We start from the raw sequence: 144179 nt of genomic DNA on the forward strand, positions 1-144179 counted from the left end.
TATATTCTTGTACATAGGAGCAGTATTATAGTAGTTATATTCTTGTACATAGGGGCAGTATTATAGTAATTATATTATTGTACATAGGAGCAGTATTATAGTAGTTATATTCTTGTACATAAGAGCTGTATTATAGTAGTTATATTCTTGTACATAGGAGCAGTATTATAGTAGTTATAATCTTGTACTTAGGAGCAGTATTATAGTAGTTATATTCTTGTACATAGGGGCAGTATTATATTAGTTATATTGTTGTACATAGGGGCAGTATTATAGTAGTTATATTCTTATATATAGGGACAGTATTATAGTAGTTATATTCTTGTACATAGGGGGCAGTATTATAGTAGTTATATTCTTGTATATAGGAGCAGTATTATAGTTGTTACATTCTTGTTCATAGTTCTCATGTACAGCACCATGGAATTAATGGTGCTATATAAATAAATAATAATAATAATAATAATAGGGGGCAGTATTATAGTAGTTATATTCTTGTACATAGGGGCAGTATTATAGTAGTTATATTCTTGTACATGGGGGCAGTATTATAGTAATTATATTCTTGTACATAGGAGTAGTATTATAGTAGTTATATTCTTGTACATAGGGGCAGTATTATAGTAGTTATATTCTTGTACATAGGGGCAGTATTATAGTAGTTATATTCTTGTACATAGGAGCAGTATTATAGTAGTTATATTCTTGTACATAGGAGCAGTATTATAGTAGTTATATTCTTGTACATAGGAGCAGTATTATAGTAGTTATATTCTTGTACATAGGAGCAGTATTATAGTAGTTATATTTTTGTACATAGGAGCAGTATTATATAAGTTATATTCTTGTACATAGGAGCAGTATTATAGTAGTTATATTCTTGTACATAGGGGCAGTATTATAGTAGGTATATTATTGTACATAGGAGCGGTATTATAGTAGTTATATTCTAGTACATAGGGGCAGTATTATAGTAGTAATATTCTTGTACATGAGGGCAGTATTATAGTAATTATATTCTTGTACATAGGAGCTGTATTATAGTAGTTATATTCTTGTACATAGGGGCAGTATTATAGTAGTTATATTCTTGTACATAGGGGCAGTATTATAGTAGTTATATTCCTGTACATAAGAGCAGTATTATAGTAGTTATATTATTGTACATAGGAGCAGTATTATAGTAGTTATATTCTTGTACATAAGAGCAGTATTATAGTAGTAATATTCTTGTACATGAGGGCAGTATTATAGTAGTTATATTCTTGTACATAGGGGCAGTATTATAGTAGTTATATTCTTGTACATAGAAGCAGTATTATAGTAGTTATATTCTTGTACATAGGGGCAGTATTATAGTAGTTATATTCTTGTACATAGGGGCAGTATTATAGTAGTTATATTATTGTACATAGGAGCAGTATTATAGTAGTTATATTCTTGTACATAGCGGCAGTATTATAGTAGTTATATTCTTGTACATAGGAGCAGTATTATAGTAGTTATATTCTTGTACATAAGAGCAGTATTATAGTAGTTATATTCTTGTACATAGGAGCAGTATTATAGTAGTTATATTCTTGTACATAGGAGCAGCATTATAGTAGTTATATTATTGTACATAGGAGCGGTATTATAGTAGTTATATTCTAGTACATAGGGGCAGTATTATAGTAGTAATATTCTTGTACATGAGGGCAGTATTATAGTAGTTATATTCTTGTACATAGGGGCAGTATTATAGTAGTTATATTCTTGTACATAGAAGCAGTATTATAGTAGTTATATTCTTGTACATAGGGGCAGTATTATAGTAGTTATATTCTTGTACATAGGGGCAGTATTATAGTAGTTATATTATTGTACATAGGAGCAGTATTATAGTAGTTATATTCTTGTACATAGCGGCAGTATTATAGTAGTTATATTCTTGTACATAGGAGCAGTATTATAGTAGTTATATTCCTGTACATAGGGGCAGTATTATAGTTCTTATATTCTTGTACATAGGGAGCAGTATTATAGTAGTTATATTCTTGCACATAGGGGCAGTATTATAGTAGTTATATTCTTGTACATAGGGGGCAGTATTATAGTAGTTATATTCTTGTACATAGGGGGCAGTAGTATAGTAGTCCTATTCCTGTACATAGGAGCAGTAATATAGTAGTTATATTCTTGCACATAGGAGCAGTATTATAGTAGTTATATTCTTGCACATAGTGGCAGTATTATAGTAGTTATATTCTTGTACATAGGGGGCAGTAGTATAGTAGTCCTATTCCTGTACATAGGAGCAGTAATATAGTAGTTATATTCTTGCACATAGGAGCAGTATTATAGTAGTTATATTCTTGCACATAGTGGCAGTATTATAGTAGTTATATTCTTGTACATAGGGACAGTATTAAAGTAGTTATTGTACTTTATACTTTAGAACTTAATGAGATTGTCAAAAAAAGGAAGAAAGGAATCCTCATGGCCTTATGGATAAAAAATATGTACCTTTATTTCACATGATTAATAAAAGTTGTCCAGACAATTAAAAAGTACTGCCAATTTCTGGCCGAAACCCTTAGTCATACATTACTTTTATTGTGAACAGTTAAGCAAGTTGAGGGTGAAATGATCTCTAAAAGGCCTAAAGTTACACATGACACATTTACTTTGTGTTTTAGGCAAATATGTATATATATTTTCATCTTTTAAGACAAAATTATATAAAAATAAATGACCACTACAATAGTTTTGCACCCTGCATGGTTAGTACCTAGTAGCACCCCTTTTTGTTGGTATCACAGCTTGTAAACACTTTTTGTACCCAGACAAGAATCTTCCAATTCTTGTTTGAGGGATTTTCATCCATTCTTCCATGGAAAATTTCTCCAGTTCTGTGAGATTCCTGGGCTATGTTGCCTCCTCTGCTATTTTGAGGTCTAGCCACAGATTAACAATGATGTTCAGATCAGGGGACTGTGAGGGCCATTGTAAAACCTTCAGCTTGCGCTTGAGGTCGTCGATTTGTGGATTGTGATGTGTGTTTAGGATCATTATCCATTTGTAGCAGCCATCCTCTTTTCATCTTCAGTTTTTTACAGACGGTGTTATGTTTGCATCAATAATTTTTTGAAATTTCATTGAATCCATTCTTCCCTCTACCCGTGAAATGTTCCCCGTGCCATTGGCTGCAACACAACCACGAAGGATGATTAATCCACCTCCATGCTTAATGGTTGGTGAGATGTTCTTTTCCTGAAATTCTGTGTCCTTTTTACTCCATGCATACCTTTGATCATTGTGGCCACAGAGTTCTATTTTGACATCATTGGTCCACAGGACTTATTTCCAAAATACATCAGGCTTGTTTAGATGTTCTTTTGCATACTTCTGATACTGAATTTTATGATGAGGATACAGGAGAGGTTTTCTTCGGATGACTCTTCATATTTGTGCAGGTGTCTCTGAACAATAGATAGATGTAGCACAACTCCAGAGTCTACTAAATCTTCCTGAAGGTCTTTTATAGTGAAGCGTCAGTTCTCATTTGCCTCTCTAGCAATCCTATGAGCAGCTCTCACTGAAATTTTGCTTGGTCTTCCAGACCTTATCTTGACCTTATCTTGACCTCCACTGTTTCTGGTAACTGTCATTTCTTAATTACATTTTGAACTGAGGAAAGGCCAACTTGAAGACATCTTACTTTCTTCTTATAGCCTTCTGCTTTGTGGGCCTCCACCATTTTCATTTTCAGAGTGCAGCAGGCAGCTGCTTAGAAGATCCCATGGCTGCTGTTTTTGGCACAAATTTAGATGTGGCTTTGTTTTTATAAAGCTGGGAAATGCATCACCTGGGCTTTCCTAACGATGATAGTGAACGAGATATAACCCTAATAGGCTAAGTAAGGTCTGAAACCTTGGTCAACGTTATCTGAGCGCACAATCTACCAAAACTTTTGCATCCGCCCATTTACCTTTTTGTAATTTTTAAAATGTAAAAGATGACATTTTTAGCCTAAAATACAAAGGAAATGAATCGTCTGTAACTTTAGGCCGTGCTTAACTGTTCACAATAACAGTGATTATGACCAGGGGTGCCACAGTATACATGTGATAGTGTGCCGCATTGCTATCATTAGTAGCTGGCACTGCTCTGTATGTGCCCCCGCCAGATGGTGACCTTGTACTTCTGACGTCCCCTCCATGGACATGCAGAATCCCCTCTTCTCCGGCAGTGTAATGTGTTCTCAGCGTCTCCTTCTGTCTCTGTTTTATTTTTTCCTTCCTCGGTCCTCTTGTCACATTCCTCTTGCAGATTTCACGCCCTCGTATATTCCCTGCGCAGTTTTCCGTGAGTCACTCGCGCGCTGCTCCTGCCCTGCCCTCCCCTGTCCTGTCTCCCTTTCTCTACATACTTGTCCATATATCTGATGTCTTCCATCTATTCTTCCTTCCGCCTCCTCTGACTCCCAGAACCGTTCCAAACTCCTTCCCCCCCTCCAATCTATACATTTGGGACCAATGCCCTGCACCTCGCTGCATACCCCCCCGACATATCCTGTGTGAGTGCGGCAGTGGAGGGTGGGGGTGACGATCCGCGACGCTGCGGACCACCTGCTACCTGGAGAGCGTCACATCTGCTGACACTATGCAAATTCTTTATTTGCATCGTTAACATCTGCTTCCCAAACCGCGAGGACGGCTCACGTCACCGCCACGTCTTGGAAAAGTACTGTGGCCATAGGGCTCGCAAATATAGGTAACCGGGCGAGCGCTGCAGTGTTAACCCCAAATGTGCTGCCTGCACAACCGAAAAATAATCACAGTATTTATCAAATGGATATTCTAGATCGTTCTGGAGCTACAGTCATTATTTTCTGGGCACTGAGTGCACAGCACCCCCTTCTTGTTCACCATCTTGGCTCTGTTCTCTTGGCACCGGCTAGTGCTGCTGAATGCAGGACCTATTATTGTATCCTGCCGGTTCACTGCGAGCAGACTGGGGATTCATGCACCATTTTATCATGTACTGAGTGCACAGCTCCCCCTACTTGTTCACCATCTTGGCTCTGTTCTCTTGGCACCGGCTAGTGCTGCTGAATGCAGGACCTATCATTGTATCCTGCCGGTTCACTGCGAGCAGACTGGGGATGCATGCACCATTTTATAGTGTACTGAGTGCACAGCTCCCCCTTCTTGTTCACCATCTTGGCTCTGTTCTCCTGGCACCGGCTAGTGCTGCTGAATGCAGGACCTATCATTGTATCCTGCTGGTTCACTGCGAGCAGACTGGAGATGCATGCACCATTTTATCATGTACTGAGTGCACAGCTCCCCCTTCGTGTTCACCATCTTGGCTCTGTTCTCCTGGCACCGGCTAGTGCTGCTGAATGCAGGACCTATCATTGTATCCTGCTGGTTCACTGCGAGCAGACTGCAGATTCATGCACCATTTTATCATGTACTGAGTGCACAGCTCCCCCTTCGTGTTCACCATCTTGGCTCTGTTCTCCTGGCACCGGCTAGTGCTGCTGAATGCAGGACCTATCATTGTATCCTGCTGGTTCACTGCGAGCACACTGGGGATGCATGCACCATTTTATAGTGTACTGAGTGCACAGCACCCCCTTCTTGTTCACCATCTTGGCTCTGTTCTCCTGGCACCGGCTAGTGCTGCTGAATGCAGGACCTATCATTGTATCCTGCTGGTTCACTGCGAGCAGACTGCAGATTCATGCACCATTTTATAGTGTACTGAGTGCACAGCTCCCCCTTCTTGTTCACCATCTTGGCTCTGTTCTCTTGGCACCGGCTAGTGCTGCTGAATGCAGGACCTATCATTGTATCCTGCTGGTTCACTGCGAGCACACTGGGGATGCATGCACCATTTTATAGTGTACTGAGTGCACAGCTCCCCCTTCTTGTTCACCATCTTGGCTCTGTTCTCCTGGCACCGGCTAGTGCTGCTGAATGCAGGACCTATCATTGTATCCTGCCGGTTCACTGCGAGCAGACTGGAGATGCATGCACCATTTTATAGTGTACTGAGTGCACAGCTCCCCCTTCTTGTTCACCATCTTGGCTCTGTTCTCCTGGCACCGGCTAGTGCTGCTGAATGCAGGACCTATCATTGTATCCTGCTGGTTCACTGCGAGCAGACTGGAGATGCATGCACCATTTTATCATGTACTGAGTGCACAGCACCCCCTTCTTGTTCACCATCTTGGCTCTGTTCTCCTGGCACCGGCTAGTGCTGCTGAATGCAGGACCTATCATTGTATCCTGCCGGTTCACTGCAAGCAGACTGCAGATGCATGCACCATTTTATAGTGTACTGAGTGCACAGCTCCCCCTACTTGTTCACCATCTTGGCTCTGTTCTCCTGGCACCGGCTAGTGCTGCTGAATGCAGGACCTATCATTGTATCCTGCCGGTTCACTGCGAGCAGACTGGGGATTCATGCACCATTTTATAGTGTACTGAGTGCACAGCACCCCCTTCTTGTTCACCATCTTGGCTCTGTTCTCCTGACACCGGCTAGTGCTGCTGAATGCAGGACCTATCATTGTATCCTGCCGGTTCACTGCGAGCAGACTGCAGATTCATGCACCATTTTATCGTGTACTGAGTGCACAGCACCCCCTTCTTGTTCACCATCTTGGCTCTGTTCTCCTGACACCGGCTAGTGCTGCTGAATGCAGGACCTATTATTGTATCCTGCTGGTTCACTGCGAGCAGACTGCAGATTCATGCACCATTTTATAGTGTACTGAGTGCACAGCACCCCCTTCTTGTTCACCATCTTGGCTCTGCTCTCTTGGCACCGGCTAGTGCTGCTGAATGCAGGACCTATCATTGTATCCTGCTGGATCACTGCGAGCAGACTGCAGATTCATGCACCATTTTATAGTGCACTGAGTGCACAGCTCCCCCTACTTGTTCACCATCTTGGCTCTGTTCTCCTGGCACTGGCTAGTGCTGCTGAATGCAGGACCTATCATTGTATCCTGCCGGTTCACTGCGAGCAGACTGCAGATGCATGCACCATTTTATCGTGTACTGAGTGCACAGCACCCCCTTCTTGTTCACCATCTTGGCTCTGTTCTCCTGGCACCCGCTAGTGCTGCTGAATGCGGGACCTATCATTGTATCCTGCTGGTTCACTGCGAGCAGACTGGGGATGCATGCACCATTTTATAGTGTACTGAGTGCACAGCACCCCCTTCTTGTTCACCATCTTGGCTCTGTTCTCTGGGCACCGGCTAGTGCTGCTGAATGCAGGACCTATCATTGTATCCTGCCGGTTCACTGCGAGCAGACTGCAGATTCATGCACCATTTTATCGTGTACTGAGTGCACAGCACCCCCTTCTTGTTCACCATCTTGGCTCTGTTCTCCTGGCACCGGCTAGTGCTGCTGAATGCAGGACCTATCATTGTATCCTGCCGATTCACTGCGAGCAGACTGCAGATGCATGCACCATTTTATCGTGTACTGAGTGCACAGCACCCCCTTCTTGTTCACCATCTTGGCTCTGTTCTCCTGGCACCCGCTAGTGCTGCTGAATGCAGGACCTATCATTGTATCCTGCTGGTTCACTGCGAGCAGACTGGGGATGCATGCACCATTTTATAGTGTACTGAGTGCACAGCTCCCCCTTCTTGTTCACCATCTTGGCTCTGTTCTCCTGGCACCGGCTAGTGCTGCTGAATGCAGGACCTATCATTGTATCCTGCCGGTTCACTGCGAGCAGACTGCAGATTCATGCACCATTTTATCGTGTACTGAGTGCACAGCACCCCCTTCTTGTTCACCATCTTGGCTCTGTTCTCTGGGCACCGGCTAGTGCTGCTGAATGCAGGACCTATCATTGTATCCTGCCGGTTCACTGCGAGCACACTGGGGATTCATGCATCATTTTATCGTGTACTGAGTGCACAGCACCCCCTTCTTGTTCACCATCTTGGCTCTGTTCTCTGGGCACCGGCTAGTGCTGCTGAATGCAGGACCTATCATTGTATCCTGCCGGTTCACTGCGAGCAGACTGCAGATGCATGCACCATTTTATAGTGTACTGAGTGCACAGCTCCCCCTTCTTGTTCACCATCTTGGCTCTGTTCTCTTGGCACCGGCTAGTGCTGCTGAATGCAGGACCTATCATTGTATCCTGCTGGTTCACTGTGAGCAGACTGCAGATGCATGCACCATTTTATAGTGTACTGAGTGCACAGCTCCCCCTTCTTGTTCACCATCTTGGCTCTGTTCTCTTGGCACCGGCTAGTGCTGCTGAATGCAGGACCTATCATTGTATCCTGCTGGTTCACTGCGAGCACACTGGGGATGCATGCACCATTTTATAGTGTACTGAGTGCACAGCACCCCCTTCTTGTTCACCATCTTGGCTCTGTTCTCTTGGCACCGGCTAGTGCTGCTGAATGCAGGACCTATCATTGTATCCTGCCGGTTCACTGCGAGCAGACTGCAGATTCATGCACCATTTTATAGTGTACTGAGTGCACAGCTCCCCCTTCTTGTTCACCATCTTGGCTCTGTTCTCTTGGCACCGGCTAGTGCTGCTGAATGCAGGACCTATCATTGTATCCTGCCGGTTCACTGCGAGCAGACTGCAGATTCATGCACCATTTTATCATGTACTGAGTGCACAGCTCCCCCTTCTTGTTCACCATCTTGGCTCTGTTCTCTTGGCACCGGCTAGTGCTGCTGAATGCAGGACCTATCATTGTATCCTGCCGGTTCACTGCAAGCAGACTGGGGATTCATGCACCATTTTATCATGTACTGAGTGCACAGCTCCCCCTTCTTGTTCACCATCTTGGCTCTGTTCTCTTGGCACCGGCTAGTGCTGCTGAATGCAGGACCTATCATTGTATCCTGCCGGTTCACTGCGAGCACACTGGGGATGCATGCACCATTTTATAGTGTACTGAGTGCACAGCACCCCCTTCTTGTTCACCATCTTGGCTCTGTTCTCTTGGCACCGGCTAGTGCTGCTGAATGCAGGACCTATCATTGTATCCTGCTGGTTCACTGCGAGCAGACTGGGGATGCATGCACCATTTTATAGTGTACTGAGTGCACAGCACCCCCTTCTTGTTCACCATCTTGGCTCTGTTCTCCTGACACCGGCTAGTGCTGCTGAATGCAGGACCTATTATTGTATCCTGCCGGTTCACTGCGAGCAGACTGGGGATGCATGCACCATTTTATAGTGTACTGAGTGCACAGCTCTCCCTTCTTGTTCACCATCTTGGCTCTGTTCTCCTGACACCGGCTAGTGCTGCTGAATGCAGGACCTATCATTGTATCCTGCCGGTTCACTGCGAGCAGACTGCAGATGCATGCACCATTTTATAGTGTACTGAGTGCACAGCTCCCCCTACTTGTTCACCATCTTGGCTCTGTTCTCCTGGCACCGGCTAGTGCTGCTGAATGCAGGACCTATCATTGTATCCTGCTGGTTCACTGCGAGCAGACTGCAGATGCATGCACCATTTTATAGTGTACTGAGTGCACAGCACCCCCTTCTTGTTCACCATCTTGGCTCTGTTCTCCTGACACCGGCTAGTGCTGCTGAATGCAGGACCTATTATTGTATCCTGCTGGTTCACTGCGAGCAGACTGGGGATTCATGCACCATTTTATAGTGTACTGAGTGCACAGCTCCCCCTACTTGTTCACCATCTTGGCTCTGTTCTCTTGGCACCGGCTAGTGCTGCTGAATGCAGGACCTATCATTGTATCCTGCCGGTTCACTGCGAGCAGACTGCAGATTCATGCACCATTTTATCATGTACTGAGTGCACAGCTCCCCCTTCTTGTTCACCATCTTGGCTCTGTTCTCTTGGCACGGGCTAGTGCTGCTGAATGCAGGACCTATCATTGTATCCTGCTGGTTCACTGCGAGCAGACTGCAGATGCATGCACCATTTTATCATGTACTGAGTGCACAGCACCCCCTTCTTGTTCACCATCTTGGCTCTGTCCTCCTTGCACCGGCTAGTGCTGCTGAATGCAGGACCTATCATTGTATCCTGCTGGTTCACTGCGAGCACACTGGGGATGCATGCACCATTTTATAGTGTACTGAGTGCACAGCACCCCCTTCTTGTTCACCATCTTGGCTCTGCTCTCTTGGCACGGGCTAGTGCTGCTGAATGCAGGACCTATCATTGTATCCTGCTGGTTCACTGCGAGCAGACTGGGGATTCATGCACCATTTTATCCTTTACTGAGTGCACAGCACCCCCTTCTTGTTCACCATCTCGACTGTTTGCTTTCTGAAATGTTTTCTTATGACAGCAGCTGTTAATATTATAGTATATCAATTGCTTCAAGACCTAATCTCTTAGGCTACGTTCACATTAGCGTTAAGCTAATGTGCGTCGGGTTTGCGTGAGCGACACAGCGGCGACGCATGCGTCATGCGCCCCTATACTTAACATGAGGGACGCATGCGTTTTTTTGTTGCGTTGTGCGACACATGCATCTTTTTTGCCGCAAGCGTCGGACCAAGAAAACGCAACAAGTTGCATTTTTTTTGCGTCCGATTTTCGGCAAAAACCGACGCATGCGTCGCAAAACGCAGCGTTTTTGCGTGCGTTTTGACGCGTTTTTGCGTGCGTTGTGCGCCGACGCAACAGCGCACAACGCTAGTGTGAACGTAGCCTTACTACATCCTCCATAGCTCCCAACCGTCCCGGATTCAGCGGGATTGTCCGGTTTTGGGGGAGCTGTCCGGGGAGATCAGGCAATGTCCCATCTTTCACTCACGCTGTCTGCATTGTATCCTCACTCACATCTTCTCTGTATATGTCCTTTGCTCCTCTATTGGAGGGCTGGACCGTCTGCTTTCTTGAAGTCCGTTCTCCCCGGGAGCTGAACTCTCGACCTGCAACATTGCAGGCAGCAGCAAACCCACTGGATGCATTGTAACGTATAGGATGGTTTATAGCTGAATGTGCAATGTACGCTCCATCAATACAGTCTATTGGGGCACATAGAGACACATGTCTACGTACCAGTGCATTTCTATGTGATATGGAGCCTAAATGCTGTGTATTTCTGCATGTTTTCAGCAGGAGTCTGCACAACACAATACCAATCTGTGTGCACTATTGCATGGTGTTTTATGCGCTTTCCCCCTTATTTGATGCATTTTTGTTGTAGATGTGAAACAGCGGTTTTAATGCTTTGATTCTGCACTTAATAACACAACTGCATTTTTTTACATGCATTTTTAGGCTCCACATAGAAGACTATAGTGAAGGTAAAAAAGCCCAAAAACCGCTCAGTCCATCAGCACCGTTAGACGTAATGAGGGCGCAGTTTTTCACTTAGCTTAAATAGACCATGATCACACATGGCATTTGTCAGGAAATTATTTTGGGTAGTTCTGGATTTTTTCCCGTGGTCTCCAGCGAGATTCTAAATGCAGCTCTGAGTCTTACTGGAGACAAATGACCGTACAGTACGCACAATATCTGCAATATCTTCCACCTCACAGTGTCTTTCTGCTGAATCAATAGCTGCGTACAGATACCATCTCTCATAGGATACATATTATATGAAAATCTACAGTCCAAAAACCTACTTACAAAGCAATTTGTGCTTCCTGAAACCACCACTAGAGGGAGATAAGTAGCTCACTGCATACTAAGTGCATTGTGTAAGTTGTGTGCATGGAGCTCCCCCTGGTGGTGGCTGCAGGAGGTTACAATTTTATCTCTTCGCAGAGGATTTAGCGCTTTGCATCTGTACAATATCTTCACAACCTACATATGTGGGGAGTGACCTAATAAATAGGGTCAGGAGCTCCCCCTGGTGGTCTGGAGTGTGAAATGTGTTGCATGTTTGTGATACCTGGATGCAGTTATCTTTCTTTGCCTCCAAACGTAATATCACTCTCCCCGAGAGGAAAGCAATACCACTGTGACGGCCAGGACCCTGGGGTGCCGCACAACATTGCAATAAAATGCAATAACAGATTATATAGGTCACCAGTATATATACACAATCAAAAAATACAGACTCAAAAAGATCAATTTAAGTATGAGGAGATCTGTATCTCAAAATATAAACATTTTATTAACCCCTTTACCCCCAAGGGTGGTTTGCACGTTAATGACCGGGCCAATTTTTACAATTCTGACCACTGTCCCTTTATGAGGTTATAACTCTGGAATGCTTCAACGGATCCTGATGATTCTGACACTGTTTACTCGTGACATATTGTACTTCATGATAGTGGTAAAATTTCTTTGATATTACCTGTGTTTATTTGTGAAAAAAACAGAAGTTTGGTTAAAATTGTGAAAATTTCGCAATTTTCCATCTTTTAATTTTTATGCCCTTAAATAAGAGAAATATGTCACACAAAATACTTAATAAGTAACATTTCCCACATGTCTACTTTACATCAGCACAATTTTGGAACCAACTATTTTTTTTGTTCGGGAGTTATAAGGGTTTAAAGTTGACCAGCAATTTCTCATTTTTGCAACACCATTTTTTTTAGGGACCACATCACATTTGAAGTCACTTTGAGGGGTCTATATGATAGAAAATAACCAAGTGTGACACCATTCTAAAAACTGCACCCCTCAAGGTGCTCAAAACCACATTCAAGAAGTTTATTAACCCTTCAGGTGTTTCACAGGAATTTTTGGAATGTTTAAAAAAAAAAAAAAAATGAACATTCAACTTTTTTTCACAAAAAATTTACTTTAACTCCAATTTGTTTTATTTTACCAAGAGTAACAGGAGAAATTTGACCCCTATAAGTTGTTGAACAATTTGTTGTGAGTATGCTGATACCCCATATGTGGGGGTAAACTACTGTTTGGGCGCATGGCAGAGCTCAGAAGGGAAGGAGCGCCATTTGACTTTTCAATGCAAAATTGACTGGAATTGAGATAGGACGCCATGGAGAGCCCCTAATGTGCCTAAACATTGAAACCATTTTGGAAAGTAGACCCCCTAAGGAACTTGTCTAGATGTGTGGGGAGCACTTTGACAAACCAAGTGCTTCACAGAAGTTGATAATGTAGAGCTGTAAAAATAAAAAATCATATTTTTTCGCAAAAATGATCTTTTCGCCCCCAATTTTTTATTTTCCCAAGGGTAACAGAAAAAATTGGACCTCAAAAGTTGTTGTCCAATTTGTCCTGAGTATGCTGATGCCCCATATGTGGGAGAAAACTACTGTTTGGGCGCATGGCAGAGCTCGGAAGGGAAGGAGCGCCGTTTGGAATGCAGACTTAGATGGATTGGTCTGAAGGCGTCACATTGCGTTTGCAGAGCCCCTGATGTACCTAAACAGTAGAAACCCCCCACAAATGACCCCATATTAGAAACTAGACCCCCAAGGAACTTATCTAGATGTGTTGTGAGAACTTTGAATACCCAAATGTTTCACTACAGTTTATAAAGCAGAGCCGTGAAAATAAAAAAATCATTTTTTCCCACAAAAATTATTTTTTAGCCCCCCAAATTTTTTTTTTACAAAGGTTACCAGAGAAATTGGACCCCAAAAGCTGTTGCCCAATTTGTCCTGTGTACACTGATACCCCATATGTTGGGGTAAACCCCTGTTTGGGCGCACGGCAGAGCTCGGAGGAGAAGGAGCACTGTTTTACTGTTTCAACGCAGAATTGGCTGGAATTGAGATCGGACGCCATGTTGCGTTTGGAGATCCCCTGATGTGCCTAAACAGTGGAAACCCCCCAATTCTAACTGAAACCCTAACCTAAACACACCCCTAACCCTAATCCCAACCCTAACCATAACCCTAACCACACCCCTAACCCAAACATGCCACTAACCCTAATCCCAACCACATCCCTAACCCCAACACACCCCTAACCCTAATCCCATCCCTAACCACACCCCTAACTCCAACACACCCCTAACTCTAATCTCAACCCTAATCCCAACCGTAAATGTAATCCAAACCCTAACCCTAACTTTAGCCCCAACCCTAACGTTAGCTCCAACCCTAACCCTAACTGTTGTCCCAACCCTAACCCTAACTGTTGCCCCAACCCTAACCCTAACTGTAGCCCCAACCCCAACTGTCATGATCTCCATGGCCAGAGAACTAGCATAAGCCTCTATAGGAACAAGCTCTTGGAAGATGTAACTGTACTGACCATGAACTAAACCTACCGCATCATCTAGAAGTAGCCAGGTAGCATGTCCTACTTTTTATCCCTATATGCCCAGCGCCGGCCGGAGAACTAAATAATGCTAGCAGAGGGAAATATAAGACCTGACTCACCTCTAGAGAAATGCCCAAAAAGGAGACAGAAGCCCCCCACATATATTGGCGGTGATATGAGATGAAACAACAAACGCAGCAGGAAAATAGTTTTAGCAAATTTGAGGTCCGCTTTCTAGATAGCAGAAGACAGAAAGCATACTTTCATGGTCAGTAGAAAACCCTAACAAAACACATCCAGAAATTACTTTAGGACTCTGGCATTAACTCATAATACCAGAGTGGCAATTCCTGATCAACAAGAGCTTTCCAGACACAGTAACGAAACTGCAGCTGTGAACTGGAACCAAAATACAAAAACAAAACATGGACGAATGTCCAACTTATCTAGTAGATGTCTGGGAGCAGGAACAAGCACAGAGAGGCTTCTGATAACATTGTTGACCGGCAAGCATCTAACAGAGAAGCCAGGTTATATAGCGACACCCAGATCTAATCAGAACAGGTGAACAGGGAAGATGATGTCACAAGTTCAATTCCACCAGTAGCCACCGGGGGAGCCCAGAATCCAAATTCACAACAGTACCCCCCCCTCAAGGAGGGGGCACCGAACCCTCACCAGAACCACCAGGGCGATCAGGATGGGCCCTATGAAAGGCACGAACCAGATCAGAGGCATGAACATCAGATGCAGTGACCCAAGAATTATCCTCCTGGCCGTATCCCTTCCACTTGACCAGATACTGGAGTCTCCGTCTGGAAACACGGGAGTCTAGGATTTTTTCCACAACGTACTCCAACTCACCCTCAACCAACACCGGAGCAGGAGGCTCAACGGAAGGCACAACCGGTGCCTCATACCTGCGCAATAACGACCGATGAAAAACGTTATGAATAGAAAAGGATGCCGGGAGGTCCAAACGGAAGGAAACAGGGTTAAGAATCTCCAATATTTTATACGGACCGATGAACCGAGGCTTAAACTTAGGAGATGAGACCTTCATAGGGACAAAACGAGAGGACAACCACACCAAATCTCCAACACAAAGCCGAGGACCAACACGACGGTGACGGTTGGCAAAAAGCTGAGTCTTCTCCTGGGACAACCTCAAATTGTCCATCACCTGCCCCCAGATATGATGCAATCTCTCCACCACCGCATCCACTCCAGGACAATCCGAGGATTCCATCTGACCGGAGGAAAATCGAGGGTGGAACCCCGAATTACAGAAAAACGGGGACACCAAAGTGGCAGAGCTGGCCCGATTATTGAGGGCGAACTCCGCCAATGGCAAAAAAGCAACCCAATCATCCTGGTCAGCAGACACAAAACACCTCAGATATATCTCCAGGGTCTGATTAGTCCGCTCGGTCTGGCCATTAGTCTGAGGGTGAAAAGCAGACGAAAAAGACAAATCTATGCCCATCCTAGCACAGAATGCCCGCCAAAATCTAGACACGATGGGTTCCTCTGTCAGAAACGATATTCTCAGGAATACCATGCAAACGAACAACATTTTGAAAAAACAGGGGAACCAACTCGGAAGAAGAAGGCAATTTGGGCAGGGGAACCAAATGGACCATCTTAGAAAAACGGTCACACACCACCCAGATGACAGACATCTTCTGAGAAACAGGCAGATCTGAAATAAAATCCATCGAGATGTGTGTCCAAGGCCTCTTAGGAATAGGCAAGGGCAACAATAATCCACTAGCCCGAGAACAACAAGGCTTGGCCCGAGCACAAACGTCACAAGACTGCACAAAGCCTCGCACATCTCGTGACAGGGAAGGCCACCAGAAGAATCTTGCCACCAAATCCCTGGTACCAAAAATTCCAGGATGACCTGCCAATGCAGAAGAATGTACCTCAGAGATGACTCTACTGGTCCAATCATCAGGAACAAACAACCTATCAGGCGGACAACGATCCGGTCTATCCGCCTGAAACTCCTGCAAGGCCCGCCGCAGGTCTGGAGAAACGGCTGACAAGATAACTCCCTCCTTAAGAATACCTGTGGGGTCAGAGTTGCCGGGTGAATCAGGCTCAAAACTCCTAGAAAGGGCATCCGCCTTAACATTCTTAGAACCCGGTAGGTACGATACCACAAAATTAAACCGAGAGAAAAATAATGACCAGCGCGCCTGTCTAGGATTCAGGCGCCTGGCGGTCTCAAGATAGATCAAATTTTTGTGGTCAGTCAATACCACCACCTGATGTCTGGCCCCCTCGAGCCAATGGCGCCACTCCTCAAACGCCCACTTCATGGCCAAAAGCTCCCGATTCCCAACATCATAATTCCGCTCAGCGGGCGAAAATTTACGGGAAAAGAAGGCACAAGGCCTCATCACGGCGCAGTCAGAACTTTTCTGCGACAACACTGCCCCAGCCCCGATCTCAGAAGCGTCGACCTCAACCTGAAAAGGAAGAGTCACATCAGGCTGACGCAACACAGGGGCAGAAGAAAAACGGCGCTTAAGCTCCTGAAAGGCCTCCACAGCATCAGGGGACCAATTAGCAACATCAGCACCCTGTCTAGTCAAATCGGTCAATGGCTTAACGACATCCGAAAAACCAGAAATAAATCGACGATAAAAGTTGGCAAAGCCCAAAAATTTCTGAAGACTTTTAAGAGAAGAGGGCTGCGTCCAATCACAAATAGCTTGAACCTTGACAGGATCCATCTCAATGGAAGAGGGAGAAAAAATATATCCCAAAAAGGAAATTCTCTGAACCCCAAAAACGCACTTAGAACCCTTGACACACAGAGAATTAGACCGCAAAACCTGAAAGACCCTCTTAACTTGCCGGACATGAGAGTCCCAATCATCCGAAAAAATCAGAATATCATCCAGATACACTATCATAAATTTATCCAAAAAATCGCGGAAAATATCATGCATAAAGGACTGGAAGACTGAAGGGGCATTAGAAAGACCAAAAGGCATCACCAAATACTCAAAGTGGCCCTCGGGCGTATTAAATGCGGTTTTCCACTCATCCCCCTGCCTGATCCGCACCAAATTATACGCCCCACGGAGATCAATCTTAGAGAACCACTTGGCCCCCTTTATGCGAGCAAACAAATCAGTCAGCAACGGCAATGGGTATTGATATTTAACCGTGATTTTATTCAAAAGCCGATAATCAATACATGGTCTCAAAGAGCCGTCTTTTTTTGACACAAAGAAAAAACCGGCTCCTAAGGGAGATGACGATGGACGAATATGTCCCTTTTCCAAGGACTCCTTTATATATTCTCGCATAGCAGTATGTTCAGGCACAGACAGATTAAATAAACGACCCTTTGGGTATTTACTACCCGGAATTAAATCTATAGCACAATCGCACTCACGGTGCGGAGGTAGTGAACCCAGCTTGGGTTCTTCAAAGACGTCACGATAATCAGACAGGAACTCAGGGATTTCAGAGGGGATAGATGATGAAATGGACACCAAAGGTACGTCCCCATGAGTCCCCTTACATCCCCAGCTCAACACAGACATAGCTCTCCAGTCAAGGACTGGGTTGTGAGACTGCAGCCATGGCAATCCCAGCACCAAATCATCATGTAGATTATACAGCACCAGAAAACGAATAGTCTCCTGGTGATCCGGATTAATACACATAGTCACTTGTGTCCAGTATTGTGGTTTATTATTAGCCAATGGGGTGGAGTCAATCCCCTTCAGAGGAATAAGAGTCTCCAAAGGCTCTAAATCATACCCACAACGATTGGCAAAGGACCAATCCATAAGACTCAAAGCGGCGCCAGAGTCGATATAGGCGTCCGTAGTAATAGATGACAAAGAGCAAATCAGGGTCACAGACAAAATAAATTTAGACTGTAAAGTGCCAATGGAAACGGATTTATCAAGCTTTTTAGTACGCTTAGAGCATGCTGATATAACATGAGTAGAATCCCCACAATAGAAACACAACCCATTTTTCCGTCTAAAATTCTGCCGCTCGCTTCTGGACAGAATTCTATCACACTGCATGTTTTCTGGCGTCTTCTCAGTGGACACCGCCAGATGGTGCACTGGTTTGCGCTCCCGCAGACGCCTATCGATCTGAATGGCCATTGTCATGGACTCATTCAGACCTGCAGGCACAGGGAACCCCACCATAACATCCTTAATGGCATCAGAAAGACCCTCTCTGAAAGTAGCCGCCAAGGCGCACTCATTCCACTGAGTAAGCACAGACCATTTACGGAATTTTTGGCAGTAAATTTCAGCTTCATCTTGCCCCTGCGATAGGGACATCAAAGTTTTTTCTGCCTGAAGTTCCAAATGAGGTTCCTCATAAAGCAAGCCCAAGGCCAGAAAAAACGCATCCACATTGCGCAACGCAGGATCCCCTGGTGCCAATGCAAAAGCCCAATCTTGAGGGTCGCCGCGGAGCAAGGAAATCACAATCCCAACCTGCTGTGCAGGGTCTCCAGCAGAACGAGATTTCAGGGACAAAAATAACTTACAATTATTTCTAAAATTCTGAAAGCTAGATCTATTCCCTGAGAAGAATTCCGGCAAAGGAATTCTCGGCTCTGATACCGGAGCATGAACAACAAAATCTTGCAAACTTTGTACTTTCGTGGCGAGATTATTCAAACCTGCAGTTACACTCTGTAGATCCATTATAGACAGGTGAACATAGAGCCATTCAAAGATTAGAAGGAGAGAGAAAAAAAAGAAAGACTGCAGCATAGACAGACTGGCAAGTGATCCAATTAAGAGCACACTAACTACTAGAGAAAAAAAAAAAAAAAAAAATTTTCAGCAGACTTCTTATTTCTCTCCTTTCTCAGCCAAGGATTTTAACCCTTTATGGGCCGGTCAAACTGTCATGATCTCCATGGCCAGAGAACTAGCATAAGCCTCTATAGGAACAAGCTCTTGGAAGATGTAACTGTACTGACCATGAACTAAACCTACCGCATCATCTAGAAGTAGCCAGGTAGCATGTCCTACTTTTTATCCCTATATGCCCAGCGCCGGCCGGAGAACTAAATAATGCTAGCAGAGGGAAATATAAGACCTGACTCACCTCTAGAGAAATGCCCAAAAAGGAGACAGAAGCCCCCCACATATATTGGCGGTGATATGAGATGAAACAACAAACGCAGCAGGAAAATAGTTTTAGCAAATTTGAGGTCCGCTTTCTAGATAGCAGAAGACAGAAAGCATACTTTCATGGTCAGTAGAAAACCCTAACAAAACACATCCAGAAATTACTTTAGGACTCTGGCATTAACTCATAATACCAGAGTGGCAATTCCTGATCAACAAGAGCTTTCCAGACACAGTAACGAAACTGCAGCTGTGAACTGGAACCAAAATACAAAAACAAAACATGGACGAATGTCCAACTTATCTAGTAGATGTCTGGGAGCAGGAACAAGCACAGAGAGGCTTCTGATAACATTGTTGACCGGCAAGCATCTAACAGAGAAGCCAGGTTATATAGCGACACCCAGATCTAATCAGAACAGGTGAACAGGGAAGATGATGTCACAAGTTCAATTCCACCAGTAGCCACCGGGGGAGCCCAGAATCCAAATTCACAACACCCAACCCTAACTGTAGCCCAACCCTAACTGTAGCCCTAACCCTAACTGTGGCCCCAACCCCAACCCTAACTGTAGCCCAACCCTAACTGTAGCCCAACCCTATCTGTAGCCCTAACCCAAACTGTAGCCCCAACCGTAACCCTAACTTTAGCCGTAACACTAACTTTAGCACAAACCCTAACCCTAACCCTAGCCCTATCCCTAACCCTAATGAGAAAATGAAAATAAATACATTTTTTAAATGTTATTATTTTTCCCTAACTAAGAGGGTGATGAAGGGGGATTTGATTTACTTTAATAGTGGGTTTTTTAGTGGATTTTTATGATTGGCAGCCGTCACACACTAAAAGACGCTTTTTATTGCAAAAAATAGTTTTTGCGTTACCACATTTTGAGAGCTATAATTTTTCCATATTTTAGTCCACAGAGTCATGTGAGGTCTTGTTTTTTGCAGGACGAGTTGATGTTTTTATTGGTAACATTTTCGGGAACGTGACATTTTTTGATCGCTTTTTATTCCGATTTTTGAGATAGGCAGAATAAACAAAAACCAGCAATTCGTGAATTTCTTTTGGGGGAGGCGTTTATACCATTCCATGTTTGATAAAATTGATAAAGCAGTTTTATTATTTGGGTCAGTACGATTACAGCGATACCTCATTTATATATTTTTTAATGCTTTGGCGCTTTTATATGATAAAATCTATTTTATATAAAAAATAATTATTTTTGCATCGCTTTATTCTGAGGACTATAACTTTTTTAATTTTTCGCTGATGACACTGTATGGCGGCTCGTTTTTTGCGGGACAAGATTTCGTTTTCAGCGGTACCATGGTTATTTATATCCGTCATTCTGATCGCGTGTTATTCCACTTTTTGTTTGGCGGAATGATAATAAAGCGTTGTTTTTTGCCTTTTTTTTACGGTGATCACTGAAGGGGTTAACCAGTGGGACAGTTTCATAGGTCGAGTCATTACGGACGCGGCGATACTAAATATGTGTACTTTTATTTTTTTTTATTTATACAAAGAAATGTATTTATTAGAACTATATATATATTTTTCTTTATTAAGGATTTTTTTTTTACACGTGTAAATATTTTTTTTTTTACTTTGTAACATTGCCCCGGGAAGGGGGGGGGGGGGGCATCATGTTATAGGGTCTGCAGGGAGGAGGAGGTAGGAGACGCTCGGTACAACACGATCACATCACGTTGCTCCAAGGTTCTCAGGGAAGCCCGCAGGGAGCCCCCTCCCTGCGCGATGCTTCCCTATGCCACCAGAACGCTGCAATCATCTTTGATCGCAGTGTGGCGGGGGTTAAATGTGCCAGGAGCGGTCCGTGACCGCTACTGGCACATAGTGCCGGATGACAGCTGTAGAAGGTAGATATTTGCCACATAGACTAAATACAAATACATATATTTGGATATGATAAAATAGTGTGATCCCCCCCAAAAAAAGGAGTAACAGTCACAGGGTGGATCAGGACAACATATTATGCTAAAAAATTACATATACATGTACAATAGAAAGCAATGCATATGTAATGTAACTTAAACAGGTAGGACAATCAGTTAGTCATCCCCGCTGGTCACAAGACAGCGCGAGCGCTCAGCTGTGATCGGAGGTATAAAGTTTACCTCTGGTCACTTGTGTCCGTGGATGGGACTACTGCTCCCATCATCTGACACCTACTGCCCCTAATAACAGTGAGAGCAGGAGTGGCTGATGGGTGTACTCATCAGCCGCTCCTGCGCTGTAAATAAATAATTAAAAAAAACCCTGCGTGGGTTTCCCTGGATTTTTGATAACCAGCCAGGCAAAACTGACAGCTGTGGGCTGCAACCCTCAGCTGTCAGCGTTAGCATGGTTGGTTATCAAGAATAGAGGGGTCCCCCCCATTTTTCAAACTTTGAATTTTTATGCCCTTAAATCAGAGAGATATGTCACACAAAATCCTTAATAAATAACATTTCCCACATGTCTACTTTACATCAGCACAATTTTGGAAACAAGTTTTTTTCTGTTAGGAAGTTATAAGGGTTAAAAGTTGACCAGCAATTTCTCATTTTTACAACAAAATTTGCAACATCATTTTTTTTAGGCCCCACATCACATTTGAAGTGACTTTGAGGGGTCTGTGTGATGGAAAATACCCAAAAGTGACACCATTCTAAAAACTGCACCCCTCAAGGTGCTCAAAACCACATTCAGAAAGATTATTAACCCTTCAGGTGCTTCACAGGAATTTTTGGAACGTGGAAGAAAAAAATAAACATTTAGCTTTTCTTTCACAAAAATTTTCATTTAGGCCTATTTTGTTCTACTTTTTCAAGGGTAGCAGGAGAAAATGGACCACAAAAGTCCAAAAAAAGTTGTTGTGCAAGTTCTCCTGAGCATGGTGATACCCCATATGTGGGGGAAATCTACTGTTTGGGCGCACGGCAGGGCTCAGAAGAGAAGGAGGACCATTTCACTTTTTGAATGTAAAATTTGTTGGAATAATTAGCGAAAGCCATGTCGTGTTTGTAGAATCCCTGATGTGCCTAAACAGTGGAAACCCCCCACAAGTGACACCATTTAGGAAACTACATTTATCTAGATATGTGTTGAGCACCTTGAACCCACAGGTGCTTCACGGAAATTTATAACGTTAAGCTGTGAAAATAAAAAAAAAATAACATTTTTCCCATATGTATCTTTTTTAGCTCCAAATTTTGCATTTTCATAAGGGTAACGGGAGAAATTTCTCCATACAATTTGTTGTGCAATTTCTCCTGAGCCGATACCCCATACGTGGAGGAATACTACTGTATGAGCGCACGGCAGGGCTCGGAAGGAGGACCATTTGACTTTTTGAATGCAAAATTTGCTGGAATAATTAGCGGACGCCATGTCACGTTTGGAGAGCCCCTGATGTTCCTAAACAGTTGTAAACCCCCAACAAGTGACACCATTTTGGAAACTAGACCCATTAGAGAACTGATCTGGATGTGTATTGAGCGCCTTCAACCGCAAGGTGCTTCACAGAAGTTTCTAACGTTAAGCCGTGAAAATAAAAAAAAATCTAATTTTTCCCACAAAAATCGTTTTGGAGCTGCAAATTTTGTATTTTCACAAGAGCAAAAGGAGAAAATGGACCCCAAAGTTTGTTGTGTAATTTCTCCTGAGTTCTCCGATACCCCATATGTGATCAAAACTACTTTTGAGGCCGAGTGCAAAGCTCAGAAGGGAAGTAGCTCCATATTACCGTGCAGATTATGTTACATTGGTGGAGCCCCTGAGGTGCCAGAACAGTAGAATCCTCCCATAAATGACCTCATTTTACCTAATAAACCTCTCAATAAATTCATCTAGGAGTGCAGTGATTATATTGACACCATGGGGATGTCACAGCGTTTTATACCATTGGGCAGTGAAGAAAAAAATCATTTACATTTTTACCACCAAGATTTTGTGTTAGCCCCAAGTTTTACATTTTCACACTAGGAAATGGGTAATAATGGCACCAGAATTTGTCCCACAATTTCTGCTGAATGTAGAAATACCCCATATGTGGCTGTACAGTACTGCTTAGCTATACGGAGAGACTCGGGAGAGATGGAGCGCTATTTGCTTCCTGGAACACAGATTTTCCTAGACTAGTTTGCGGATTCCATATAAAGAGCCCCTAAGTGCTAGAAAAGCAGAACACCCCATCAAGTGACCCCATTTTGGAAATTATACCCCTTTGCAAATTTATCTACAGATGTAGTGATGATTTTGACTCTACGGGTGTTTTCCAGAAACAGGCAGCAGTGGATGCTGTTGAGTGAAAATTGCAAACCGCCGTTGTAGTGACCAGTACGTTGTAGTGACCAGTTCATTATGCCCAGCTCATGCTTCTGGAGACACCTGTAAATTAGGCGGGCTCTCATCGCAACACAAATATCAAACATGTGGGCGCTAAATGTGGGTAGGCACACTGGGGCTCAGAAGGGAGGGTGGCATTTGGATTTGGGAGCGGAACATTTTCTGAATTTATTTTAAGGAGCGAGGAGCCATCTTGCTTTTCCAGAGCCTTTGTGCTACAAGTAACGTGGAAGCCCCCTATATTTCCGTTAACAGATGACAGACCTGAGTAGGGACTTGCTTTTTTTGTGCATTGATTTGAAGTTTTATTGGGAACATTTTACTTAACGTTTGTGATCACATATATCCGGCGCTCTACGCTGAGCACTTACTTCGGGGTTTCCATATAAATCTTTGAGTGGTGTGACAGATTATTATTATTTTTTTACATTTTTACATTGTCCCAGCGATCTGACAGGCAGGGAAGGAGTCATGCCAGCGCCTACTCTCATCAGGCAATCACAAGCCACCTTCCCTGCAGGACCCCGTGGCCATCTTGGGGCCAGGGGTCTCCATGGAGACCATAAGGACAACCCGATCGCATCACGTTGTCCTGATAGAAGAGCGCAGGGAGCCCCCTCCCTGCGCGATAATCCTCTATGCTGCTGCCACTACTGACAGCGGCATCAGAGGGGTTAAATGCTCGCGATCGATGCTAGCACCAATCGTGGGCGTTGCTGCGGGTTGTCAGCTGTCACATACAGCTGACACCCGCACCCGATTGCCACGGTGCTCAGCATGAGGCCACACGATCATGCCGCCGTACTAGTACTGCTCTTTGTGGGGAAGGGGTTAATATCTTGGGAAGCTTCATGGGTATTACCCCCTTACCAGGCTATAAACATCTGCCCTTAGCTGTCAGCTTTCCCTTTGCTGGTTAAGAAAATTACTTGGGAGCCCACGCCATTTTTATTCAGAAAAATAATCTTTTATTAACCCCTTTCTGACATCTGACGTACTATCCCGTCGAGGTGGGGTGGGCCCGTATGACCACCGACGGGATAGTACATCATACGCGATCGGCCGCGCTCACGGGGGGAGCGCGGCCGATCGCGGCCGGGTGTCAGCTGCATATCACAGCTGACATCCGGCACTATGTGCCAGGAGCGGTCACAGACCGCCCCCGGCACATTAACCCCCGGCACACCGCGATCAAACATGATCGCGGTGTACCGGCGGTATAGGGAAGCATCGCGCAGGGAGGGGGCTCCCTGCGGGCTTCCCTGAGACCCCCGGAGCAACGCGATGTGATCACGTTGCTCCGAGGGTCTCCTACCTCCCTCCTCTCCACAGGTCCCGGATCCAAGATGGCCGCGGCATCCGGGTCCTGCAGGGAGGGAGGTGGCTTACCGAGTGCCTGCTCAGAGCAGACACTTGGTAAGCCTGCAGCCCTGCACAGCAGATCGCAGATCTGGCAGAGTGCTGTGCACACTGCCAGATCAATGATCTGTGATGTCCCCCCCTGGGACAAAGTAAAAAAGTAAAAAAAATTCCCCACATGTGTGTAAAAAAAAAATAAAAAAAATATCCTAAATAAATAAAAAAATATATATATATTATTCCCATAAATACATTTCTTTAGCTAAATAAAATAAAAAAAACAATAAAAGTACACATATTTAGTATCGCCGCATCCGTAACGACCCAACCTATAAAACTGCCCCACTAGTTAACCCCTTCAGTAAACACCGTAAGAAAAAAAAAAAAAAACGAGGCAAAAAACAACGCTTTATTATCATACCGCCGAACAAAAAGTGGAATAACACGCGATCAAAAAGACTGATATAAATAACCATGGTACCGCTGAAAACGTCATCTTGTCCCGCAAAAAACGAGCCACCATACAGCATCATCAGCAAAAAAATAAAAAAGTTATAGTCCTGAGAATAAAGCGATACCAAAATAATTATTTTTTCTATAAAATAGTTTTTATCGTATAAAAGCGCCAAAACATAAAAAAAATGATATAAATGAGATATCGCTGTAATTGTACTGACCCGACGAATAAAACTGCTTTATCAATTTTACCAAACGCGGAACGGTATAAACGCCTCCCCCAAAAGAAATTCATGAATAGCTGGTTTTTGATCACTCTGCCTCACAAAAATCAGAATAAAAAGCGATCACAAAATGTCACGTGTCCGAAAATGTTACCAATAAAAACGTCAACTCGTCCCGCAAAAAACAAGATCTCACATGACTCTGTGGACTCAAATATGGAAAAATTACAGCTCTCAAAATGTGGTAATGCAAAAAATATTTTTTGCAATGAAAAGCATCTTTCAGTGTGTGACAGCTGCCAATCATAAAAATCCGCTAAATAACCCGCTATAAAAGTAAAGCAAACCCCCCTTCATCACCCCCTTAGTTAGGGAAAAATAAAAAAATTTAAAAATGTATTTATTTCCATTTTCCCATTAGGGTTAGGGTTAGGGTTAGGGCTAGAGTTAGGACTAGAGTTAGGGCTAGGGTTAGGGTTAGGGCAAGGGTTAGGGCTAGGGTTAGGGTTAGGGTTGGGGCTAGGGTTAGGGCTAGGGTTAGGGCTAGGGTTGGGGCTAGGGTTAGGGTTAGGGCTAGGGTTAGGGCTAGGGTTGGGGCTAGGGTTAGGGTTAGGGCTAGGGTTAGGGCTAGGGTTGGGGCTAGGGTTGGGGCTAGGGTTAGGGCTAGGGTTAGGGCTAGTGTTACGGCTAGTGTTAGGGCTAGTGATAGGGCTAGGGTTATTGCTAGGGTTAGGGCTAGGGTTAGGGCTAGGGTTGGGGCTATGGTTGGGGCTACAGTTAGGGTTGGGGCTAAAGATAGGGTTAGGGTTTGGATTACATTTACGGTTGGGAATAGGGTTGGGTGTGTCTGGGTTAGAGGAGTGGTTAGGGTTACTGTTGGGATTAGGGTAAGGGGTGTGTTTGGATTAGGGTTTCAGTTATAATTGGGGGGTTTCCACTGTTTAGGCACATCAGGGGCTCTCCAAACGGGACATGGCATCCGATCTGAATTCCAGCCAATTCTGCGTTGAAAAAGGAAAACAGTGCTCCTTCCCTTCAGAGCTCTCCCGTGTGCCCAAACAGGGGTTTACCCCAACATATGGGGTATCAGCGTACTCAGGACAAATTGGACATCATCTTTTGGGGTCCAATTTATCCTACTACCCTTGGGAAAATACAAAACTGGGAGCCAAAAAATAAGTTTTGTGGGAAAAAAAAGAATTTTTATTTTCACGGCTCTGCGTTATAAACTGTAGTGAAACACTTGGGGGTTCAAAGTTCTCACAACACATCTAGATAAGTTCCTTGGGGGGTCTAGTTTCCAATATGGGGTCACTTGTGGGGGGTTTGTACTGTTTGGGTACATCAGGGGCTCTGCAAATGCAACGTGACGCCTGCAGACCAATCCATTTAAGTCTGCATTCCAAATGGCGCTCCTTCCCTTCCGAGCTCTGTCATGCGCCCAAACAGTGGTTCCCCCCCACATATGGGGTATCAGCGTACTCAGGACAAATTGGACAACAATGTTTGAGGTCCAATTCATCCTGATACCCTTGTGAAAATACAAAACTGGGGGCTAAAAATCATTTTTGTGAAAAAAAAAAAGAATTTTTATTTTCACGGCTCTGCGTTATAAACTGTAGTGAAACACTTGGGGGTTCAAAGCTATCAAAACACATCTAGATAAGTTCCTTAGGGGGTCTACTTTCCAAAATGGTGTCACTTGTGGGGGTTTTTAATGTTCAGGCACATCAGGGGCTCTCCAAACGCAACATGGCATCCCATCTTAATTCCAGTCAATTTTGCATTGAAAAGTAAAATAGCGCTCCTTCCCTTCCGAGCTCTGCTATGCGCCCAAACAGTAGTTTACCCCCACATATGGGGTATCGTCGTACTCAGGACAAATTGCACAACAACTTTTGTGGTCTAATTTCTTCTCTTACCCTTGGGGAAATAAAAAAATGGGGGCGAAAAGATCATTTTTGTGAAAAAATATGATTTTTTATTTTTACGGCTCTGCATTATAAACTTCTGTGAAGCACTTGTTGGGTCAAAGTGCTCAACACACATCTAGATAAGTTCCTTAAGGGGTCTACTTTCCAAAATGGTGTCACTTGTGGGGGGTTTCAATGTTTAGGCACATCAGGGGCTCTCCAAACGCAACATGGCGTCCCATCTCAATTCCAGTCAATTTTGCTTTGAAAAGTCAAATGGCGCTCCTTCCCTTCCGAGCTCTGCCCTGCGCCCAAACAGTGGTTTACCCCCACATATGGGGTATCGTCGTACTCAGGACAAATTGCACAACAATTTTTGGCGTCCAATTTCTTCTCTTACCCTTGGGAAAATAAAAAATTGGGGGTGAAAAGATCATTTTTGTGAAAAAATATGATTTTTTATTTTTACGGCTCTGCATTATAAACTTCTGTGAACCACTTGTTGGGTCAAAGTGCTCACCACACATCTAGATAAGTTCCTTAGGGGGTCTACTTTCCAAAATGGTGTCACTTGTGAGGGGTTTCAATGTTTAGGCACATCAGGGGCTCTCCAAATGCAACATGGCGTCCCATCTCAATTCCAGTCAATTTTGCATTGAAAAGTCAAATGGCGCTCCTTCGCTTCCGAGCTCTGCCATGCGCCCAAACAGTGGTTTACCCCCACATATGGGGTATCAGCGTACTCAGGACAAATTGTACAACAAATTTTGGGGTCTATTTTCTCCTGTTACCCTTAGTAAAATAAAACAAATTGGAGCTGAAATAAATTTTGTGTGAAAAAAAGTTAAATGTTTATTTTTATTTAAACATTCCAAAAATTCCTGTGAAACACCTGAAGGGTTAATAAACTTCTTGAAAGTGGTTTTGAGTACCTTGAGGGGTGCAGTTTTTAGAATGGTGTCACACTTGGGTATTTTCTATCATATAGACCCCTCAAAATGACTTCAAATGAGATGTGGTCCCTAAAAAAAAAAATGGTGTTGTAAAAATGAGAAATTGCTGGTCAACTTTTAACCCTTATAACTCCGTCACAAAAAAAAATGTTGGTTCCAAAATTGTGCTGATGTAAAGTAGACATGTGAGAAATGTTACTTATTAAGTATTTTGCGTGACATATGTCTGTGATTTAAGGGCATAAAAATTCAAAGTTGGAAAATTGCGAAATTTTCAAAATTTTCGCCAAATATTCATTTTTTTCACAAATAAATGCAAGTTATATCGAAGAAATTTTACCACTATCATGAAGTACAATATGTCACGAGAAAACAATGTCAGAATCGCCAAGATCCGTTGAAGCGTTCCAGAGTTATAACCTCATAAAGGGACAGTGGTCAGAATTGTAAAAATTGGCCCGGTCATTAACGTGCAAACCACCCTTGGGGGTGAAGGGGTTAATTAAATTCATGTCCAGTAATTTGCACACACACTGCACTAATTGTATTTGTCACTGACATCTATATATCTAACTATTCTATGTGTATTTACTGTGTGTAATCTGTCTCTTCTATCCTGTCGGCTCCTGCAGTGATTTTACAGAACACTGCCGGCTTTTCTTCTATCACGTGGTGTGAGTCAGAAAGGCATGCAGGCATCGTCTGCATGCTGCCTGTCCCCATTTAGTTGTAGCTCTTTCCCATCCATTTCAGCTTTGTTCTCCGGCCCCTGGACCTGTTTGTTGGGTTCGGCAGAAAAATATTCTGCTTTCCCATTGACTTGTATTGGATTTGTTATTCGGCACGAATACACGGATATTAGAAATTATTTGTGCCGATTTTCTCGAATTCGAATATTTCGCTATTCGATCATCACTAGAACTAAACAAAACTTTGCAAGATCGATAACAGCCATAATTGTCCGGACCTGAAGACCCCCGCTGCCCGGTCATCAGTTCAAATTTCCAGCAAAATAGAAGCGGATTCTAAACCGTCCCCTCCCAATAATAATGGAAGAATAGCCTTATTTTCAACATGTCACCCCACATGGAAGATTTTACCATTTTCTAGTCCAGTATATGAAAAAGTGAAAGATTTAATTCAAAATTACAACTCGTCCCTCAACAAAAACCAAATCTTGGTAATGTGTGGAAATGAAAATAACAAAAAGCTTTGACTCTTGTAAAATGAAGAGGAAAAAAAACAAAGGCGCAAAAACAAAAATTAGCTGTGGCAGGAAGGGGTTAATGTGTGTCTCGACTGTTACTGCACTGTGTGATGGATATGTAAGAAGAAGGACCGTGCTGTGGATACCTGTTCTGTGTCGGTTCCGGAACTGTCGGGGCTGTCTCCTCTGTGTGCTGGGGGAAAGGTTAAGGGACCGGACCAATCCTTGCAGGCGGAAGCAGGGGGTGTGGTTAACGGTACACAACCTCAACGAGCACTGAAACAGGGAGATTTGGCGGGAACAAGCAGCGCGCAGCAGGGAGAAGTGAGTGCCCGCGAGTATCGGTACAGCGCAGGCCCACGCCCGAGCATCGCTCTCACCGCTGACAGAGGCTGTGAGGAGAGAAGTGCATTGTGCCCGTTGGTCACTGCGAAGCGAGGTGCCAAATGCTCCGGGCCCATGAATACTGTGCGTGCGCCACCTAAGAGAGACCGGGTGCAGGACCGCCATCTGTGCCCCGATGCCCCAGTGTATGTCTGCCGGACCACGGTGAGCTCAGTGGCCACGCTCTCCCGGCCATATCAGTATATGGACTAGGGGCTCAGCAGAAGGTACTAGAGACCAACCACTGCCGCAAGAAGACGGACCGTCGCTGCCTTCAGGACCTCATCGGACAAGCGCTGCTCCAGCCATTGTGGGTGCCATCACCTGCTCTGTGATCCACCACGACTTAAGAAATGATTGATAGGATAAGTTGACCGAACAAGAACTGTTAATACCTTTTCTACTGTTCTTTAACCCTGCATACTATCTACATTTTGAACTATCTACCCCCCTGGTAACCGGTTATTTAACACCTGAGGTAATCGGTTGTTACAGTGATGTTGCTTTCCCTTCGGGGAGGGTAATATCATGCTCAGAGGCAATGGAGTTGTCTTCACCAGCATGCAACACATTCCGAATCCAGGCCAGGAGGGGGAGCTCAAGACCCGGATTCAGGGGAGCTTCTCTCAAATATGGATATATGTCCTGGTCTGGAGGAGGAGTTAGCCAGTCTCATAGAGACACTGAAGGAGAAGGAAGTCTGAGAGAGCAGACAGAGAGGTCTGGCAGCCACAAGGGAGCTGAAGCCTCCGAAAGGACAGATAATCCGAGGGGTGGTATGTGGTGGAGCTTGAGAGGAAAGGAACAAAGGAGAGGAACAGAGCTCAGAGGGGAACTGTGACCGGGCCCCCTCAGAGCCAAAGCGCAGTACCGGGCACCGGGAGCCCGAGGCCTTAGTGGAACTGTAGGACACTTGGCAGACCCGGAGGCAGACGCAGCAGCACCTGAGGAGACCGGGGCATGATATTGTCCCTATAAAAAGGTTCAAGCTGCCCGTCACGCAGGTACCTGTCTCAGGACAGGGGGACTAGAGGACTCTGCAGAAAGCTTCAGGCAGCAGGGACTTCATATACAGCAAGCGCTAGTTGGAATGAAAGGCTCACGGACCTCGAATGGAAAAAGGGAATCTTCTGGAGCGCCCCCATGGGCAAGGGGTACTCGGTACCGGGTCCTTCTGTTCTCAATGGGAAAACAGTTCTGGCGGTAGCACTGGTGGGGGCAGTCCTCTTGGATACGAACGACTGCCCGGCATTACATATAGTGCATCTGCACTCTGAATTGGAGTCTGCGTGCTCACAGTTTTTTGCTCTACCAGGGCACTGGCACATCTGGAGCACAGAACGACAGGTGCTCTTTCAGAGGCAGCTGCTGTTTCTCTCACCTGGCCAGATGGGGCGGTGTTGAGCAATGTGGAGCCTCCAGTGACAACGGCTCCAAGTGTCGTGATGGCGATTTTCCTTCATCCAACTCGCGTTTATGCACATGGAGGGCATACCACCCCTTGTCTCCCCAGTGCCTGGTGTAGGTGACACGATCACCAGGGTAGAGGTCCCTACCAGGGTGGCCCTCCATCAAGTGCGCCTCCACATCTCTCCTGTTCACAAAGACCTCAGGGTAGAGGTCCGGCTCCTTAATGAAACCCCAGCCGGTATCAATGAGGAACACCCCTACAGTCCCGCACCTCCATGGGCCCTGATCTCCATGGCCCATCTTTTGGGCCTGGGCTTTGGCCTGCAGATCCCGTTCATGCGCGGCCTGGCGCTTAAGTTGTTTCTTTTCCCACTCCTCATGCTGCAGGGCCAGCTGCCAGCGGTATTCCTGCTGGGAGACAATCTCAATGCTTTCTCCCGCCTGCTGAGCCTCCCCAGGGAACCCGATCAGATCGGTGGTGGTATAGGTCCACCTGAAGGTCACCCACTCACCCTGGACGTCCACAGTCTGCTTAGTGGGCTGAAGCAGGGGGTCGGAGTTCCTCAGGGTCTCCCAGGGCCTTTCCCACTCTAGGCGGCTACACACCCGGCCGGGTGGTGGTGGTGGAGGGGAATCGACTGGCAGTAGCAGGGCAGTGTCCTCAGCTATCGGGGCAGGGTTTTTAGGCTTACCCGTGGCCTCTGCATCGCTGGTGCTGGTCTCTTCCACTGCAGGCTGCGGCTCCGTCAGCTGGCTGCGCTTCTGCTCCTGGACGCTGGCAGCTGCACGTTACCAAGACTTCTGGAGCTGGCGGCACAGCTCATCGACTTCCGCGCCGAGAACCTCCGGGTTCATACATGGCGGCGGAGCCTCCTCGGCTTCCGATTGGCGGACAGCACTGCGGGTATTCTCCCCCTCCTCCTGGTGACCTCTGCTCGCCATCTTGCCAACCAGGGTAGTGTCTGCTTCCTCCTCCGGTTCCTGCTCCTCCTCTTCTGGAGGGCGGTTCCTTCTTCTTCCACCATCCCATACAAGGAGGCGGATTCCTTTGGTTGATGGGCATATTTTTCTGACGTAGTAGTATCTGTGGGGGACAGCTTCCATTTTCGTGCCGTTCTTCCAAGCTACGCCCACGATGACACGCCCCACTCCTCCTGCACGCTGTATGGAGCTATAATGGCAGCTATTTTGGCGGGAGTTTTGGCGGTCTTTTGCAATACACAGTCCTTTAGTAAATAACAGTTCAAGCACAATTCTGGCACAGTTCTTAGGCGCACATGACCTGATTTTCAGGCTTAAGTAGATCCTGTTCGTGACGCCAAAACTGGAGCGCCCCCATGGACAAGGGGTACTTGGTACCGGGTCCTTTGGTTCTCAAGGGGGATGTCACGGTGGCTGACCCGGTCCGTGGCCCTCGGGACATTCATGTAAAAGGGAAAGGTCTTTAAAGGGGAAATGTTTGTGAAGCCACCTGTGGTATTCGGTTGACCGATGCTGCTTTAAGGGGTCCACTCGGGTGATGTTATGGCAGCTAGATGGTATACCTTCCCATAGGTGAAGTGTATCCCCTGGGCTTCCCAGTGTGTAGATGGTGGATGGTGAGAGGCGCAGTGAAGAACGAGGACACAAGGTTGCAGTCTCTTTACCTTTTTACTGAAGACTTCAGCATCCACAGTCCAGAGCACAAACCACAGGGCAGGCAGAGTCTGGCTGGTCTGAAGGCAAATCCAGAGTCCCCTTATCCAGGTGGAAATCAGTAGCCTTCCTCTAGCGCCTTGGTGTTGTAGTATCTTACTGCTAAGCTTCTCAAAAGGTCCTCACAGATGTTGTAGATGTTATTGTTGTTATCTCTCTCTCTGTCCCCCAGATGGATAGGACAAACCCGTATGACCGTGGCTTGATGCTTTTTACAGGGACTCTATCATGCCCTAGCCTCTAATTAGCTGTCCTGCTAGTCTCTGGAGCAAGGCATAAAGGACTGTTGCTCCCTCGGTGTTCCGGCTACCGGGATCCTGCGCCTCAGAAGGAGGCAGCCTGTGTAGGGCAGAACTCCTCCTGGTATCCACTCCTTTGCAATGACTTCTACACCCTCTCTACAATACAATTCTCTTTTTGTGTCCTTTCTTAGGAACTGCCGCACTTATTGCAGGCACAGCTCCGTGTCCTTCCATCTCAGCCTCTGACAGGCTCCCACCCCTGCCAGGGACCAACTACCTGAGCAAAGCTCAGCCAGCAACTGTCTAACTTCCTCTCAAGGCCACCAGTTTTAACTAAGTTTGAAGAGTGCCCTAATAAATAGGAGCATAGCTCCCCCTGGTGGACTGGAGTTCGAAATGTGTTGCATGTTTGTGATACCTGGATTCAGTTGTCTTTCTTTGCCTCCAAACATAGCATCACTCCCCCCTAGAGGAGAATGATATTACTGCAACGACCAGGAACCTGGGGCGCTGCATTTCCATTGCCTCCGAGCCGGCCGAGCCATACCATCACCCGTGCCTGGTACCCTGGACTGTGTCCTGCTAACTACATTAAACCAGGTAAATACTTACAGCTTCTGTCCTTTACTCATTTTACCGACCTACACCATCATCGCCATACACTTCAGGACCTCTGGGGACTCCGCTTCACCTGTGGGAAGCATTACCATCATTGCTGCGACAACATCCCCCAGAGGACCCCTTTAACGCAGCGTCGGTCCTGCTATTGACTGAACACCCCAGGTGGCGTCACGACAGACTCATTTACAATTTCCCTTTAAAGACCTTTCCCTTTTATTGGATGCCCAGGGCTGCCATGACATCCCTTTTAAGAGAGACCGGACCCAGTGCCGCGTACCCCACTGCCCTGGTAGGGCGCTACATTTATCTCCCTGCAAGGAGTATTCCAGTGTTAATTAAAGTTGTTAACCCTTGCTCTACCTCCTGTCCGTCACCGCATCCTGCAACCTGCTCACAAATTGTGTTGTGTCCTGTGTGTTGCATTGTATCAGTACATGATTGTCGCTTTGCACCATTTTGGGGCTTGTTTTACTTTCTTACATTTTTTGGCACCTGCTTTTTCTTTGCCCTTCATCTTTACCCTTCATCCTGGGTACCAGAGGAGAATGCTGTTCCGGCCCCCTGCCCCTCATGGATGCCTGATACAGACATTCCCTTTCTGTCAGGATCTACAATGGAGGGGGTCAGACACGTGCGATCACAGAAAAAAGTGACAGATGAATGCTCCCTTTCCTCTCCATGATCTCCGGCATCTCTCGCCATCCATGTGCCCATGTCATGCCGGGCCTCTGAATGGAAGCTGGATGTGGGAGGGATGGAGGGATAGGGAGAGAGATGGAGGGATAGGGAGAGAGAAGGAGGGAGGGTGAGAGAGATGGAGGGATAGGGAGAGAGATGGAGGGAGGCTGACAGAGATGGAGGGAGGGTGAGAGAGATGGAGGGAGGGTGACAGAGATGTAGGGAGGGTGACAGAGATGGAGGGATAGGAAGAGAGATGGAGGGAGGGTGAGAGAGATGGAGAGATAGGGAGAGAGATGGAGGGATAGGGAGAGAGATGGAGGGAGGGTGAGAGAGATGGAGGGATAGGGAGAGAGATGGAGGGAGGCTGACAGAGATGGAGGGAGGGTGAGAGAGATGGAGGGAGGGTGAGAGAGATGGAGAGATAGGGAGAGAGATGGAGGGATAGGGAGAGATGGAGGGAGGATGAGAGAGATGGAGGGAGGGTGACAGAGATGGAGGGAGGGTGACAGATGGAGGGATAGGGAGAGAGATGGAGGGAGGGTGAGAGAGATGGAAGGATAGGGAGAGAGATGGAGGGAGGGTGACAGAGATGGAGGGAGGGTGACAGAGATGGAGGGATAGGGAGAGAGATGGAGGGAGGGTGAGAGAGATGGAGGGATAGGGAGAGAGATGGAGGGAGGGTGACAGATGGAGGGATAGGGAGAGAGATGGAGGGAGGGTGAGAGAGATGGAGGGATAGGGAGAGAGATGGAGGGATAGGGAGAGAGATGGAGGGATAGGGAGAGAGAAGGAGGGAGGGTGAGAGAGATGGAGGGAGGGTGACAGAGATGGAGGGGGCGCTTTTCTTTCTTCCATAGAGGGGGAGGGGAGCAGAGAAGGTTTTCACATTGGGGAGGGCACATAGAGATGATATAGGCAGAAGCACGGAGACCAGGAGGGAGAAGGACATAGGAAGAAACCCAAGGACGGACGCCCTCCCTTATCGGTAACACTGCCTATATTCTATGTACCTGCACTGCATATAGGGGGCCGAGCACTGAGTATGGGGGATGTGGGGGGTATGACACCTGCACAGAGGACAGGCATGGATCCGGACAGGTGACAGATCTACAAATGATGCTAATATAGCGAGGGCTAATGTACTCTGTGTAATAGGAGGAGAAGGTGAGAGCAGCGGAGAGGAAAGGACAGGTGCAGGCAATGTCAGGGGGTGAGGTGACAGGGAGGACAGAATATCTCTGTATGAGGAGGAGAGGTCTGTGTGCCCTGATATATGTGTATTAGCAAGAGGAGGAGAGGTCTGTGTATTAGGAGGATGAGAGGTCTGTGTGTCCTGATGTCTGTGTATTAGGAGCAGGAGGAGAGGTCTGTGTGTCCTGATGTCTGTGTATAAGGAGGAGGAGAGGTCTGTGTCCTGATGTCTGTGTATTAGCAAGAGGAGGAGAGGTCTGTGTATTAGGAGGAGGAGAGGTCTGTGTGTCCTGATATCTGCGTATAAGGAGGAGGAGAGGTCTGTGTCCTGATGTCTGTGTATTAGCAAGAGGAGGAGAGGTCTGTGTATTAGGAGGAGGAGAGGTCTGTGTGTCCTGATATCTGTGTATTAGGAGGAGGAGAGGTCTGTGTGTCCTGATGTCTGTGTATTAGGAGCAGGAGGAGAGGTCTGTGTGTCCTGATATCTGCGTATAAGGAGGAGGAGAGGTCTGTGTCCTGATGTCTGTGTATTAGCAAGAGGAGGAGAGGTCTGTGTATTAGGAGGAGAGGTCTGTGTGTCCTGATATCTGTGTATTAGGAGGAGGAGAGGTCTGTGTGTCCTCATATCTGTGCATTAGGAGGAGGAGAGGTCTGTGTGTCCTGATGTCTGTGTATTAGGAGGAGGAGAGGTCTGTGTATTAGGAGGAGAGGTCTGTGTGTCCTGATGTCTGTGTATTAGGAGGAGGAGAGGTCTGTGTATTAGGAGGAGAGGTCTGTGTGTCCTGATATCCGTGTATTAGGAGGAGAGGTCTGTGTGTCCTGATGTCTGTGTATTAGGAGGAGAGGTCTGTATGTCCTGATATCTGTGTATTAGGAGGAGAGGTCTGTGTGTCCTGATGTCTGTATTAGCAAGAGGAGGAGAGGTCTGTGTATTAGGAGGAGGAGAGGTCTGTGTGTCCTGATGTCTGTGTATTAGGAGCAGGAGAGGTCTGTGTGTCCTGATGTCTGTGTATTAGGAGGAGGAAAGGTCTGTGTATTAGGAGGAGAGGTCTGTGTGTCCTGATATCTGTGTATTAGGAGGAGAAGAGGTCTGTGTGTCCTGATGTCTGTGTATTAGGAGAAGAGGTCTGTGTATTAGGAGGAGAGGTCTGTGTGTCCTGATATCTGTGTATTAGGAGGAGAGGTCTGTGTGTCCTGATGTCTGTGTATTAGGAGGAGAGGGCAGTGTATTAGGAGGAGAGGTCTGTGTATTAGGAGGAGAGGTCTGTGTGTCCTGATGTCTGTGTATTAGGAGAAGAGGTCTGTGTATTAGGAGGAGAGGTCTGTGTGTCCTGATGTCTGTGTATTAGGAGGAGAGGTCTGTGTATTAGGAGGAGAGGTCTGTGTGTCCTGATGTCTGTGTATTAGGAGGAGGAGGAGAGGTCTCTGTGTCCTGATGTCTGTGTATTAGGAGGAGAGGTCTGTGTGTCCTGATATCTGTGCATTAGGAGGAGGAGAGGTCTGTGTATTAGGAGGAGAGGTCTGTGTGTCCTGATATCTGTGTATTAGGAGGAGGAGAGGTCTGTGTATTAGGAGGAGAGGTCTGTGTGTCCTGATATCTGTGTATTAGGAGGAGAGGTCTGTGTGTCCTGATGTCTGTGTATTAGGAGGAGGAGAGGTCTGTGTATTAGGAGGAGAGGTCTGTGTGTCCTGATATCTGTGTATTAGGAGGAGAGGTATGTGTGTCCTGATGTCTGTGTATTAGGAGGAGAGGTCTTTGTATCCTGATGTCTGTGTATTAGGAGGAGAGGTCTCTGTGTCCTGATATCTGTTTATTAGGAGGAGAGGTCTGTGTGTCCTGATCCCTGTGTATTAGGAGGAGGAGAGGTCTGTGTGTCCTGATGTCTGTGTATTAGGAGGAGGAGAGGTCTGTGTGTCCTGAGAAGGAGAGGTCTGTGTGTCCTGATATCTGTGTATTCGGAGGAGGAGGAGAGGTCTGTGTGTCCTGATATCTGTGTATTAGGAGGAGGAGAGGTCTGTGTGTCCTGATATCTGTTTATTAGGAGGAGAGGTCTGTGTGTCCTGATGTCCGTGTATTAGGAGGAGGAGAGGTCTGTGTGTCCTGATATCTGTTTATTAGGAGGAGAGGTCTGTGTGTCCTGATATCTGTGTATTAGGAGGAGGAGAGGTCTGTGTGTCCTGATATCTGTTTTTTAGGAGGAGAGGTCTGTGTGTCCTGATGTCTGTGTATTAGGAGGAGGAGAGGTCTGTGTGTCCTGATATCTGTTTATTAGGAGGAGAGGTCTGTGTGTCCTGATATCTGTGTATTAGGAGGAGGAGAGGTCTGTGTGTCCTGATATCTGTTTATTAGGAGGAGAGGTCTGTGTGTCGTGAGAAGGAGAGGTCTGTGTGTCCTGATATCTGTGTATTCGGAGGAGAGGTCTGTGTGTCCTGATGTCTGTGTATTAGGAGGAGGAGAGGTCTGTGTGTCCCGATGTCTGTGTATTAGGAGGAGAAGGAGAGGTCTGTGTGTCCTGATGTCTGTGTATTAGGAGGAGGAGAGGTTTGTGTATCCCGATGTCTGTGTATTAGGAGGAGGAGAGGTCTGTGTGTCCTGATGTCTGTGTATTAGGAGGAGGAGAGGTCTGTGTGTCCTGATGTCTGTGTATTAGGAGGAGGGGGAGAGGTCTGTGTGTCCTGATATCTGTTTATTAGGAGGAGGAGAGGTCTGTGTGTCCTGATCTCTGTGTATTAGGAGGAGGAGGAGAGGTCTGTGTGTCCTGATGTCTGTGTATTAGGAGGAGGAGAGGTCTGTGTGTCCTGATGTCTGTGTATTAGGAGGAGGAGGAGAGGTCTGTGTGTCCTGATGTCCGTGTATTAGGAGGAGGAGGAGAGGTCTGTGTGTCCTGATGTCCGTGTATTAGGAGGAGGAGAGGTCTGTGTGTCCCAATGTCTGTGTATTAGGAGGACAGGTCTGTGTGTCCTGATGTCTGTGTATTAGGAGGAGGAGAGGTCTGTGTGTCCTGATATCTGTTTATTAGGAGGAGAGGTCTGTGTGTCCTGATATCTGTGTATTCGGAGGAGAGGTCTGTGTGTCCTGATGTCTGTGTATTAGGAGGAGGAGAGGTCTGTGTGTCCCGATGTCTGTGTATTAGGAGGAGAAGGAGAGGTCTGTGTGTCCTGATGTCTGTGTATTAGGAGGAGGAGAGGTTTGTGTATCCCGATGTCTGTGTATTAGGAGGAGGAGAGGTCTGTGTGTCCTGATGTCTGTGTATTAGGAGGAGGAGAGGTCTGTGTGTCCCGATGTCTGTGTATTAGGAGGAGAAGAGGTTTGTGTATCCCGATGTCTGTGTATTAGGAGGAGGAGAGGTCTGTGTGTCCTGATGTCTGTGTATTAGGAGGAGGAGAGGTCTGTGTGTCCTGATGTCTGTGTATTAGGAGGAGGGGGAGAGGTCTGTGTGTCCTGATGTCTGTGTATTAGGAGGAGGGGGAGAGGTCTGTGTGTCCTGATATCTGTTTATTAGGAGGAGGAGAGGTCTGTGTGTCCTGATGTCTGTGTATTAGGAGGAGGAGAGGTCTGTGTGTCCTGATGTCTGTGTATTAGGAGGAGGAGGAGAGGTCTGTGTATAAGGATGCGTCCATATCTGCATGAATCCCCAATTATCCCCATAAATGCACATAACAGTGAGCTCCCTCTAGTGGTGGCTGCAGGACCCCAGAATGTTATTATCTGTCTTGTTAGTGTGCAGTGTTGTGGGGGTACGGGGTGGTGCGGTGGGATTCTGACCCCTCTGTCCTGGGTGCTGTCACCTGCTTATATTCTCTGGTTGTAAGCTGTCAGCCTTTTCCCAATTTGCAGTATCGTTTCCTGGGGATCAGGTTGGACAATATTCTGGAGGTCCCAGCCTTTTGTGGGGGATGAGAGTGTCAAGAGGCGACATTTGGTGATTTTTGGCAGCGCTGCAGAGCGTGTGTCTGTGGCAGTGTGACATGGTGAGGTGTGGGGCGACACACTTACCCTGGGCTTATGTATTAGTCCGTGGAGGACATATTTATCGTCTCCTGTATGTCATGTGCTGTCCAGCTGCGGTGGGGTGGGGGTGACAGCGGGGTCTGGGTGACAGCGGGGTCCGGGTGACAGCGGGGTCGGGGTGACAGTGGGGTCCGGGTGACAGCGGTGTCGGGGTGACAGCGGAGTCTGGGTGACAGCGGGGTCCCTCCACTCAATCCACATATCACCTCACTGTGAACAAAGATTTCCTCCTCCATCCATATGTCCTTCGTTACTACTGTGTCATCTGTCATTTATTCTCCATCACGCTTTCTATCTACAGTGCTTTGAGAAAGTTTTCATGCCCTTTTCACATATTTTCAGATTACTCCCACAAACTCAGTGGGATTTTGGTCTGGTCTGTGTAGCTCTGCCAGGATATTTAGGGTTATTGTCCTGCTGGAAGGTGAACCTACGCCCCAGTCACATGTCTTTTGCAGCCTCTAGCAGGTTTATACTCCAGGATTGTCCTGTATTTAGCTCCATCCATCTTCCCATCAACTATGAAGAGCTTCCCTGCCCCTGCTGAAGAAAAGACACCCCACAGCAGGATGCTGCCACCACCATGTGTGATGGTAGGGATGGTGTTTTTAGGGTGATGTGAAGTGTTAGTGGATTGCCCCCATGGGGCCATGGGGTACTCGGTACCGGATCATTTGGTTCACAGGGGGATGTCACGGTGGCTGACCCGGTCCGAGGCCCTGGGACATCCGTGTAAAAGGGAAAGGTCTTTAAAGGGATAAGGTTTGTGTTCGTGATGCCACCTGTGGTATTCGGTCAGGGTGACCGACGCTGCTTTAAGGGGTCCGCTGGGGTGATGTTATGTCAGCTAGATAGTATACCTTCCCACAGGTGAAGTATATCCCGGTGTGTAGATAGTGGATGGTGAGAGGCGCAGTGAAGAACGAGGACACAAGGTTGCAGTCTCTTTACCTTTACTGAAGACTTCAGCATCCACAGTCCAAGGCACTGGATCACAGGGCAGGCAGGGTCCGGCCGGTTTGAAGGCAAATCCAGAGTCTCCTTATCCAGGTGGAAATCAGTAGCCTTCCTCTAGCGCTGCGGTGTTGTAGTCCCTTACTGCTAAGCTTCTCATAAGGTCCTCACAACTGTTGTAGATGTTATGTGTCTCTCTCTCTGTCCTCCGGATAGGATAGGACAAACCCGTATGACCGGTGGCTTGAGGCGGTTTATAGGGACTCTATCATGCCCCAGCCTCTAAGGGGTGCCACCGTGACTCCTGGGTGTAGGGCGGACAGGTAACGTGAAATTAGCTGTCCTGCTGGTCTCTGGAGCAAAGCATACAGAACATTACTCCCTCGGTGTTCCGGCTACCGGGCTTCTGCGCCTCAGAAGGAGGCAGCCTGTGTAGGGCTGGTCCCCTTCTGCTATCCACTCCTTTGCTACGACTTCTTTTGCACGCTTGCTGCAATACAATTCTGCCTTCGATGTCTCTTTCCAGGAGCTGCAGCTCTGAGGGCATGCACAGCTCCATGTCCTTCTCCCTCGATCTCTGACAGGATCCCACCCCTGCCAGGGACCAACTACCTGAGCGAAGCTCAGCTAGCAACTAACTTTCCCTACAGGTCACCAGTTTTACCTAAGTGTGGGGAGTGACCTAATAAATAGGGTCAGGAGCTCCCCCTGGTGGCCTGGAGTGTGAAATGTGTTGCATGTTTGTGATACCTGGATGCAGTTATCCTTCTTTGCTTCCAAACATAACACCAACCTCCCCAAGAGGAGAATGATATTACTGCAATGACCAGGACCCTGGGGCGCTGCATTAGTTTTCAACCACACATAGTGTTTTATATTTAGCCCAAATAGTTCTCCTTTTGTCTCATCTGACCACAGCATCTTTCTCAACATGGGCCCCTACAAGGCTTTTTGCATACTGCAAACAGGACTTCTTATAGCTTTTCTTTTAAAAAATGTTTTCTTCTTGCCATGCTTCCATAGAGATCAGATTTGTGAAGTTTATGTCTAATAATTGTCCCGTGGATAGATTCTCCCACCTGAGCTGTGGATCTCTGCAGCTCATCCACAGTGACCACGGGCCTCTTGGCTGCTTCTCTAGTTAGTGATCTCCTTGCTTGAGATGTCAGGTTAGGTGGACAGCCATGTCTTGGTAGCTTTGCAGTTATTCCAAACTCCTTCCATTTTCGGATGATGGATTGCACAGTGCTCCATGAGATGCTCAGAACTTGGGCTACATTTTATACCCTAACCCTGCTTTACTCTTCTCCATAACTTTATCCCTGACCTGTCTGGTGGGCTCCTTGGTTTTCATGATGCTCTTTGATCCTTAATGTTCTCACACAAACCTCTGAGGCCTTCACAGAACAGATAAACAACTGTGAGTGGCGCTACAAAGCACAAGGCAGTTTTCCTGCTGCGGGTGCAACAATCACCACAAAAGATTGTAAAAAAGAAAAAATACTGAATTGAATAGATGATTACATAAAGGAATATGCATCCATCGGTAGCCGCGCTAGTATCACTACCTGTAAGCGAGGTCTCCCAAAATAGCAGGAAAATGTGAAGTTGTATGGGCGAACAACTATACTTCCAGAACAGTGCACTCTGAAGTTCAATGCCCGGTAGTACGGACCAGCACGCATGCGCTATTAATGTGAATGCAAAGTTCTTACCCCTGTCAGGAGTCCGCAGGGAGAGTGATGACGATCCTGCATGAAAGGGTCCACCGGATGCTGCTTCGCTGCCCAAACTGATTACGGACCGTTGTACCCTGATGGACGGTGCAGCGATGTCTCAGCCACGCATATAATCCCCCCTAGTGCGGGCGCTGCAAACGGCGCCTGCGCAGGACCTGTGTGCCATGGTGAGCAGCGTGACCGCGCACGTGACGGGGGATAGAGTACGGATGGCGATAAGGACTGTCTCCTTCCTCAGGTACGGTCCCTACCTCCGCATATCAGTCCTTATATAGCCGCCATCCGTAACATTAGTTATTGGAACCCAAAGAGTTCTATCCCGCAGATCTATCCCTTAGGGATAATAGTGTCCAAGATAAAAATCCATTTTGTTTCTGATCTTGACATGGATTTTATAAAGCTTCCTCCTCTCCAATGTGGATGTATTCTTTCAATTCCCGCAATCTTCATACTTTGTGTCTTTCCCTCATGCTGCTCAATGAAGCGTTTAGAATGCGGGTGACCCAAGAATTTATTATTGATGTTTCGCATGTGTTCATTAATTCGGACTCTTTTGGTCCGTCCGACGTATATCTTGTTACAGGGGCATGTGATGGTACAAATAACCCCTGTAGACGAGCACGTTATAAATTCTCCAATCCTCAGTTCAGTATCACCGATCTTCAGTTGCTTGTGTGTTTGAGTTTTTTTACACATATTGCATTTTTTACAAGGGAAAAAACCTCTCGGAGCTCTCTGTAAAAGAGCGGTTTGGATGGGGCCAGATCTATTCTGTACCGTGGGGGCGATATACGTGCCTAGATTCTGGCTTTTCCTATAAATGAAGGAGGTACTTCCGTGATACTGTCCCCCAAGATCTTGTCTTTCTTCAGTACGTGCCAGTGTCTTTGATATTTGAGTTTGCATTGAATTGGGTGATTATCGGAATACAATCCAGATTGCTGTTTTTTAATTTGGGATTTATCAGCTCCTGGCGTGATTTTAGAAGTGCCGCATTTTTGGATTCCTCCAACATGTCTAGGTTGTACCCCTTTTCCAAAAATTTGATGGTTAAAGCTTCTGCCTCGTCCTCAAAATCTTGCGGCTTAGAACAATTTCTGTTTAATCGCATGAATTGGCTTTTAGGGATGTTCAACAGCCACTGTGGGAGGTGGGAACTGTTTAAAGGGATGAAGCTATTAGTATCTGTCGGTCTATTAAAAGTACGAGTTTGAATAGTGCCCTCATCAATAAAAATAGTTAGATCTAAAAAATTGATTTGATGTGTGCTCGTGTTATCTGTAAAATTTAAAAAGAATTCATTTTCATTTAAATTAATTAAAAACTGGTTAAGAGCTTCCTGGCCCCCCGACCAAATAAAAATCACATCATCGATAAAACATTGCCAGAGGACCAGGTTCGCGTGCAGCACCCCCCCGATACACAAAGGTTTCCTCCCATCTACCGACGTACAGGTTAGCGTAACTGGGCGCGAACCTGGTCCCCATAGCTGTACCCCACTGCTGGGAGTAGTAGTTCTCCTGATATATAAAATAATTGTGGGTTAGAATAAAGTACATACAGTGGGGCAAAAAAGTATTTAGTCAGTCAGCAATAGTGCAAGTTCCACCACTTAAAAAGATGAGAGGCGTCTGTAATTTACATCATAGGTAGACCTCAACTATGGGAGACAAACTGAGAAAAAAAAATCCAGAAAATCACATTGTCTGTTTTTTTATCATTTTATTTGCATATTATGGTGGAAAATAAGTATTTGGTCAGAAACAAAATTTCATCTCAATACTTTGTAATATATCCTTTGTTGGCAATGACAGAGGTCAAACGTTTTCTGTAAGTCTTCACAAGGTTGCCACACACTGTTGTTGGTATGTTGGCCCATTCCTCCATGCAGATCTCCTCTAGAGCAGTGATGTTTTTGGCTTTTCGCTTGGCAACACGGACTTTCAACTCCCTCCAAAGGTTTTCTATGGGGTTGAGATCTGGAGACTGGCTAGGCCACTCCAGGACCTTGAAATGCTTCTTACGAAGCCACTCCTTTGTTGCCCTGGCGGTGTGCTTTGGATCATTGTCATGTTGAAAGACCCAGCCACGTTTCATCTTCAATGCCCTTGCTGATGGAAGGAGGTTTGCACTCAAAATCTCACGATACATGGCCCCATTCATTCTTTCATGTACCCGGATCAGTCATCCTGGCCCCTTTGCAGAGAAACAGCCCCAAAGCATGATGTTTCCACCACCATGCTTTACAGTAGGTATGGTGTTTGATGGATGCAACTCAGTATTCTTTTTCCTCCAAACACGACAAGTTGTGTTTCTACCTAACAGTTCCAGTTTGGTTTCATCAGACCATAGGACATTCTCCCAAAACTCCTCTGGATCATCCAAATGCTCTCTAGCAAACTTCAGACGGGCCCGGACATGTACTGGCTTAAGCAGTGGGACACGTCTGGCACTGCAGGATCTGAGTCCATGGTGTCTTTTTATACTGATAACAAGTTTAAACAGGTGCCATTACTACAGATAATGAGTGGAGGAAAGAGGAGACTCTTAACCCCTTACTGACCTCGGACGGGATAGTACGTCCGATGTCAGCTCCCCTGCTTTGATGCAGGGCTCCGCGGTGAGCCCGCATCAAAGCAGGAACATGTCAGCTGTTTTGAACAGCTGACATGTGCCCGCAATAGCGGCGGGTGAAATCGTGATTCACCCGCCGCTATTAACTAGTTAAATGCCGCTGTCAAACGCAGACAGCGGCATTTAACTACCGCATCCGGCCGGGCGGCCGGAAATGAGCGCATCGCCGACCCCCGTCACATGATCGGAGGTCGGCGATGCTTCTGAATGGTAACCATAGAGGTCCTTGAGACCTCTATGGTTACAGATCGCCGGCAGCTTTGAGCGCCACCCTGTGGTCGGCGCTCACAGCACACCCGCATTTCAGCTACATAGCAGCGAACAGCAGATTGCTGCTATGTAGCAGAGGCGATCGTGCTGTGCCTGCTTCTAGCCTCCCATGGAGGCTATTGAAGCATGGCAAAAGTAAAAAAAAAAAGTTAAAAAAATGTGAAAAAAATAAAAAAAATATAAAAGTTTAAATCACCCCCCTTTCGCCCCAATCAAAATAAATCAATAAAAAAAATCAAACCTACACATATTTGGTATCACCACGTTCAGAATCGCCCGATCTATCAATAAAAAAAAGCATTAAACTGATCCCTAAATGGCGTAGCGAGAAAAAAAATTGAAACGCCAGAATTACGTTTTTTTGGTCACTGTGACATTGCATTAAAATGCAATAACGGGCGATCAAAAGAACGTATCTGCACCGAATTGGAATCTTTAAAAATGACAGCTCGGCACGCAAAAAATAAGCCCTCAACCGACCCCAGATCATGAAAAATGGAGACGCTACGAGTATCGGAAAATGGAGCACTTTTTTTTTTTTTTTTTTTTAGCAAAGTTTGGAATTTTTTGTCACCACTTAGGTAAAAAATAACCTAGTCATGTTAGGTGTCTATGAACTCGTAGTGACCTGGAGAATCATAATGGCAGGTCAGTTTTACCATTTAGTGAACCTAGCAAAAAAGCCAAGCAAAAAACAAGTGTGGGATTGCACTTGTTTTGCAATTTCACCGCACTTGGAATTTTTTTCCCGTTTTCTAGTACACTACATGGTAAAACCAATGATGTCATTCAAAAGTACAACTCGTCCCGCAAAAAATAAGCCCTCACATGGCCAAATTGATGGAAAAATAAAAAAGTTATGGCTCTGGGAAGGAGGGGAGTGAAAAACGAACACTGAAAAACGAAAAATCCCAAGGTCATGAAGGGGTTAAAGAAGAAGTTACAGGTCTGTGAGAGCCAGAAATCTTGATTGTTTGTTTCTGACCAAATACTTATTTTCCACCATAATATGCAAATAAAATGATAAAAAAACAGACAATGTGATTTTCTGGATTTTTATTTCTCAGTTTGTCTCCCATAGTTGAGGTCTACCTATGATGTAAATTACAGACGCCTCTCATCTTTTTAAGTGGTGGAACTTGCACTATTTCTGTGTAATGACCAGAGGTCCGAATAAGATCCAGTGAGTCACAAACCAAGACCAAGGCAGAAATCTCCAACGGTATTTACTCAAAGGCAAAATAATAAAGGTAATATGGAGAATATTAAGGCAGATGCACCCCAAAGATACACCAGCTCAGCAGCAGCTGAAATCACTGTGCCACTCCAAGGTCTCCTGAGAACTGTATGCTACAACAGACTAGTAAGAAATTTACCTAACAGGGCAACTAAAAACAGGAACAAGTGTAAATTGAATGTAGTGTTATCAAGGGAGCCCCTGGAACGGCACACTGAGTATAACTTACACAACTCTAATATAAGATACACCTCTAAAGTCACAATTAAACACTCTGAGCAGGGATACCTGGGTATCTATAACTTATGGTACCGTATCCTGAGATGGATCTCCTCTCAGGCAGGAATCCGCACAGGCTGAAGCCAGTCCATATCTTCAGCGCCAATAAGTTACAGCAAGCTCCTCTTGTCTTGTCGGCCGATGCCGAGCCCAAACGCCGGGGACTTAGTTAGTGGTCTCACGATGTTGTCTCTGCTTCTGTAGCTCCTAGGAATGCTTCCACGACAACCCGTCCATCTCTGTATCAGCAGTCTGTCCAGACTTGTTTCTCCACTCAATGCACAGGGAATCACAGACTTCCAAATACGTACTGGGTTTGTAGTAAAGTCTCAGTCTTTTCTTAGATAAAGGGTTAGCTCTTCTCCAGGAAACGTTAGCAACAAAAGTCTCTCTCAGAGTTAAACAAAAGGTTAGCTCTTCTCCAGGGGAACGTTAGTGTCACGATTCCACCCGTGACTGTCAAGATCCCTTAGCCGCTGCCCACAATATGTCACGGATCGGGGTGACGTTAGACCAACAGACGGCTATCACATGGGCAGGGGGCTTATCCTAGTTATCCCTCCACTGCCACAATGTGATGAAAAAAACACACACAAGGCTATTGACCTCTTAGTTTACAGCAGGGGCTTATTTTAGGTATCCCACTGCTCTTCAGTATACCATGAACTGCAGGGATTTGTGTATCCCGCTTACAGTTCCACTTAAACCTTGCAGCTCTCTGGCGCCCCCCTTTCTGTCAGGTCAGATTCGGTACTGCACCTAGGGTGATTAGTCGCCAGAAACGCTGCCTGCTATGTACTGGCTATTGGGTGCACTGCAGCGACGCGATAAACTACTCCCACTCAGGCAGGAACAATAATTATCAAGCCGCAGTCGCTACAGTGAAACCCCAAGGCCTGCACAGTACACGGTAAGCTGCCACCAGCGCCGATTAAACGGGTTCGGCTGCTAACCAAAACAGTAGCGTAAATTCCCTTCAAAGACAGGGTACGGTTTAGGGCAGGAAGAACGAACTAGTATTAAATAGGATACCCCATAAATGATTTTTAGGCAGTGTTTATAAAATATTTTACAAAGATGTTACAAATGAGACAATTGCAAATATGTACAAGGTAATTATGAAAATAAAAGGATTAAAGGAAGAAAAGATAACTCACATGTTCTCAGATCATTGCATTGCAGGCAACAGGCTAGGAGCTTTCCATCTATCCCAGTGCATTGGCACTCGCAGTCTGGTCGCTTCAGGTAAAAACTCACAACTCTCCTCTCTTGGATGCCTGCCAGCACTTAAAACCTACAGTCTGTGACCTCACAGAAAGGGCTTGGTTTTCCAACTCCTCCTACCTCTTCGGTTTCACTAACTGGGCATTAAATATATCTGATGCCCGTAACTTCGCCACCGAACATAAAATAATCGCACCATACCCATCGTTCATCTCATAGTATCGTGGGCATTCCGATGAGATCAAATATGTCCTATTTGTCACGCACACTGACAGAGAAATCCCTACCTCTGTACCAGATGGAGCTACAAGCCTGTGATTAGAGTGATGCGTAGATCCTCCGAGTGTGATTATGACGATATATTTTGGTGTTCGTAACTTAAACGGTTTGCATAATATCTTCCCAAAACAGAACAAAGACCTTCTATGCGTTCTAGAAGTTTCTCTAACAGTTCCTGCTAACACAAATTTCTCTTGCAGCTATGCTAGTCGTAAATACCTTTCGTCAATAAAACTCCCCCCACAAGGCAAGCTCTTCTACACAGACAGATAGAAACACAGGAAAGGAAAGAGAACCAGAGAGAGGGGGGGGGGTTTAGCCCCCGCATGCTAGCAAGAAAACTAACTTATGATATTTCATACCATATCGTGACACCTCCCCCTTTTGGCGTGCGCTACGGCGGCAGGACCTCTCGGTATGCCTCCATGCGCACCTCCGTGGGTTCACCCTGGCGGGAGAGTCCATCTGCATTACCATGCTCTTTGCCCGCTTTGTGTTTAACGGTGAAGTCAAATTGCTGAAGGGCAAGGCTCCAGCGTAGCAACCTGCCATTGGTTCCACACATGGTGCTTAGCCAGCGCAGAGGGTTGTGGTCGGTCACCACGGTGAAGGTGCGACCGTACAAGTAGGGCTGCAAGCGCTGCAGGGCCCAGACTATGGCCAGGCACTCCTTCTCGATGGTGGAGTAGGCCACTTCCCTCGGCAAAAGTTTCCGGCTCAGGTACAGCACGGGGTGCTCTTGGTCCTCCGAGTCAACCTGGCTGAGCACAGCACCAAGGCCAAACTCACTGGCGTCGGTCTGTACCAAGAACGGTCGACTGCTGTCGACGGCTTTCAACACAGGGGCGTTGCACAGTGCTGTTTTCAACGCCTGGAAGGCCCCCTCACAGCCATCTGTCCAGTTGACGATGTGGGGTAGCTTCTTCCTGGTGAGGTCCGTCAAAGGTTTTGCCAGGCTACTATAGTGCTGCACGAAGCGCCTATAGTACCCTGCAGTGCCCAGGAAGGACATCACCTGTTTCTTGTTCCTGGGAGTGGGCCAGTTCACGATCACGCCCACTTTGTCAGGCTCTGGCTTTAGGGTGTTTCCACCTACCCGGTGCCCCAGGTAGTGAACCTCCCTCATGCCCATCTGGCACTTTCCCGGCTTGATAGTCAGTCCTGCTCGGTGAATTCGCCCGAGCACCTCTTCGAGATGCTGCAGGTGTTCATCCCAGGAGGGACTGAAGATGGCAATGTCATCTAAGTACGCCACAGCGTACTTCTCCAGTCCCTGAAGCAGGAGATTGACCATCCGCTGGAAAGTGGCAGGGGCATTCTTCATGCCGAAGGGCATGACCGTGGACTCGTACAGTCCAAAGGGTGTGATAAAGGCGGACTTCTCCTGCGCCTCGGGGCTCAGGGGAATCTGCCAGTATCCGCGACTCAGATCCATTATTGTCAGGTATTCTGCGCCAGCTAACTTCTCAAGCAGCTCCTCGATGCGCGGCATTGGGTGCGCGTCAGAGGCTGTAATGGCGTTGAGCCCCCTGTAGTCCACGCAGAACCGGGTGGTCCGGTCCTTCTTTGGCACGAGAACTACAGGTGAGGCCCACGCGCTCTTTGACCGTCGAATCACCCCCAACTGTAACATCTCATCGATCTCCTGGCGCATAATCTGCTGCACCTGGTCAGAGATTCGATAGGGTGTTCGCCGTAGTGGGGCGTGGTTCCCGGTGTCCACCTCATGGACCGCTAACTCAGTCCTTCCAGGCCGGTTGGAGAACACGACCCGGAAGGGTTCCAGTGTGATTTGCAACTGCAACCGCTGTGGTTCATCTAGCGAGGCGCTTACCTCCACGTCCTCAATGGACCCACGGGCCTTGGCTTGGGCCAGCATGTCCAGGAGGGCGTCTTCCTCCCCGTCCTCGGGTGCGCTGCAGACCGGTAGGATGAAAGGTTCACGTTCGTGATGAGCCTTCATCATGTTGACGTGAAAGGCCTTTCGCCTACCCCGAGTGTGGTCAAGGGTGACCACGTAGGTGACCGGGTTGAGCTGTTGGTGGACAACGTACGGGCCGTCCCAGGCTGCCTGAAGCTTATCCGTTGGTACCGGAACCAGCACCCACACCTTTTGACCCACGTGGTAGGTCCGCTCCCGGGCGTTCTGGTCGTACCAGTGCTTCTGATCAGCCTGAGCCTGCGTCATGTTGTCATGCACCAACTGCGTCAAGGTCTGCATCTTGTCACGGAAGCGCATGACATACTCCACTATGGACACTTCGGAAGGGTTCGGCTCCTCTTCCCAGGATTCTCTTACCAACCCAAGGGGTCCCCGGACTCGCCTGCCGTACAGGAGCTCGAAGGGTGAGAACCCCGTCGAGGCCTGCGGAACCTCTCTGTAAGCGAATAGCAGGTGTGGGAGGTACCGCTCCCAGTCGCGCCCTTGTGTCTCAACCAGCATGCGTAGCATCTGTTTGAGGGTACCATTGAAGCGTTCACACAAGCCATTGGTCTGTGGGTGATACGCACTCGATACCAGGTGCTTCACCTGCATTTTCTTACAGAGAGCCTCCATTAGGTGAGACATAAATTGGGTCCCTCGATCAGTAAGCATTTCCCTGGGAAATCCTACACGTGAAAAGATGGCCAACAGGGCATCCGCCACCTTATCTGCCCTAATTGACGACAGAGCTACTGCCTCTGGGTACCGGGTAGCGTAGTCTACCACAGTAAGAATATATTGCTTTCCAGAGCTGCTGGTGACGGCCAGCGGGCCCACAATGTCCACCGCAATCCTCTGGAAAGGCTCCTCTATCACTGGCAAAGGGATCAGGGGAGCCTTAAGAGCAGGCCCCGCCTTCCCCACTCTTTGGCAGGTGACACAAGAGCGGCAGTAGTTTGACACATCTGTCCCCATCTTAGGCCAATAGAAGTGTTGAGACAGCCGGGCCTTAGTTTTGCTGATCCCCAAGTGTCCAGCTAGCGGGATCTCATGGGCAATCCGCAACAACTCACCCCGGAATTGCTGCGGGACGACCAGCTGTCTTTCCCTCAACCACTCCTTTTGTGATTCTCCGGGTACTGTCTCCCGGTACAACCTTCCTCCTTCCCAGAACACCTTCTCCTTATCAGTCTCGGAGAAGCGCGTCTCGGCGAGTTGTCTCAAACTCTCTAGGCTCGCATCTGTGTGCAGAGCGGCCTGAAACTCCTGGCTAGGGGAAGCCAGAAGCGACGTCAGGGTCCCTTCCCCACGGGAGCCCTCTGGGACCTGCACTGGGTCCACCTCTGGTTCAGTCATACTGATGACTGAGGAGGGTCCGGAAGGCAGACAGATATCTGTGTTCCGGGCACTCTGACTGCGGGTGACAGCAGCTACGTAGGCTGTCTCCCCGGGGATTTCTACAGACCCAACAGCCGACGCTGCTATGGGCTCTACCTCCCCATCCACCCCCGTTACCTCAGGAGCATTGCTACTTATGGGCCAGTTACCTTCCTCGGTGGCACTGGTCAATTTCATGGCGTCACCTGTCTCACGGTTCCCATGTATCTCCCCATTTCTTGTAGCACCGACACTTGCCCCTGCTAGGGGTTCCTCAGCCATCTCACTCCGCAGAGCAACGTGGCTGAGCACTCCTGTACCTATGGACACATCAACTTTTACAGAAACATCATTATCAGATACAGTTGGCACATGTACAACATTTTCACCATCAATCCTAGGGAAAAAATGGTTAGCAGATGCATCACTACAAGATAAAGCATGGTCAGGTAACACATGCGATTTCCCATCATCATCATCATCATCATCATCCCCAGGGTTAACTTTACCCTCATTAGTAGATTGGGGAGGAGGGTCATCCACGAAGTATGCAACCAACCTCCCCAAATCAGTCCCCAACAAAACATCAGTGGGCAAATTATCAGACAGCCCCACTTCCTTCACCCCGCTCCCAGCACCCCAATCAATAAAAACCCGGGCCATCGGTAAGGGACAGCTGATGCCCCCAATCCCAGTGACAGTTAGGGTTTTCCCCGGAATGATTTCTTCAGGGGCCGCCAGTTCGGGTCGGATGAGGGTTCGTTCAGCCCCGGTGTCCTTGAGGCCTGTAGCAACACGACCTCCCACAGTGACATGCTGTACGTTATCACACCCCCTCCCAACCACACCACCCACCAAAAGAACGGCTGCATTAGGCCCTGGGGCCTGGGATGAGGGGTTCTTCTGCCTGGCTGGACATTGGTGACTGAGGTGTCCAGTCTGCCTGCAGTGGTAACACTGGCGAAGTTCGGTGGTAGGTCTGGTGCTGTTGGCCACGGGGACAGGACCTCTGGTGTGTTGGCTGGCAGGGGTACTGGCGTTGGCTGCAGGCTTACCCCCTCTCCAGCTGGTGGTGACTGGCTTCCGCACTTCCGATCTACGGTTGGCCTCATAGGCATCGGCAATCTGCGCTGCTTTCGTCACATCGTTGGGTTCTCTGTCCATCACGAACTGTCGCACTTCAGTTGGGCAAAGACGGAAGAACTGGTCTTTGATCATCAGGTCTCGCAGCTGTGTAAAGGTGGTCACTGACAGTCCTTGGGTCCACTGGTCAAAGTGGGTCCCCAGTCTATGCACCACATCACTGTAACTGTCGTGTGGGCCACGTAGGAGGGTCCGAAACTTTTTACGGTACACCTCGGGTGTAAGCTGGTACTTAGCTATGAGAGCCTGCTTGATGGCCTCATAGTCACCATCTTGTTCTTGAGGGAGTGCAGCAAACACCTCCAGAGCTTTTCCTCTCAGCCCTGGTGTCAGGTATCGTGCCCATTCTTGTGTAGGCAGCTGGTACTGTCTGCAGGCTTTCTCAAAGGCCCGCAGAAAAGTGTCCAAGTCCCCATCCTTTTCCATAACAGGAAAGTGGTCGGGCCGGGGCTTTGGTGTCTGAGCGCTGCTGGGCTCACGGCTCTGGGCAGTGGAAGGGTTCCCCCCCCGCCGGAGCATCTCCAGTTCATGTTCTCGCTGGGCTTGGCGCTCGGCTCGCTGGGCCTGGGCCTCTCGCTCGGCTCGCTGGGCCTCTCGCTCGGCTCTCTCTGCCTCTCGCTGGGCCTCTCGCTCGGCTTGCTCCTGGTATTGCTGGATCAGCTGCAGACGTCTCTCTAGGTCATCTGCAGAGCATTGTTGCAGAGCCAGCTGCAGGCGGAGGTCTGCGCCCCCCTGGTTGCCAGTAGGGCCCGTATTCTGTGGTTGGACCTCGGCTGCAGCACCATGCTCGCTTGTGCCGGCTTCTGCGGCCTCTGGGCTCTGTGGCCTGGCTTGGTCTGCTTCAAATTGCACCAGTTCAGCGACCATTTGAGCCTTGGACTTGTCCTGGGGTTTCAGGCCATGGTACATGCATATCACAGCAAGAGTGTCCCTCTTCTGCTGGGTGTACCAGGCTTCTCCTTTCGTTGCCATGGTTGCCAAATAAAAGATAGGATAGAAAAACGAAGAAAAAGGGAGGGGATAATCACCAGTACACACAATTGTCTCAAGACTAATAAACACTGAGTTCGTTCTCCAAACTTATTTGCGCAGAGTTCTCGCAAGAACTTCCTGCAAGTTTTTAGTGAGAGGAATGATTACTCAAACCAAATCACTAATGCTCTAATATCCCACCGCCTTGCCACCAATTTGTCACGATTCCACCCGTGACTGTCAAGATCCCTTAGCCGCTGCCCACAATATGTCACGGATCGGGGTGACGTTAGACCAACAGACGGCTATCACATGGGCAGGGGGCTTATCCTAGTTATCCCTCCACTGCCACAATGTGATGAAAAAAACACACACAAGGCTATTGACCTCTTAGTTTACAGCAGGGGCTTATTTTAGGTATCCCACTGCTCTTCAGTATACCATGAACTGCAGGGATTTGTGTATCCCGCTTACAGTTCCACTTAAACCTTGCAGCTCTCTGGCGCCCCCCTTTCTGTCAGGTCAGATTCGGTACTGCACCTAGGGTGATTAGTCGCCAGAAACGCTGCCTGCTATGTACTGGCTATTGGGTGCACTGCAGCGACGCGATAAACTACTCCCACTCAGGCAGGAACAATAATTATCAAGCCGCAGTCGCTACAGTGAAACCCCAAGGCCTGCACAGTACACGGTAAGCTGCCACCAGCGCCGATTAAACGGGTTCGGCTGCTAACCCAAACAGTAGCGTAAATTCCCTTCAAAGACAGGGTACGGTTTAGGGCAGGAAGAACGAACTAGTATTAAATAGGATACCCCATAAATGATTTTTAGGCAGTGTTTATAAAATATTTTACAAAGATGTTACAAATGAGACAATTGCAAATATGTACAAGGTAATTATGAAAATAAAAGGATTAAAGGAAGAAAAGATAACTCACATGTTCTCAGATCATTGCATTGCAGGCAACAGGCTAGGAGCTTTCCATCTATCCCAGTGCATTGGCACTCGCAGTCTGGTCGCTTCAGGTAAAAACTCACAACTCTCCTCTCTTGGATGCCTGCCAGCACTTAAAACCTACAGTCTGTGACCTCACAGAAAGGGCTTGGTTTTCCAACTCCTCCTACCTCTTCGGTTTCACTAACTGGGCATTAAATATATCTGATGCCCGTAACTTCGCCACCGAACATAAAATAATCGCACCATACCCATCGTTCATCTCATAGTATCGTGGGCATTCCGATGAGATCAAATATGTCCTATTTGTCACGCACACTGACAGAGAAATCCCTACCTCTGTACCAGATGGAGCTACAAGCCTGTGATTAGAGTGATGCGTAGATCCTCCGAGTGTGATTATGACGATATATTTTGGTGTTCGTAACTTAAACGGTTTGCATAATATCTTCCCAAAACAGAACAAAGACCTTCTATGCGTTCTAGAAGTTTCTCTAACAGTTCCTGCTAACACAAATTTCTCTTGCAGCTATGCTAGTCGTAAATACCTTTCGTCAATAAAACTCCCCCCACAAGGCAAGCTCTTCTACACAGACAGATAGAAACACAGGAAAGGAAAGAGAACCAGAGAGAGGGGGGGGGTTTAGCCCCCGCATGCTAGCAAGAAAACTAACTTATGATATTTCATACCATATCGTGACAGTTAGCAACAAAAAGTCTCTCAAAAGCTTCTTTGCCTCCAAACACACTCGCAGTAAATCCACACACAGTCTCTTTTAAGATGTCACCGCAGCTTCTGCCTTTTCTTCCCGCCTTTCTCTCTCTGCTCCCACTTCCTTGTTTCACTTTACACACGAGACACCAGACCCCACCCCCCAGCACACATTGTCTCCGGGATTTTTGCAGGGTCTGTTCTCTGCTGCAGCAAGCAAAAACCACAGGGTCCTAGTGCCCTCTCAGTGGGACTACAGTTCACCCTCTTACATGCCACCCCACTAGAGGTTGGCGTCCTCGACATACCTTCCCACTCAAATTCATCTTGAGCATATCGCTGAGGCGGTATTCCTGCCGTAGATCGTGTAGTTCTCCTGAGTCCTACATCAACAGGTGCAACCTTAGAGGGAGCTAAAGTCTCTTCCGTGGTCGTGTTAGTGGGCCCAAGTGGAGTTGTCTCCTCCTGCGGCTCGATGTCCTGTGATACAGTGTCAGGACCAAGCAGTTGACCTGATGCACTCTCCCCAACAACATCCTCCATATCCCCAACATTCTCATCACCCGAGGCCAGATCGGTCACAGGGGGCAAATAAGCAGGCGCAGGAGTCAGCACACCATCAAACTCAAGATTGGTCACAGGGGGCAAATAAGCAGGCGCAGGAGTAAGCACACCATCAAACTCAAGATCATTCAGAGTTCCCGCCCCTTGGAACATGGCCTCTGGCTCTAGGGGGGTAGGCGCCGAATCTTCAAACCAGCACCGTTGTAACATGTTACGATGCAAATTACGGGTTGGCCCCCCTGTCCCCACCGGTTCGACCTTGTACACTGAAATCTCAGGGTTCACCTGTTTTTTTATCAGATACGGTATTGCCTCCCATCGGTCACTCAGCTTTCCTGACCATCGTTTTGTCCTCACCAACACTCTGTCTCCCGGAGTGAACAGCTCTGTTTGTACAGGTCGTGTGTCCCTATGGACCACCTGGCGAAGGCGGTCGCCCACCACCTGATGCACCACCCTCAACCGCCGCCGATGCTCTCGTACCCACTCGGATGCAGTCCGAGGGGGGGGCAGAGGAGGGATCTGGCATGTTCAAATCCTCAATGTCTCGGCCAGGTCTACCAAACATCAACATGTGTGGTGAGTAACCAGTAGTACTGTGCACCCTGTTATTGTAAGCCCACATGAATTCGGGGAGATACTCAGGCCAGCATGTCTGTTGCTGACTCTCTAAGGACCTCAACATTTGCAACAAGGTCCGATTAAAACGCTCACATGCCCCGTTACCCTGAGGGTGGTAATGCGTTGTTCTCGACTGCTCGATACCATAGAGCTGGTGCAACTCTTTCATCAGCGTCCCCTGAAAGCAGGCCCCTTGATCTGAATGTATTCTCTGCGGACACCTGAACACTTGGAAGAAATGTCGGCACACTGCCTCAGCCACCGACTTGGCCGTCTGATCTCTTGTCGGCACCGCTACAGCATACTTGGTAAAGTGATCTGTCATCACCAGGCAATAGGAGTATCCTGACGTAGAGTACACTATCAACACGTAGTCAATCATGAGTAGCTCCAGTGGAGCTGAAGTCTTAATAGACTGTGTGGGAGCCCGCTGCTCAGGGCTTTTGTTGAGCCCACAAATTCAGCACTGCCGACACGCGTTGGCCACCATCCCTCCCAACTCAGGGCAGTAGAGGACTCGCTGCAACCACTGAAGTGTCTTTTCACTTCCAAAATGGGCCCCCTTCTCATGCGCCTCACGAGCGACCACTGGACCCATCCCCACAGGAATTATCAGTTGGTACCGATGCTGCAGCTCCGATGGCAGGTACACCTTACGATACAAAAGACCTTGTTCCACACACAATTTATCCCATTGTCGAAGGAGTTTCATTCCTTCCATGGACAACTGAGCCTTGTCCTCTGCACTGGGCCAGGCCTTGTTTTGTACCCAACGGCGCACAAGTGCAACGTCCGGACACTCATCCTGGACTCTTGTCCAATCTGAGGGTGTTTTACCCAGGACACAGGGCATCCCGGTGGCCACCCCACTTGAGTGTACCACACTTTGGAAGATAGGTATTTGCCCCAAAGCTGGAGTTTCAGTATCCTCAAGTTGTTCGTCAACATCTTCCCTTGATGACCCAAGGGGCACTCTTGACAATGCATCTGCATTGCCGTTCTCTCGACCAGAGCGAAATTTAATGCGGTAATTGAACTTGGCCAGTCTGGCAACCCACCGCTGCTCCAACGCCCCCAGTTTTGCATTCTCTAAGTGAGCTAGCGGGTTGTTATCTGTCATGACTAGCACCTCAGCTCCTGTTAGATACTCGGCGAAGCGTTCTGTCATTGCCCATACCAGGGCCAGCAATTCCAGCCAGAATGAGCTGTAGTTAGCCGGATTTCGCTCGGAGTCTCTTAAAGATCTGCTGCCATAAGAAATCACTCGCTCTCGGCCGTCCTGCACCTGTGCTAGTACTGCCCCCAACCCATGAAGACTACCATCGGTATACAACAAAAAAGGGTGTCAAACCGGGCGTAGGCCAGCAATGGGGCACTCGTTAAGGCGGTTTTCACTTCATCAAATGCCTTTTTCTGTAGGGGCCCCCATGGAATGGGGCGATTTCGAGGACCCAGCGCTGTCCCTCTCAAAAGTTCATTCAAGGGACTCACCACTTGTGAGAATTTAGGCACAAACCGCCGATAGTATCCTGCTAGGCCCAGGAAGGCCCGCACTTCTCGCAGGTCACAAGGAGGTGGCCACTCTTGTACCGCCTTAATCTTACTGGCTAAAGGTAGTACCCCGTCCGGGGTCACCAGATGCCCCAAATATTCAATCTGGTTTCGTAACAGTTGACATTTTTTTGGCTTTATTTTCAGGCCGTAGCTCTTGAGCCGCCGGAGAACTTGACGCAGCTTCTCCAGATGATCTTCAAATGAGGTTCCGAACACCACAATGTCGTCTAGATATATCAGGACTGATTCAAAATTTAGATCGCCCAAGCAATGTTCCATCAGGCGTTGGAAGGTTCCCGGGGCGGTAGCGAGGCCAAAGGGCATCCGGTTGAACTCAAAGAGCCCCATTGGCAAGACAAACGCCGTCTTGGCCCGATCTTTTTCAGCCATTGGGACCTGCCAGTACCCGCTTGCCAAATCCAACGTTGAGAAATACTTGGCCCGACCCAGGGCCGACAGGGATTCTTCAATACGGGGTAAAGGATATGCGTCCCGTACGGTGTGGGCATTCAATTTCCGATAGTCCACACAAAATCGGAGTGTCCCATCCTTCTTGCGGACCAAGACTACAGGGGCCGCCCAGGGACTCCGGCTCTCTCGGATCACTTGGTTGTCCAGCATACTGGCCACCATGCTCTTCACCTCTTGATAGAGCGCCGGAGGAATGTGGCGATATCTTTCTCTAATGGGTGGAGTATCCCTCGTTGGAATCTCATGCTCGATCGTCTGGGTACACCCGAAGTCCTCTCCATGTCGGGAAAAGGTCTCTTGATGTTCCCACAAAACTCTCTCCAACTGCTCCAACTGCACGGGGGTCAGCTTCTCCCGATCCACTCCCATCTGTTCCATGATCACATAACCATTCCATTCCTCCGTAGGAAGCTCAGTCCGGCCTACCTCGACCGCGAATGTCCAGGATGACTGTTGGTCTGGTCGCAATTCGAACCCTGCATTTTCCGGCACCTTCTCTGCCGGCACGAACAGTTCAGCCAGTATGGTCCCAGCGGGAATTGCAACAGCTTCATCTAAAACATTGATGCATCGGACCGGCACTCGTCCATTCTTCACAATCGCCAAAGACCGGGCCACATGTACCTTGGCAAATGAGGAACCCTCTCGGGCGGGCTCAAGTAGCACTTCAAGCCCATTCAATCTCTGTGCAGCTCCCACAGGCAGCATTAAGAGTTCCTCTTGTCTGGGTCCCAGCAGGATCGGGGCCCTCGAAGTCACTCGGACCCAGCCCACCCGGCCACCTGGGACCGCACTTTTCAGCAAGTCGCAACTCAGCACTAGACGGTGTAGAATTCTCTGTGTGGGTCAGTGTCTTGTCGCACGGGCCCAGTATCGGGGTCCTTCACTGGCATACATCTGGTGATTCAAGTCTCGCAGCACATTCATTCCGAGCGTCACTTCCATCCCTCTTCTAGGGGGGTGATCCACCAGCACTACCCCTTTCTGTCCCAGCTCTTGACCAAACATTTTTAGTTGCATCCACACGATTCCCTTGACTGACAATTGACCATTATTTGCGGTGGTCAGTCGTATCACTCGGCCATCCTCTGGAATCACTAGTCGACTGAAGTATCTCTCATATACTTCTAGAGGCATTATAGTACATTCGGATCCCGTGTCAACCAAGCACCTCATCTTCCGCCCTTCAAACTCTGCTTCTATCACTGGACTACATGCAAACAAATCTTGTTCATTCCGTCGAGGGCTTTGTGTGGGTGGGGCCGCTGCTGCTTGCCCTCTCATGGCATGGTTTCTGGGGCTGTAAGCGTCCGGCAGTAATGCGAGATGTGTCCCTGGCGCCCACACTTCCAGCAGGTGATTGTTCCTCGTGGACGAGGGCTTGACTCATTCTGATAGGACGACCTGGCCATTTGCGGGGTCACCGTTCCAGGGGGTGGGGCAGGAGGCCCCCGTGAGGGGGTAGAGGCGGGATCAACTGCCAGTTGAGACAATTTCAGCTTCAACTCCTTCACCTCAGCACGCAAAGCTTGTACCACGCCTACCAGCCCCTCTCCCCCCGACCCTGATGACCCACCTTCCTCCAGCTGGGCACTGTTCACTGACCCCTCGGGAACATAAGCTGACTTCTCTTCCCTTTCCACTGCAGCTCGGTAAATCTGCCAGAAAGATAACTCTGGTGCAACCCGGGCCATTTCCAACAGTTTGTCTCGGAGAAGTCTATTGGCTAAACCGGTGATGAATTGGTCCCGGAGCAAGCGGTCTACCTCCTGGAACGCCCCCATGGCCCCCGGGTCTAGTCGCTGCATCTCATTCAACGTCTCTTGCAAGATATTAGAGTACTGCATCAGGGACTCACACTCTCTCTGGGGACGATTAAAGAATAGGGACCGAAGCTGGGCCACACACGCTCGGCCCCCCAAACTCCCCTCTAACAGTTCCAAAATCTTTTCTAACGTATCCCTCTCTGATTCTGGGCGCACCATCACCATACGCCTAATATCACCCTCCAGTGCATTTAATGCCAGCTCAGCGCGTAACGCGGGGGTCAAATTACACATGCGCAGAATACTCCGGATTCTCTCAGCCCAATCTTGCAACGCCATATTGCGCCCATCGTATTTCGGCATGTGCTGAAGTAAAGCTCCTACAGGCACATACCCTCCCGAAGTCGCCGCGGCTGCCAGGGGAACCCCAACCCCCGAGGAGGATGCGGATACATCGGGGTCATTTCCACCCTCGCCCCTGTCCATGACAAACACTGGATCCTGCCGACTACGCCAAAAATGTAATGACCAGAGGTCCGAATAAGATCCAGTGAGTCACAAACCAAGACCAAGGCAGAAATCTCCAACGGTATTTACTCAAAGGCAAAATAATAAAGGTAATATGGAGAATATTAAGGCAGATGCACCCCAAAGATACACCAGCTCAGCAGCAGCTGAAATCACTGTGCCACTCCAAGGTCTCCTGAGAACTGTATGCTACAACAGACTAGTAAGAAATTTACCTAACAGGGCAACTAAAAACAGGAACAAGTGTAAATTGAATGTAGTGTTATCAAGGGAGCCCCTGGAACGGCACAGTGAGTATAACTTACACAACTCTAATATAAGATGCACCTCTAAAGTCACAATTAAACACTCTGAGCAGGGATACCCGGGTATCTATAACTTATGGTACCGTATCCTGAGATGGATCTCCTCTCAGGCAGGAATCCGCACAGGCTGAAGCCAGTCCATATCTTCAGCGCCAATAAGTTACAGCAAGCTCCTCTTGTCTTGTCGGCCGATGCCGAGCCCAAACGCCGGGGACTTAGTTAGTGGTCTCACGATGTTGTCTCTGCTTCTGTAGCTCCTAGGAATGCTTCCACGACAACCCGTCCGTCTCTGTATCAGCAGTCTGTCCAGACTTGTTTCTCCACTCAATGCACAGGGAATCACAGACTTCCAAATACGTACTGGGTTTGTAGTAAAGTCTCAGTCTTTTCTTAGATAAAGGGTTAGCTCTTCTCCAGGAAACGTTAGCAACAAAAGTCTCTCTCAGAGTTAAACAAAAGGTTAGCTCTTCTCCAGGGGAACGTTAGTGTCACGATTCCACCCGTGACTGTCAAGATCCCTTAGCCGCTGCCCACAATATGTCACGGATCGGGGTGACGTTAGACCAACAGACGGCTATCACATGGGCAGGGGGCTTATCCTAGTTATCCCTCCACTGCCACAATGTGATGAAAAAAACACACACAAGGCTATTGACCTCTTAGTTTACAGCAGGGGCTTATTTTAGGTATCCCACTGCTCTTCAGTATACCATGAACTGCAGGGATTTGTGTATCCCGCTTACAGTTCCACTTAAACCTTGCAGCTCTCTGGCGCCCCCCTTTCTGTCAGGTCAGATTCGGTACTGCACCTAGGGTGATTAGTCGCCAGAAACGCTGCCTGCTATGTACTGGCTATTGGGTGCACTGCAGCGACGCGATAAACTACTCCCACTCAGGCAGGAACAATAATTATCAAGCCGCAGTCGCTACAGTGAAACCCCAAGGCCTGCACAGTACACGGTAAGCTGCCACCAGCGCCGATTAAACGGGTTCGGCTGCTAACCCAAACAGTAGCGTAAATTCCCTTCAAAGACAGGGTACGGTTTAGGGCAGGAAGAACGAACTAGTATTAAATAGGATACCCCATAAATGATTTTTAGGCAGTGTTTATAAAATATTTTACAAAGATGTTACAAATGAGACAATTGCAAATATGTACAAGGTAATTATGAAAATAAAAGGATTAAAGGAAGAAAAGATAACTCACATGTTCTCAGATCATTGCATTGCAGGCAACAGGCTAGGAGCTTTCCATCTATCCCAGTGCATTGGCACTCGCAGTCTGGTCGCTTCAGGTAAAAACTCACAACTCTCCTCTCTTGGATGCCTGCCAGCACTTAAAACCTACAGTCTGTGACCTCACAGAAAGGGCTTGGTTTTCCAACTCCTCCTACCTCTTCGGTTTCACTAACTGGGCATTAAATATATCTGATGCCCGTAACTTCGCCACCGAACATAAAATAATCGCACCATACCCATCGTTCATCTCATAGTATCGTGGGCATTCCGATGAGATCAAATATGTCCTATTTGTCACGCACACTGACAGAGAAATCCCTACCTCTGTACCAGATGGAGCTACAAGCCTGTGATTAGAGTGATGCGTAGATCCTCCGAGTGTGATTATGACGATATATTTTGGTGTTCGTAACTTAAACGGTTTGCATAATATCTTCCCAAAACAGAACAAAGACCTTCTATGCGTTCTAGAAGTTTCTCTAACAGTTCCTGCTAACACAAATTTCTCTTGCAGCTATGCTAGTCGTAAATACCTTTCGTCAATAAAACTCCCCCCACAAGGCAAGCTCTTCTACACAGACAGATAGAAACACAGGAAAGGAAAGAGAACCAGAGAGAGGGGGGGGGTTTAGCCCCCGCATGCTAGCAAGAAAACTAACTTATGATATTTCATACCATATCGTGACAGTTAGCAACAAAAAGTCTCTCAAAAGCTTCTTTGCCTCCAAACACACTCGCAGTAAATCCACACACAGTCTCTTTTAAGATGTCACCGCAGCTTCTGCCTTTTCTTCCCGCCTTTCTCTCTCTGCTCCCACTTCCTTGTTTCACTTTACACACGAGACACCAGACCCCACCCCCCAGCACACATTGTCTCCGGGATTTTTGCAGGGTCTGTTCTCTGCTGCAGCAAGCAAAAACCACAGGGTCCTAGTGCCCTCTCAGTGGGACTACAGTTCACCCTCTTACATGCCACCCCACTAGAGGTTGGCGTCCTCGACATACCTTCCCACTCAAATTCATCTTGAGCATATCGCTGAGGCGGTATTCCTGCCGTAGATCGTGTAGTTCTCCTGAGTCCTACATCAACAGGTGCAACCTTAGAGGGAGCTAAAGTCTCTTCCGTGGTCGTGTTAGTGGGCCCAAGTGGAGTTGTCTCCTCCTGCGGCTCGATGTCCTGTGATACAGTGTCAGGACCAAGCAGTTGACCTGATGCACTCTCCCCAACAACATCCTCCATATCCCCAACATTCTCATCACCCGAGGCCAGATCGGTCACAGGGGGCAAATAAGCAGGCGCAGGAGTCAGCACACCATCAAACTCAAGATTGGTCACAGGGGGCAAATAAGCAGGCGCAGGAGTAAGCACACCATCAAACTCAAGATCATTCAGAGTTCCCGCCCCTTGGAACATGGCCTCTGGCTCTAGGGGGGTAGGCGCCGAATCTTCAAACCAGCACCGTTGTAACATGTTACGATGCAAATTACGGGTTGGCCCCCCTGTCCCCACCGGTTCGACCTTGTACACTGAAATCTCAGGGTTCACCTGTTTTTTTATCAGATACGGTATTGCCTCCCATCGGTCACTCAGCTTTCCTGACCATCGTTTTGTCCTCACCAACACTCTGTCTCCCGGAGTGAACAGCTCTGTTTGTACAGGTCGTGTGTCCCTATGGACCACCTGGCGAAGGCGGTCGCCCACCACCTGATGCACCACCCTCAACCGCCGCCGATGCTCTCGTACCCACTCGGATGCAGTCCGAGGGGGGGGCAGAGGAGGGATCTGGCATGTTCAAATCCTCAATGTCTCGGCCAGGTCTACCAAACATCAACATGTGTGGTGAGTAACCAGTAGTACTGTGCACCCTGTTATTGTAAGCCCACATGAATTCGGGGAGATACTCAGGCCAGCATGTCTGTTGCTGACTCTCTAAGGACCTCAACATTTGCAACAAGGTCCGATTAAAACGCTCACATGCCCCGTTACCCTGAGGGTGGTAATGCGTTGTTCTCGACTGCTCGATACCATAGAGCTGGTGCAACTCTTTCATCAGCGTCCCCTGAAAGCAGGCCCCTTGATCTGAATGTATTCTCTGCGGACACCTGAACACTTGGAAGAAATGTCGGCACACTGCCTCAGCCACCGACTTGGCCGTCTGATCTCTTGTCGGCACCGCTACAGCATACTTGGTAAAGTGATCTGTCATCACCAGGCAATAGGAGTATCCTGACGTAGAGTACACTATCAACACGTAGTCAATCATGAGTAGCTCCAGTGGAGCTGAAGTCTTAATAGACTGTGTGGGAGCCCGCTGCTCAGGGCTTTTGTTGAGCCCACAAATTCAGCACTGCCGACACGCGTTGGCCACCATCCCTCCCAACTCAGGGCAGTAGAGGACTCGCTGCAACCACTGAAGTGTCTTTTCACTTCCAAAATGGGCCCCCTTCTCATGCGCCTCACGAGCGACCACTGGACCCATCCCCACAGGAATTATCAGTTGGTACCGATGCTGCAGCTCCGATGGCAGGTACACCTTACGATACAAAAGACCTTGTTCCACACACAATTTATCCCATTGTCGAAGGAGTTTCATTCCTTCCATGGACAACTGAGCCTTGTCCTCTGCACTGGGCCAGGCCTTGTTTTGTACCCAACGGCGCACAAGTGCAACGTCCGGACACTCATCCTGGACTCTTGTCCAATCTGAGGGTGTTTTACCCAGGACACAGGGCATCCCGGTGGCCACCCCACTTGAGTGTACCACACTTTGGAAGATAGGTATTTGCCCCAAAGCTGGAGTTTCAGTATCCTCAAGTTGTTCGTCAACATCTTCCCTTGATGACCCAAGGGGCACTCTTGACAATGCATCTGCATTGCCGTTCTCTCGACCAGAGCGAAATTTAATGCGGTAATTGAACTTGGCCAGTCTGGCAACCCACCGCTGCTCCAACGCCCCCAGTTTTGCATTCTCTAAGTGAGCTAGCGGGTTGTTATCTGTCATGACTAGCACCTCAGCTCCTGTTAGATACTCGGCGAAGCGTTCTGTCATTGCCCATACCAGGGCCAGCAATTCCAGCCAGAATGAGCTGTAGTTAGCCGGATTTCGCTCGGAGTCTCTTAAAGATCTGCTGCCATAAGAAATCACTCGCTCTCGGCCGTCCTGCACCTGTGCTAGTACTGCCCCCAACCCATGAAGACTACCATCGGTATACAACAAAAAAGGGTGTCAAACCGGGCGTAGGCCAGCAATGGGGCACTCGTTAAGGCGGTTTTCACTTCATCAAATGCCTTTTTCTGTAGGGGCCCCCATGGAATGGGGCGATTTCGAGGACCCAGCGCTGTCCCTCTCAAAAGTTCATTCAAGGGACTCACCACTTGTGAGAATTTAGGCACAAACCGCCGATAGTATCCTGCTAGGCCCAGGAAGGCCCGCACTTCTCGCAGGTCACAAGGAGGTGGCCACTCTTGTACCGCCTTAATCTTACTGGCTAAAGGTAGTACCCCGTCCGGGGTCACCAGATGCCCCAAATATTCAATCTGGTTTCGTAACAGTTGACATTTTTTTGGCTTTATTTTCAGGCCGTAGCTCTTGAGCCGCCGGAGAACTTGACGCAGCTTCTCCAGATGATCTTCAAATGAGGTTCCGAACACCACAATGTCGTCTAGATATATCAGGACTGATTCAAAATTTAGATCGCCCAAGCAATGTTCCATCAGGCGTTGGAAGGTTCCCGGGGCGGTAGCGAGGCCAAAGGGCATCCGGTTGAACTCAAAGAGCCCCATTGGCAAGACAAACGCCGTCTTGGCCCGATCTTTTTCAGCCATTGGGACCTGCCAGTACCCGCTTGCCAAATCCAACGTTGAGAAATACTTGGCCCGACCCAGGGCCGACAGGGATTCTTCAATACGGGGTAAAGGATATGCGTCCCGTACGGTGTGGGCATTCAATTTCCGATAGTCCACACAAAATCGGAGTGTCCCATCCTTCTTGCGGACCAAGACTACAGGGGCCGCCCAGGGACTCCGGCTCTCTCGGATCACTTGGTTGTCCAGCATACTGGCCACCATGCTCTTCACCTCTTGATAGAGCGCCGGAGGAATGTGGCGATATCTTTCTCTAATGGGTGGAGTATCCCTCGTTGGAATCTCATGCTCGATCGTCTGGGTACACCCGAAGTCCTCTCCATGTCGGGAAAAGGTCTCTTGATGTTCCCACAAAACTCTCTCCAACTGCTCCAACTGCACGGGGGTCAGCTTCTCCCGATCCACTCCCATCTGTTCCATGATCACATAACCATTCCATTCCTCCGTAGGAAGCTCAGTCCGGCCTACCTCGACCGCGAATGTCCAGGATGACTGTTGGTCTGGTCGCAATTCGAACCCTGCATTTTCCGGCACCTTCTCTGCCGGCACGAACAGTTCAGCCAGTATGGTCCCAGCGGGAATTGCAACAGCTTCATCTAAAACATTGATGCATCGGACCGGCACTCGTCCATTCTTCACAATCGCCAAAGACCGGGCCACATGTACCTTGGCAAATGAGGAACCCTCTCGGGCGGGCTCAAGTAGCACTTCAAGCCCATTCAATCTCTGTGCAGCTCCCACAGGCAGCATTAAGAGTTCCTCTTGTCTGGGTCCCAGCAGGATCGGGGCCCTCGAAGTCACTCGGACCCAGCCCACCCGGCCACCTGGGACCGCACTTTTCAGCAAGTCGCAACTCAGCACTAGACGGTGTAGAATTCTCTGTGTGGGTCAGTGTCTTGTCGCACGGGCCCAGTATCGGGGTCCTTCACTGGCATACATCTGGTGATTCAAGTCTCGCAGCACATTCATTCCGAGCGTCACTTCCATCCCTCTTCTAGGGGGGTGATCCACCAGCACTACCCCTTTCTGTCCCAGCTCTTGACCAAACATTTTTAGTTGCATCCACACGATTCCCTTGACTGACAATTGACCATTATTTGCGGTGGTCAGTCGTATCACTCGGCCATCCTCTGGAATCACTAGTCGACTGAAGTATCTCTCATATACTTCTAGAGGCATTATAGTACATTCGGATCCCGTGTCAACCAAGCACCTCATCTTCCGCCCTTCAAACTCTGCTTCTATCACTGGACTACATGCAAACAAATCTTGTTCATTCCGTCGAGGGCTTTGTGTGGGTGGGGCCGCTGCTGCTTGCCCTCTCATGGCATGGTTTCTGGGGCTGTAAGCGTCCGGCAGTAATGCGAGATGTGTCCCTGGCGCCCACACTTCCAGCAGGTGATTGTTCCTCGTGGACGAGGGCTTGACTCATTCTGATAGGACGACCTGGCCATTTGCGGGGTCACCGTTCCAGGGGGTGGGGCAGGAGGCCCCCGTGAGGGGGTAGAGGCGGGATCAACTGCCAGTTGAGACAATTTCAGCTTCAACTCCTTCACCTCAGCACGCAAAGCTTGTACCACGCCTACCAGCCCCTCTCCCCCCGACCCTGATGACCCACCTTCCTCCAGCTGGGCACTGTTCACTGACCCCTCGGGAACATAGGCTGACTTCTCTTCCCTTTCCACTGCAGCTCGGTAAATCTGCCAGAAAGATAACTCTGGTGCAACCCGGGCCATTTCCAACAGTTTGTCTCGGAGAAGTCTATTGGCTAAACCGGTGATGAATTGGTCCCGGAGCAAGCGGTCTACCTCCTGGAACGCCCCCATGGCCCCCGGGTCTAGTCGCTGCATCTCATTCAACGTCTCTTGCAAGATATTAGAGTACTGCATCAGGGACTCACACTCTCTCTGGGGACGATTAAAGAATAGGGACCGAAGCTGGGCCACACACGCTCGGCCCCCCAAACTCCCCTCTAACAGTTCCAAAATCTTTTCTAACGTATCCCTCTCTGATTCTGGGCGCACCATCACCATACGCCTAATATCACCCTCCAGTGCATTTAATGCCAGCTCAGCGCGTAACGCGGGGGTCAAATTACACATGCGCAGAATACTCCGGATTCTCTCAGCCCAATCTTGCAACGCCATATTGCGCCCATCGTATTTCGGCATGTGCTGAAGTAAAGCTCCTACAGGCACATACCCTCCCGAAGTCGCCGCGGCTGCCAGGGGAACCCCAACCCCCGAGGAGGATGCGGATACATCGGGGTCATTTCCACCCTCGCCCCTGTCCATGACAAACACTGGATCCTGCCGACTACGCCAAAAATGTAATGACCAGAGGTCCGAATAAGATCCAGTGAGTCACAAACCAAGACCAAGGCAGAAATCTCCAACGGTATTTACTCAAAGGCAAAATAATAAAGGTAATATGGAGAATATTAAGGCAGATGCACCCCAAAGATACACCAGCTCAGCAGCAGCTGAAATCACTGTGCCACTCCAAGGTCTCCTGAGAACTGTATGCTACAACAGACTAGTAAGAAATTTACCTAACAGGGCAACTAAAAACAGGAACAAGTGTAAATTGAATGTAGTGTTATCAAGGGAGCCCCTGGAACGGCACAGTGAGTATAACTTACACAACTCTAATATAAGATGCACCTCTAAAGTCACAATTAAACACTCTGAGCAGGGATACCCGGGTATCTATAACTTATGGTACCGTATCCTGAGATGGATCTCCTCTCAGGCAGGAATCCGCACAGGCTGAAGCCAGTCCATATCTTCAGCGCCAATAAGTTACAGCAAGCTCCTCTTGTCTTGTCGGCCGATGCCGAGCCCAAACGCCGGGGACTTAGTTAGTGGTCTCACGATGTTGTCTCTGCTTCTGTAGCTCCTAGGAATGCTTCCACGACAACCCGTCCGTCTCTGTATCAGCAGTCTGTCCAGACTTGTTTCTCCACTCAATGCACAGGGAATCACAGACTTCCAAATACGTACTGGGTTTGTAGTAAAGTCTCAGTCTTTTCTTAGATAAAGGGTTAGCTCTTCTCCAGGAAACGTTAGCAACAAAAGTCTCTCTCAGAGTTAAACAAAAGGTTAGCTCTTCTCCAGGGAAACGTTAGCAACAAAAAGTCTCTCAAAAGCTTCTTTGCCTCCAAACACACTCGCAGTAAATCCACACACAGTCTCTTTTAAGATGTCACCGCAGCTTCTGCCTTTTCTTCCCGCCTTTCTCTCTCTGCTCCCACTTCCTTGTTTCACTTTACACACGAGACACCAGACCCCACCCCCCAGCACACATTGTCTCCGGGATTTTTGCAGGGTCTGTTCTCTGCTGCAGCAAGCAAAAACCACAGGGTCCTAGTGCCCTCTCAGTGGGACTACAGTTCACCCTCTTACATCTGAATGACTAAATACTTTTTTGCCCCACTGTACATTCGCCTAAAAAATCAATTTGTTCACTTGGAATCGCTGAGTATTTATTTAAAAACTATTTTGCAGCATCACAACCTTTGTTGTGATCGATCACTGTATAAAGGGAGGCAATGTCTAAGGTGCCAAGAATGTAATGATCTTGCCATTTAATTACTTCCAGACATTTTAAAATATGGGCACTGTCCTTGAGATATGCTGGTAAGTGTGGTACCAATTTCTGGAGATGGCAATCCACTAGTTTGGACAAATTAGCTGTTAAACATTGAATTCCTGATACTATGGGTCTCTCAGGTGGGTCGTTCCTATCTTTATGTATCTTAGGTAGATGGTAAAATACCGCCAACCTGGGCTGCCCATTATTAATGAACTCAAATTCATGCTGGTTTATAAATCCCATATCTAGCCCTCTGGTGGTCAATGTTTTCATTTCTTTAGTATAGTCTTTAGTAGGGTCTTTTTTAAATTTATTATATGTCCGTGAGTCACTCAACAAGCGCATTGCTTCCCTATGGTAAGTATCGTGATCTAAAATCACAACCCCCCCCCTTTATCTGCTGGACGGATAACAAGGTCTTTCTGTTTTTGTAAGAGTATGAAAGCGTTCCTTTCTCCACGTGTTAGATTGTATTTGAATTTTTGGCATCGCTTTTCATTCACTTTGCGTGGTTCATTGACTGATCATTCACAATCACCTATGGAGGGAACTAGTCAATCTGTAAGGGGCTATGCGAAAAAATCCCTTCTAAAAAAGTCTATGCCTACCAGAGGAAATAAAATAGCTGAATCTGGGATTGGGGCAAAACACACTAAAAGAATACCAACTAAATCAACTGGACACCCTTTTTTTCATTTGGCCCCAAAAAAACTCGCAAAAGAGGGTGCAGAGGCGGGAAATTCGCCAAAAAAATGAAAAAGGGCAATACATTTTTCAAACAATGCCGAAGAGTCCACGATTTTTAACTTGAGTAAACATAAGTTAAATAAGGATCAACTATCTTTATTATCCAAAGGTTTAAAACATGCCCCGGCCAGCAAATGTAACAAATTTGAGTCATATATTGGCATTAAACTCTTTATGAGGAAATTGGCCATTCGGAGACATTTCCTAAAAACCCCAATTGATAGGGATCAGGATTGTATATCCGATAAAACCTATGTGCACACAAATCTGAGGAATAAATCCCATTTTCATCCATCTAATGAATATTCCGAACAGATGGAGACCTTCCTAACTAACGTAATAGAAGACCTGCGTAAAGTGAATGAAAAGCGATGCCAGAAATCCAAATACTATCTAACACGTGGAGAAAGGAACGCTTTAATACTCTTACAAAAACAGAAAGACCTTGTTATCCGTCCAGCAGATAAAGGGGCGGGTTGTGATTTTAGATCACGATACTTACCATAGGGAAGCAATGCGCTTGTTGAGTGACTCACGGACATATAATAAATTAAAAAAAGACCCTACTAAAGACTATACTAAAGAAATGAAAACATTGACCCCCAGAGGGCTAGATATGGGATTTATAAACCAGAATGAATTTGAGTTCATTAATAATGGGCAGCCCAGGTTGGCGGTATTTTACCATCTACCTAAGATACATAAAGATAGGAACGACCCACCTGGGAGACCCATAGTATCAGGAATTCAATGTTTAACAGCTAATTTGTCCAAACTAGTGGATTGCCATCTCCAGAAATTGGTACCACACTTACCAGCATATCTCAAGGACAGTGCCCATATTTTAAAATGTCTGGAAGTAATTAAATGGCAAGATCATTACATTCTTGGCACCTTAGACATTGCCTCCCTTTATACAGTGATCGATCACAACAAAGGTTGTGATGCTGCAAAATAGTTTTTAAAGAAATACTCAGCGATTCCAAGTGAACAAATTGATTTTTTAGGCGAATGTATGTACTTTATTCTAACCCACAATTATTTTATATATCAGGAGAACTACTACTCCCAGCAGTGGGGTACAGCTATGGGGACCAGGTTCATGCCCAGTTACGCTAACCTGTACGTCGGTAGATGGGAGGAAACCTTTGTGTATCAGGGGGGTGTGCTGCACGCGAACCTGGTCCTCTGGCAACGTTTTATCGATGATGTGATTTTTATTTGGTCGGGGGGCCAGGAAGCTCTTAACCAGTTTTGAATTAATTTAAATAAAAATGAATTCTTTTTAAATTTTACAGATAACACGAGCACATATCAAATCAATTTTTTAGATCTAACTATTTTTATTGATGAGGGCACTATTCAAACTCGTACTTTTAATAGACCGACAGATACTAATAGCTTCATCCCTTTAAACAGTTCCCACCTCCCACAGTGGCTGTTGAACATCCCGAAAAGCCAATTCATGCGATTAAACAGAAATTGTTCTAAGCCGCAAGATTTTGAGGACGAGGCAGAAGCTTTAACCATCAAATTTTTGGAAAAGGGGTGCAACCTAGACATGTTGGAGGAATCCAAAAATGCGGCACTTCTAAAATCACGCCAGGAGCTGATAAATCCCAAATTAAAAAACAGCAATCTGGATTGTATTCCAATAATCACCCAATTCAATGCAAACTCAAATATCAAAGACACTGGCACGTACTGAAGAAAGACAAGATCTTGGGGGACAGTATCACGGAAGTACCTCCTTCATTTATAGGAAAAGCCGGAATCTAGGCACGTATATCGCCCCCACGGCACAGAATAGATCTGGCCCCATCCAAACCGCTCTTTTACAGAGAGCTCCGAGAGGTTTTTTCCCTTGTAAAAAATGCAATATGTGTAAAAAAACTCAAACACACAAGCGACTGAAGATCGGTGATACTGAACTGAGGATTGGAGAATTTATAACGTGCTCGTCTACAGGGGTTATTTGTACCATCACATGCCCCTGTAACAAGATATACGTCGGACGGACCAAAAGAGTCCGAATTAATGAACACATGCGAAACATCAATAATAAATTCTTGGGTCACCCGCATTCTAAACGCTTCATTGAGCAGCATGAGGGAAAGACACAAAGTATGAAGATTGCGGGAATCGAAAGAATACATCCACATTGGAGAGGAGGAAGCTTTATAAAATCCATGTCAAGATCAGAAACAAAATGGATTTTTATCTTGGACACTATTATCCCTAAGGGATTGAGCTGCGGGATAGAACTCTTTGGGTTCCAATAACTAATGTTACGGATGGCGGCTATATAAGGACTGATATGCGGAGGTAGGGACCGTACCTGAGGAAGGAGACAGTCCTTATCGCCATCCGTACTCTATCCCCCGTCACGTGCGCGGTCACGCTGCTCACCACGGCACACAGGTCCTGCGCAGGCGCCGTTTGCAGCGCCCGCACTAGGGGGGATTATATGCGTGGCTGAGACATCGCTGCACCGTCCATCGGGGTACAACGGTCCGTAATCAGTTCGGGCAGCGAAGCAGCATCCGGTGGACCCTTTCATGCAGGATCGTCATCACTCTCCCTGCGGACTCCTGACAGGGGTAAGAACTTTGCATTCACATTAATAGCGCATGCGTGCTGGTCCGTACTACCGGGCATTGAACTTCAGAGTGCACTGTTCTGGGAGTATAGCTGTTCGCCCATACAACTTCACATTTTGCTGCTATTTTGGGAGACCTCGCTTACAGGTAGTGATACTAGCGCGGGTACCGATGGATGCAGATTCCTTTATGTAATCATCTATTCAATTCAGTATGGCTTCACAGAACCGCTGTAGTTACACTGAAAAGAAACCACACAAGGGCGGACTCAGCGTACAAACTATGGGACATCTGGAGGCCACTCAGGAGCTTATTTAGGAGCATCAGACTGTAGGGGGATGAATATAAATGCACGGCTCAATTTTCACATTTATATTTTTAAATAATTATTAACCCATGTATTATTTCCTTTACACTTCACAAACACTTGCTACTTTTTGTTTATATTACACAAAGTACATATGAATTTATGGGTGTAATGTGAAAAAATGTGGAAAGAAGTGTATGGAGACTTTTTCTAGGCATTGTATCAATCTACTATCTATCTATTATCCATCTATCTATCTATCTATCTATCTATCTATCTATTATCTATCATCTATCTATTATCTATCTATCTATCTATCTATCTATCTATCATCTATCTATTATCTATCTATCTATCTATCTATCTATCTATCTATCTATCTATCATCTATCTATTATCTATCTATCTATTATCTATTATCTATCTATCTATCTATCTATCATCTATCTATCTATCTATCTATCATCTATCTATTATCTATCTATCTATTATCTATTAACTATCTATCTATCTATCTATCTATCTATCTATCTATCTATCTATCATCTATCTATTATCTATCTATCTATCTATCTATCTATCTATCTATCTATCTATCATCTATCTATTATCTATCATCTATCTATTATCTACTATCTATCTATCTATTATCTATCTATCATCTATCTATTATCTATTATCTATCTATCTATCTATCTATCTATCATCTATCTATCTATCTATCTATCTATCTATCTATCTATCTATCTATCATCTATCTATCTATCATCTATCTATCTATCTATCTATCATCTATCTATCATCTATCTATTATCTATCTATCTACCTCTCTATTATCTATTATATATCTATCTATGTTACATGTCTCTGTTCTGTTATTAATTTGTACTAGAAAACATGTATAGTCAGTCTGATGAGACACCGCCAGCAGCAGCTGCTTTGTTCTCCAACTTCACATCATTTCTAATTACATCAAAAATAGCAGCCAGTAATATATTCATCGTACAGGAAGATATAGAATAATATGTGAGCAATCACTGCAACACTTGGATATAACTAACTAACATGGAATTAGGCTACTTTCACACTAGCGTTAACTGCATTACGTCGCAAATCCGTTTTTTGCCAAAAAAACGGATGCGTCAAAAAAAGTGAAAAACGTATGCAACGCATACAGCATTTCGACGGATCCGTCGCAAATCCGCTAAACGTTTCCGTCTAAAATACTGGATGCGTTGCATACGTTGCATACGTTTTTACCATCCGTTGCATCCGTTTTTACGACGGATCCGTTTTTAAAATGGGAGGCTCCCAAATTTGATTGGCTACTGGAAAATATGGAAAACTATATAGTTACTGTTTTTACAGCCCATCTTTGAGGGTTTTAGTTTTGTGGCAGCGATGGAAGGTGTTCTTGTGAGCATTGCTAGTTTGGTTACCGACGTTATCTTTGAGACGAATCGCCTGGATATCATAGTGCGGGAGAAGGAGGCGGCAGCGGAAAGGCGTAGGATGCTTCTGCAGCAACGGAGACGGAGGCGACTCTGGATACATCCGATTAATGAACTACGGATGATGATAAAGGGATCCAAACCCTAACCCTACCCCTAACCTCACACCTAACCGTTTAATGAACATTTTCTGACAGTCATAGTGCCACTTATTTCAGTGCCACGTACTATAAATACTATAACTACGTGGTTATACGTGGCACTGAAATATCGTGGCACTTAAATACGTGGCACTTATATACGTGGCACTTATATACGTGGCACTTAAATACGTGGCACTTAAATACGTGGCACTTAAATACGTGGCACTTAAATACGTGGCACTTATATACGTGGCACGTAAATACGTGGCACTTATATACGTGGCACTTATATACGTGGCACTTAAATACGTGGCACTTATATACGTGGCACTTAAATACGTGGCATTTATATACGTGGCACTTACATAAGTGCCACGTATATAAGTGCCACGTATATACGTGGCCATATATGTGGGGTTGAAGGCCCAGGCCAGATTTATATAGATTTGGGGGTGTCTGGCCAATTGGCAACAAAATCCAGCTTCTGAGCATGCTCAGTGTAAAAAAACGTATTGCAGCGCTGCATTGCGTCGTACGACGTGTCCCGACGCATCCGTCGCTCATAGGCTTCCATTGTAGCCAACGACGCATGCCGCAGGACACGTTTTTTAGGCGGAGACAAAAAACGCTACAAGCAACGTTTTTTGCCGACGACGTATCGCCAAATTTCGACGCATCCGTCGTAAAACGTACACGACGTATGTCAATCCGTCGCAATACGTCGCCAATACAAGTCTATGGGGAAAAAACGCATCCAGCAAAAACTTTTGCTGGATGCATTTTTTCGAAAAAAAGACGTTTTGCGACGTAATGCAGTTAACGCTAGTGTGAAAGTAGCCTTAGTGTTAAGAATTTATAGGGATCATGTCACATCCATGTTATTGTCCACAGAGAGCAGCATAAAGTACGTATATTCATATATATATATAGGGGCACTATTATAGTAGTTATATTCTTGTACATAGGGGCAGTATTATAGTAGTTATATTCTTGTACATAGGGGCAGTATTATACTAGTTATATTCTTGTACATAGGGACAGTATTATAGTAGTTATATTCTTGAACATAGGGTGCAGTATTATAGCAGTTATATTCTTGTACATAGGAGCAGTATTATAGTAGTTATATTCTTGTACATAGGGGCAGTATTATAGTAGTTATATTCTTGTACATAGGGGCAGTATTATAGTAGTTATATTCTTGTACATAGGGGCAGTATTATAGTAGTTATATTCTTGTACATAGGGGCAGTATTATAGTAGTTATATTCTTCTACATGGGGCAGTATTATAGTAGTTATATTCTTGTACATAGGAGCAGTATTATAGTAGTTATATTCTTGTACATAGGGGCAGTATTATAGTAGTTATATTCTTGTACATAGGGGCATTATTATAGTAGTTATATTCTTGTACATAGGGGCAGTATTATAGTAGTTATATTCTTGTACATAGGAGCAGTATTATAGTAGTTATATTCTTGTACATAGGAGCAGTATTATAGTAGTTATATTCTTGTACATAGGAGCAGTATTATAGTAGTTATATTCTTGTATATGGGGCAGTATTATAGTAGTTATATTCTTGTACATAGAGGCAGTATTATAGTAGTCATATTCTTGTACATAGGAACAGTATTATAGTAGTTATATTCTTGTACATAGGAGCAGTATTATAGTAGTTATATTCTTGTACATAGGGGCAGTATTATAGTAGTTATATTCTTGTACATAGGAGCAGTATTATAGTAGTTATATTCTTGTACATAGAGGCAGTATTATAGTAGTTATATTCTTGTACATAGGGGCATTATTATAGTAGTTATATTCTTGTACATAGGGGCAGTATTATAGTAGTTATATTCTTGTACATAGGGGCAGTATTATAGTAGTTATATTCTTGTACATAGGAGTAGTATTATAGTAGTTATATTCTTGTACATAGGAGCAGTATTATAGTAGTTATATTCTTGTATATGGGGCAGTATTATAGTAGTTATATTCTTGTACATAGAGGCAGTATTATAGTAGTCATATTCTTGTACATAGGAGCAGTATTATAGTAGTTATATTCTTGTACATAGGAGCAGTATTATAGTAGTTATATTCTTGTACATAGGGGCAGTATTATAGTAGTTATATTCTTGTACATAGGAGCAGTATTATAGTAGTTATATTCTTGTATATGGGGCAGTATTATAGTAGTTATATTCTTGTACATAGGAGCAGTATTATAGTAGTTATATTCTTGTACATAGGAGCAGTATTATAGTACTTATATTCTTGTATATAGGGGCAGTATTATAGTAGTTATATTCTTCTACATAGGAGCAGTATTATATTAGTTATATTCTTGTACATTGGGGCAGTATTATAGTAATTATATTCTTGTACATTGGAGCAGTATTATATTAGTTATATTCTTGTATATGGGGCAGTATTATAGTAGTTATATTCTTGTACATAGAGGCAGTATTATAGTAGTCATATTCTTGTACATAGGAGCAGTATTATAGTAGTTATATTCTTGTACATAGGAGCAGTATTATAGTAGTTATATTCTTGTACATAGGAGCAGTATTATAGTAGTTATATTCTTGTACATAGGAGCAGTATTATAGTAGTTATATTCTTGTATATGGGGCAGTATTATAGTAGTTTTATTCTTGCACATAGGGACAATATTATAGTAGTTATATTCCTGTACATAGGGGCAGAATAATAGTAGTTATATTCTTCTACATAGGAGCAGTATTATAGTAGTTATATTATTGTACATAGGAGCATTATTATAGTAGTTATATTCTTGTACATAGGGGCAGTATTATATTAGTTATATTCTTGAACATAGGAGCAGTATTATAGTAGTTATATTCTTGTACATAGGAGCAGTATTATAGTAGTTATATTCTTGTATATGGGGCAGTATTATAGTAGTTATATTCTTGTACATAGGAGCAGTATTATAGTAGTTATATTCTTGTACATAGGAGCAGTATTATAGTACTTATATTCTTGTATATAGGGGCAGTATTATAGTAGTTATATTCTTCTACATAGGAGCAGTATTATATTAGTTATATTCTTGTACATTGGGGCAGTATTATAGTAATTATATTCTTGTACATTGGAGCAGTATTATAATAGTTATATTCTTGTACATAGGGGCAGTATTATAGTAATTATATTCTTGTACATTGGAGCAGTATTATAGTAGTTATATTCTTGTACATAGGGACAGTATTATAGTAGTTATATTCTTGTACATAGGGGGCAGTGTTATAGTAGTTATATTCTTGTGCATAGGGGGCAGTATTATAGTAGTTATATTCTTGTACATAGGGGCAGTATTATAGTAGTTATATTCATGTACATAGTGGCAGTATTATAGTAGTTATATTCTTGAACATAGGAGCAGTATTATAGTAGTTATATTCTTGTGCATAGGGGGCAGTATTGTAGTAGTTTTATTCTTGCACATAGGGACAATATTATAGTAGTTATATTCCTGTACATAGGGGCAGAATAATAGTAGTTATATTCTTGTACATAGGAGCGGTATTATAGTAGTTATATTCTTGTACATAGGAGCATAGGAGCAGTATTATAGTAGTTATATTCTTCTACATAGGAGCAGTATTATAGTAGTTATATTATTGTACATAGGAGCATTATTATAGTAGTTATATTCTTGTACATAGGGGCAGTATTATATTAGTTATATTCTTGAACATAGGAGCAGTATTATAGTAGTTATATTCTTGTACATAGGAGCAGTATTATAGTAGTTATATTTTTGTACATAGTATTATAGTAGTTATATTCTTGTACATATGAGCAGTATTATAGTAGTTATATTCTAGTACATAGGGGCAATATTATAATAGTTATATTCTTGTACATAGGGGCAGTATTATAGTAATTATATTCTTGTACATTGGAGCAGTATTATAGTAGTTATATTCTTGTACATAGGGACAGTATTATAGTAGTTATATTCTAGTACATAGGGGCAGTATTATAATAGTTATATTCTTGTACATAGGGGCAGTATTATAGTAATTATATTCTTGTACATTGGAGCAGTATTTTAGTAGTTATATTCTTGTACATAGGGACAGTATTATAGTAGTTATATTCTTGTACATAGGGGGCAGTGTTATAGTAGTTATATTCTTGTGCATAGGGGGCAGTGTTATAGTAGTTATATTCTTGTACATAGGAGCAGTATTATAGTAGTTATATTCTTGTACATAGAGAGCAGTATTATAGTAGTTATATTCTTGTACATAGGAGCAGTATTATAGTAGTTATATTCTCGTACATAGGGGCAGTATTATAGTAGTTTTATTCTTGTATATACGGGCAGTATTATAGTAATTATATTCTTGTACATAGGGGCAGTATTATAGTAGTTATATTCTTGTACATAGGGAGCAGTATTATAGTAGTTATATTCTCGTACATAGGGGCAGTATTATAGTAGTTATATTCTTGTATATAGGGGCAGTCTTATAGTAATTATATTCTTGTACATTGGAGCAGTATTATAGCAGTTATATTCTTGTACATAGGAGCAGTATTATAGTAGTTATATTCTTGTACATAGGGGCAGTATTATAGTAGTTATATTCTTGTACATAGGGGCAGTATTATAGTAGTTATATTCTTGTACATAGGGGCAGTATTATAGTAGTTATATTCTTGTACATAGGGGCAGTATTATAGTAGTTATATTCTTCTACATGGGGCAGTATTATAGTAGTTATATTCTTGTACATAGGGGCAGTATTATAGTAGTTATATTCTTGTACATAGGGGCAGTATTATAGTAGTTATATTCTTCTACATGGGGCAGCATTATAGTAGTTATATTCTTGTACATAGGAGCAGTATTATAGTAGTTATATTCTTGTACATAGGGGCAGTATTATAGTAGTTATATTCTTGTACATAGGGGCATTATTATAGTAGTTATATTCTTGTACATAGGGGCAGTATTATAGTAGTTATATTCTTGTACATAGGGGCAGTATTATAGTAGTTATATTCTTGTACATAGGAGCAGTATTATAGTAGTTATATTCTTGTACATAGGAGCAGTATTATAGTAGTTATATTCTTGTATATGGGGCAGTATTATAGTAGTTATATTCTTGTACATAGAGGCAGTATTATAGTAGTCATATTCTTGTACATAGGAACAGTATTATAGTAGTTATATTCTTGTACATAGGAGCAGTATTATAGTAGTTATATTCTTGTACATAGGGGCAGTATTATAGTAGTTATATTCTTGTACATAGGAGCAGTATTATAGTAGTTATATTCTTGTACATAGGGGCAGTATTATAGTAGTTATATTCTTGTACATAGGGGCATTATTATAGTAGTTATATTCTTGTACATAGGGGCAGTATTATAGTAGTTATATTCTTGTACATAGGGGCAGTATTATAGTAGTTATATTCTTGTACATAGGAGTAGTATTATAGTAGTTATATTCTTGTACATAGGAGCAGTATTATAGTAGTTATATTCTTGTATATGGGGCAGTATTATAGTAGTTATATTCTTGTACATAGAGGCAGTATTATAGTAGTCATATTCTTGTACATAGGAGCAGTATTATAGTAGTTATATTCTTGTACATAGGAGCAGTATTATAGTAGTTATATTCTTGTACATAGGGGCAGTATTATAGTAGTTATATTCTTGTACATAGGAGCAGTATTATAGTAGTTATATTCTTGTATATGGGGCAGTATTATAGTAGTTATATTCTTGTACATAGGAGCAGTATTATAGTAGTTATATTCTTGTACATAGGAGCAGTATTATAGTACTTATATTCTTGTATATAGGGGCAGTATTATAGTAGTTATATTCTTCTACATAGGAGCAGTATTATATTAGTTATATTCTTGTACATTGGGGCAGTATTATAGTAATTATATTCTTGTACATTGGAGCAGTATTATATTAGTTATATTCTTGTATATGGGGCAGTATTATAGTAGTTATATTCTTGTACATAGAGGCAGTATTATAGAAGTCATATTCTTGTACATAGGAGCAGTATTATAGTAGTTATATTCTTGTACATAGGAGCAGTATTATAGTAGTTATATTCTTGTACATAGGAGCAGTATTATAGTAGTTATATTCTTGTACATAGGAGCAGTATTATAGTAGTTATATTCTTGTATATGGGGCAGTATTATAGTAGTTATATTCTTGTACATAGGAGCAGTATTATAGTAGTTATATTCTTGTACATAGGAGCAGTATTATAGTACTTATATTCTTGTATATATGGGCAGTATTATAGTAGTTATATTCTTCTACATAGGAGCAGTATTATATTAGTTATATTCTTGTACATTGGGGCAGTATTATAGTAATTATATTCTTGTACATTGGAGCAGTATTATAATAGTTATATTCTTGTACATAGGGGCAGTATTATAGTAATTATATTCTTGTACATTGGAGCAGTATTATAGTAGTTATATTCTTGTACATAGGGACAGTATTATAGTAGTTATATTCTTGTACATAGGGGGCAGTGTTATAGTAGTTATATTCTTGTGCATAGGGGGCAGTATTATAGTAGTTATATTCTTGTACATAGGGGCAGTATTATAGTAGTTATATTCATGTACATAGTGGCAGTATTATAGTAGTTATATTCTTGAACATAGGAGCAGTATTATAGTAGTTATATTCTTGTGCATAGGGGGCAGTATTGTAGTAGTTTTATTCTTGCACATAGGGACAATATTATAGTAGTTATATTCCTGTACATAGGGGCAGAATAATAGTAGTTATATTCTTGTACATAGGAGCGGTATTATAGTAGTTATATTCTTGTACATAGGAGCATAGGAGCAGTATTATAGTAGTTATATTCTTCTACATAGGAGCAGTATTATAGTAGTTATATTATTGTACATAGGAGCATTATTATAGTAGTTATATTCTTGTACATAGGGGCAGTATTATATTAGTTATATTCTTGAACATAGGAGCAGTATTATAGTAGTTATATTCTTGTACATAGGAGCAGTATTATAGTAGTTATATTTTTGTACATAGTATTATAGTAGTTATATTCTTGTACATATGAGCAGTATTATAGTAGTTATATTCTAGTACATAGGGGCAATATTATAATAGTTATATTCTTGTACATAGGGGCAGTATTATAGTAATTATATTCTTGTACATTGGAGCAGTATTATAGTAGTTATATTCTTGTACATAGGGACAGTATTATAGTAGTTATATTCTAGTACATAGGGGCAGTATTATAATAGTTATATTCTTGTACATAGGGGCAGTATTATAGTAATTATATTCTTGTACATTGGAGCAGTATTTTAGTAGTTATATTCTTGTACATAGGGACAGTATTATAGTAGTTATATTCTTGTACATAGGGGGCAGTGTTATAGTAGTTATATTCTTGTGCATAGGGGGCAGTGTTATAGTAGTTATATTCTTGTACATAGGAGCAGTATTATAGTAGTTATATTCTTGTACATAGAGAGCAGTATTATAGTAGTTATATTCTTGTACATAGGAGCAGTATTATAGTAGTTATATTCTCGTACATAGGGGCAGTATTATAGTAGTTTTATTCTTGTATATAGGGGCAGTATTATAGTAATTATATTCTTGTACATAGGGGCAGTATTATAGTAGTTATATTCTTGTACATAGGGAGCAGTATTATAGTAGTTATATTCTCGTACATAGGGGCAGTATTATAGTAGTTATATTCTTGTATATAGGGGCAGTCTTATAGTAATTATATTCTTGTACATTGGAGCAGTATTATAGTAGTTATATTCTTGTACATAGGGGCAGTATTATAGTAGTTATATTCTTGTACATAGGAGCAGTATTATAGTAATTATATTCTTGTACATAGGGGCAGTATTATAGTAATTATATTCTTGTACATTGGAACAGTATTATAGTAGTTATATTCTTGTACATAGGAGCAGTATTATAGTAGTTATATTCTTGTATATAGGAGCAGTATTATAATAGTTATATTCTTGTACATAGGGGCAGTATTATAGTAGTTATATTCTTGTACATAGGGGGCAGTATTATAGTAGTTATATTCTTGTACATAGGGAGCAGTATTATAGTATTTATATTCTTGTACATAGGGGCAGTATTATAGTAGTTATATTCTTGTATATAGGGGCAGTATTATAGTAATTATATTCTTGTACATTGAAGCAGTATTATAGTAGTTATATTCTTGTACATAGGGGCAGTATTATAGTAGTTATATTCTTGTACATAGGAGCAGTATTATAGTAGTTATATTCTTGTACATAGGAGCAGTATTATAGTAATTATATTCTTGTACATAGGGGCAGTATTATAGTAGTTATATTCTTGTATATAGGGGCAGTATTATAGTAGTTATATTCTTGTACATAGGGGGCAGTATTATAGTAGTTATATTCTTGTACATAGGGAGCAGTATTATAGTATTTATATTCTTGTACATAGGAGCAGTATTATAGTAGTTATATTCTTGTACATAGGAGCAGTATTATAGTATATTCTACTACATAGGACCAGTATTATAGTAGTTATATTCTTGTACATAGGGGCAGTATTATAGTAGTTATATTCTTGTACATAGAGAGCAGTATTATAGTAGTTATATTCTTGTACATAGGGGCAGTATTATAGTAGTTATATTCTTGTACATAGGGGCAGTATTATAGTAGTTATATTCTTGTACATAGGGAGCAGTATTATAGTATTTATATTCTTGTACATAGGGAGCAGTATTATAGTATTTATATTCTTGTACATAGGGGCAGTATTATAGTAGTTATATTCTTGTATATAGGGGCAGTATTATAGTAATTATATTCTTGTACATTGAAGCAGTATTATAGTAGTTATATTCTTGTACATAGGGGCAGTATTATAGTAGTTATATTCTTGTACATAGGAGCAGTATTATAGTAGTTATATTCTTGTACATAGGAGCAGTATTATAGTAATTATATTCTTGTACATAGGGGCAGTATTATAGTAGTTATATTCTTGTATATAGGGGCAGTATTATAGTAGTTATATTCTTGTACATAGGGGGCAGTATTATAGTAGTTATATTCTTGTACATAGGGAGCAGTATTATAGTATTTATATTCTTGTACATAGGAGCAGTATTATAGTAGTTATATTCTTGTACATAGGAGCAGTATTATAGTATATTCTACTACATAGGACCAGTATTATAGTAGTTATATTCTTGTACATAGGGGCAGTATTATAGTAGTTATATTCTTGTACATAGAGAGCAGTATTATAGTAGTTATATTCTTGTATATAGGGGCAGTATTATAGTAATTATATTCTTGTACATTGGAGCAGTATTATAGTAGTTATATTCTTGTACATAGGAGCAGTATTATAGTAGTTATATTCCTGTACATAGGGGCAGTATTATAGTAGTTATATTCTTGTACATAGGAGCAATATTATAGTAGTTATATTCCTGTACATAGGAGCAGTATTATAGTAGTTATATTCTTGTACATAGGGGCAGAATTATAGTAGTTATATTCTTCTACATAGGAGCAGTATTATAGTAGTTATATTCTTGTACATAGGAGCAGTATTATAGTAGTTATATTCTTGTACATAGGAGCAGTATTATAATAGTTATATTCTTGTACATAGGAGGCAGTATTATAGTAGTTATATTCTTGTACATAGGAGCAGTATTATAGTAGTTATATTCTTGTACATAGGAGCAGTATTATAGTAGTTATATTCTTGTGCATAGGGGGCAGTATTATAGTAGTTATATTCTTGTACATAGGGAGCAGTATTATAGTATTTATATTCTTGTACATAGGAGCAGTATTATAGTAGTTATATTCTTGTACATAGGAGCAGTATTATAGTATATTCTACTACATAGGACCAGTATTATAGTAGTTATATTCTTGTACATAGGGGCAGTATTATAGTAGTTATATTCTTGTACATAGAGAGCAGTATTATAGTAGTTATATTCTTGTACATAGGAGCAGTATTATAATAGTTATATTCTTGTACATAGGAGGCAGTATTATAGTAGTTATATTCTTGTACATAGGAGCAGTATTATAGTAGTTATATTCTTGTACATAGGAGCAGTATTATAGTAGTTATATTCTTGTACATAGGGGGCAGTATTATAGTAGTTATATTCTTGTACATAGGGAGCAGTATTATAGTATTTATATTCTTGTACATAGGAGCAGTATTATAGTAGTTATATTCTTGTATATAGGAGCAGTATTATAGTATATTCTACTACATAGGACCAGTATTATAGTAGTTATATTCTTGTACATAGGGGCAGTATTATAGTAGTTATATTCTTGTACATAGAGAGCAGTATTATAGTAGTTATATTCTTGTTCATAGGGGCAGTATTATAGTAGTTATATTCTTGTACATAGGGGGCAGTATTATAGTAGTTATATTGTTGTTTTTTCTGTTTTCATACATTTAGTTGTTGTCATTTCTCACCTAATACTTGACAGCCTGTGATATCCCATCTCCTGTAACTCTATCTTATAATTACCATATGTTGCCCAATGTATTATTAATGACTGCTGGAAAACAGAATATTCCAATTTTATTGCACATAACAGAATGACTCTTACTTGAAAAAAAAAAATATTTTGTTCCAAGTATATTATTCTCTTTACTCAACTTTAACTCAGCCATTATGGAAATGTAAATTTCCCTACATTTTCTTACTTACACCCAATGTCAGGAGTCTCGGCTTTGGAATTACTCGTCACCGTCACCTGTCTGTGTTTGCAAACATTTTAGAATAATTTCCAGGAATTCCAGAAGTTTATTTGCTGATTGTGTACTGCATCCAGAAGTGTCCTGTACTGTATGTTAATGTCTATGGTGACACTATGTATGTACCGTACTTTTCGGACTATAAGACGCACCGGACCATAAGACGCACCCCAAATTTGGGGTGAAAATTGCAGAAAAAAAGATTTTTTATAAGATGGGGGTCCGTCTTATTGTCTGAATTTACAGTATCTTACCTGAGGGCTGGCGGTGGCAGAGCAGGGTCACAGGAGGCATGGTGTCGGCAGAGGTGGGGTGATGCGGTACGGCGTGCACCTGAGCAGGGTCCCTTCCTGCTTAGGTGGGCAACGCCACGGCCTGGTGTCCATGGGAGGGTTGCAGCATTGGTGTGGCGACAGCAGAGGTGCGGGGATAATGAGCGGTATGGCGTGAGCAGGGTCCCTTCCACAGGTGAGGTGACGCAGCGGAGTCGGGTTAATACAGGCTTACCGGCAGTGGTGTGGCGGCGGCGGCAGAGGTGAGGCGGCGGCAGAGGTGCGGGGATGAGGAGGCGCAGTGAGCGGTATGGCGTGTGCGGGGTCCCTTTCACAGGTGAGGTGATGCAGCAACCCGGTAAGCAGCAGAGCCGGGTAAGCAGCAGAGCCGGGTGAATCATGTTGTTATCGGTGGTGGCGGCCATGTTCCTGAGGCCGCGCGTGTGCAGATGGAGCGCTCTGCTTCCCGGGGCTTCAGGAAAATGGCCGCGGGAGGCTGCGCGTGCGCAGATGGAGATCGCGGCGGCCATTTTCCTGAAGCCGAGATCTAAATCTGCGAACTCGGCTTCAGGAAAATGGCCACCACGAAAATTAAACATTAAAAAAAATAAAGCAACTAGAAATAATGCAAAGAATGAAATGTAAAAACATTTAATCCAATATATCTATATAAGGATATATATATACAGGTCCTTCTCAAAAAATTAGCATATAGTGTTAAATTTCATTATTTACCATAATGTAATGATTACAATTAAACTTTCATATATTATAGATTCATTATCCACCAACTGAAATTTGTCAGGTCTTTTATTGTTTTAATACTGATGATTTTGGCCTACAACTCCTGATAACCCAAAAAACCTGTCTCAATAAATTAGCATATCAAGAAAAGGTTCTCTAAACGACCTATTACCCTAATCTTCTGAATCAACTAATTAACTCTAAACACATGCAAAAGATACCTGAGGCTTTTAAAAACTCCCTGCCTGGTTCATTACTCAAAACCCCCATCATGGGTAAGACTAGCGACCTGACAGATGTCAAGAAGGCCATCATTGACACCCTCAAGCAAGAGGGTAAGACCCAGAAAGAAATTTCTCAACAAATAGGCTGTTCCCAGAGTGCTGTATCAAGGCACCTCAATGGTAAGTCTGTTGGAAGGAAACAATGTGGCAGAAAACGCTGTACAACGAGAAGAGGTGACCGGACCCTGAGGAAGATTGTGGAGAAGGACCGATTCCAGACCTTGGGGAACCTGAGGAAGCAGTGGACTGAGTCTGGTGTGGAAACATCCAGAGCCACCGTGCACAGGCGTGTGCAGGAAATGGGCTACAGGTGCCGCATTCCCCAGGTAAAGCCACTTTTGAACCATAAACAGCGGCAGAAGCGCCTGACCTGGGCTACAGAGAAGCAGCACTGGACTGTTGCTAAGTGGTCCCAAGTACTTTTTTCTGATGAAAGCAAATTTTGCATGTCATTCGGAAATCAAGGTGCCAGAGTCTGGAGGAAGACTGGGGAGAAGGAAATGCCAAAATGCCTGAAGTCCAGTGTCAAGTACCCAGTCAGTGATGGTGTGGGGTGCCATGTCAGCTGCTGGTGTTGGTCCACTGTGTTTCATCAAGGGCAGGGTCAATGCAGCTAGCTATCAGGAGATTTTGGAGCACTTCATGCTTCCATCGGCTGAAATGCTTTATGGAGATGAAGATTTCATTTTTCAGCACGACCTGGCACCTGCTCACAGTGCCAAAACCACTGGTAAATGGTTTACTGACCATGGTATTACTGTGCTCAATTGGCCTGCCAACTCTCCTGACCTGAACCCCATAGAGAATCTGTGGGATATTGTGAAGAGAAAGTTGAGAGACGCAAGACCCAACACTCTGGATGTGCTTAAGGCCGCTATTGAAGCATCCTGGGCCTCCATAACATCTCAGCAGTGTCACAGGCTGATTGCCTCCATGCCACGCCGCATTGAAGCAGTCATTTCTGCCAAAGGATTCCCGACCAAGTATTGAGTGCATAACTGAACATTATTATTTGATGTTTTTTTTGTTTGTTATTAAAAAACACTTTTATTTGATTGGACGGTTGAAATATGCTAATTTATTGAGACAGGTTTTTTGGGTTATCAGGAGTTGTAGGCCAAAATCATCAGTATTAAAACAATAAAAGACCTGACAAATTTCAGTTGGTGGATAATGAATCTATAATATATGAAAGTTTAATTGTAATCATTACATTATGGTAAATAATGAAATTTAACACTATATGCTAATTTTTTGAGAAGGACCTGTATATATATCTGTATCTATCTATCTTTATATATATATATATATATATATATACACAGTGGGTGAAATAAGTGTTTGATCCCTTGCTGTTTTTGTAAGTTTGCCCGCTGACAAAGACATGAACAGTCTATAATTTTAAGGGTAGGTTAATTTTAACATTGAGAGATAGAATATCAAATATAAAATCCAGAAAATCACATTGTATAAATTATATAAATTTATTTGCATTGTGCAGTGAGAAATACAGTCATGGCCAAAAGTATTCACACCCCTGCAATTCTGTCAGATAATACTCAGTTTCTTCCTGAAAATGATTGCAAACACAAATTCTGTGTTATTATTATCTTCATTTAATTTGTCTTAAATGAAAAAACACAAAAAGAATTGTCTTAAAGCCAAATTGGATATAATTCCACACCAAACATAAAAAGGGGGTGGACAAAAGTATTGGCACTGTTCGAAAAATCATGTGATGCTTCTCTAATTAGTGTAATTAACAGCACCTGTAACTTACCTGTGGCACCTAACAGGTGTTAGCAATAACTAAATCACACTTGCAGCCAGTTGACATGGATTAAAGTTGACCCAACCTCTGTACTGTGTCCTTGTGTGTACCACATTGAGCATGGAGAAAAGAAAGAAGACCAAAGAACTGTCTGAGGATCTGAGAAACCAAATTGTGAGGAAGCATGAGCAATCTCAAGGCTACAAGTCCATCCCCAAAGACCTGAATGTTCCTGTGTCTACTGTGCGCAGTGTCATCAAGAAGTGTAAAGCCCATGGCACTGTGGCTAACCTCCCTAGATGTGGACGGAAGAGAAAAATTGACAAGAGATTTCAACACAAGATTGTGCGGATGTTGGATAAAGATCCTCGACTAACATCCAAACAAGTGCAAGCTGCCCTGCAGTCCGAGGGTACAACAGTGTCCACCCTTACTATCCGTCAGCGTCAGAATGAAAAGGGACTGCATGGTAGGAGATCCAGGAAGTCCCCACTTCTTACCCCGAGACATAAAAAAGCCAGGCTGGAGTTTGCCAAAATTTACCTGAAAAAGCCTAAAACGTTTTGTAAGAATGTTCTCTGGTCAGATGAGACAAAGGTAGAGCTTTTTGGGCAAAGGCATGAACACAGTTTACAGGAGAAAAAAGAGGCATTCAAAGAAAAGAACACAGTCCCTACAGTCAAACATGGCGGAGGTTCCCTGATGTTTTGGGGTGGCTTTGTTGCCTCTGGCACTGGACTGCTTGACCGTGTGCATGGCATTATGAAGTCTGAAGACTACCAACAAATTTTGCAGCATAATGTAGGGCCCAGTGTGAGAAAGCTGGGTCTCCCTCAGAGGTCATGGGTCTTCCAGCAGGACAATGACCCAAAACAAATTTCAAAAAGCACTAGAAAATGGTTTGAGAGAAAGCACTGGAGACTTCTAAGGTGGCCACCAATGAGTCCAGACCTCAATCCCATAGAATACCTGTGGAGAGATCTAAAAATGGCAGTTTGGAGAAGGCACCCTTCAAATATCAGGGACCTGGAGCAGTTTGCCAAAGAAGAATGGTCTAAAATTCCAGCAGAGCGTTGTAATAAACTCATTGATGGTTACCGGAAGCGGTTGGTCGCAGTTATTTTGGCTAAAGGTTGTGCAACCAAGTATTAGGCTGAGGGTGCCAATACTTTTGTCTGGCCCATTTTTGGAGTTTTGTGTGAAATGATCAATGTTTTGCTTTTTGCTTTCATTCTCTTTTGTGTTTTTTCATTTAAGACAAATTAAATGAAGATAATAATAACAAAGAATTTGTGTTTGCAATTATTTTCAGGAAGAAACTGAGTATTATCTGACAGAATTGCAGGGGTGTGAATACTTTTGGCCATGACTGTAAGTGTTTGATCCCTCTGGCAAACAAGACTTAATACTTGGTGGTAATGTGGCACCCCAGGAGTTCGGGTACCACAGTAGTGCCGTCTTCCTCACGGGGAGGATAGTGCTATGTCTGGAGACAAGTGAGATTTCCTTTGATAGGTTAACACTAGTGTTGAGCATTCCGATACCGCAAGTATCGGGTATCGGCCGATACTTGCGGTATCGGAATTCCGATACCGAGATCCGATACTTTTGTGGTATCGGGAATCGGAATCGGAAGTTCCCAGTGTATGGTTCCCAGGGTCTGAAGGAGAGGAAACTCTCCTTCAGGCCCTGGGATCCATATCCATGTAAAAAATAAAGAATTAAAATAAAAAATATTGATATACTCACCTCTCCGGAGGCCCCTGGACATCACCGCTGGTAACCGGCAGCCTTCTTTGCTTAAAATGAGCGCGTTCAGCACCTTCCATGACGTCACGGCTTCTGACTGGTCGCGTGCCGCTCATGTGACCGCCACGCGACCAATCACAAGCCGTGACGTAATTCTCAGGTCCTAAATTCCTAGAATTCGGAATTTAGGACCTGAGAATGACGTCACAACTTGTGATTGGTCGCGTGGCGGTCACATGAGCGCACCCAACCAATCAGAAGCCGTGACGTCATGGAAGGCCCTAAACGCGCTCATTTTAAGCAAAGAAGGCTGCCGGTTACCAGCGGTGATGTCCAGGGGCCTCCGGAGAGGTGAGTATATCAATATTTTTTATTTTAATTCTTTATTTTACACAGTAATATGGATCCCAGGGCCTGAAGGAGAGTTTCCTCTCCTCAGACCCTGGGAACCATCAGGATACCTTCCGATACTTGGTGTCCCATTGACTTGTATTGGTATCGGGTATCGGTATCGGCGATATCCGATACTTTTCGGGTATCGACCGATACTATCCGATACCGATACTTTCAAGTATCGGACGGTATCGCTCAACACTAGTTAACACACACACAACACCTTCCACTTCCAGGCCAGGAGGGGGAGCTCCAAGCCCTGTTTTAGGGCAGCTTCCCTGTATAAGATCCTTGGTTTGGAGGCAGGGTGAGGTCGGTTTGTAGTGGAAGTCTGTGTGCGAGGACAGACAGGAGTGGAGCACAAAGGAGAGTGAAAGCTCCAGGAGGCCACGAGCAGGCCTCTGAAGAGTATCAGCGCAAGAATCCGGGTACCGGGAGCCTGAGGCTTTCGTGGATTATAAAACACAGAGCAGAACCGGAGGGTATTGTTCTACAAGCACTTTGCCCATAATTACCTGTGGCCCAGCAGCACTTAGGAGCCTGGAGTCACTGAGAACAGACCCCAGTCCACACGGCCCGAGCTGCCTGCCATACAGGTGCCTGTCCTATGACAGCAGAACGTTTAAAAACCTTGTTGAGACACTTAGTGGCAGCAGGGATTTAGAGACAGAAAGCGCAGAGTGGTATGCTCCCACCTAACTTTCCCAGGGGAACTCGCTTGTCTCTGGACTGCCTGGACTTCTCTGCCTGCCCTGTGATCTGATGCTCTGGACTGTGGATGCTGAAGTCTACAGTAAAGGTAAAGGGACTGCAACCTTGTGTCCTCGTTCTTCTCTGCACCTCTCACTATATCACAACTACACACCGGGAGCCCTGGGGATATACTTCACCTGTGGGAAGGTATACCATCTAGCTGCCATAACATCCCCCCAGTGGACCCCCTAAAGCAGCGTCGGTCATCCTGACCGAATACCACAGGTGGCGTCACGAACAAACTCTATCTCTTTAAAGTCCTTTCCCTTTTACATGGGTGCCCTGGGCCACGGACCGGGTCGCAGCCACTGTGACATCCCCTGTGAAGTACCGGACCTGGTACCGAGTAACCCCACGGCCCCCTGGAGCGACCCATCTTGGCTTCACGAACAGGATCTACTGACCCTGAAAATTGGGTCATGTGCGCCTAATTGTTTTGTGGCAGAGACTGTGTATTGTGAATTGCCGCCAAAACCGCCGCAATTACAGCGCGAGGGGAGGAGGAGACATACCTTCGTGGGCGGAGCCTGCCAAAAAGAGCACAAAGCAGGAAAATGGGTGCCGTGCTGCTGCCTGGAACGCCGGAAGTGAAGACATCATGCAGCGGAGCCGCAAGAAAAGACGCTGCAAAAGTGCTGAGTGGAGCGCTGGAAGAACTATTGCTGATTCCGGAGAGGAGCCCTGACTTTTACCAGGTTAGCGAGGGGGAATAGCTATGTCTAACCCAGGAGGGGAAATGGCGGCGGTCGCATCTACGGACCTCATAGCACCCTCAGGCCTAGCAGCAAACGCACCTGCAGGCCCAGTGATGCCCCCGGGCCCCGCAGAGAACGCAGCCGCAGTCCTCGTACCGCTAGTCGAGGCCGCAGCTCCAATCGGCTGGCCGGATGCCGCCCCAGCTGCAGCGGCAATCATGCCCCTCTCCATGCCGTATATACCTGGAGCAGCATGGCTCCCGCAATATTCTGGAGAATCGCATACATTAGATGACTTTAAAGAAAGACTCTGTAGCCTGTTTGAAGTTTATCCCCTGGCAGAGCATCAGAAGATTAACATTTTAACCGGCCAACTATCCGGAGCGGCCCTGAGGGAGGTGAAATCCTGGCCAGCGGTGGATAAAGGGACTGTGCAACAGATCTTTGCTAAGCTTAAAGTCACCTTTGACACCTGCACTGCTGCAGAGATAAAAATGAAGTTCTTCGGGTGTAAGCAAAAAGCCCAAGATCATACACGGGACTATGCTCTTAATTTGCAGGAGGCACTCCAGGCTGTTAATCAAGTAGATCCTAACAGCATACAGGATGCAGATAAACTCTTGAAAGAGCAGTTCATTGAGGGGCTCCTGTCTCACCACCACAGGGCTCAATTATGTCTCCTGGCTTTGCAGAACCCTAACCTAGACTTTGCACAATTTAAGGACAACGCTATCCGGGTGTTGCACGAACCTCCACCCAGCCGTGCAGTACCTTCTAGGCGTCCGGCCCTCACGTACCACCAGGAGGTGGCGCCATATCCTCAAGTCTCTGCTGAGGCTGATGCCCAGGTCCTCGATGATGATTCTCCCGCAGGACTATGCCTCCAGGTGTAGGAGCTGACCAAGAACTTTGCTGCACTAGCCCAGACCATGCAGTCCCTCTAGGAGGGCCCCAAAGAGAAGATCAAGCTGGCTTCCAGACCGGAGGATGTTCCCTGGCGACGACAGAAGACGATCCCGCCGACCAGAGGAAGAGACGATGATCGCTATCATCAGGACGGACGACCCATCTGCCGCCGCTGCAATCAAGCAGGCCACATTGCAAGGTACTGTCATTTAAACGAGCAACCCCTGGGGCAGAGGGCCAACCCCCAGGAGTAGGACGACCAGGCCCGAATACGTTGGGGGATGACCTGTTCTCCCTTTTGTGATCAACGGTATCCCCATGAACGCTTTGCTGGACACTAGTTAACCGGTGACAACTATGCCTTACATTCTATATAAACGTTATTGGGCTGACACAGACATTACCCATGGCCCTGATGATGATTTCACCATAGTAGCCAGTAACGGTCAGCCATTACCACAAGTGGGATACAAAGAGGTCACCATTAAAGTGGGACGGGAAGAGTCCAAGGGACCTGGGGTGACCCAGTAAACCCCTTGCTGGCAAGCACAGCAGTCAGACTTTTTTGCAGTTGATGAAGTTGCGCACATGTCAGGAGTAGTGTTGAGCGATACCGTCCGATACTTGAAAGTATCGGTATCGGAAAGTATCGGCCGATACCGGCAAAGTATCGGATCTCGCCGATACCGATACCCGATACCAATACAAGTCAATGGGACTCAAGTATTGGAAGGTATCCCTGATGGTTCCCAGGGTTTGAAGGAGAGGAAACTCTCCTTCAGGCCCTGGGATCCATATGAATGTGTAAAATAAAGAATTAAAATAAAAAATATTGATATACTCACCTCTCCGACGCAGCCTGGACCTTACCGCTGTGAACCGGCAGCCTTCTTTGCTTAAAATGAGCGCGTTCAGTACCTTCCATGACTTCACGGCTTCTGATTGGTCGCGTGCCGCTCATGTGACCGCCACGCGACCAATCAGAAGCCGTGACGTCATCCCTCAGGTCCTAAATTCCTAGAAGGGAATGGAAGGTGCTGAACGCGCTCATTTTAAGCAAAGCAGGCTGCCGGTTACTACCAGGGCGCGTCAGAGGGTGAGTATATCCCTATTTTTTATTTTAATTCTTTATTTTTTACATGGATATGGATCCCAGGGCCTGAAGGAGAGTTTCCTCTCCTTCAGACCCTGGGAACCATACACTGGGAACTTCCGATTCCGATTCCCGATACCACAAAAGTATCGGATCTCGGTATCGGAATTCCGATACCGCAAGTATCGGCCGATACCCGATACTTGCGGTATCGGAATGCTCAACACTAGTCAGGAGGAATTTTGCTCTACTCCTCTTTGCAGATCATCTCTAAGTCATTAAGATTTTGAGTCTGTCGCTTGGCTACTCAGAGCTTCAACTCCCTCCATAAGTTTTCTATGAGATTAAGGTCTGGAGACTGGCTAGGTCACTCCATGACCTTAACATGCTTCTTTTTGAGCCACTCCTTTGTTGCCTTGGCTGCATGTTTTGGGTCATTGTCTTGCTGGAAGACCCAGCTGTGATCTATTTTTAATGCCCTGGCGGAGGGAAGGAGGTTGTCACTCAGGATTTTACGGTACATGGCTCCATCCATTCTCCCATTGTTGCGGTGAAGTAGTCCTGTGCCCTTAGCAGAGAAACACCCCCAAAACATAATGCTTCCACCTCCATGCTTGACAGTGGGGACAGTTTTCTCTGGGTCATAGGCAGCATTTCTCTTCTTCCAAACACGGCGAGTTGAGTTAATGCCAAAGACCTCAATTTTTGTCTCATCTGACCACAGCACCTTCTCCCAATCACTCACAGAATCATCCAGGTGTTCATTGGAAAGCTTCAGACGGACCTGCACATGTGCCTTCTTGAGCAGGGTGACCTTGCGGGCACTGCAGGATTTTAAACCTTTACGGCGTAATGTGTTACCAATGGTTTTCTTGGTGACTGTGGTCCCAGCTGCCTTGAGATCATTAACAAGTTCTCACCGTGTAGTTTAAGGCTGATCTCTCACCTTCCTCATGATCAAGGATACCCCACGAGGTGAGATTTTACATGGTGCCCCAGATCGATGTCGATTGACAGGCTTTTTGTATTTCTTCCATTCTCTTACTATTGCACCAGCAGTTGTCTCCTTTTCACCCACCGTCTTATTTATGGTTTTGTAGCCCATTCCAGCTTTGTGCAGGTCTATGATCTTGTCCCTGACATCCTTATGCAGCTCTTTGGTCTTGCCCATGTTGTAGAGGTCAGAGTCTGACTGATTAATTGAGTCTGTGGACAGGAGTCTATTATAAAGGTGACTATGTAAGACAGCTGTCTTTAACGCAGGTAATGAGTTGATTAGGAGCGGCTAACTGGTCTGTAGGAGCCAGAACTCTTAATGGTTGGTAGGGGATTAAATATTTATTACTCACTGCAAAATTCAAATAAATTTATATAATTTTTACAATGTGATTTTCTGGATTTTATTTTTGATATTTTGTGTCTCAATGTTAGAATTAACCTACCCTTAAAATTATAGACCGTTCATGTCTTTGTCAGTGGGCAAACTTACAAAATCAGCAAAGGATCAAATACTTATTTCCCCCACTGTATATGTACATACTGTATATACATAGGAAAATGAAAAAACACAAGATAATATGATCTGCAAATGATGAAAAAAATGACCCAAACCTGCTCCCCTGGCTGCAGCGTCTCCAGACTTGTCTCCCATCGAGCACATCTGGGACGTCATTGGTCAGCGATCACATAGCACCTGCCAGCAGCGGATCTTGATGATCTGTACATTCAGAACCATCCTCAGACGATGATTAATAACCTGAGTGATAGCAGCAGCCGAGGCTGTAATTGTTGGGATTTCTTCTCGTGGCTCAGACTCCATTCTGAAGAAATCCAGAGATTTTTTTAAAGTTTGTTTCCATTTTTCCATCATCATCCAACATCTCAATTCTGTGATTTACATCACTCAACATACAATAAAAAGAATTATAGAGAAAAATGGAAAAGAACAAAATAAAATAAAAAAGAATAATACAAATTACGAAAAATGACAAAAAAACAATAAAAGGAAAGACAATAAATGAAATTCAATTAATGTAGAATTAATTACCATGTGCCTTCCTTTCTAATGAGTTGGCTAAGTTCAGACCCAACTGTTAATTTGTTTCCGGTTCTGTTAACTGATAATTAGTTTATTTTATATTCATGAGATTTTTTTATTTATTTTTTTACCATTTTCGTGTTTTCTCTGCTCTTCAATTGCCAGGTCTCTTTTTTTATCCTATTCTGCCACCACCAAAGTAGAACATCTTGTTCTGAATATTATTTCTTTTTTTTTTGATCATTTTGCTCAGTTGGCAAATTAATCGACCTCACTTTCAACACCCACTCTCGGATCATAATGAATAAATTAAAAATAAAAATCCCGTGAGGCCACACTGAGAGCTTCGAAAGGTTTATGTAGATAATGTATTCCGTCGCGATCCTCGCGCTCGACACTTCAGTCATTAGGCGGTAGAATATTTAGACTTGTTTACACGATGTCAGTCTTCTGTTAAATATAGTCGGAAAATCATCATGTAGAGAAATCTCATGGTGACAACTAATAATGAAGGTCGTCAATCTCTCGAAATGTCGGTAATTTGTTCTCTACTGAAGAAGTAGATAACCTAAATATCTAATGCATCTTTGATCCAGTTTTTTTTACTTTTTTCATGACCTGTAATTATCATAATTAAAATATTTAAAAGGAAACATGTTGTCAGAAAATGATTTACTGTTTAAATCAAGTTTTTGTGTTTTTTTCCATATAGTAATTAAAAGTCAGAAATCTAGAAATGTTCACATTGGACACTGAGACTTTTTTTTAACAATCGAACTTCCTGTTGTTTCAGGAAACAACATATGTACATGGCCACAAAGGTCAGTCCCTGACACTAATTTTGTATTGAAAGAAGTAATCCCATTAAAGCTTTTATCCTCTTAATATATTGCAATAATCATATTCTATAGCACTGTGTACTTAGAATTACTTATTTTTGCATTCTACCCAGTTATTTGTTTTTTTTCTCTGCTCTATGTAGAAGCTGGAAGCCTCTTATACCTGCATGACTCATTCCCTTCTTCAACTACTGACCCACTACTGCTCCGCACCTCCCCTGCCATACAGTTTTGCAGTGACTCATGACTTGTGCAGAGAAAATTGACCTCCTGTGTCTACAAAGAGCTTAGAAGGATTCAGCTCGTCAGGTTTTAATCACGTGATGTCATAGACCTAATTAAAAACAGAAGAATAAACTGGGTAGAATGGTAAAATGAGGGACTGTATGTACACAATGCTATATAATATGATGACTAAACTAACTTTGATGGGAGTGCTTATTTCACAAAGATTAGATAAAGTATGTTAATGGGGCATAGGTAAATAAATGTAAGACTAATTCTTTTTTTAAACTAGCATCATTGCTTCCATCAATGAAAATATAAGAGCTAATTTGGAATAAACACATTCGAAAAAAATCCATAATCTCGTTTTGACTTCTAATGGGGTCAGTTTGGTTCCCATCGCGGTTCCAGTATTTTTGATGGTAAGATTAATGGCGCAGACTTTTACAAAAAGTAATGGATCATAGTAGCAAATTCTGAAAGGGATCCAAACAACTTGAAATATTGTCAGCAATGATAGATATGTGTAAGATAACTAAAACCTACATTTTAAAGGTAAATAAAAAGCTAAGTGGGGCCTGTCATAAAACATGTGCAACCCAACACACACACAATAACACAAAAATATATACAAGGTGCACAAAAACTACCAGTGTAAGATAAAAATGGTTTGGTCTCACTCTGTTAATGAGTAGAGTCCATAAGTCAGGAACAAGTGAGAATCAACAGGATATTGTAAACTCCCTGCCGTGCCCTGAGTCTCCCATTGGCAACACTGCATATCTGTAGTTGCAAAGCACTCTGCCGGCTGTAAGGATCACTTCTACCTTAGGCATTGGCACACATACACTTGTCCCCATGATGTTTTTAGGGTCTTTACATTAATATGAACCCATACTCATTCCCTTTATTATCCTTACTCCCTTGATAAATCCCCAGTTACTGGAGGACGAAACAGGGTTGGGAGGGTAATTAGGGACATTTTAGTAGGACAGAACCACATATGGGCACTGTCCTTGTCTGTATGGGAGACTCTCCATGGGGCATGACATCTTGGCTTATGGACGGAACACATTCTAATCATCAAAAGGGTGAGATCAAACCATTTTTTATCTTGCGCTGGTGGTTTTTGTGCGCCTCGTATACATTTTTGCCTTATTGTGTGTTTTAGCTTGCACACGTGTTATATCAGGCCCTTCCTACTTTTATCTTTTTACCATTATGAGTTAGGTTTTTGTTGTGAATTCTGCTTTTGAGTTCCCTCCGGTGGTAGTAGGTGGTAATGCAGTTGTCCCTGGGTTGCAGTCCTGGTCAGGTGTGTCTGCTGATTGCAGTTCTGACTGGGGTATTTAGGTGTGCAGGATTCATTAGTCCTTGCCAGTTGTCAATTGTTGCTGGGAGGTGTTGGTCCCTTCCTGGTTCCTCCTGTCTTTCTGCCAAATCGGCAAAGATAAGTGTCTGGTTTTCTTTTCTGTGGCACACATGCTGTGTGCTTCATAATTCAGTGCTATTCTCTGTATTTTCTTGTCCAGCTTAGATTGTGTCAGTATTTTCTCAGTCTTGTTGGATTCTCTGGGATTGCAGATACTCATTCCACGTCTTTAGTTAGATTGTGGAATTTTTTGTATTATCTGCGGTGGATATTTTTGGAAGGGTTTTATTACTGACCGCCTAGTAATCTGTCCTATCCTTTCCTATTTAGCTAGAGTGGCCTCTTTTGCTAAATCCTGTTTTCTACCTGCGTGTGTCTTTTTTTCTCCTACTCACAGTCAATATTCGTGGGGGGCTGCCTATCCTTTGGGGGTCTGCTCTGAGGCAAGGTAGTATTCCTATTTCCATCTATAGGGGTATTTAGTCCTCCGGCTGTGTCGAGGTGTCTAGGGTTTGTTAGGCACACCCCACGGCTACTTCTAGTTGCGGTGTTAGTTCAGGATTGCGGTCAGTACAGGTACCACCGACTCCAGAGAAAGTTTCATGCGGCTCCAAGGTCACCGGATCATAACAGTACAACTGGCCAATAATGAGTTAAATGCATCTCAGAAGAAGGGAAGAAAGGTGTTGAGCCATTTTTATTCTGCAGCCTGCTTTGTCTTTTCTTCCCTCTTTATCTATGGGTGGCTGAGGAGTCTTGTGCCAGCATGGATGTTCAGGAATTAGCTTCTCGTGTAGACCAGCTTGCTGCTAGGGTACAGGGTATTTCTGATTATATTGTTCAGACTCCTGCTTTAGAGCCGAAGATTCCTACTCCTGATTTGTTTTTTGGTGATAGGTCCAAATTTTTGAGTTTTAAAGACAATTGTAAACTGTTTTTTGCTCTGAGACCGCGATCCTCTGGTGATTCCATTCAGCAGGTTAAAATTGTCATCTCCCTGCTGTGTGGCGATCCACAGGATTGGGCATTTTCCCTGGAATCTGGGAATCCGGCCTTGCTTAATGTAGACTCCTTTTTTCAGGCTTTAGGATTATTATATGATGAACAGAATTCTGTGGATCAAGCGGAGAAAACCTTGTTGGCCCTGTCTCAGGGTCAAGAGGCGGCAGAATTGTATTGTCAGAAATTTTGAAAATGGTCTGTGTTGACTAAATGGAATGATGATGCTTTGGCGGCAATTTTCAGAAAGGGTCTTTCTGAATCTGTTAAAGATGTTATGGTGGGGTTTCCCATGCCTTCCGGTCTGAGTGATTCTATGTCTCTGGCTATTCAGATTGATCGGCGCTTGCGGGAGCGTCGAACTGTGCGCGCTGTGGCGTCGTCCTTAGAGCAAAGTCCTGAGCCAATGCAGTGTGATAGGATTTTGTCTAGAACGGAACGACAAGGATTCAGACGTCAGAATAGGTTGTGTTATTATTGTGGCGACGCGTCTCATGTTATTTCAGTCTGCCCTAAACGGACAAAAAGGATCGCTAGTTCATTTACTATCAGTCCAGTACAACCTAAATTTCTGTTGTTATCGGTGTCCTTGATCTGCTCATTGTCATCATTTTCTGTCATGGCGTTTGTGGATTCAGGCACCACCTTGAACTTAATGGACTTTGAGTTTGCCAGGCGTTGTGGTTTCCCCTTGCAGTCTTTGCAGAACCCTATTCCTTTGAGGGGCATTGATGCTACACCTTTGGCTAAAAATAAGCCCCAGTTTTAGACACAGGTGACCATGCACATGGCGCCAGCCTATCAGGAAGATTGTCGATTTCTGGTGTTGCATAATCTGCATGATGTTATCGTGCTGGGTTTTCCGTGGTTGCAGGTACATAATCCTGTGTTGGATTGGAAATCTATGTCTGTGACTAGTTGGGGTTGTCAGGGGGTTCATAATGATGTTCCTTTGATGTCAATCTCTTCCGAAATTCCAGAGTTTTTGTCTGATTTTCAGGATGTATTTGATGAGCCCAAGTCCAGTTCCCTTCCACCGCACAGGTACTGTGATTGTGCGATTGACTTGATTCCAGGCGGAAAGTTTCCTAAGGGCCGACTTTTCAACCTGTCTGTGCCTGAACATACCGCCATGCGGAGTTATGTTAAGGAGTCTTTGGAGAAAGGGCATATTCGGCCATCTTCTTCACCGTTGGGAGAAGGTTTTTTTTTTGTTGCTAAGAAGGATGGCTCCTTGAGACCTTGTATTGATTATCGCCTCTTGAATAAGATCACGGTCAAGTTTCAATACCCTTTACCTTTGCTTTCCGATTTGTTTGCTAGGATTAAGGGGGCTAGTTGGTTTACGAAGATTGACCTTCGGGGGCATATAATCTTGTTCGTATTAAGCAGGGTGATGAATGGAAAACTGCGTTTAATACGCCCGAAGGCCATTTTGAATACCTTGTGATGCCATTTGGGCTCACTAATTGTTGCGGCTGCGACCACAAACGTGGCCGAGCCAACACCTCCACTTCGCCAGACCATGACGACGTGGGCGAGCGTCCCAAAAAGGAACGCAATGTGGACCCACTGGACCACAGAGTAACCTGGACCTACCCAGACTAGGGAACGGTAGCGAGCAGGGTCTGTGGCAGCTGAGCATGTGAACAAGATGTAGATATGCAGAACTAGACTACACCGCACAACTTCAGGTATGAAGAAACAAAGTTTACTTAAATGATAGCACAGTACATAACAAAACATAATGATGTCAGGATCCCGATTCCACATGACAAGGAAGGGTACACGACTCAGACGTCAGACGATGGCAGGAGTCATCACGGGTTGATGCAGTCCAGGGTCATCTGGCACGGGCATACAAGGACGGCCAATCTCTCAGGCCTCAGACATAGCACAGGCTCAGCAGGAGAACATCAGACACCGATCCCAGAAGGACGTCATCTCAGGGTGGACCTCAGGATCACAGGCGGGACATCAGGAACACAGGCAGGACATCAGGAACACAGGCAGGACATCAGGAACACAGGCAGGACATCAGGAACACAGGCAGGACATCAGGAACACAGGCAGGACATCAGGAACAGAGGCTTAGATGGACGTCTGACGATGGCAGGAGTCATCACGGGTTGATGCAGTCCAGGTTCATCTGGCACGGGCATACTAGGACGGCCAATCTCTCAGGCCTCAGACATAGCACAGGCTCAGCAGGAGAACATCAGACACCGATCCCAGAAGGACGTCATCTCAGGGTGGACCTCAGGACACAGGTAGGACATCTGGAAACAGGCAGGACACATGGACACAGGCGTGGCAGCCCAGGGAATCAAGACATCGGACAATGAAAGGACATCAGGAAAACCGGAAAGACATCTGGGACACTGGCGTGGCAGCCCAGGTCATCGGCTGGGACACTGACGTGGCAGCCCAGGAATCAGGACATCGGATAATGAAAGGACATCAGGAATACCGGAAAGACGTCTGGGACACTGGCGTGGCGGCCCAGGTCATCGGCTGGGACACTGACGTGGCAGCCCAGGAATCAGGACATCGGATAATGAAAGGACATCAGACACAGGCTGGACACTGGCGTGGCAGCCCAGGTCATCGGCTGGGACACAGAGGGCACAGGACCAGGTAGCGGAGGTCATCAGGTTCATAACTTCGGCCGTCAGGCTCCGGACATCAGACCTAGGAAGGAACTCAAGCGTGATGGTGCTAGCTCCGCTGGACTGGAACCGGGCCAGACAGGGTTAGCACCGCATGGAAGACTGAGCACAGAATAGTAAGCGCTCAGCAAGAACACCGAACTCCATCTTTGAAAGATGAGCCCGGAAAGTTCAGTCACAGGGTGCGGGGTGCCAGACACAATAGGACTTTAAGAAACATAACAGAGACAGGTTCAGACAGGATCAGGTACTGGATATTCAGCCTCCAGGATAGGCGGATCTGGGTACTCTGCCCCCAGAACAGGCGGGTAAACAAGACACAAACGGATCTGGATATACAGCCTCCAGGATAGGCGGATCTGGGTACTCGGCCCCCAGAACAGGCGAGAGACAGGCATCAGCTCTCCCAGAACATACTGCAGACAGAACGGGAGCTGGATACCTCACAAGGCAAGACACAGAAACACAATGCAATGCTCTGGCAATGCCCAGTAGCAAAGAGGAAGTTTATATAGGAGCTGCCCCTCAGCAATAGGCTGAGGAAGCAACACTCAAACCCTGATAAAAGCAGGGTAGGTGTGGCCGCGCGCACCCTAAGCACAAACAGAAACCATTATAGCACTGACAGCACAGGAACTGTGGCTTAGGGCACCTGGCAGCGGCTGCTAGCCTGGACACATGCGGAAAGCCATGCACAGCTACAGAGGACCTCGCAAGCCGTGGCTAGCTTCCAAGCGGCAGCCAGGGACCGCACATGCGAGTGGCCATGCAGCAGAGCAAAGTCATCACAGCACATGTACAGCTACGCAGCGGTGGCAGGGAACTGAGCAGCATCCATACAGGTAACAAGGTAACAGACAACAGTATCCCTGCACATTAGGGGGAGAGGAGCAAGGGTTAAAGCAGAGATATGCAAAAGTAACGCCGAAGAAACAAGGTATAAACCCAGCGGCGTTACACTAATGCTCCATCTGTTTTTCAATCCTTCATGCATGATATCTTCCGGACTTATATTGATAAATTCTTGATTGTATATTTGGACGATATTTTGATTTTTTCCGATGATTGGGAGCCTCATGTGGAACAGGTCAGGATGGTATTTCAGGTCCTTCGTGACAATGCTTTGTTTGTGAAGGGGTCTAAGTGTCTCTTTGGGGTGCAGAAGGTTTCTTTTTTGGGTTTATTTTTTCTCCCTCATCTATAGAGATGGATCCGGTTAAGGTTCAGGCCATTCATGATTGGATTCAACCCACATCCGTGAAGAGCCTTCAGAAATTTTTGGGTTTTGCAAATTTTTATCGCCGTTTCATTGCTAACTTCTCCAGCGTGGTTAAACCCTTGACTGATTTGACGAAGAAAGACGCTGATGTGGCGAATTGGTCCTCTGCGGCTGTCTCTGCCTTTCAGGAGCTTAAGCGCCGATTTACTTCTGCCCCGGTGTTGCGCCAACCGGATGTTTCTCTTCCGTTTCAGGTTGAGATTGACGCTTCTGAGATTGGGGCAGGGGCTGTTTTGTCTCAGAGGGATTCTGTTGGTTCTTTGATGAAACCATGTGCCTTCTTCTCCCGCAAGTTTTCGCCTGCTGAACACAATTATGATGTCGGCAATCGGGAGTTGTTGGCTATGAAGTGGGCGTTTGAGGAGTGGCGACATTGGCTTGAGGGAGCTAAGCACCGTATTGTGGTCCTGACTGATCATAAGAATTTGATTTACCTCGAGTCTGCCAAACGGCTGAGTCCTAAACAGTCTCGATGGTCCTTGTTTTTTTCCCGTTTTGATTTTGTGGTTTCGTATTTTCCGGGTTCTAAGAATATTAAGGCTGATGCCCTTTCTAGGAGTTTTTTGCCTGATTCTCCTGAGGTCCTTGAACCGGACGGCATTCTGAAAGAAGGGGTGGTCCTTTCTGCCATTTCCCCTGATTTACGGCGGGTTCTTCAGGAATTTCAGGCTGATAGACCTGACCGCTGTCCTGTGGGGAAATTGTTTGTTCCTGACAGATGGACTAGTAGAGTGATTTCTGAGGTTCACTGTTCTGTGTTGGCTGGTCATCTTGGTATTTTTGGTACCAGAGATTTGGTTGGTAGGTCCTTTTGGTGGCCTTCGTTGTCACGTGATATGCGTTCTTTTGTGCAGTCCTGTGGGACTTGTGCGCGGGCCAAGCCTTGTTGTTCCCGTGCTAGTGGGTTGCTTTTGCCATTGCCGGTCCCTGAGAGGCCCTGGACGCATATTTCTATGGATTTTATTTCTGATCTTCCGGTTTCCCAGAGGATGTCAGTTATCTGGGTTGTTTGTGACCGGTTTTCTAAGATGGTTCATTTGGTGCCTTTGCCTAAATTGCCTTCCTCTTCAGAGTTGGTTCCGTTGTTTTTTCAGCATGTGGTTCGTTTGCATGGTATTCCGGAGAATATTGTGTCCGACAGAGGTTCCCAGTTTGTTTCTAGGTTTTGGCGGTCCTTTTGTGCTAGGCTGGGCATTGATTTGTCTTTTTCTTCTGCATTTCATCCTCAGACAAATGGCCAGACCGAGCGAACTAATCAGACCTTGGAGACTTATTTGAGATGCTTTGTGTCTGCTGACAGGATGATTGGGTGGCCTTTTTGCCATTGGCCGAGTTTGCCCTTAATAATCGGGCTAGTTCGGCTACTTTGGTTTCGCCTTTTTTTTGTAATTTTGGTTTTCATCCTCGTTTTTCTTCTGGGCAGGTTGAGCCTTCTGACTGTCCTGGTGTGGATTCTGTGGTTGACAGGTTGCAGCAGATTTGGGCTCATGTGGTGGACAATTTGGTGTTGTCTCAGGAGGAGGCTCAACGTTTTGCTAACCGTCGTCGGTGTGTTAGTTCCCGGCTTCGGGTTGGGGATTTGGTCTGGTTATCTTCCCGTCATGTTCCTATGAAGGTCTCTTCCCCTAAGTTTAAGCCTCGGTTTATTGGTCCTTATAGGATTTCTGGGATTATTAATTCGGTGTCTTTTCGATTGGCGCTTCCGGCCTCTTTTGCTATCCATAATGTCTTCCATAGATCTTTATTGCGGAAATATGTGGTGCCTGTTGTTCCCTCTGTTGATCCTCTGGCCCCTGTTTTGGTTGATGGGGAGTTGGAGTATGTGGTTGAGAAGATTTTGGATTCTCGTTTTTCGAGGCGGAGGCTTCAGTACCTTGTCAAATGGAAGGGTTATGGCCAGGAGGATAATTCTTGGGTTTTTGCTTCTGATGTCCATGCTGCTGATTTGGTCCGTGCCTTTCATCGGGCTCGTCCTGATCGGCCTGGGGGCGCTGGTGAGGGTTCGGTGACCGCTCCTCAAGGGGAGGGTACTGTTGTGAATTCTGCTTTTGAGTTCCCTCCGGTGGTAGTAGGTGGTAATGCAGTTGTCCCTGGGTTGCAGTCCTGGTCAGGTGTCTGCTGATTGCAGTTCTGACTGGGGTATTTAGGTGTGCAGGATTCATTAGTCCTTGCCAGTTGTCAATTGTTGCTGGGAGGTGTTGGTCCCTTCCTGGTTCCTCCTGTCTTTCTGCCAAATCAGCAAAGATAAGTGTCTGGTTTTCTTTTCTGTGGCACACATGCTGTGTGCTTCATAATTCAGTGCTATTCTCTGTGTTTTCTTGTCCAGCTTAGATTGTGTCAGTATTTTCTCAGTCTTGTTGGATTCTCTGGGGTTGCAGATACTCATTCCACGTCTTTAGTTAGATTGTGGAAGTTTTTGTATTATCTGCGGTGGATATTTTTGGAAGGGTTTTATTACTGACCGCCTAGTAATCTGTCCTATCCTTTCCTATTTAGCTAGAGTGGCCTCTTTTGCTAAATCCTGTTTTCTACCTGCGTGTGTCTTTTCTTCTCCTACTCACAGTCAATATTCGTGGGGGGCTGCCTATCCTTTGGGGGTCTGCTCTGAGGCAAGGTAGTATTCCTATATCCATCTATAGGGGTATTTAGTCCTCTGGCTGTGTCGAGGTGTCTAGGGTTTGTTAGGCACACCCCACGGCTACTTATAGTTGCGGTGTTAGTTCAAGATTGCGGTCAGTACAGGTACCACCGACTCCAGAGAAAGTTTCATGCGGCTCCAAGGTCACCGGATCATAACAGGTTTTACCTATCCTACACATATCTATTCTTGCTGACAATGGATCTGAAATCAACTTAACAAGTCCATTAAAAACAGTGATGTAGCTATGGCTTCTAGTTAAATGTATTAACGAGTTTTCGCGTATGACCACATAATATTGTATGTCACAAAATCCCGTGCTTTAATACACTCACTCAACAAGGCTCAAACATGAAAACTTTTAGATTCCCACAGGCTAAAATATTGATTAGACTTTTTGATTAATTGATCTTTTCAAGGCCGAGAGAACAAACATAGATGAGAGTTGTGGCATGAATAGATGACGGAAAATCATCTCTTAACACATAAAGAGGCCATGTAATGTGTAGATAAAATAAAAATCGCTCTGCCGTGTCCATGGACTTGGCAAGAGAAATACTGTATCATTAGCAGTTACACTATTACACGGCATGTTCAAGTGTATGAAAAGATCTAGTTGAAAATACACAGTAAAATGTTAATAATATTAAGTATTTTTATTTTGCATACTGTATTTGCTTTTTTTTTGTCTTTCTGTGACATTTTCTCCATAGATCTCCTGTGATATCTTATTACAAAGATCGATCTTACTCAACATCTCCTCATCAAGTGTCTTCTGCTTGTTTGGCTTACTGGTGGCATTGGTCTCCTTCACCACTTTCGTGGCTTCCTCACTCTCTTTTCTTTGGCGTTCCTGGCTCTTCTGGCCTCCACATGAAGATTGAAGCTATACCCGGTGCTCCTCAGGATGGGGATTTGGAATTTGTGCTAGCCACCGAGAAGGAATTTGAAGAAGTTATCTCTATGTCTCATGGGATCTATGCAGGCCTGGACTATCTGCCAAGTCGATACCACAGTTGGGTCAATGAGAAAGATCGAATGGTTGTGCTAGCCAAGAAGGAAGGAGATGTTGTAAGAAAACACAATGGTTCAAAGAAACCTCTACCTTTCATAAACTTTTTGACCAACTGGGCTTCCATCTTGCCCTACTGGTCTAATATATTGCTTATGCCCATGGGTATATGTTGACTAACACCACTGTCTGCTGTCTCTGTCCATGGATACTGCCCTGTCCTGAGCTCCTCGCTTCATGCATTGATATGGACCTTAGGAAGCTTCAAGGGCCATTCACACAGCCATTGGTGCCATGCAAAGAACTTGTTGTATGATCCATTGAACTTTGATAATGAATTCGCCCGATTTGCTGTGTCAATGGTCCTTTCCAGTCAACAGGTGCCAGTAAATGGCATTAAACCCAACGAATGAACAGGAAAGACTGAAAGCCCAAACTAATCAACATGAAAAATTGACCGAAAATTGCACTTCCTCAATTTTTCTTCATTTTTATGTCAAAACTAAAGTCATCTGGATTAACAAGGGAAAACTTGGATTCCCTACCCAGCACCAACCACCCTTTTCCTGGTGGAACTTAATGGACGTAATGTAATTATCTATACGTGTACAAAAAAAGGCTCATAAAAATGTTGGTGGTTGGCAAATTCATAATCACCTTTTCATTGAAATATCAGCCATGATGGAACATGTGACCATAAAGTTGCGTATATACACGTAGGGTTGATAAAACCTAAAGGGTGGTTCAGAATTTTAACATATATGCTATCTTTGGATCAAAGCTCTGTATCCTGGACACCCCAATGGTCACCAAAAGAATACGCAACACTGTAATGTATATCCTCAGTTGCTTGCAGTTCCCTCTGCGGGAGAATTAGAGCCATCTTTAATAAATCAGTAAATCGCTTGAATTCTATAGCCTTCCATGGATGGAACATGGACTTAGCTTGGATGCCACCTTTGAATTGCCTCTAGTTGGGAGAAGAGGGTGGCCCCGAGAAGGCGATTCTAGAGTTATATGGCATAAAGGGGCCACAAGGAACCTTTAGAAGAAACTAACCACCACAATTCTAATCAATCCCATTATCAACCTTTTAGGGTACTAGAGTACTTTTGCCTACTTTTTAAGAACCAGATTGAAAAAGATTAGACTAGCAACCATTGTGAAAGTCCAAAAGAGGGTATGATGTGCTAGAATCATCAAATAAGGGAGGGGGCACAAATAAATCATATGGAACGTGCATGCACCTTGTTAACGAGATGTGCTGCCGATGGTTCCAAGTAGTAGCAGCTTGAGTTTATATATACCATTTGTAGCTTCTCCCAAGATGCAGTTATAGGGCCTTAAGAAGATTAGTTTTACATATAACATAGGTCTTCCTGTGTTGCATGGAGATGCTAATTTTTTTTCCCTTCCACTTTATCCCTAGATTGGCCTCCTTTCCATATTTGTGGTAGACGGTGGGGAGACAGCTCTACTTGAAGGACTGCGAGTGGCACCATGGGAGCGAGGCAGAGGTGTTGCGGGGGTTCTTCAGAGGTTCTGCTGCCAATTGGTGAAACATCGATACCCAAGTGTCAAAGTCATGAGATTGACGCGGGATGACAAGCTGTCTCCAAAGGAGCTTAACAAATATAGAGTCATTGCTAAACAGGTATGGTCATGACATGCTGGGATATGGCGGTGGTAGTGGACAAGACTTGCTGTGTTAAGATTTCTGCTTGGAATTCCGCAGTAGAATATTAACGATACTTTCTCTCTTTTGTTTTTTTCCCTCCTTTCTGTCCATGTTGACATTTACATGCAATCTCACATTCATCACACAGGGCATACTGCTTGTCCGTTTCAATGCTCCTGAGTTTTCCTCTCGTTTGTCCTCTATACCACTGCCTGCCGGGCCATCTCGTTCATCTCCACCTACCCTCTTGTCTCCTGATGAGGTCCATGCAGTTTTCCTGGAGCGTGGTGGCCTACTGAAAGACCTACTTCCCAACCAGACTCTAATCCAGGACTGGCAACCATTTCAGGCGCTTCCTGGGAATTATGACCTGCTACGTCGCAAGTCACTTCGTTGGATGACTGATGATAGAGTTCGACCTCGGGTGGCTTCTCTTTGCACCCCACCATTCCCAGTTCCGGCAGGGCCGCTCTGCTTCTACCTCAACATTGATGTATTTGGTTCTGGTTTGAGATGGGCCCAGGAGCAGTTATTATCTCATCTAGCTGCTCATGTTCCCTTGCTTCCAGGAGATGTAAAATGTCAGCTTTTCCTGCCCCCTAATATGTGGAGGCCCATGGCTGATTTTTGCACCTCCGTGCTGGGCTTTCAGCTGGAGAAAGGTTACACAGAGCAATACCTTCTAGAAGCAGATATATAGAGGGACTTAGAGGCCCCTAAAAGTCCCACCTTATATAAAATGGGGTGGGAAGCAAACCCAATCTACATTATAGTAGCCACTTCCTATAGCTGAGCCCACCCTTTAGATGTAAAACTCACATAGACCCTTACTCACCACTACACATATGTTTCCTATTATATGTGAAAACTAAATCCTATATTACCTATACTTTACTCAATATATGTATATATATATATATATATATATATATATATATATATATATGTTGGGCAAGAGGGATCATAGGATATTGACCATTATTATATATTGTCCTAACTGGCTCCTCGTGGGTGAGGCTTTAAAGCGTGGGTGTGGCTAAGTGTTGATTGCGTAGAACTTGGGCAGTTCATCCCCAATGTATTGTCGATCTATATGTATATATAAACATATATATAAGCATATATATGTATATATATTTAGAGAGACCTTTCCTTTTTGTACTGTTCTGCTAACATTGCACTATACTTATGAGTGTACGTGTGTGTATATATATATTTAATGATATATATACACAATATATATTTATACAGGGGGCTAGGGGGGAGTGTAAGGTATAATAAGGGGAGGGGTAGGGATTTTATACTCTGCACTGAGTTTTTTGAGTGTGTGTGATAAAATATTTCTATATTTATTGCACTTTTTTCAGACGGAGGGTGAGGCCGATGCCATGGACTGTGTATATATACATACACATACACGGCTTATATAGTGTAAGCTGTTTAGATGTGATAAATGAGAGATAGTTAGACTTATGCAATAATTTGCACTGCACATGTTGACGTTAAAGTGGACCTGACTTCCTCACATACCGGTTGGTTGCCATTTTGTGGACCAAAATGGCTTCCGATATATTAGTAGAGGCGAAGAGATATATTTTAACGCAACTGCCGACAGCTCTGGGGGGGTTAATTTGGAGTGTCTACTAACCCTAGGTTTGGGGATAGGCTGTCGGCAGGGGGTATATTATATTGATGGGTAGTATTAGTATAATATATGATTATAGAGTTTATGGCGTACTAACACGCAGTGGCCAGGGATGGCGCTCTCTAGCCTCTCAATGACGATACCAGCACTTATTACTCTTTATACTGTAGGTTAGGACCACAGTTTTCAGTTTGGAGGGTCCCTGAAGTTGACATCATCATGAGCGGTCACCTTCTTGGGACCACAGCTGCTTTCTAAGCACTTTTTTGCTGCAGGGGTAGGTAAGCAGAGAAACAATGGGTGCCCAGTGGTGGCGTAGCGGGACCAGGCCGGTATTGCTTTATCGTCCTGAGTACTCCCTTAAATCAAATTTTTGTCCTATTAGTGCCCTAATAAAAATTAATAATACCCACCTTAGAAGGGTTGTCCACTGCTAGGACAACCCTTTCTTGATCAAAATGTTTGGCCCCATTAAATAATAAAGCTTATACTCACCTTCTGTGCCTGGGCCGTTCCCGCGGTGTTGGCATTCTATCTCCCAGGGCTCCCGCGCGGTTGTTGTGACCCCGGTGGCCAATCAGCGCTGGCGTCACTGTCTCCGCCTTCGGACAAATTGAAGAGGAAGTCCGGGCTGAAGCTGATCTCTCACTTCCTCTTCCTGCTCAATTCCACAGGGGGCGGAGACAGTGACACCAACACTGATTGGGCGCCTGCGTCACGTGTCACAACAAGCGCATGGGAGCCCCGGGGGATGGAGTGCCGACACCGTGGGAACGGCACCACCGTATATTATTTTATGGGGAGCAAGCGAGGGTTATGTAAAGAAGTTGTCCAAGTTGACCAAATTCTTATTTCCTACTTTGTGTCACCTCTGCCCCCCAAAAATTAAGTTTATACTCTCCTTATCCGAACAACCGAGTCCACTTCTCCCCCGAAAGCGGTGCACTGCAGGGACGTCATTACGACGCCTGCGCGATAAGGGGGAGGAGCAGAGAGTTTTTCGAGTGCGCGACAAAATATTTCTAATGTTATTGGAATTTTTTTCTACAGTCGCTTTATTTTTGGGGGCGTTGAGGGACAATTTTGCACCTTTGACAATTTTATGCCCAAGACAACCTCTCCTTTACCCGCCTCTGCCCCCACGCTACGCCATGGGTGCCCACTATCAGTAGTCGAATTCTCCCTGACAGTTACATACCGTCACCTCTAGATGTCAGTACAGTTTAATCCACATGGTAGAAACCACTGAACCTTCCCCAATCCCCGATCGATGACTTTTCTCTCTGATGCAGCTACGTGACGCATTATACTTTACGTGCGCTTGAATGTTGTGTTGCTTTGTACGATAATACGATTGTACGATAATACTGATTTACTTGACGTGCTACTAATATTTTGCTTTGGATCCTTAAGCAGCTATTGCTCTCTGTTATCTCCAGACAGTTTTTTCTTCCAGTCTTCCCACAGAATGGATAGGCTACTGTCCGCGGGAAAATACTCCCATCATCAGCAGCTTTTTCTCATGCCCGCCCATTTCCTCCTCTCATTCGCGTGGACAGACCTTAAAGGATTTTTCCACCTTAAATTAATGGCACCTTTAACTCTATGAAAATGGTAAAAAAAATATAGAAAAAAATTAGCATTATATGCAAATTAGCACTTTTTTTTAAGGGACCAGATATGACATAAGCACAGGCCATGTGACATAGAGGTGCCCACCAAAGATTTCCTATTGACTTAGTGGAGTTTATACATTTAAAGGGGAACTCCACCCAAAATTGAAAACCTCCAGGCTCTTACAAATGCACTTAGTTATGTCAAGTTTACTTGGCTAGACATTTTAATTTTGGTATTCATCAACACACCTCTTACATGTAAGGAAAAATGAATACTAATTATGTAAGTTAGGAAAAAAAGTAGTTATAATGGAATAAAATATGGTTATGCTGTATAAAATAGGCAGTGCCCTATTGATAGGTGAAGGAAACCACAGTCTTTTAATAGCCAAAGTAATTGGCTATAAAAAAAATAAAAATAAAAAATTGTGGCGCTATTGCATAGGGGCCTATGGAATATTGATGCAAATCATGTAGTGGTGAAAAATGGTACTGCAAGCTGAGTACAAAAACAGAAATGTAAATTGCAATAACTATTGAACGAAGCATTAGTAAGAAATAAAGGAAGACTCATTTTCATCAGCAGGGGGGTATAAAAAGGCAAAAATCATGTCTGTATTAAATAATGATTGTATATTTTGCATTTAGTATAAAGTCTGTTGTAGTGTATTTTCCATATTTCTAAGCTGGCACAATTATAATATTCTGTGTAATCGGTAAAATGATTTGTGTCTATTCATCTGCACCGCAATGTCTGTAAACTGCTGTAAGATTTAACCCCAAGTTCTGCAGTAATATAAAACAACAAATCCGGCTCCACATAATATCTGAATCTGTCCATCTCCTGTGTGTGACCCGACTGACCACATAAACCGCCCCCGCCAAACCGGCACCACTCTAATGGTTCTATCTATATCCATAATATCTATGGTCTGCGAGGCATCATGTGATCAATGATCTGTACAGGTACGTATTACTGACTCTAGGGGGCAGTATTATAGTAGTTATATTCTTGTACATAGGGGACAGTATTATAGTAGTTATATTCTTGTACATAGGGGCAGTATTATAGTAGTTATATTCTTGTACATAGGAGCAGTATTATAGTAGTTATATTCTTGTACATAGGGGCAGTATTATAGTAGTTATATTCTGGTACATAGGAGCAGTATTATAGTAGTTATATTCTTGTACATAGGGGGCAGTATTATAGTAGTTATATTCTTGTACATAGGGGCAGTATTATAGTAGTTATATTCTTGTACATAGGGGCAGTATTATAGTAGTTATATTCTTGTACATAGGAGCAGTATTATAGTAGTTATATTCTTGTACATAGGGGCAGTATTATAGTAGTTATATTCTTGTACATAGGGGCAGTATTATAGTAGTTATATTCTTGTACATAGGGGCAGTATTATAGTAGTTATATTCTTGTACATAGGGAGCAGTATTATAGTAGTTATATTCTTGTACATAGGGGCAGTATTATAGTAGTTATATTCTTGTGCATAGAGGCAGTATTATAGTAGTTATATTCTTGTACATAGAGGGCAGTATTATAGTAGTTATATTCTTGTATATAGGGGGCAGTATTATAGTAGTTATATTCTTGTACATAGGAGCAGTATTATAGTAGTTATATTCTTGTACATAGGGGCAGTATTATAGTAGTTATATTCTTGTACATAGGGGACAGTATTATAGCAGTTATATTCTTGTACATAGGGGGCAGTATTATAGTAGTTATATTCTTGTACATAGGGGCGGTATTATAGTAGTTATATTCTTGTACATAGGAGCAGTATTATAGTAGTTATATTCTTGTACATAGGAGCAGTATTATAGTAGTTATATTCTTGTACATAGGAGCAGTATTATAGTAGTTATATTCTTGTACATAGGAACAGTATTATAGTAGTTATATTCTTGTACATTGGAGCAGTATTATAGTAGTTATATTCTTGTACATAGGAGCAGTATTATAGTAGTTATATTCTTGTACATAGGAGCAGTATTATAGTAGTTATATTCTTGTACATAGGAGCAGTATTATAGTAGTTATATTCTTGTACATAGGGGCAGTATTATAGTAGTTATATTCTTGTACATAGGGGCAGTATTATAGTAGTTATATTCTTGTACATAGGGGGCAGTATTATAGTAGTTATATTCTTGCACATAGGGGCAGTATTATAGTAGCTATATTCTTATACATAGGAGCGGTATTATAGTAGTTATATTCTTGTACATAGGGGCAGTATTATAGTAGTTATATTCTTGTACATAGAGGCAGTATTATAGTAGTTATATTCTTGTACTTAGGGGGCAGTATTATAGTAGTTCATAGAGAAGTTGCTGTAGTCAAGCAAACAGTTAGGATTTCCAGATTGCATGCTTTTTTTTACCAATTCATTTTTAGGTTTAGTGGTAAGTTTAGTTTAAGGTTTAGTTAGCTGTAACGAGTCCTGTTGTCAGACTATCACCCTACTGTGTATTGATATGCACATGCTCTCCCTTGCTCTCTCTCCCTGCTCTTCTACTTTCTCCATGTTTTTCTTCGATGTATTTTTTCCTTAGCTATTTTCTTATATCTTGGATGTCTACTTGGTCCAGTAGAGAAAGACTTCAACCCTAAAGGAGAGATACCTGAATGACCGAACTGGTCTTTGCTTCCATTCTTTTCCATGTAAGTTACTGCCTTAAAAAAACAGATGGTGTACTATTGTAACATATGCCATCCTTCATTACAGAACAATTATATTAGTTGCTACAAGAGACACCTGAAAGAAAGAATCTCCAAGAAATGATGAAAAATAACAGGAAGAAAAGACGAAAAATGTATGCAACAACAGTCAACGATTGTTTGCCAGTGGTGATATTTGATGATGGTGATTATCATACATGATGATGATACATTGATTATGTCAAGGTACTCCAAGGACTGCAGTCTGGAGATTTTTAGATTGTCAAGTATGGGACACCATAGATTATGTCAGGGTACTCCAAGGACTGCAGTCTGGGGACTTTTAGATTAGGTGACACTTCAGTCCATATTTTTCTCCCTACCCAACCATGACATATAAAATGTTCCACTCTGATATTTTAAGTTGCCCCTCACAATAAGCCCACAATGTAGTGACAGCCAAGCAATGTCGAAATAATTAGCAGGAAATCGTTTCATATTGAGAAACCTGAGATTGTCTTTTAGGGTCGCGGTGACACAATATCTTGGGGCCAGTGGAGAGTAGAAAAAGGTCCTACAAATATGAGAATACAGGTCTTTTCTCGTTTCACTCTCTATGTGAAAGCAACCTTTCAAGACATTGACATCTGACATTATGACATTTGTTTCTTGCCTCAGTTGCACTGTCTTGACACAATTTTAAAAACATATATACAATGTCACACTGGCTCTTAAACTGAATAAAATACTGTTAAAAAGCCGCTGGCATCCTGGAAGGTGGCGTGTGCAGCCCTGCCCAAGGAGCAATCAACACAAAATAAATTAAGGTGCCTCGCTAGATAGCAGATTAGGACTGGTGCCGCAAGATCTACCTCCGTGCAATGTGGCTGGTATATACAAAAGGCACTTACTGGTGCGTGCCTGAAGTTGTCACTCCTTTTCCAATCGTTCAATCCATGCCGATGAGGTGAGTCTTCTGCATAGAGTCCAAAATGAGGGAGTGTCCTCCTGTTAGCTAAAAAATTCCCCCTCGCGCTCATAGCTATGTTGTCCAGCGGTAAGCCTCGGCCGATGGCGCCGCCGTGTCCCTCATTTTAGACTGTTTTGTTTACGCACCAGTAAGTGGCTTTTGTATATACCAGTCACATTGCACATTGCATAGTCCTAATCTGCTATCTAGCGCGGCACTTTATTTTGTGTGAATTTTAAAAACGTTCAGCAAAAAACAATGCATTGTGTGAACGCAGCCTATAGAGGTAGCTGACTTCTGCATCAGGAGGTGAGTAGTGCTGGTAATGTCATGTTTGCACATGCCTACAATAACACATGAACTATAGGCATGTCTTATTTGCATGTATAGAAATGACGTCATTAGTAGAGATGAGCGAACCTTTCAAGGTTAGCTTAGGTTCGATTCGTCGAATGTTTAGATGTTTGCCAAACGTACATGAACCCCATTAAATTCAATGGTGGGCCAAACCAAACATATACACAACACCTCAAGGGGTGACAAAAAGCTTCCCAAATAGCTAAAATTAGGGGCAGACACCATGAAAAATGGCATCAATTGACCCACAGTGGCACAGCAGCAGTCAGCAATGGGCCATACAGGGGTATCAGGGTCTGGGCCAGAATTTACGGCTTTGAAGTTTCAATGAGGACCTGGTGGCTAAGGGAAAGGCGTAAGAGTTCATAGCTGGGAGCCTTGATACCTCATGCAACACCTCCAATTTTTTACACAAACATCAGTTTCATTCATTACTATTGGTAGAAAAATGTAAGGAAAGTAACACAGGTAGTTGGCTGAAAGTAAGGGCAGGCCTGCCTGCTAGGAGACCTACTTACACAGGCAATCAACAGATGGAGACCCAACTCGGAGTCTCCACATTTCAAAAAATTATTGTCACACTCCACTAAAGTGGCATCAATTTCCCCAGAGTAATAACAGTATAATAGGCCTCTGACACACCTTCTACTACAGGCAACCCACCAGATGTAGACCCAACTTGGAATCTCCACATTTCAAAAAATTGTTTGTAACATCAGCAGCAGTAACAAAATCAAGCAGAGAAGTCACCACAAAGGTGACAGACTGCAAAAAGGAGAGAGCAATGCATCATACTAAAAACTATACAATCGCCCGGTCTGGGCTGCAGAAGTCATTGGAGATCTATGACTTGTTCATTTTAATGAAAGTTAGGCGGCCTACAGTTTCAGGGGAAATCTGGATGCGCTAATCTGTCAGACCTGCTGAAGACAGGTTCTGATTGAACGCTGGCTGCCAGGCATGACAAAACCTCCAAGGTGTGAGAGGCAAGCTTAGGCCACTATTTCATTCGTGAAGACTAAAATGCAAAAGGGTCCAAACTCCTCCCCCCACTGATGGCATTGATGATGAGCTCCAGACACCCCTGCACCATCCTCTCCTTGTTCACAACGAGTCAAACTTGTACTCTGTTCTGCTGGTGCACTGGCTGGTTTAAAAAATGTGTGAAACGACTCACAGAAATTGCTTATGCCATTTACACTACTGCTGCTAATGTTTTTGCGATGATACCTTGACGTTCCTGGGGTTGGACATCTAGAACTGGGATGCACACTGTGTGCCTCACTGCTGTCTTGGGGAAAATCACTCTTAAGATTGTCTGCGAACATGTTTTGATACTCCAGCATGCAGACGTCCTTTTCCAGGGAGGGAAGCATCTGGCTAAATTCACTCTTGTACCGTGGATCTAACAGAGTGGCAACCCAGTAGTCAGCACTATTTCTAATCCTAATAATATAGGCACCCACCATATTGAATACAGTGCTGCAAGAAGGCGCTCATGTGTCGGGTGTTTCCATGAGATCCAAGTCCATGTTGTGTTGGTGGAGGGGTAACACTCAAGGTTGCTTCCTCTGTTCCCTCCTGCCAACCATGGACAACAGAGAGGAGATCATTATCCTCTTCATCTCCTGCGCATCCATCACCACGTCCTCCTCCATTTGTCCCTCAGCTTCTGCACCTTCACTAACAGTTTTTCTGGTACCATGAGCCCCCCTCGTTTGCTGTAAGCCACCCTCCCATGGCACCTGCCTGTGCGACGACTGTCTGGAAATTTGACATATTGTAATCCCTTCTGCATCCTCCTCTGCTTCCACCTCTTCCTCTGGGACCACCACCTCCTCATGCAGAATATTCAAAGTGTGCTTCAGCATGTAGATGACCGGAATAATGATGCCGCTGATGGCATCTTCAGAGCTAACCATCTTGGTAGATATTTCAAAACTGTGCAGAAGGGTGCAGAGGTCCTTCATCTGTGCCCACTCCACAAGCGTGATTTGCACCATGTCTGTACTGCGTTGGCCTAGGCTATGCAAAATGACATACTGCACCAGGGTTCATCGCTGCTGCCACAGCTGCTGCAACATGCGCAGAGTGGAATTCCACCATGTCGGAACATCTCAAATCAAATGGTTAACCGGTAGGCCAAAGGACCTCTGTAGGTCGATGACCTGTGTGGTGTGGTGTGATTGTTGGAAGTGAGCACACACAGGGACTGTTCTTTCTGCAGCAGCGCATCTAGGCTGGAATAGTGGTGGAGAAGTTGCTGTACCATCAGTTTGAGGTTGTGAGCCATGAAAGGCATGTGTGTGTGGTTGCCCTGATGTAGGACATCCACCAGGTTCACACCATTATCACACATGGCCTTCCCTGGCTCCAGGTTCAGTGGAGACAGCCTTTGCTTTAACTCAGTCTGGATAGCTGTCCATAACTCTTGAGCTGTGTGACTACGATCTCCAAGCACATTAATTTTAACACTTGCATGTGATTGCAGTGAGCCCTGGCTGCGCAGTACAGAGGTGGGTGAGTCTCAGCACTGCTGGAATGTGTACCTGATTAAGGGAGAGGTTGAGGGCACAAGAGGAGGCCCTACAGAAGGTGGAGAAACCAGAAGCAGTGGAGGAACTGTTAGATAGACAGGTTTGTCCAACAAGCCTTGGGAATTCAAAGACTTGTAAAGCAGCCCCTTTACCGCATGTGCCCACAGCCACCAGAGTCACCCAATGTCCAGTCAGTGAGATGTAATGCCTCTGCCCATGTTTGCTCCTCCAGGTGTCAGTGATGAAATGCACCCTGGCAGACACAGATTTGGGGTGAATTATACTACTATGGGGGTGCATTACACTGCTATAGGGATGCATTAAACTGCTACATATGACTATGAGGGTGCATTATACTACTATGGGGGTGCATTATACTACTGTGGGGTGCATTATACTTCTATATATGACTATGGGGTTGCATTATACTACTATGGGGGTGCATTATACTACTATCAGGTGCATTATACTTCTATATATGACTATGGGGTGCATTATACTACCATGGAGGGTGCATTATACTTCTATATATGACTATGGGGTTGCATTATACTACTATCAGGTGCATTATACTTCTATATATGACTATGGGGTGCATTATACTACCATGGAGGGTACATTATACTTCTATATATGACTATGGGGTGCATTATACTCCTTTGGATGACTATGTGGTGGATTATACTAATACAGCTCTGGCAAAAATTAAGAGAACACCACATCAAAACCCTGTCATGGGCAGCCCAATCTCCAGACCTGAACCCCATTGAAAAGCTCTGGAATGTAATCAAGAGGATGATGGATAGTCACAAGCCATCAAACAAAGAAGAACTGCTTAAATTATTGTGCCAGAAGCAGTGTGAAAGACTGGTGGAAAGCATGCCAAGACACAAGAAAGCTGGTGTTAGGGCTGGCGGAACGCACCAAGTAAATATAGAGATGTTATTTGGTGCGTTCGCAGCCCGGGGTCCACCGTGCAGGAAAAGAACCTGCTGCTGGCAAACGGCAGCACTATATGGCGGTAGAAGTGATCTCTGTTGCTTCACAGAGTCGCTACAAAGAAAGAGCTGTGTCCTGTTAAACTCCACAGGAATAGTAACTGCTGAGCAGATAGCAGCTTGTGGTCACGCAGTCAAGGAGGCAAACATACAATCTCCTCACCGGAGGAGCCAGTATTCTAGGTGGCTTATTTCAGCCGGGGCCCTGAAACCATACACACAATCTCCTCACCGGAGGAGCCGGTATTCTAGGGGCTTATTTCAGCCGGGTCCCTGAATCCACACAAGCGTGACCACATTGGCGCAAAACACTTAACTTGCATTGATACTAGGGCATGGCCGTGCAGCCATGCGAACCTTATATAGCTGCAGCAAGTACAAGACCTTCCTAGAAGGACCAATGAGAGGCTGCCACAGAGCCTGAGCACCTACAGGACCTTCCTGGAGAACCAATGGGCTTTGCTGCAGTATCCAAGCATGTGACCCTCGATCTCCAATGAGAGATCTTACCCTGGGCATGCTCATAAGGAGAAAAGCAGGACTTAGTCCCAAAAGCGTCTGCTCGCCGCTGCCCAGCACTGGCTTCAATGGCAGAAGCTGGAAAAGCAGCTGTAACTCTCTGTACAGAGTCAGTCTGAGCAAGACGCTGGGACCAACGTCTCCGCCGAGCAGGGTACACTGCGGCAGGAGAAGAGTGGGAGACCGCAGTGGAAATGGCCCGAGATTCTCCCTGCGCAGAGGTGGGAACTTGACCCCTAACAGCTGGGATTAAAAATCATGGTTATTCCACAAAATATTGATTTCTGAGCTCTTCCTGAGTTAAAACATTAGTATTGTTGTTTCTAAATGATTCTGAACTTGGTTTATTTGCATTATTTGAGGTCTGAAAACAGTTTTTTTCTTTAATTTAGACCAATATCTTTGTCAGAAAAAATGCAAAAATTATTGCTTGGAACTTCTTTATATAAAATAAAAGAACAATTTACATTTTACTCAAAAATATACCTCTAAAGAGAAAAATCAGACAAACTGAAAGGTTTGCGGTGGCCTCTTAATTTTTGCCAGAGCTGTATAAATGACTACCTGTATTACCTGTACACTGACATTATATACAGAACAAAGCTCCAGTGTATAATGTCACCGGTGATCACTGTATTACCTGTACACTGACACTATATACAGAGCTACTGTGTATACACTGTGTGCAGAATTATTAGGCAAGTTGTACTTTGATCACATGATACTTGTTATACATGTTGTCTTACTCCAAGCTGTTCAGTCTTGAGAGCCAACTACAAATTAAGTAAATCAGGTGATTTGCATCTCTGTAATGAGGAGGGGTGTTGTCTAATGACATCAACACCCTATATAAGGTGTGCTTAATTATTAGGCAACTTCCTTTCCTTTGGCAAAATGGGTCAGAAGAGAGATTTGACGGCTCTGAAAAGTCCACAATTGTGAGATGTCTTGCAGAGGGATGCAGCAGTCTTGAAATTGCCAAACTTTTGAAGCGTGATCACCGAACAATCAAGCGTTTCATGGTAAATATCCAACAGGGTCGCAAGAAGCGTGTTGGGCAAAAAAGGCGCAAAATTACTGCCCATGAATTGAGGAAAATCAAGCGTGAAGCTGCCAAGATGCCATTTGCCACCAGTTTTGCCGTATTTCAGAGCTACAACGTTACTGGAGTAACAAAAAGCACAAGGTGTGTGATACTCAGGGACATGGCCAAGGTAAGGAAGGCTGAAAAACGACCACCTGTGAACAAGAAACATAAGATAAAACGTCAAGAGTGGGGCAAGAAATATCTTAAGACTGACTTTTCAAAGGTTTTATGGACTGATGAAATGAGAGTGACTCTTGATGGGCCAGATGGATGGGCCAGAGGCTGGATCAGTAAAGGGCAGAGAGTTCCACTCCGACTCAGACGCCAGCAAGGTGGAGGTGGGGTACTGGTATGGGCTGGCATCATCATAGATGAACTTGTGGGACCTTTTCGCCTGTAACTGTATAATACTATGGGGGAGCATCATACTGTGAGGGTATAATACTGTGTAGGGGCTGTGAGAGTATAATACTATGGGGGAGCATCATACTGTGAGGGTATAATACTGTGTAGGGGCTGTGAGAGTATAATACTATGGGGGAGCATCATACTGTGAGGGTATAATACTGTGTAGGGGCTGTGAGAGTATAATACTATGGGGGAGCATCATACTGTGTGAGGGTCTGTGAGGACATTATTTTGTGTGTTTGGGGCTGTAACTGTATAACACTGGGGGAGCATCATACTGTGAGGGTATAATACTATGTGGGGGGCTGTGAGGGCATCATATGGTGTGTGTGGGCCTGTAACTGTATAATACTGTGGGGGAGCACCATACTGTGAGGGTATAATACTCTATAGGGGGCTATGGCAGCATCATAATGTGTTGGATGGTTGTGGGGGCACATACTGTGTTCAGAGGCTGTGGGAGCATCATAATATGTTCGATGCTGAAGGGGCTGTCATACTGAGATAAGGGGGGAGCTGCAGACTGTGTGGGCATCATACTGTGTTGGGTGGCTCGAGGGGTTGTGGATGCATTATACTGTGTGGGGAGAATCATAATGGGCGGGGGTTTGTGGAGGCATTATCCTGTGTGGGGACTGTGGAGAGTTATACTATGTGTAGGGCTGGAGATGCGTCATATTGAGCCTCGAGGGGTGCTATGGAGGCATCATACTATGTAAAGGGGACTGTGGGGGCATCATACTGTGTGTGGGCAGCACTGTGGGAGCCAAAGTACTGGTACCAAGTATGGGAACTCTAATGAACTATATGGGTGCACGTAAAGGACTAGGCAATGTTAGGGAAGCGTCTAAGTGTAAAACAAAGATTGCTGCAGTACGTGTCCCTCTTTCCTAAAGTTCAAAGTTGGGGAATGTGCTCAGAATATTCATTTTATAATCTAGGGACACATTGTCTCAACTTTACATCCATCCAATGACTTTCTATTGAAGAAACGAGAATTGACAATGTATCTTGCAAAAATCAGGCTACGGAATCAAGCCTTGTGCAAGAAGAAGCTACCCCGGGTGTCACACTGAAAATGTAAGCCTTGCTTAACTCAGGACCTTTTCTGACCTCCCATTCTACATCCATAGGTATTAGTATGGAGTCCACCATCTGTACAGGGGGCACAATGCACTTAGGGTAACGTCCTCCTGGAATCACCAAACCCAGCCTCCTCCATCAGATAGAGAGGTGCGATCCGTCACTGCACAGAACACGTCTCCACTATCGGCTACTGTACATTTTGGCCAGATTTTACTGTATTTACCCTAAATATAACTGATATCCCAATACAAGACTAATAAAATAAAAAGGGCAAAATAAAATATTGAAAAAATCTACTAAAATAGAAAAATAGCAATGGAGAGATTTGTAAAACAAATGTAGACACAAAAATGTCAAAGCAGCATATACAATATGCAAACGGAAAACTCAAAAATATTGATGGTGGGGTGCTGCCATCTACTGACAGACTGGGGGATTTAGAAATAAATAGAGCTGGTACAACCTGGGCATCTTCTGTATATAATTATATATGTACACCTGGTATAACCTGGTCATCTCCTGTATATAGTTATATATGTACAGCTGGTATAACCTGGTCATCTCCTGTATATAATTATATACAGTATGTACAGCTGGTATAACCTGGTCATCTCCTGTATATAATTATATATGTACAGCTGGTATAACCTGGTCATCTCCTGTATATAATTATATACAGTATGTACAGCTGGTATAACCTGGGCATCTTCTGTATATAATTATATATGTACAGCTGGTATAACCTGGGCATCCCCTGTATATAATTATATATGTACAGCTGGTATAACCTGGGCATCTTCTGTATATAATTATATATGTACAGCTGGTATAACCTTGGCATACTCATATACTGTAGAGGTTTGTATGCACTCAGCTGCTCTTGAGGTAGGCACAGGATGCGGTTTTCATGCAATAGTCCACGAATGTTTGTTTAACTTCATAAATTGTTCCGGTGGCAAAACAAAATAGAGCCGTTTCTGGCACAAAGTGAAAACAAACTGAAAAATAGTCCATGTGGTATTGCCGGTCCTCCCGCTCAGGTCAGTGCGTTTAGCAACACACACTGAAGGTAAACACGAACTACAGGTAAAAAGTCCATATGGCCCTGCGGGTCCACCTGCTCAGGTCAGTGTCTTTACCAACACACACTGGAGGTCTCCACACCTCCAGCCACAGATCCTGTATGAGATACTTCGTCTCCATTTTATCTTCCAAACCACACCCATGGGGTTGGGATATGTGAGCAGTCATTCCCACCCATCTCTTATGGCCGCTCGTAAAACCCAGCCCTGGAATGGCCCAAATAACTCTCTCAGCCCTATAGGTGCTGGAGCTTACTTCCGAGCTCACATCACCGCAGTTAACAGCCGCAATGACACGTATCTCCCCTCAAGGACTTGTCCAGCAGCCATCTTACATACCCTCCCCCTCTGCCCAATGCCGAGGTGCTTGGCACTTTCTGCCAATAAACAGTGACTCTCGACAGAACACCAGCATTGCCATGCAGTTTCTCTGACCTATGCTCCACATGGAAGTTAAAATCCTGAAGTGCTAGGAACCACCTGGTTACTCAGGCATTGTTCCCTTTTTTCTCTCTCATCCACTTCAGTGGGGGGGCATGGTCTGACACCAGTCTGAACTTCCTGCCCAAGAGGTAGTACCTTAGAGAGTCCAACTTGTTGGCTGAACATTCCTTCTCCGATATGGAATAGTTTTTCTCCCAGGATGACAACTTCCGGCTAAGATACGTGATGGGGTGCTCTTCCCCGTTCACCTCTTTAGATAATAGTGCACATCCCAACAACCAATGCATCCATCTGGACCACAAATTCCTTGGAGAAATCGGATGCCACCAGCACCGACTGTTTGCACAGGGCCAGCTTCAGTTCCTGGAAGTTTGTCTCAGCTTCTGGAGACCACTTAGCCATAGCCGACTTTGACCCTTTAAGGAGGTCTGTTTGAGAGGCAGCTACCATGGCGAAGTTTGGGATAAACTGGCGGTAATAGCCCACAATGCCCCGGAACGCCCTGACCTGCTTCTTTGAGAGGGGTTGTGGCCATCCCTGGATTGCCTGAACTTTATTTATCTGGGGCTTTATGCTCTAAGCGCAAAAAAAAGGTTGATAAATCTGTCACCATTGGTACTTTACAGCCTAAGTTCATTTTGTCTGTTACCCTGATTTGTGCCCTGTCATCTTACCCAGTTAATGCTTTTGTAGATTCAGGTGCTGCCCTGAGTCTTATGGATTGGTCATTTGCCAGGCGCTGTGGTTTTGATTTGGAGCCTTTAAAATTCCCTATTCCACTAAGGGGAATTGATTCTACACCATTGGCTACGAATAGACCTCAGTACTGGACACAAGTGACCATGTGCATGACTCCTGTTCATCAGGAGGTGATTCGCTTTCTTGTATTGCATAATTTGATGTTGTCGTGTTGGGTCTACTATGGTTGCAGACTCATAATCCAGTCCTGGATTGGAAAGCTATGTCTGTGTCAAGTTGGGGTTGTCAGGGAATTCATCGTGACGCTCCTGTGGTGTCAATTGCTTCGTCCACTCCTTCTGAAGTCTCTACGTTTTTGTCAGACTACCAGGATGTATTTGATGAGCCCAAACTCAATTCTCTACCTCCTCATAGGGACTGTGATTGTGCTATAGAATTGATTCCTGGTAGTAAGTTTCCTAAGGGACGACTTTTCAATTTATCAGTGCCAGAGCATGCTGCCATGCGGAGTTATATAAAGGAGTCTTTGGAGAAGGGACATATTCGCCCGTCCTCATCCCCTCTTGGTGCAGGATTCTTTTTTGTGGCTAAGAAGGATGGTTCCCTGAGACCTTGTATTGATTATCGCCTTTTGAATAAAATCACGGTCAAATTTCAGTATCCTTTGCCATTGTTAACTGATTTGTTTGCTCGCATTAGGGGGTCTAGTTGGTTCACCAAGATAGATCTTCGTGGAGCGTATAACCTTGTGCGTATAAAACAGGGTGATGAATGGAAAACTGCATTTAATACGCCTGAAGGCCATTTTGAGTACTTGGTGATGTGTTGTGATCCGCTTTTTGGGCTCCCCTGGTGGTGGCTGGTGGTACTGGAGGCTTGTGTGTGCTTTTCTCCCTCAGCTCACCTGTTTCCATCAGTTTTGGGAGTTCCCTATTTAGCCTTGCTCTCCAGTCACTTCCTTGCCGGTCATCATTGTAACCTGAGTCATTCAGTTGCATGTTCCTGCTACTAGTCTGCTGATCAGCTAAGTGGACTCTTGTCCTTTTTGTTTTGTATTTTTTGTCCAGTTTACAGTTTTGTCATTCCCTGTTACTGGAAGCTCTTGTGGACTGAAATTGCCACTCCTGTGTCATGAGTTGACACAGGAGTCTTAAAGTAATTTCAGGATGGGTTTTTGAAAGGGTTTTTCAGCTGACCGTGAAGTCCTCTTTAGTATCCTTCCTCTATCTAGTAAGTGGACCTCGCTTTGCTAAATCTACCTTCATACTGTGTATGTCTTTTCCTCTGAACTCACCGTTAATATATGTGGGGGCTACTATCATCTTTGGGGAATTTCACTAGAGGTAAGCCAGGTCTGTTCCTTCCTCTTCCAGGCGTAGTTAGTTTTCCGGCTGGCGCGTGGCATTTAGGCAGCCGTAGGAATGCTCCCTGGCTACTGTTAGTTGTGTGGTAGATTTAGGTCACGGTCAGCTTGAGTTTCCATCACCCGAGAGCTAGTCTGTTATTTTGTGCTTCTGATGTTCCCATGCCATTGGGGAATCATGACAGTGATGCCTTTTGGACTTTCTAATGCTCCTTCAGTCTTTCAGTCCTTTATGCACGACATCTTCCGTGAATATCTGGATAAGTTTATGATTGTGTATCTGGATGATATTCTGTTTTTTTCGGATGATTGGGAGCCTCATGTTAAGCAGGTCAGGATGGTCTTTCAGGTCCTGCGTGACAATGCTTTATTTGTGAAGGGCTCAAAATGTCTTTTTGGAGTCCAGAAGATTTCTTTTTTGGGTTTCATTTTTTCTCCTTCTACTATTGAGATGGACCCAGTCAAGGTTCAGGCTATTCATGACTGGACGCAGCCTACATCTGTTAAGAGTCTTCAGAAGTTCTTGCGTTTTGCTAATTTTTACCGTCGCTTCATAGCTAATTTTTCTGGTGTTGTTAAGCCTTTGACGGATTTGACCAAGAAAGGTTCTGATGTGACTAATTGGTCCTCTGCGGCTGTGGAGGCCTTTCGGGAGCTGAAGCGTCGGTTTTCTTCGGCTCTGGTCTTATGTCAGCCAGATGTCTCACTTCCCTTCCAGGTGGAGGTTGATGCTTCCGAGATTGGAGCGGGGGCTGTTTTGTCGCAGAGAAGCTCCGATGGCTCTGTGATGAAGCCATGTGCTTTCTTTTCAAGAAAGTTTTCGCCTGCCGAGCGGAATTATGATGTCGGTAATCGGGAGCTGTTGGCTATGAAGTGGGCATTTGAGGAGTGGCGACATTGGCTCGAGGGAGCTAAGCATCGTGTGGTGGTCTTGACTGATCACAAGAATTTGATTTATCTCGAGTCGGCCAAACGGCTGAATCCCAGACAGGCTCGTTGGTCGTTGTTTTTCTCTCGTTTTGATTTCGTGGTCTCGTACCTGCCTGGTTCGAAGAATGTGAAGGCTGATGCTCTTTCTAGGAGTTTTGTGCCTGACTCTCCTGGAGATTCAGAGCCGGCTGGTATCCTTAGAGAAGGGGTGATTTTGTCTGCCATCTCCCCAGATTTGCGACGTGTGCTGCAAGAGTTTCAGGCGGATAGACCTGACCGCTGTCCACCGGAGAGACTGTTTGTCCCGGATAGATGGACCAACAGAGTCATCTCCGAGGTTCATTCTTCGGTGTTGGCAGGCCATCCTGGAATATTTGGTACCAGAGACTTGGTGGCCAGGTCTTTTTGGTGGCCTTCCTTGTTGCGGGATGTGCGTTCCTTTGTGCAGTCTTGTGGAATTTGTGCTAGGGCTAAGCCTTGCTGTTCTCGTGCCAGTGGTTTGCTGTTACCTTTGCCTGTCCCGAAGAGGCCTTGGACGCACATTTCCATGTATTTTATTTCAGATCTCCCTGTCTCTCAGAGAATGTCTGTCATCTGGGTGGTGTGTGATCGTTTTTCTAAGATGGTCCATTTGGTGCCCTTGCCTAAGTTGCCTTCCTCCTCCGAGTTGGTTCCACTGTTTTTTCAAAATGTGGTTCGTTTGCACGGGATTCCTGAACATTGTTTCTGACAGGGGATCCCAGTGTGTGTCTAGGTTTTGGCGGACCTTTTGTGCTTAATTGGGCATTGATTTGTCTTTTTCGTCGGCCTTCCATCCTCAGACAAATGGCCAAACCGAGCGAACTAATCAGACCTTGGAGACTTATTTAAGATGTTTTGTTTCTGCTGATCAGGACGACTGGGTTACTTTTTTGCCGTTGGCCGAGTTTGCCCTTAATAATCGGGCTAGTTCTGCTACTTTGGTTTCTCCTTTTTTTTGTAATTCGGGGTTTCATCCTCGTTTTTCCTCGGGTCAGGTGGAGGCTTCTGACTGTCCTGGAGTGGATGTTGTGGTTGATAGGTTGTATCAGATTTGGAATCATGTGGTGGACAATTTGAAGCTGTCACAAGAGAAGGCTCAGCTCTTTGCCAACCGCCGTCGCTGTGTGGGTCCCCGACTTCGCGTTGGGGACTTGGTGTGGTTGTCTTCTCGCTTCGTTCCTATGAAGGTCTCCTCTCCTAAGTTCAAGCCTCGGTTTATCGGTCCTTATAAGATTCTGGAAGTCCTTGGCCCTGTGTCATTTCGTCTGGACCTCCCGGCATCATTTGCTATTCATAATGTGTTCCATCGCTCGTTGTTGCGGAGGTATGTGGTGCCTGTGGTTCCTCCGGTTGAGCCTCCTGCCCCGGTGCTGGTTGAGGGAGAATTGGAATACGTGGTGAAGATCTTGGATTCTCGTATTTCTAGACAGAGGCTCCAGTATTTGGTTAAGTGGAAGGGCTATGGTCAGGAGGATAATTCTTGGGTTGTCGCCTCTGATGTTCATGCGGCCGATTTGGTTCGTGCCTTCCATGTGGCTCATCCTGATCGCCCTGGGGGTTTTCATGAGGGTTCGGTGACCCCTCCTCAAGGGGGGGGTACTGTTGTGAACTCTGTTTTCAGGCTCCCTCTTGTGGTCACTGGTGGTATGGTGTGACTTTTGCTTTGGGCTCCCCCTGGTGGCTTTGTTTGTTATCCTGCTGGTCTCTGGCTATCAGCTGGTTCGTTATCCTCTGGGAGGTTCCAATATAGCTCTGTTTTGCTTTCACTTGTTGCCGGCTGTCGATGTAATCAGTGCTACTCAGATTCCTTCTGACTACCTTGCTCCCAGTCCATCCAGGACAAGCTAAGTTTTGTTTGCTCATTTTTTGTTCAGCAGTGTTTATCATGTTTTCTTGTCCAGCTTGCTAAAATGTGATTCCCTCGCTTGCTGGTTGCTCTAGTGGACTGAGTTTCTCCCCACACACCGTTAGTCGGTGCGTGGGTTCTTGAAATCTCAGGATGGATATTTTGTAAGGGTTTTTCATTGATCGCATAGACCCCTGCTCTATTTTCTGCTTTCTAGTACTAGTGGGCCTCTTTTGCTGAATCTGATTTCATCCCTATGTATGTGCCTTCCTCTTACTTCACCGTTAATATTTGTTGGGGGCTTCTATATCTTTGGGGATTATTTCTCTGGAGGCAAGCGAGGTCTTTCTTTCTCTTTAGGGGTAGCTAGTACCTCAGGCTGGCTCGAGACGTCTAGGAATTTTTTAGGCACGTTCACCGGCTACCTCTAGTTGTGTTGGATAGGTTCAGATTTGCGATCAGTCCAGTTACCATCTCCCTAGAGCTAGTCCTAAGTTTTATTCACTTGCTGGTCTATTTGTGATCCTCAGCCACTAAGGATCATAACAGATCCCTAGAAAACAATGGACAACTGGCACTCACTAAAGGAAGGAGCCAGACTAAATAGCCCCGTCCAAAGTGGAAGCAGCTGATGACTGTTGTGAAGGACAAACAGCAGCACTACCACTTATAACCACCGGAGGGAGCCTAAGATCAGAATCCACAACAGAATTCACAACAATTCGTACACTCCGGAAGTTCTGAGAACAGGTCTCTGTTCTGCTGCAGCCACTCCCGGCACTGCTGTTTCTGTAAGCGGGATAAGGTGTCTGCCACCTTGACATCCTCTGCACTGACATTGAACTTGGCCAACAGACAAGGCGCTTCCTCAGGTTCTCTGTCATGTCACGGTTTGATTAGGTTCACGTGGTACACCTGATAGGTCTTCCACTTCCCCAGTTGGTGGATTTTGCAGTTAACCTCCCCAACCTTCTCCACTACCTCAAAGGGACCCTGCCACTTGGCCAGGAATTTATTCTCCACCGTAGGTACCAACACAAGTACTCAATCGCCAGGTTTGAAGTGTCACACCCTTGCTAACTTATTGTAGTCCCTCGACTGTGCCTCTTGTGCTTTGAGGAGATGTTCTTTCATGAAAGGCATCACTTTCTTGTATCTGGGCCACATACACTCCGGTAGGGTGTAGACTCCACCTCCCACGTCTCTTTTGCTACGTCGAGGAGTCCATGAGGGTGTCGGCCATAGAACAGTTCAAGAGGGGAGAACCATGTAGAGACCTGCTGGAGTTCTCTGATGGAGAATAGAAGGTACGGTAGAAGACAGTACCAGTCCTGGCCGTCCTTCTCCACGACATTCTTCAACATTGCTTTCAAAGTTTTATTGAACCTTTCTACCAAGCCATCCGTCTGAGGATGATACACTGAGTTCTGGAGTTGTGTGATTTGCAGGGTTTTGCACAACTCCTTCATCACATTTGAAATAAACGGGGTCCTTTGATCCATCAGGATCTCTTTTCGCAACCCCGTTCTAGAGAAGACCTGGACCAACACTCGGGCGATACACTTGATGGAGGAGTTACGTAGTGGAATGGCCTCCGGGTATCACATAGCAAAGTCTAGTATCACCAGGATATACTGATGCCCTCTGGTGGACTTGACCAGGGGTCCCACTAGATCCATAGCTATGCGATGAAACGGTACCTCAATAATGGGCAACGGCACCAAGGGGCTACGAAAATGGACCACTGGGGAAGTTAGCCGCCAGGTGGGACCTACACAAGTTCACAATATCAAGGTGACAACTGGGCCAGCAGAACCTCTGGAGCATCCGTTCCTGGGTTTTCTCTACCCCCATGTGACCACCTAACACGTGTATGGGCCATGTCTAACACTCTGCATCTGTACAGCCCTGGCACCAGTAACTGTTCAATTACCTCCCCCCTCAGCTCAGTGATGAGATATATCACCTCCCTATTCATGGCAAAATGTGGGTATCGAATGTCAGTCCCCAGCTCTTGAGTTACACTATTAAGTACCGTTACATTATTAAATGCCCCTTTTAGAGTTAAATCCCTGAGTTGGGCGGTTCCAAAGTTTCCCCCGGACACCTCCAGCTTTAGGACGTTGGCCTCAGTGGATGCTGCCTCATCCTCATCGCCAACAAGCATACAAAATAGAAACCTGTCACCCACAGCCTCTGAAGGGGTTTCTTCGGGAGCAACCCAGCTGTCGTCTGGGCAACCAGACATCCTCCCTTTTCCCATGTCCCAAAATAACACAAAGTCCTCCCCTATTATAATAGGGTACAATAGGTCCTTGACCACGCCGACCTCATGGGATTCGGTGCCACAGTTTGTGTTTACTACCACTTGGGCCAAAGGGTAGCCCTTCACGTCGCCATGGATACAGCGGACACCCTACCTTTTTCCAGGAATCAGCCGATGAGGAATTGTGGCCCTCACTAGGGTTACCCACCTTCCTGAGTCCAGCAGACCAGTTACTTGCACTCCGTTTACTGTTACGGGGCATGCCTGTGAAGCCCTCTCCTGTTTGGGGCAAAATATGAGCAGCGCTGTCCTGTGCTGCAATCCATTGGCTTGGTGGTCATGAGACAACGGGCGGTTATGTGGCCAGAGGTATGACACTTTCAACAAATTACACAATGGAATTGCACACTAACTCCGGTGCTCTTGGACACCCCCCAGATGTGGCTCTAGCTCCCCTCTTTTGGGTGCCAGCTCTGCTTTGGGAACCCAGTATGGGGATGCTATAACCCCTTGTTTCCCCAAGGACCTCTCGACCAACTGGTTCTTCTCCACCAGGCTCACCAGGTCATCGGCATTACGGGGATCTCCCTGGGCAACCCAGGATTGCAGCGGCCTTGGCAGGGAGGAGTGTATTACCCTGTCCACGACAACCTTCTCCACCATCTGTGCTGGGGAGGAGCATTCAGGTTGCAACCATTTTTTGACCAAGTGTAGGAGATCAAACATTTGGGACTGGGGAGGCTTGTCACTATGATACGCCCACTCTTGCACCCGCTGTGCCCTGACAGTTAGAGTCACTCCTAAACCTGCCAAGATCTCAGCCTTTAACTTGTCGTACTCTTTTGCATCCTGGAACGCCAAGTCATAATAAGCCTTCAGCGGTTCACCTGTCAAATATGGCACCAGAACCTCTGCCCACGGCAATTTCTCCTGCTCCGCCACCCTTTCAAACACCGCCAGGAACGCCTTGACGTTATCACCCGGGTTCATCTTTTGCAATGCTCTACTTACCGTCTCCCTCACTTGAGAGTCATCATCTTTATTTGGGGTTGGGGCGGTCTCTCTGCAGTGGACGTCTCCCACCAGGAGTTCCATTTGCCACTGCTGCTGTTGAATTTGTTGCATCAGGTGTTTATTTGTCTCCTGCTGTATCTGCTGATGCTCATGGTACTGCTGCTCTTAGCGCTGCTGCACTCTATGCTGCTGCTGCTGTTGTTGCTGCTATATCTGTTGCTGCTGGAGATTAGCCTGCATGAGTTGCTTTACCAATTCCTCCATGTTGTCAGATTTTGCTCCTGCAGCTGCTTTCACCCAGGACATGCCATATCTGTGCCACACTGCCCCTTGGGATTCGTCTCCGCATTCTCCACCGATTGTAGATGGTTGTACTCAATCAGCTGCTCTTGAGGTAGGCATGGGAGGCGGTTTTCATGCAATAGTCCAGGTAAGTTTATTTAACTTCATAAACTGCTCTGGTGGCAAAACAAAACAGAGCCTTTTCTGGCACAAAGTGAAAACAAACTGAAAACAAATAGTCCATGTAGTATTGTGGGTCCGCTGTTGTGAATTCCGTCCTTGGGCTCCCTCCTGTGGTTGTGAATGGTACTTTTGTGAGTTATGCCCTTGGGCTCCCTCTGGTGGTTTCGAGTGGAACTGCTGCTCCTTGAGTTTAGCTGTAGCAGCTGCTTTCACTGATCGTCTCTCCTGGCTTTGCTATTTAACCTGGCTCTGGTCTTCAGTTCATGCCAGCTGTCAATGTTTCTGGTTTGGGATTCAGATCTCTCCTTGGATTTCTCTGATGGCCTGTCCATTTCAGCAAAAGATAAGTTTTTGCTAGTTCTTTGTTGTCCATTTGCTTTGGACTTTATTGCTCAGCTCATGTTATGTTTCCTTTTGTCCAGCTTGTCATTATGATATATTCAGGCTAGCTGGAAGCTCTGGGGAAGCAGATTTGCCCTCCACACCGTGAGTCGGTGTGGAGATCATTTTTGTAAACTCTGCGTGGATTTTTAGTTTTTAATACTGACCGCACAGTATCCTTTCCTATTCTGTCTATTTAGATTAGTATTGGCCTCCTTTGCTAAAATCTGTTTTCATTTCTGTGTATGTTATTTCCCTCTTCACTCACAGTCAATATTTGTGGGGGGCTATCTTTCCTTTTGGGAATTTCTCTGAGGCAAGATAGCTTTCTGTTTCCATCTTTAGGGGTAGTTAGTTCTCAGGCTGTGACGAGGTGTCGAGGGAGAGACAGGAACACTCCACGGCTATTTCTAGTGTTGGTGTTAGGATTAGGAACTGCGGTCAGTAAAGATACCACCTCCTCAGAGCTTGTCCCATGTTGCTCTTTAACCACCAGGTCATATCAGTGTTGCTCCTTAACCACCAGGTCATAACAGTCCGCCCACTCAGGTCTGTGATTTTAGCAACACACACTGAAGGTAAACACAAACTACAGGTATATAGTCCATATAGCCCTGTGGTTCCACCCGCTCAGGTCAGCGTCTTTACCTACACACTGGAGGTCTCCTCGCCACAGACCCTGAATGAGAGACTCAGTCTCCATTTTATCTGCCAAACCACGCCCCAGGGTTGGGGATATGTGAGCAGTCATTCCCACCCATCTCTTATGACTGCTCGTAAAACCCGGCCCTGGAATGGCCCATATAACCCTATCAGCACTATAGGTGCTGGAGCATACTTCCGAGGTCACATCACCGCAGATAAAAGCCGCCATGACATATATCTCCCCTCAAGGTGGTCATCTTACAATATATGTAACCTGGGCATCTTCTGTGTATAATTGTAGATGTACAACTGGTATAACCTGGGCATCCCCTGTATATAATTATATGCATACAGCTGGTATAACCTGGGCATCCCGTGTATATAATTATATATGTACAGCTGGTATAACCTGGGTATCTGCTGTGTATAATTATATATGTACAGCTGGTATAACCTGGGTATTGTCTGTTTATAATTATATATGTACAGCTGGTATAACCTGGGCATCTCCTGTATATAATTATATATGTACAGCTGGTATAACCTGGGTATCTGCTGTATATAATTATATATGTACAGCTGGTATAACCTGGGCATCTCCTGTATATAATTATATATGTACAGCTGGTATAACCTGGGTATCTGCTGTATATAATTATATATGTACAGCTGGTATAACCTGGGCATCTCCTGTATATAATTATATATGTACAGCTGGTATAACCTGGACATCTCCTGTATATAATTATATATGTACAGCTGGTATAACCTGGGTATTGTCTGTTTATAATTATATATGTACAGCTGGTATAACCTGGGCATCCCCTGTATATAATTATATATGTACAGCTGGTATAACCTGGGCATCTTCTGTATATAATTACAGTTGTGCTCAAAAGTTTACATACCCCAGCAGAATTTATGCTTTCTTGGGCTTTTTTCTGAGAATATGAATGATAACACCAAAATGTTTTCTTCATTCATGGTTAGTGGTTGGGTGAAGCCATTTATTGTCAAACTACTGTGTTTTCTCTTTTTAAATCATATTGACAACCCAAAACATCCAAATGACCCTGATTAAAAGTTCACATATCCCATTCCTTAATACCGTGTATTGTCCCCTCTAACATCAATGACAGCTTGAAGTCTTTTGTGGTAGTTGTGGATGAGGTTCTTTATTTTCTCAGATGGTAAAGCTGCCCACTCTTCTTGGCAGAAAGCCTCCAGTTCCTGTAAATTCCTGGGCTGTCTAGCATGAACTGCACATTTGAGATCTCCCCTGAGTGGCTCAATGATATTGAGGTCAGGAGACTGAGATGGCCACTCCAGAACCTTCACTTTGTTCTGCTGTAACCAATGACAGGTCGACTTGGCCTTGTGCTTTCGATCATTGTCATGTCAGAACATCCAAGTATGTCCCATGCGCAGCTTCCGGGCTGATGAGTGCAAATTTGCCTCCAGTATTTGCTGATAACGTGCTGCATTTATCTTTCCTTCAACTTTGACCAAGTTTCCTGTGCCTTTGTAGCTCACACATCCCCAAAACATCAGCGATCCACCTCCATGCTTTACAGTAGGAATGGTGTTCCTTTCATCATAGGCCTTGTTGACCTCTCTCCAAATGTAACCTTTATGGTTGTGGCCAAAAAGTTCAATTTTGGTCTCATCACTCCAAATTACCTTGTTCCAGAAGTTTTGTGGCTTGTCTCTGTGCTGTTGGGCGTATTGTAGGAGAGATACTTTGTGGCATTTGCGCAGTAATGGCTTTCTTCTGGCGACTCGACCATGCAGCCCATTTTTCTTCAAGTGCCTCCTTATTGTGCATCTTGAAACAGCCACACCGCTAGTTTTCTGAGAGTCCAGTATTTCAGCTGATGTAACTTGTGGGTTTTTCTTTGCATCCCGAACAATTTTCCTGGCAATTTGTTAATCACAGTGTGAACGCTGCTGACTGGCATTATCAATTCCTCAGATATCTTTTTGAATCCCTTTCCTGTTTTCTACAGTTCAACCACCATTTCCCGTAGATCCATTGACAATTCTTTTGCTTTCCCCATGACTCAAAATCCAGAAACATCAGTGGCTGGATGAAAGATGCAAGAGTCTGTCTGGATTCCAGAAACTCACTCAGCTTTTATGCACACACTGATTACAAGCAAACAGGTCACAGGTGAGGATGTTACCTTTAGTAACCATTCAAACCCATTTGTGTCAACTTCTGTGCATGTGATCAGGCCAAAATCACCAGGGTATGTGAACTTTTGATCAGGGTCATTTGGATGTTTTGGGTTGTCTTTATGATTTAAAAAGAGAAAACACAGTAGCTGGACAATAAATGGCTTCACCCAACCACTAACCATGAGTGGAGAAAAAGTTTTGGTGTTATCATTCATATTCTCTAAAAAAAGGCCAAGAAAGCAAAAATTCCGCTGGGGTATGTAAATTGTTGATCACAACTGTATATTTGCACAGCTGGTATAACCTGGGCTTATCCTGTATACAATGATGTATGTGCAGCTGTTCTTACCTGGGTATCTTCTGTATATAGTTATATATGTACAGCTGGTATTATCTAGGTATCTCTTTTATATAATCATATATCTACAGCTGGCATACCCTGTGCATTTACTGTATATAATTATGTATGTACAGCTGGTACATCCTGGGTATCTCTTGTATATAATTATATATGTATAACTGGTATAACCTGGGTATCACTTGTACATAATCATATATGTACAGCTGGTATAACCTGGGTATCTCTTGTATATAATCATATATCTACAGATAGCATATACCGCACATCGTCCTTGCGTTGCTATTGTTCTAGGTACCTTGAGGTGTCAGTGTTGAACAACAGCAAAATTGTTCCATCTTGTATTTTTATCATCAGATTACGACTTAATAGAAAATCATTTTGGCTTTGGCCACAAATCAAAAATTGATGAAATTCATTATTTTTCTATGATTTAGTCTAAATGGGCATAAAAGAGCCTTAGTTGAGAACACAGCAGTAACACAAGGTATGGTAGATGGCGGCCGCTGCAGATAGTGAGTCTACGAGCTTCACGTTACCGTCTTATGGCAGGACTATGACCAGTTTCTTATTTTGTTTCCTGTTTCTTTATTTCCCTTAGACTTCTTCATCACTTCCTACTTACCTTCTTTTTTTACCCTAGCTACCTTTCCTACTTCGTCCTCTCTGACTGCAGAGACGTTCTCCTGCCTGTTGGTAAGTATCGTGGTCCTCACCTTTGGCTTCTTTATCTTCTGGTGCATCAGTCCTCGTGACCTTCATGTGTTCCTTAGCCTTGAGTTCATTATTTGCTTTCTAGAATGTCACAAATAAAAGCCCCCATACTGTACAGATTCGATTTATGTTGTGTGAACCCGCAAATTTTAATAGTACCGGCCAACCACCTAATGTGTGTAGGAGACCTTCTTCTGACAGATGAAGTCTGGGAAAATAGCTTTTGAGCATATCACATTTCAGCACCCAGTCTTCTTGCTCCCACAGTTGATAAGCTACTTTCCCCGGATAGTTGTAGGTCGACCCAATGTTCCTTTGACTATCTAAGGTGTATGGACAGCTTAAGACTTGACCAAGAGTAAGAAATGCATAACGAAGAGCTGAGACATTTACATAAAGTCCACCAAGACCAGCTCTGTGGCCTCGTACGTGTTCCTAGCCCCATGAACCTTCTTTATATGTTCCCTACTCTTGATTTCTTCTGTTGCTTTTTTTTCTGCCCCTTGTCATGATTTATTTATTTTACTCAGTTATATAGCGCCATTAATTCCAACAGGCTTTACAGACATTATGGGCACTGTCCCCATTGGGGCTCACAATCTAAGTCCCCTATCAGTAAGTCTTTGTGGTGTGATTCAGACCCTAATCTTTGACTTCAACTCCTGGTTCTGCCACCTCATTTGCTCCCTCAACTTCTAAATCACACCCTTGGCTTGTCTCCAGATCAGGTTTCCGGTCTTGTGACCCAGATCTCAGCTTTTTTCTTTACTATATAGGAGTTCTTGGTGGAGGTAACCTTAATCTTTCACACACTACCATGTCTCTTTGTAATCTTGGACACCACAGGCTACTTAGGGTGAAAAGAAGCAATGCATCCAATTAGCATGTCTCACCAAAATGCCTTTTCTGGGCTCATGATGGACACCACAGGAACACTCAGTTTGGGGCTCAAAGTTCCTCCTTTTTAATATTTGAAGAGTTCTGGCTGATTATTTCCTGATGTCCAATTATCACGTTTCAAAACGAAAGATAATCAGCCCCAATTAAGAATCAACACCTAGAACCACATGGGTATTTAGCTCTTGTCAGATTCCACTGGAGAAAGCTTGTAGTGACCATCCTTTTATACCTGGAGACAGGTCTACTTAATTTCTAGGCCAAACACAACATCCTGGCCTCAGGATATTGCATGATCAATAAATACAAGTCATCAAAATCTGACTTTATTTGGGAGTCTGGTCTGAGGTCATAAAGGAAATCTGTCAGTAAGATCAGCCCTCCTAAGTGGTCTATTGTCATGATTCCCCAATGGCATGGGAACATCAGAAACACAAAAATAACAGACTAGCTCTCGGGTGATGGAAACTCAAGCTGACCGTGACCTAAATCTACCACACAACTAACAGTAGCCAGGAAGCATTCCTACGGCTGCCTAGATGCCACGCGCCAGCCGGAGAACTAACTACGCCTGGAAGAGGAAGGAACAGACCTGGCTTACCTCTAGAGAAATTCCCCAAAGATGATAGTAGCCCCCACGTATATTAACGGTGAGTTCAGAGGAAAAGACATACACAGTATGAAGGTAGATTTAGCAAAGCGAGGTCCACTTACTAGATAGAGGAAGGATACAAAAGAGGACTTCACGGTCAGCTGAAAAACCCTTTCAAAAAACCCATCCTGAAATTACTTTAAGACTCCTGTGTCAACTCATGACACAGGAGTGGCAATTTCAGTCCACAAGAGCTTCCAGTAACAGGAAATGACAAAACTGTAAACTGGACAAGAAAAACAAAACAATAAGGACAAGAGTCCACTTAGCTGATCAGCAGACTAGTAGCAGGAACATGCAACTGAATGACTCAGGTTACAATGATGACCGGCAAGGAAGTGACTGGAGAGCAAGGCTAAATAGGGAACTCCCAAAACTGATGGAAGCAGGTGAGCTGAGGCAGAAAAGCACACACAAGTCTCCAGTACCACCAGCCACCACCAGGGGAGCCAAAAAGCGGATCACAACAGTCTATATGGGCATAAAGTTCATATGAAGCTGAATAAAATTATACCTTAACATGTGCGATCCAATGAGTTACTCCAGAGAAATATGAGTCGCCCACCAGGGCCTGGGGTACTCGGTACCGGGTACGGTCGCACTTAAAGGGGATGTCACGGTGGCTGTGACCCAGTCCGTGGCCCTGGGCACTCAATTAAAGGGGAAAGGTCTTTAAGAGGTATTTTGGAATAAAGTCTATTCGTGACGCCACCTGTGGTTCTCGGTCAGAGGGGACCAATGCTGCTTAAAGAGGTCCTCTGGGGTGATGTTGTTGCAGCAGGAAGATGGTGGTGTGTCCCACAGGTGAAGCGGGGTCCCCAGGGCTCCCAAGGTGTATGGCAAGGATGGTGGGTTGCCTGTAAATAACGGAGGACACAGGGTTGCAGTCTTTACCTGGTATATTGAAGTAGTAGTCAGCCTTAGTCCAGGGTACTGGCAACAGGTGTCCAGACAGCCCGAAAACAAGTAGAAATCCCCTTGGCAGGTCAGGTTGGGAGCCTTCCACTATGCGCTGGTTTTCTGGTCCCTTGCTTCCTGTAGCTTGCTGGCAAGGTACCTTTTTCTCTCTCCTGTCCTGGGACAGTACCTGCACGGTAGGCAACTTGAGCTGTTCTCTACTGACACAATGACTCCAGGCTCTAACTGCTGCTGTACCTCAGGTTTAGTATGGGCAATTTATGTATAGTCCTATGCCCTCCGGTTCTACTGTGGACCTTGCAGTTATCCACAGTCTTGGGCTCCCGGTTCCCAGTTTCTGCGCTCTGGCTCATAGGAGGTCCAATCGCCGCCTCCTTGAGCTCCTAATCACTCCTTTGAGCTCCTTTCCTGTCTCTTGTCTCACATAGACTGAACTGACTCCTCCTCCAGACCATGATCTTTATTGAGGGAAATTCCCCTAAAACAGGGTTTTGAGCTCCACCTTCTGGCCTGGAGTTAGAATGTTTTGTGTGTAAGATTACCTGCCAAAGGGATCCCTCTTGTCTCCAGGCATGCACTACCCTCCCCCAGAATAAGACAGCACCACTGTGGTACCTGAACTCCTTGGGTGCCACATTCCCCCTCATTAAATCCAGTACTCCCAGACTGGGAAAAGAAACATAAACATGTTAAATAGAGCAAAACATTTTGAAATACATTTGAACAGGAATAAACTTTTTCTTCCTTTATGGGAGGCACTTTTGGCTTTAATGTTGCAAACATATTTACAAAATACAACTGGTCTTATACCAGGATGCCCTTGTTCATAATTAACAGTACCGATGCGAGGGACCCGTCATAAACCCCCAACGTAGGGTTTGTGCGGGCTACAAGGCATATCCAGACCCAGTGTTCAGCCACACCAGACGGTTTTCTGCTTCAGGTCTGTGAAGAAACAAGGCCCTACCCACGCTGGCAAAGTGGGTAGAACCAGGTTGCACCTTGAAGGTGCCAACTATGTACAGTGATTTTTTTGGTTGTAATTCACTGTCCATTACCCTATTGTCCATTTTAAACCTATAATAAACATAAGGAAACATTTTTACACAGGTAACAGCAATTATTGACATCTCATATTTTTAGTCCCTGTAACAGGCTGGGATTTGGCCTTTGGTAATACGGGTTGACCTATGCAGTACAGGGATTGATAGTGACCTAACGTGATTCACTGTTCTCACTACCACTGGTGTAGTGCACTCTCTTATGGCTACACTTCTGGTGAGTCTACGTAACACAGGTATACTAGACCTTCTGGGACTACTTCTACTCACTGTGGGCATGACAGATTCACCGATAGCAGGGGGTGGATTCTCTGGTTCCACTGCTGGTGTGACGTCTGTTGCTTGAGCCTGCTGTTGTAGAGTCTCTTCTGTGTCAGGATAGTTTTGAGTCACATCTGCTTCAGATATTTCCAACTGGGGAAAAGTCAAAACAGGCACCACTATAGCTTGATGCACTTGAGACCAAGACTGGGGAAAATCTCCAAGAACAGTATGGATTCTCTTTTCCTCTTCTTCCAGAGGTTGAGAAGTACCTGGATCTTTTTCTTTGTCTCTCACTTTGTCAGGGAATATTTTAAGATGATCTCTGGATACTGCAGTCAAAGTTTCTCCTCCATCTTTGCTTATAAGACACACTTTAGTATTGTCAAAGTTTGATGGTAAGATGGTATATGGTTCTGCTTCCCACTGGTCATCAAGTTTGTGCATTCCTCTTTTTCGCTTTAACACTTGTTCACCTGGTGACAAGGGAATTGCAGGGGCACGTTTATTGTAGTCTCTGAGACCCGCATCCCCTTGAATTACAATAGCATGACACCAAGAGTGGATTTTATTATCCCCAGCAAGAATTTTATTAACAAACTACATAAATGATTAAAGCTAACATCAAGGTCTCTATATCGTAATAACATATTGACAACCCCATAAACCTGAGAACTATCAATCCAACTGATGGGGTGGTCCATGAACCCTAAAAGTCTGGCGTTATTCTGCCCCACATTTGTCTTCTTTTACCTCTGGCCGATTACTCTGAAGCTTAGAGGCAGAACAAATCAACAAGGGCCTTTGCTCAACATTAGCGCTGGATCACCATGCTAAAATCAAGACACTGGACTCCCACCTCTGGAGTCCAGTGTCTTGATTCTGTCTCCTAATAAATACCAAAACCATGCTTCCACCAACTGCTAGGACCCCTCACTGAAATACGCAGAGCTGTGACGGCTCACAACTCTGCGTCCCTCCATATCCTGAACGCAAACTCAACCCCTTCCTGCAAAGCCAGGCTCCACATGTCCATTTCCACTGACTTCAACTGTATCTTATCACTCCGCCAGAAACCTCCTGTACCAGACAAACCAAAACCGCACCATTTTGGGACACTTGTTAACCTTCACCTGGCCGTATTCAACTTATCAATTGACCAAGCCACCCGTAAAGTTTTTCTGGGCACCAAACTGTGATCAAATCCGGAAACAATGCCATAAACGTAGAAGATCAAACTTTATATCACTCACCAGTTCCCAAAACAGACACCATCTGACCTAAATCATTCCGCCGACAAATGCATTACTACCACATAGGGTGGGGGGCTATCCGATCTAGAAAAACAATCAACCTCAGTCAGAACTTTTTTGCACAATATACCCAGCCACTGAACAATCTCCTCCCTCCTAGCCTTGCTGATGCCTGTGGGACCTGACCTCACCTCTCAGTACCCCCAGAAATCAAACGAGTGTCAAAGAATCCAAATTAAACAAGAAAGTGTAAAAAAAAACAAAACATAAAATAAACACAAAAATGGTTTTAAAAAAACAAGCCATATTCCCACTCCTGACAAAATTCACCCTGGCTATACATAGGACGAAATCTGTCTGACTTCCAACAGCTAAGGCTACTTTCACACATCAGGTTTATGCCGTGAAGTCGATTCCGGTGTCGCGCCGGAATGATGGATCCTGTGTAAAATGCGAAAAACCGATGAAACGGATCCGTTTCATCAGTTTTGCATCCGTTTCTTCCGTTTTTTTATCAGTTTTTTCATGGATCCGGTTTTTAATAATGCCCCTGGGAGGCTCCAAAATGTGATTAGCTACTGAAAACCTATATATACAGTGTTCCTACAGCCCATCTGTGACAGGTTGTAGAGGAGCAAGTTGAAGAGTAAGATGGAAGACGTTATTGCGAATATTCTACAGAACAACGTGGATTTTATTGTGGAGACGAATCGATTGAAAGCTATTGTTCTGGAGAAGGAGCGAGAGAGACAGCGCATTATGCGTCTGCGCCGACGGCGTTTGTGGATCCACCCCATCACTGCACAGAGAATGACACATGGGGTGTTTTCTACACTGTACATGGAGCTACGAGGAGACCCGGAGAAATTTTTCTCATATGTGCGGATGAAAGCGGAGAACTTCGATCTGTTGGTGGAATGAATTGGACATGTAATCCGAAGGAGTCACACGTATTGCCGATTCTCCATTTTACCGGCGTAGCGTCACTCTTCGGTAAGCCATTTTTATTGTATCTCCTCCTGTTAAAGCACACTTACAACTGTAATGTTATTCCTGGTAGTTTTTATAATTTATTTTTATTGTATCTCCTACTGTTAAAGCT

General features: G+C 44.9%; 1 protein-coding gene across 2 annotated transcripts; it reads left to right on the plus strand.

Moving 5' to 3' along the window:
• The first annotated feature begins 35616 nt into the window (after window positions 1-35616).
• Window positions 35617-113795, plus strand: NAT16 (N-acetyltransferase 16 (putative)). Of its 2 annotated transcripts, none has more exons than XM_077261735.1 (4): window positions 35617-35792; window positions 107744-108101; window positions 109472-109696; window positions 109869-113795. In XM_077261735.1, exons 2-4 carry the CDS (start codon window positions 107904-107906, stop codon window positions 110418-110420), a joined length of 975 nt encoding a protein of 324 aa, XP_077117850.1. In that variant the 5' UTR covers window positions 35617-35792; window positions 107744-107903; the 3' UTR covers window positions 110421-113795. The 2 variants fall into 2 exon arrangements, with proteins under 2 accessions (XP_077117850.1, XP_077117849.1); XM_077261734.1 differs by lacking the exon at window positions 35617-35792 and adding an exon at window positions 103755-103955.
• Window positions 113796-144179: the final 30384 nt, after the last annotated feature.

This window comes from Ranitomeya variabilis, chromosome 5 (genome assembly GCF_051348905.1).
Source record: "Ranitomeya variabilis isolate aRanVar5 chromosome 5, aRanVar5.hap1, whole genome shotgun sequence".
In the NCBI taxonomy this organism is placed as follows: Eukaryota; Metazoa; Chordata; class Amphibia; order Anura; family Dendrobatidae; genus Ranitomeya; species Ranitomeya variabilis.

Bases quoted from the DNA above. Each gene is read 5' to 3' on its own strand.
- NAT16 (XM_077261734.1), top strand. From the start codon at position 103,792: ATGCGGAAAGCCATGCACAGCTACAGAGGACCTCGCAAGCCGTGGCTA. The intron at 103,956-107,743 runs GTAACAAGGTAA...TTTTCTCCATAG, and splicing joins ACTGAGCAGCATCCATACAG to ATCTCCTGTGATATCTTATT. The intron at 109,697-109,868 runs GTATGGTCATGA...TTCATCACACAG, and splicing joins ATAGAGTCATTGCTAAACAG to GGCATACTGCTTGTCCGTTT.